The sequence below is a fragment of the Xenopus laevis genome, chromosome 1S (assembly GCF_017654675.1).
Source record: "Xenopus laevis strain J_2021 chromosome 1S, Xenopus_laevis_v10.1, whole genome shotgun sequence".
Classification (NCBI taxonomy): domain Eukaryota; kingdom Metazoa; phylum Chordata; class Amphibia; order Anura; family Pipidae; genus Xenopus; species Xenopus laevis.
Window position 1 is genome coordinate 102,258,525 of NC_054372.1, and position 144,179 is coordinate 102,402,703.

A 144,179-nucleotide genomic window follows, 5' to 3' on the forward strand; every position below is an offset into this window, starting at 1 on the left:
TTTTGGAAGCAGGGTATAAAGTCTTGACTAGGTGGTACTTAACACCAGCTAAAATAGCGAAGATATACCGCACTTCTAACAAACATTGCTTCCAAGGATGTAGGATGCCAGGCACGATGGGGCATATTTGGTGGACGTGCCCGAGGGTTATTAGATTCTGGAGGAGGGTCTATCAATTAATATTTTCGGTTTTTCAAATTAATCTAAGGCAGCACCCTTACGAAGCCTTAATGGGACTACCTCCTACAAATATCCCGAAAATTCATTGTAAATTGTTGAATCACATATTCTTGGCGGCCAGACAAACAATAGCGAAATGCTGGAAGAGCCCCAATGTCAATTACACTATGTTTAAAAATAAGGTCGATTGGATATACGTGAATAAAAAACTTTCGGGGTTGGCCACGGACAGGTTACAGACGATTAACAAAATATGGCAACCCTGGATTAGGTATAGGTTTAATGGCACAGTCTCGGGTGGCATTTGACGGGTTACGATAGCAGGTCAGTCAGGTACTCTATATGCACTTGATTTCCATACTCAGTCCATGGTAACTGGGTCTCCTCCAGTTGGGTTATGATGACCGTTTTTTTTTTTGTTTTTTTGTTTTCTTTTAGTGTTTTCTGCTTGATTTGTGCTATGATGTTAAACTGTTGACACTATTGTTGAATAGAAAACAGTGGTTCGCATTTATACATAAAATGTAGTTCTGTATCATGGCCGATACCTAACATTCTGTGAATGTATCGGGATTACGTATATTGATGTTAACAGAATGTAATTTGATTTTATATTTCTGTGAGAAACTACACAAATAAAAATATTTTAAAAAATATAGGAGCGGCATATGCAGAGGATGGTGTATCTGTACATTGTTCTACAATTCAGCACAATTTGCACAAAGAACATCTGTATGGCAGGACGATGAGAAAGAAGCCCTTTCTGCACTCATGCTACAAACAGAGTCACTTGTTGTATGCAAAAGCTCATTTAGACAAGCCACAGTCACTATGGAACAAAGTGCTTTGGACTGAGGAGACAAAGATTTAGTTATTTGGTCATAATAAAAAGCGCTTTGCATGGCGGAAGAAGAACATCGCATTCCAAGAAAAACACTTGCTACCTACTATCAAATATGGTGGAGGTTCCATCATGCTTTGGGGCTGTGTGGCTAGTTCAGGGACTGGGGCCTTTGTTAAAGCTGAAGGTTGAATGAATTGAATCCAATATCAACAAATTCTTCAGGATAATGTTGAAGTCACACAGGGGTTGGATATTCCAACAAGACAATGACCCTAAACACACTTCGAAATCTACAAAGGCATTTATGCAGAGGGAGAAGTTCAATATTCTGGAATGGCTGTCACAGTCCCCTGACTTGAATATCATCAAAAATCTATAGGATGATTTGAAGCAGGCTGTCCATGCTCTGCAGCCATCAAATGTAACTGAACTGAAGTGATTTTGTATGGATGAATGGTCAAAAATACCACCATCAAGAATCCAGACATCAAAGGCTATGGGAGGCGTCTAGAGGCTGTTATATTTGCAAAAGGAGGCTCAACTCAGTACAGATGTAATATTTCTGTTGGGGTGCATACATGTCCATAAGACATGTTATATTTTAAAAGGATGTTGCTCAGCTAATGATAAACAAAACTCCAAAGAATTAAGAGGGGTTCCAAAAAACACTTTCATATGACTGTAAATCACCATGACTTGTAGGTCATGCCAGGGCTTAACAGCCAAGTTGTAAGTATGTCTAATAAACACACACACACATACAATCTAGCTACCACTAGATGTAATGACCATTATTTAGATAAAATCATCAATAACGAATATTCCAAAAATTTCTCTTTAACTTTAAGTCTGTATAAAATAGGTATTGTATCTTTGCAGAGAGAAATATTTAATCATATTAATCATATTAAAGGGCTTACAAAAAAAAAGAGGAATCAATCCATTGATTTTAGTGCAGCCCTGTCAGCTTGGGCTTTTCACAGGACTTTCTCTGTACCCTGAGAGTTAAGATTTGGGAGATGGATGCGATCCAAGGAGGGGGCTGAGGGTGTGTCAGGAATGCTCATTACAAAGGCACAAGTACTATTCTCTGTGGTTTAAGAAGCTAATAACAACTTAATTGTGTAACCTTGAAAACATGAGTGCTACCATATGAAGCATAATACAGATCTCCTCAGATGAACAGGAAAGGCACAGGCAGTCTTCACACAATATGGAATATATTTTTTGTTTTATGTAAAACAGGGTGCATTTGTCTGGTTGACAGAGCTCTAAAGAGGGTTGGTTATCTGCAGGAGGCTCACCAGGTGAATGCATTTTGGGAAATGTTGTAAAAGGCCTGGACTGGCAATCTGTGAGTTCTGGCAAATGCCAGAGGGGTTGCTGTAAGATGCCATTATTTAGTGGGCTGGTGGGGAGCTGATTGGGCCACTCAGTACTTAGAATGCCAATGTCTAATTTGACTCCCAGTCCAGACCTACCCACTAGTATAAAAAAAAAAAGACTCAGTGAAAAAGCAAATTTTCTAGACATGATGGTCTATCAGTGATGCTCTGCTGAGGTCCCTATAATAAATAAATCTACAGCCAGGCTCAGACTGGCCATCTGTGTATTCGCGAAAATGTCAGGGGGCTTACTGTAAGATGCCATAGACAGTCACTCTTGTGGGCTGGTGGTTTGGGCGGTTCGGGCCTCTGTATACTTGAAATGTCAGGGCCTGTTTTAAATTCCAGCCTGGACCTGTTTATAGCCCATATACTGTATTCTGTGATTTGCAGACCTATAAAGCCAGGCTAATAAAGTATAAGCATTGAACACAAATAAGTAAAGTAAATTACAGATTTAAGAGGCTACAATTTACTTGTCATTTCTCCAGGATTTTTTTTCTTTATTTGTTCTTTATAAACCTTATGGTGATGGTTACATTGGTCTGATAGCAATAGCTTTAAGACAAGTCATTTCTAAAAAGAAATATTTCAGTCATAGAAAGAAAGTAATTATATAACAAAATGAAGATGGCAGGTTTGCTCACAAGCAAGTCAGGCTACATGTAACAAGCTATATCTGCTGCTTTTAGTTTTAAGATGGCAACTAAGAAGGCATATTTTCTATACTGTACTTAGTTATTTGTAGCAATCATCTTAAGTCCCAATGTATATAGATGTGTGCGGTTTCCTTGGGAGGATCAACATTCTCCTTTTGCCTCGACCTGCACTTTCTGTACATTGCCCCTGCAACAGAAAATCTAGTTAATATGCAAATATTTTTGCTGTAGTATTCATAGAAACAATCTAAACACTTAATAGGAAAAATGTCATTATAAAGTCTTTAGCAAGGTGGTAAGTATTTTTTATAAAATGTCTGAAAACATAGCAATAATCCTTTAGTGAGGTTCCTAGACTTTCACTGGGAACTGCAATATATTCCCCTGGCACTGGCCTCTGATTAGGCTGCAGTCTGGGTTTATTTTAGGGGAGTGTTGAAGGTCTAAGTTAAAAGGCTCCCTATGGATATAAAGGTATGGAGAGCAATCTTACCAGTCAGCATGTAAGGTGTTGTTACTCTTTTTCTTGTACTATCACAGACCCCACAGGATAATATCTACTAGTATTTTCTCTTTCCAGTATGGCCCTTAAATACATACAGTACAACACTACATTATGCTTTGCCACCCGTACACTACTTATGCCTACCAAAGATAAATCTACACTTTTCCAGACAGACACAAATGACTAACATATGCATATTGTTATTTTTAAGGTTTTTAAGCATCGGCATCAGGGGATTTTCAAGGTTAAGGCGTTGCTGCGTTCCCCGTGTGACCCAACTCTTGTATTAAAACCTTGTGATTTAATCAACATGAAACTGAACAATCCAGATACTATACAGTATTACTTGCAATTGCAGGAAAATTGCTTATTGGATGCAGCTTGAAAGGCTGCCCAACCTTAAGCTAGATCTTATTCTTTGCTTGCCCTTATGCGTCCCTGCTCATCTGTTTTGGGAACAATTTCTTTCTTGGTGAAAAGAATGATTTTGTACTCAAGCCCAGGAAAGTGTAAGTTGGCTGGCATTTGTATTTAATGTAAGGTCAGTGCAGCTGCTAAAATCCGATACTCCCATCTATTCAATGCTTCCTCCAGACTTCTTTCCACAGAATAATCTGTTACATTTGCTTCTTACTTCTCTTCTTCTGTTTTATAATATGAATAGCGATGACCACAAATAATATTATGAAATGACTCATTTAATAATAATACTTAAAATGTTTGGACTATCCTGCAATTTTATTTCTGTACCTCCCAAAACATTCGTGTGTGCTTTTAAAATTTGTACTTGCTGCTTTCATAACAAGCAGTTGATGATAAACTCTAGGAAGTGCCACTTATGAATTATGAATTAATTTAAAGTGCTTTCTGCTTCATACTTCTCTGTGTAGAGTGGAAGCCAATTCGTTTAGAATGGATACATCCAGGTACTGGACGTTCCAATTAAAAAGGGATTCTTGCATGGAGAAATCCATTACCTGGTACTCTACAGATACTGCTATCAACCCAAGAGATGTCAACTTTGAGAGGATGCAAAATAGGAGAATCTTGGTGCGTAAAACGTGCTACTGTAAAAGTGGGTGTGATCTAGTGTGCCATCCCACCACACATCTTTAAACAGCCCTTTTGCGTGTCACAAGATAGTCACTGTGTTTACGCACATGGGGTTGAGCAGGGAGTTTGTTAAAAATGGAGAGAATGGTCAATGAGATAGGAGAGTTGGGGGCCCCAAAATCAGTCAAATCCCAGGATATCAGGGAGAGCGTTAACAGCTCTGAAAAGTCTGTTTCTGGTGGTGTAGTGGTTCGTGTTAATGAGCAGTGCTTGGATCCTAGGTACTTCATTTTCTTTCCACTCTTCAAAAACATACATGCAGGACACATAGCTGCCAAAGTTTCTGCCGGTATATTACACTGCTTCAGAACTTTATAATAAGGATTTGTTATGAGTAAATAAAGTCCCTGCTCTTCCTGGTAGCAGATGCAGCCACAAGCTATTCTCTGCAGCACGTCTGTAACTTAAATATATCTAACGAATCAATCTGTTTGCATTCAGAGCAGGAAATACACAGAAATAAAAACATCAAAGACTGGCTCTGCAATTAATACTCTTTAAAAGTGCTAGACAGAAGCAGCAATACATAATGAATTTCATTTTGTAGTATTATGGATCCTTTAAAGCAGATGACAAAGAGAAGTAAAGTCGCAGTAAAGAGTTCATAAGTAGAAATCAAATGAAAAAGTTGCCTGAATGAATATGAATAAAGTAATGGCTATTGGTTAAACGAAAGTTCCTACAGTGGTTAGTGGTTTGCCTTACTTGGTTAAGTAACATAGCATGCACTCATTGGCATAGGTTTTTCCATCAGTTCCACACAAAGGATCATAATCTTTTGAGCATCCAGGTAACTGGTACATCTCGCATTGTGCCTGAAAATATAAATAGAATGAATAAACTAAATATTCTGAGAAAGACATTAAAAATCATAGTTAAAAAGTGCTTCTTCCCCTCACTGAATAAATTCCTAGTCAAATGCATTTAGCAAGTGCACTGTATTATCCCTCAATATGCATATGAGTAAAACATAATGCACTAAGAAAACCACTAAGTAAATACTTAATTATCACCAGCAGCTGATAGGCTGAACTGATTTTCAGGGCATGGGAACAAAGAGCTGTAGGAGAGAAGCAGATCTGCTTGAGAAGAGGTCAGCTCGAAAACACAAAAGGAGGCATCTTTGGTGCCGATCTCTGCTGCAGCACATGCAGGGAAATATAAGTCAAGCAATGGAGCAGGCACATCCAAAGAAAACTGTAGCACACCGATCAAACTTGTCTTGTGAAGAAAAGTGTTTTTATTGGCTCACGGTGAGCACTCTAATTCTGTGAAGCAATGGAGCAGGGACATGGAGCAGATCTGTTTCTCTAAGTCTGCAAAAATACTCAGGTTGAGAGCAGCAGAACCTACAGCTTGTGTATAAATGAAATACAGTTGGTACAGACATTCTTAGATTATCTATGATTTTAATCAATGCTGTGCTGGCAAACAAACATGTACAAACACTGTATGAAAAACAGTTTGATGGCACCGCTTTATGGTAAGACATTTTACCAGTCTTACCATAAAGCGGTGCCATCAAACTGTTTTTCATACAGTAAACAAAATTTTAAGAGAAAGAAAAAGAAACCCCACCAATAGTTATGATTCTAAGGTTATCAGAAAAATTCTAAAAGGTGATGCACCCTACTTGTTTAATGACAATAATTCCTAAAAAATTGTAATAAGATTTTAAAGTGCCAGTGCCGCTATAAATTTATCCATAAATAGAAAAATTCATTATTTAAATAAAGTGCAGTGCAATAATTTAGAATCTTAGACCCAAAAAGATAAATTAATTGATTTGAAAAAAAAAAATTGTTAAAAATGACCAAATATGGTAGTGGGTTAAAAAATGTAGTCACAATCCAAAGAATTAGATGGTAGAAATTAGAAAGAATAGATGGTGGAGTTGTCCCGTAAACTAGCTACCTGATTTTTTCAAGAGCCTGGGACACCACAAAGATAAGGCAGGACAGGGTAACCGGGGCTGTGGCCTTGGTATTTAACTTGCCCTAGATGTTTTACGCGGACGTACGTTTCGCTGAATAGCTTTATCAAGGCGTCGGCGTTCTCAGTAATCCTCTTGTGCTCAAATTGAATCTTTTTGTAAAATCGATCTATAATTAATAGTCGGGCTGGGTTCTTTTAACGGAAGTGGGGGCAAAAAATTTTTGGGTCAAATCCTCTTCTACCCTATACAACCTCTTATAATCTTCCTTCTATTCTAAGGGGCCGACGGTTTGTGGCTTTTTAGGGTTACCTAGCCTCTTGTAAACATCTAGGGCAAGTTAAATACCAAGGCCACAGCCCCGGTTACCCTGTCCTGCCTTATCTTTGTGGTGTCCCAGGCTCTAGAAAAAATCAGGTAGCTAGTTTAGGGGACAACTCCACCATCTATTCTTTCTAATTTCTACCATCTAATTCTTTGGATTGTGACTACATTTTTTAACCCACTACCATATTTGGTCATTTTTAACAATTTTTTTTCTCAAATCAATCAATTTATCTTTTTGGGTCTAAGATTCTAAATTATTGCACTGCACTTTATTTAAATAATGAATTTTTCTATTTATGGATAAATTTATAGCGACACTGGCACTTTAAAATCTTATTACAATTTTTTAGGAATTATTGTCATTAAACAAGTAGGGTGCATCACCTTTTAGAATTTTTCTGATAACCTTAGAATCATAACTATTGGTGGGGTTTCTTTTTCTTTCTCTTAAAATTTTGTTTGTTGTTCTGACATCAGTCAGACCTCAACTAATAGTTGTGAAAGATCTTTTCTGCGTTTGAATAAAGGCACCTTTTTTTAGGGTTATATTTCATGTTTTTCATACAGTGTTTGTACATGTTTGTTTGCCAGCTTATAATAAAATAATGATGTCACACAAAGGGATCAATGGGTCATCTGATGCCATAAAAAAATTCTAGGAGAGTCACAACTGTCTAGTGGGCCCTCCAGTTGAAAAGCCCTGTCATAAATAACAACTATCATACTGTATTTTGTATATATACAGTATATATATATATATATATATATATATATATATATATATATATATATATATATATATATATATATATATATATATATAATAAACAGAAAGTAAATACTGTTCTGTAGCAAATATGGCCAAATCCTAGCTCAATAAACATATAAAAAATGTTTACACAACAGCACAGCATATGTTCATTGAAGTGTAAGTTGAAAACATTAGAGATCCAATTTGGGACCATTAGTTTCCATGCAACACGGGCAGATGTTCAGCTGAAAAATGTAATGAGACTCCTTTGAGGCCTGTAACTTATGGAACATTTGCAATTGTGAGTCAGCTTACAAGGATTCTGTGTGCTATCCTATGCCTAGTAACATGCTGCACATTGTTTACTTTCACTAAAGAATAACTAGGCTTCCTTTAATTGTGTTTTAAAATGCTCAGTTCAATGCATACAAAATACAATTAATAATTTGTTTATAATATATGTGTGGTCAGTGTTCAGTAATGCCATTTGGAGTTGACAAGTTGTAGTCCTGTTCTAGGGTTCCAGTGGGCAGACCTAAACTTACTAAAAATTATGGGCTCCATTTTCTTATGGTAGCCCTGTCAGCGTTCCTTCCACCGCCAATTGTTATCTCTCATTAATCATTCAAATTTACAGGTGCCTCTCGTATAGTTGCATCAAAAAATTACATTATTTTAGAGTAATTAAAACATTACTGTATGTACTGTTTCCCTGCACAGGTGCTTCCGTGCAGGTGTGTGTGGGGGGGGGGGGCTCCAACTTGTAGTGCAGCAGTAAAAAGTGACTGAAGTTTATCAGAGCACAAGTCACACGACTGAGGGCACCTGGATGGGAAACTGACAACATGTCTAGCCCCATGTCAGATTTCAAAATGAAATAAAAAAAAAATGTTTATTCTTTTGAAAAATGGATTACAATGCAGAATTCTGCTGGAGCATCACTAGTAACTGATGCATTTTGAATAAAAAAAGGTTTTCCCGTAATATAATCCCTTTAGAGAATTCTAGCAGCTGAAAATCAGATATAAAATTGCAAGCACAGATTTTTATACATTCAGTGCATGTATGGTGGGAGATGAGGTGGTCGATATCAGCAAAATCTTTGGAAATCAGTCATTTCATTGACCTCATTTTGATCAGGCACCCGAACATCGATACAAGGATACAAAAGATAAAAGTCAGGTAGAGGTAGAATTCTATTGATTCTACCTGTACATTTGACAATTCAGCTCTTGTATTGAAAACAAACAATATTTTCTGTGACCAATGGAAAGATCAGAACTGTAAATTATATGGCCACCTTTATTCCACTCAGGGCTGGCAAGCATGTGGCCTTCTATCAGTTGTGAATTATGGACTCCAATCACAAATAAAGAAATAAGAACCCTTATAAAAGATTGGAGGGGAACTAAAACAATAATTTATGAAGTGACTATGTAGAGTTTCATGTTGCCAGGCAGTGACCCACTGGGAACTTAGCAGCATCTATTTTCCAGTAACTACAGGGCAACATCAAACCCCAATAGCCCCAAAGGGGAAACATTCAATCCCTTAATGATAAATTTACTATTTCACTGCTGTAGTCTGTGGCTTCTTTTACCTGTTCCATAACATTTTTTTTTTTTTTAAATCCTGACTATTGAGCCTATATTACCTATTTTGTATGACATTTTTTTTTAACTCTCACTGTATTTCCTTAAAAGGTTGATAAAAAAATAAATCAAGTGTCACCAAAACTTTGTGTGTCATTTTTTTCAAGTTCCAAATGCAACTTTTTAGTAGCAGCAAATTAAATATCCAAATTCAGGAAGCAAAAAACGTTTTCATAAATGTTTTAATTGCAAACACAATCTCCATGTTAGATATAAGTGGGATAAAGGTAATAAAACACAAAAAATATTGCTAATTTGGAGTTTTATTTAGTATGCAATATATATATTATTTATTATATTTGTGAGGGCATGCAGGAAGTAAATAAGGCTCCACAGTACCACCTGCTGGGTTAGTTAAATATCAATTTATAAACTATCCGTTTTATTATGCTTTAATTATAAAGTGCTTCTAGAGTTGTGGGGGCTTATTTGCAGACATAGGTGCTCCAGTGCAGTACCAATAAGATCTTTGCTTCCATTCTCTAAAGGTGGCCATACACGGGCCGATAAAAGCTGCCGACAGACCGTGTCGGCAGCTTATTGGCCCGTGTATGGGGGCCCCCGACGGGCTTCCCCGATCGAGATCTGGCCGAAAGTCGGCCAGATCTCGATCGGATGGGGTTAAAAATCCCGTCGGATCGCGGCCGCATCTGTTCGTTGATGCGGTCCCGCGATCCGACCGCCCGTTTGGCGAACGCTAGGATCCGATCGTTGGGCCCTAGGGCCCACGATCGGATCAGCCCGATATTGCCCACCTCAAGGTGGGCATATCGGAGGGAGATCCGCTCGTTTGGCGACATCACCAAACGAGCGGATCTATCCGTGTATGGCCACCTTAACTTATAGCCTGTTCAAACACTTTGCTAATTGGTATCCAACAATCCATTGGCACCCGTTATTTTAGCACCTTTGCCAGTAAATGAACCCTTGGTGTTCATATATGTTTTCTTAAGTAAACCTGGCATTCTGAGTCAGAATATAGTGTTTTGCATTTCTTTTCAACATATGGGGCAGATTGGAAATTCTAAATTTTGAGTTGGATTATTGTTCTAAACTCACAAATTCAAGTTGGGAATAATCCAAACTCTAATTCGAATTTGAGATTTATCATACCTGGACCCTGGGAACAATTTCAATTCGACAATTCGCATCCTAAACCTGTTCATGTAGAAGTCAATGGCAGAGGTCCAGTGACCCATATGAAGATGTTAATAGCCTTCCTGACATTTGTTTTTGTTTTTGAAGAAAAAACTCGATTCGAGTTTTTGGTTGGAAATATTAGTCTGAGTTTTATACATTATCATTTTTTCTTAAATAATCTCCCAGTCAAATTGTGAATATATTCAAATTTATTAGAGTAAAAAAAGTTCAGATGAATTGAAATTTGACCTTTGATAAATGGGCTTCATAATGTTCTCTGGGTTGGTAAGATTGCAAGAAACTATGGTTACTAATTCTTCCTTATTAAAGCCAACCCATTTGTATAAAGCAAGGACAATTCTTAATTAGAATGTGTGATACAAAGTGCAATTTCACTGTATAAGATGGCAAAACTGAAGAAAATATCAGGGGCATCCATAGTAAATAGTTTTTTTTTTAAAAAAAAAATAAGTCTGCACCAGTTGGAGCTCCTCAGCATTGGTGTATCCAGTGAATGGGCAGTTCTGATTGTGTTACACCTAGTAATAAGCTTTGCCAATTAGGACTGGAACTGAGTACTTTGAGCTTTCTGTCATGCATGTTGTTTGAGAGAGAGGAAAATAAGTTCTACGGCTTCTATGTAAAGCAACGGGGTCACATTTTCCATGCCAGTGTAACACTTGAAATGGTAGCTCTTGATGTAATAACCATTAAAGGTGTAGTTCACCTTTAAATTAACTTATAGTATGTTATAGAATGGCCAGTTCTTAACCCCTTTTAATTGACATTAATTTGTATTATGTATAGTTTTTTAATTAATTCTTATTCTGACTCTTTCCAACTTTCAAATGGGGGGTCACTCACTGTTCCCGGAAACCAAACATTAAGGGGCCGATTCACTAAGGGTCAAATATCGAGGGTTAATTAACCCTCGATATTCGACTAGGAATTGAAATCCTTCGACTTCGAATATCGAAGTCGAAGGATTTAGCGGAGATAGTTCGATCGAAGGATAATTCCTTCGATCGAACGATTAAATCCTTCGAATCTAACGATTCGAAGGATTTAAATCCAACGATCGAAGGAATATCCTTCGATCAAAAAAAGTTAGCCAAGCCTATGGGGACCTTCCCCATAGGCTAACATTGAACTCGGTAGCTTTTAGATGGCGAACTAGGGGGTCGAAGTATTTTTTAAAGAGACAGTACTTCGACTATCGAATGGTCGAATAGTCAAACGTTTTTTTACTTCGAATCCTTCACTCGAAGTTAGTGAATCGGCCCCTTATTGTAATTGTTTCTATTTATTACAGTAATTACCTTTCTGTTCAGGCCCTCGTCTTTTCATATACCAGTATTTCGGTCAAATTACTGCCTGGTTGCTAGGATGTTAAACTTGCAAACTGGAAAAAGCTAAGTAACTCAAAAGCCACAAATAATAAAAAAATTAAAACCAATTGCATATTGTTTCAGAATTTCACTCTCTACTTTGTAATAAAAGTTAATTTTAAGGCAAACAACCTCTTTAAAATTACTTCACATTGTGGGCATTACTGGCCTAGACCAACTCTTTATGGAGAACTCTATTGTCTGTTTATTTGCTCATTAACTTAACTGACTGTGTTTTGCCAAATATAACTGACATAAAGAGCAGGCTGAGGCTGGAAACACTGGTTTGATCTTCCCACACATGTACTGCACATATACGATCTTTCTCCTGAGCTTACTCATGCTGTTTTCATAAATAATAATACTTTGTCTTCCATTGTTAATGGTAGTTGGTCTGCTGTTAGGGCAATGTCATTGGTTACGTTGTGGGCAACAAAACATCCATAAATACACATTTATTTCAAAGGAGCTGCCAAAGGTAAAACACACTAAATATAAATACAGTAAATGCCTTTTGAGTTGAGATATAACTCATGCTATAGTGGTGACATTAATTAGGGCCCATGTGCTATGCAGCAGGTGGGTAGTCCATGGAACATCCCCTAGTTTAAGTATCATTGTATCATTCACATACACTGGCTAGGGAGCACTGGAGACAGCAAGCTACCCGAGACAGTAAGCTAATCTTAAAGGAGAAGGAAAGCTACGGAGGTATTTTATTGCCAATAGATTGGCTGCAATAGTGCAAGCTAGAATGCTATATTTATTCTATAGAATCTTTTACCATACCTGAGTAAAAAGCTGTAGAAGCTCTCTTGTTTGTTTAGGATAGCAGCTGCAGTATTAGCTTGATGTGCCATCACTTCTTGCCTGAGTCTCTCCCTGCTCACTTATAGCTCTGGGCTCAGATTAGAGCAGAGAAGGGGGGGAAGAGGAGCAAACTGAGCATGCTCACGCCCAGGGCAAGGAGGTTTAAGCTGAAGGCAGGAAGTCTGATATAGAAACCTATGTGTACACAATAGAAGGAAAGAAATATGGTGTTTCTTTTGACAGAGGACTCAGAGCAGCATTACTTTGAGGGTTTACTGGTATATTTAGGTGGACCTTTCCGATAAGGCTTACTTCATTTTAACCTTTCGTTCTCCTTTAAAGTACACCAGGGGTTACATGGCTAAAATATATAGTTAGAAGTGCTGCTCTGATTACAATTTAATTTAGATGAAATCAGTGCAGGCATTCCACATACTATTATTAGACGTGTCCCTGAATATTCAAGTGATCGGGTAACCCTACTGTACTTGACACTTATGGCCAACAGTGCACCTTGTTGTCTATTCTTAATTAATTGTAAGGTTCATATTGTACCACTAATCCTATGGCACATCCTACAAATCATCCATGGTACTGTATTTTACAGAAAGCACTAATATATATTTATATATATATATATTTATTATATATATATATTATATATATATATATATATATATATATATATAAATTAAAATATGTATTTATATAGATTTTTGTACATAATAAGCAGTTTCCCTGTGCCATTCCTTTCAAACCATAATAATGTGTTTCTTCTTATACAGGAACTAAACTTTGGGTTCATATATTGTTAATTATCACCTAGTGACAGTAACAAAACAGGAGATCTAGTGGTGGAAAGTCATAACCATGGGGAATACAAGATAGATATTTGCTTGCAATTTAATCATTCTGAAAGCAGTTGGTGCTTTCAGTGAACTACAGTACAATAGCAGGGGGAGTCCAAGAACAGTGTGGGAATGTGCTGCTCCTTGTCATGATATTAATAAAAAGCCAGCATTCACAGAAGCACAGGTACAGCAGAAAGCTGGGAAGTGCTTTGAAAAGAGTTTTACAGCTTCCGGCCTCACAGTTGCCCAAACTTTCTGTGATGAATGGTCTGATAACTGATGAGTAACCTCTTTGCCTTTTTAATGTAGTGGTATTTCAGTAAGACTTAACTCTGTAGACAAACATATAAACTTAATACCATGTACCTCGCCCTCAAAAATAAAAGCACCTACACATAATTAAATGTAATAAACTAAACAAATTTTTTGAAAGAACATCCGAATATAAAATGTTTCATTGTGCCTGTAAAACAAGTATAACTTCTAAGAGTACTATATAATACTATAAGATGTTTTAGGCACTTTAGAAGATTGCTAATAGAATCTTGCAAAAAGATGAGTGTTGAAAGTTAAATTAGGCACAGTGAGAAAGAAGTTCCCATGAGAAAATTTTGTTCTGTACCAGATTTCTAAAAAAAAAGAAGCGCTTTAAAGATATTATACATCATTCGTATAAATTCCTTGCCCAGTGGAACTTACAATCTAAGGTCCCTCTCACATTAACACATAATAGGGTACAATTTATCAGAAGTCCATTAACCTAGCTCACCACTAATTTTTAAAAATTGCATTTGTCTTTATGTATTTTGTGGTCACAGCCTCATTGCACCCCCGCCTAATGTTTTTAAAAATTAGTGGTGAGCACAACTTTCCCTTGTTTGTTATAGTTATACAGGAGCAGTGACCAGCTCCATGTTGTAGCTCCCACCCCCTCCAACTATAGTCAGGTGATCCCACTGGTGTCTAATAAAAGGGCAGCCAAGTTTGGGAGTTTTACTTTGAAAGCAGCTAGTAAGTTGCAGGTAAAACTTAGTCCCTTTGTAAAATGTATAATGAAGCAATAGAATTCTTAATGAATCAGATGAAAATTAAGCATAGGACTGGCCAGATATGGGATGACTGACGTAGTTGGCCAGCTTAAATATATTGCAATATATGGACAAACAATCCCTGTGTTGTTTAAAGGGTAAGGCATTTTTCAGTAGCAGTATGCACAAAATGTCTCTGTCTTAAAGGACATGTAAAGTATTTTTGTGGTGCCAGTCTGTGTGCATAGAGCACCTTACCCTGACCCCAACTGCATCATTTTCGCACCCCATTCGGATCCTACGTCCTGCACCGTCGCTTTGTGTGTAACTGCATTAAACTTTTCACCCGGCGGCCATTTTCCCTGCCCAGCGTCATCGCTTCTGGCTTCCTCTTCTAAATGCACATGTGCGCATAGTCCCTTCTGCACAAAAACTTGATAACGCAAGCTTCAGCTGTACTGAAGCAGAGAAAGGGCGCATGCTCCCCACGCCAAACGGCAAGGAGAATTCTGAAGGGAGGGGGGAGAGGGAGCGAGCCAGCTGCCGATAAGCAGATAGATCAAGGGAACGGAGCAGCCGCTCTATTAACTTCTCAGTGACCGCAGAGGCAGGTATTTAAAGATCACAGTGGGGCTTTTTACAGATAAGATTGTTGGCAGGGGGGTTAACATGTCCTTTAAATATATTGATAATGGGTTGAGTGCAGAGGACTCTTGTATTTGTCTATATGTATTTTGTGGTCACACCCTCATTGCACCCATGCCTAATGGTTTTAAAAATTAGTGGTGAGCACAACTTTCCCTTGTTTGTTATAAATATATATATATATATATATATATATATATATATATATATATTAGGGATGCACGAATCCAGGATTCGGTTAGGGATTTGGCCTTTTTCAGCAAGATACGAATTCGGCCAAATCCTTCTGTCCGGCCGAACCGAATCCTAATTTGCATATGCAAATTAGGGTCGGAGAGGAAAATTGCGTGACTTTTTGTCACAAAACAAGGAAGTAAAACATTCTCCCATTCCCACCCCTAATTTGCATATGCAAATTAGGATTCGGTATTCGGCCGAATCCTTCGTGAATAGTGGATTCAGTGCATCCCTAATATATATATATATATATATATATATATATATATATATATATATGTGTGTGAGTTTGGCTTAGTGGGTCAAAATTTCTCTGTAATAATAAAACAGTAGCTTGTACTTGATCCCAACTAAGATTTAATTAATCCATATTGGAAGCAAAACCGGGCCTATTGGGTTTATTTAATGTTTAAATGAATTTCTAGTAGACTTAAGGCATGAAGACCCAAATTACAGAAAGATCCGTTATCCGGAAAACCCCAGGTCCCGAGCATTCTGGATAACAGGTCCTATCACTGTAACAGGAGACTGACGTTATAGCAAGTACCCTAGCCTTTCTCATTGTTTAGTTTAACATACAAGCCTTATGGTATCATGTGATACATGTGGAGGCTGATAGGCTAGTTGGGAGAACATTATACTCGCTATATATACTAATTCCTGCCTCTGTCTTTTTTTGCTGTTTTTTTTTTGTTTTAATTCCATCCATTCCATCATCACCTTTCATCTCCAGGTGGGTGTTGTGCTGTTCTGAGGTGCAGCTGGACACCTACTATGAGTGCTGATATTTGACCTTCAGCATTCCCAACACTGTTTCTCCAAAAAAAGTTGCAGGAAAAAGTCAGGAATACAATAAAACTAAGCAAGATAATTTCATTACGGTAAATTATATATTATATATTATATTTAAAAGTAAATCAGAAATACTTACATCTCTTGCTGCTTTCATTTCTGGAACTAAAATTGCTAAAATGAAAAAAGTAAAATAAATGAACATGCTTTTTTATGCCTTAACACACATTGTTTTAATAGATTTGTTTCCAAAACTGCTTCAGATATTGTTTTTTAGAAAAAATGTTTTTCCCTTTGCAGCTTTCTTAGCCACAGGCTAAATGAACACATGAACACATACCTAAAACTAATTAAAATATTTCTAAGCAAGTTAATTAAGGTTCCTTCTCGTTTTACAATGGTATATTCTTAATGACTTATGTTCAATCATCTTTCTTGTTTTGTGCTTATCCATTCTGCATCCGGGATGTTCCTAAAGATAAATTTATCAGTAAGCAATTGCATTACAAATCATCTGCTAAACCAGAAAACCCAGCCAATATGTACTATATGCTTCAGTTCATCAACCAAAACGACACCTTTTAATAATCAGTACAATTTTAACCATTTTTATTATTGTGATATCTAGCTTAATGGCTCGCAAACCAATTGGTTGGCTATCCCAAAATTATGCTCTAAATAGATATCATAAGACTGAATGGGACAGTTCCTATATACAATAGAACAATTAAGACTTCCAGTAATATATAACAATAACTTATATTATATATATATATTTCAAAATATACAAACCCTTTTCACTTGGTGTTACTAGTTCTTAACTTGTTTGCCCAGGTTCATTAACATATAGCAACCCATCAGATGTTTTTAAACATCTGACCAGTAAATGCTTACTGCACACTGGTTGCCATAGATGAATAGACCAATAGCAAACTCTGCACCTTTTTTTTTTTAGATCACCCACCTAAAGACTTAATAGTTATTGGTAGCATACCAATCACAAGCAACCAATTACTTTACTATTAATATAGATTAAAGTACACAGGGTTCAACTAGTCAAAGGTGACTTGTAAAAATTCCCCAAGAGATATTTTCCATTCGGACAATATTGCTATTGAAGGATATAAACTATTTTGGGATTGTCAACATGCTCTGTTGACAATAAACCAAAACGCTAAAATATAATATAAGTAAGAGATTGGAGGTTTGTGCCTTTTTGAGTTGTTTTGTGATATTGTCATTTCTCAAACAAAAACCTGTTGGTAAAGAAAACAGAGCTGTAAATAGGTGCCATATTGCTACTCGAATGTATAGGTTCCAAGAAAGTCTCTTCAGCGTTAAGACTCACAATTATGGCATTCAATTGAAACAGACGGAAACCATGACAATAGCCAATAAAAGTAAATATAACATAAAAACTAGTTATTATACAGGTCCTATACCTGTAGTAGTTCAGTACATAAAAGTGCATTGTGAGAGAATAGGAATCCTTTTAAAGAAGAAGGAAAGTCTTCTTGCACTTGGGGGGGCAAATATTAGGCACCCCCAAGTGATTGTATTTACTTACCTGAAACCCCGGGCCGGTGCTCCTATCAGCAGAAAACTGCACCAGCCCGGGGATTCTTCCATCGAGCACCACGGAGTGATCCTCTTCCGTCTTCCTCTTTATTCACGCGGCTGCGCAGTAGAGCGAAAAGCCGAACTTTAACTAAAAAGTCGCCTTTTTCGTTCTACTGCGCAAGCATCTGCCCCGGGAAATTTTAAGAAAGAAGAAGCCAGAAGAGGATCCATCCGTGGTGCTCAATGGTATAACCCCGGGCATGTGCAGTTTTCTGCTGAAAGGAGCACCAGCCCAAGGTTTCAGGTAAGTAAATACAATCACTTGCGGGTGCCTAACATTTGGCACCCAAAAGTGCAAGACAACTTTCCTTCTCCTTTAAAACAAAAATGCCTAACAATGGATTTCATATTTAATAGCATTAGTCTACATGGTTACATAGTTAGTTACATAGTTAAATTGGGTTGAAAAAGGACAAAGTCCATCAAGATCAACCCCTCCAAATGAAAACCCAGCATCCATACACATACCCCTCTCTACAGCTACAGCTCAGCATACAATAAGCCGGATAAGTGTTGGACAATTTATTTGATGCAGAAATGACTATTTTGGGAGTTTTGCATAGGAGTGGAACATTGTGTGTTTGTTGAGAAACACACCATTAACAACCTTAATTACATGTCTGTATCTGCAACAGTCCTATTTTAAATGAGAAACGTTTCCATGCTAGGTGTGTAGAGAGCTTGTATAAACTACATTTGACCCATTTATCTTCACTTAAGCGATAAAACAATATTATTCTACACAGTTTATCTGTTATCTGCTGTACAAATGTGGCCCCTATTGTGGGCTGCCCAATTTCTCCATAGTAGACTATAACTACAACTATATAAACTATATTAGAGATTCTAAAGTAAACACACCAGTGTGTACTGTACCAGTGCAAAGTAACAATACAGTATATTGATAAGCATATTAAAACCTTTTCCTTCCTTGTGCTACTGACTTTTAAAATCTAAGAAATAAACTCTATTACTGAATTACTCTATTATCTCAGAAATAACTGTTTTATATTATTGGGAATATAGAGATAATAAAAGAAGCACGTGAAACAAAATTCTAATGTTCAAGATTCTCTGCTGCTGACCTTTTGGCAGCCACAAAAGTGTTACAAAAGTTTACAGAAAAGAATCATCTTGCATAGGTTTTAGGTAAATCCATTGTCATTCTATTTCTTTCTTTGTCAATACAATTACCAGGTGTATGAATTACCTGCAGTGATCATAAGGATGATTATGGCAGAGGTAAATGGCAGCTTCATTCTTTCTTGCTTGGCTGTCTCCAGTGCTCAGAACTTGTATTCAGGACAGCTCCGTGGTCTGGAACAGCTTCCTTTGTCCGGCTTCTCTTTTAGTCCTGCCTGTTGGACACACCACTGGTGTTACAGTAATAAAACACTTTCCCAAACAAGGCGTGGGCAGTTACACACAGCAGGTTGATGTGTAGCCAAGAAAGGCAAAGCAGCTCAAGACAGACTACAATACTCTTTTTAGCAATGGCAGGGTGTGTCTATATATACCTATCCATACTGTCTGTATGCTATGTAAATTGTTACAGGATAGTTTCATGAATTTCAGTAAAAAAATAATAATAAAATATGCTGTTTTTTTATTTATTGAAAAGAAGACCTGTAGTTTCTTGAACAGCCATGATGAGGTTCTGTGAAATTACCCCAGTTTTTTTTTTTATTTTCAGTGAAGAAAAATGCTTTCTTTGATACATATTAGGGTAAAATACCAAGGACTGTGTGACGAGATTGGGTGGTATATGGCTATACATGCAGACAGTCTCGGTGAAGTGAGGGAACAATTTTTGTGACATCTTGTAATCTGGGAATTTCTGTTTCTAGATTTTCTGTTATTCAATAAATCTCTTTACATGCCAGATCAAGAGGCCCTAGGGGGCAATGTAAAAAAGCAGGTGCACAGCATTCAACAGGACTAGTAACCAATCGACAGGTACAGGTTAGCTGTTTAAAATTAAATGTCTGATTGGTTGCTCTGCATTACTAGACCTGAGTCAACTGTGTGTCTTGCACATTATTCTAATATATTATGTGACTAAGCTGGTACTATGATTTAGTTGAAAGGAATGCTAACAACATTTTCCCAGGTTATAAATGTAATATTCTCACTGCTATAAAACACTATATGTTGCAGGTGAAACCACATTCCCCTTGTACTGCTTCTGTGCTTGTATATACCCAGGGCAAAGAATTCTATACTGATGCAGGACTCTATGCCAAGCTTTTGCGCAAAAGCTATATTTTAGATAACACATATATACATTTCTATATATATTAATGGGCACTTGTGGGCAATATTTTGGTGTTATGGAAGAGCAAATTAGTTTAAAAGATATGTTCAATGCTGATGATACTAGGGGGAAATCTATAAACATTCTTCATATTCAGTTAAACAATATCCCCATTAAGCAGTTCCATATGGATACTGATAGACATCTGACTGTAATAAGGTTTATCTAGTATAGGTAAGTCTAAAAACAACTGGACTTGCTGAGTAATCAGTGATCAGCAAGTCCAGTTTTTTTTTTAGATTTACCTATACTAGATATACCATGGATGAATGAAAATCTTCATAGTCATATTCAAGGTTGTTTTTTATACAAATACACATAATATAATTCTATCAAGGCACAAATAGCTTGCACTGATAACCTTTGTGCCACCTTCAGTTACAAGGACCTATTCTGTAATATGAAAAACACATAACATGCATGCATGTTACATGACCGTTCTTGGGGCCCCTGAGCACTTGAAACAGGTAATGTCATGAGCTCCCTGAAACATCATTATTTTACAGACCTGTTATTCATAAAAAGTCCTAGATCTTATGAGAACTGATATTGCTCTTAGCAATTGATCCTTGACTTGTGGTGGGTCTTTAAGTAACTGATTAAGACATAGCAGAAATATTATTATACACAAACAACCTTTCATTTGAACAGCAGGTTTGTAATGCTGTATAGTATCGAGTACTACACATATAATATTGATTACATTATGTGCAGCCAGAAGGCCAGCAGAGGATTCATCTATCACATTTGTTTGTAGAGAGGTTATGTAGGACAAAGCTATTTTTAGTATCTTTCCTCTGAAGTCTGCATGCTTGACATTTGTCTGTGAAAGAGGAAAAACAGCTCTCTTTCACCAGTAGCCTACTTCCAATGCTACAATAGAATAGATGGGCTTACAAACTTTTCAAATAATGGGTTTTATTATGAAGTTAGTTGTTCTGAAATCAAATGTTTGTATCATTTAAATTGTTCATGTCCCTACCACAAACAGATTATCATCACCAAAGTTCTTCCCCTCAAAACTTGCATCTACAGGTATATATTTTCCACCTACAAAAGCCACCCTACACACATTTACACCAGTGATTACACACCCCACCCTCTTGTCAGATTTGACCTCATGTAGGAAGAATGGCGTCACAACATTTTCTGCATCATGTTGAATGTCGGCACAATGGGTGAGGGACTTGCCTGTATTTATTATGGTGGATTAATTGAAAGCATGGTAACAGTACTGTACCAGTGTTAAATTAATTAAGATATTGCCCACATATGGTATCTGTCGCCAGTTATAAGTAAAAGTCCTGTCTCTGGCTTTTCTCTATTCACATTTTGGGCATAATAACTAATGAAGTAGAATCAGCTGAATTTATATTTCTATATTATCCCTTCCTCTCCTGTCCTGTAGGGTGATAGTGAGTGGGTCAATAAGAAAACACAAAAATTCAGAAATATATATTTTTGCTAGGTGGGGAAAAATATAATTCAATTCAATGTGCCTCAGAGCCTGCCCCAAATTTGCCTACTGTAATACAACCCCTTTTTCAGAAGCTGCTAGGACTTCTGCAAATACAACGGCAGGAGCACATTTCAATTAAAGGAAACTGGTATGAACTAAGCATAAGCTATTAATATTGAGGCTACACTTTTCTGTTAGCTTTGTTGAGGAGGAGGAAATTTATGTAAACCTTAAAACAAGGTGATCTTACTACACACAAGAATGCAGTATTTTCATCAATATGTATTTAGGCATTTTGCCTGAAGCCTCAAGTATCAGCGAACGATGCTTGTTTTTGTGCTCTGCTAAATGTTTTTTGGCAATAAGTGGTTAGCAGTGTGTTTTCATCTTCCGAAAGGGGAGAAAAGTGTATACTAACTGAAACCTAACTTGTTGTAGTTTTATGAAGATTTTTATGTAAACAAGACTTCACTTACTATTAATGGGGATAAAATATAAATTCATTTATGGTTAGCAATATACTTCTGTTTATCTTGATTTCAAAAAGTCAAACAGGTAACAAGAGCTTGCCAATTGTTCTTAGCAATCTTTATTATAAAGTCATGTCTACAACCTGCAAATCCCAGGAGAAGCCTGACATTCCATTTCATTGTACAGCACACAAGGGCACCATTGTGTAATCCAAACAGACTTTAAAGTCTTTTTAAAGGGAAAGTGCCATATGCCAATTAAAGGCAAGACAGAGGAAAACTGTCCTTAATTATTATTATCTGTTATTTATATAGCACTGACACATTTTACACAGCACATTACAGAGATTATTCATCTGCGGGAGAGGCTGCTATGTTATATGGGGTAATAAAGCCGTAGGCACCGCCATATTCTCGCTTAATTTTAGTCATAGCAAAGACGTTACTCAAAAGAGAGTAACTGAAGACGTAGGTCACAGTTTTGCTGTTTACATAAGCATGTTCAGCATCATTAAGTGTGCTATCAGGGGGATATAATTAAGTCTTAACTTTGCCACATCTAGTAACCCATAGCAACTAATCAGATGGCCATTAAATGCTACCGGCTTATTGGTTGCTATGGGTTACTATACAATATTTCAAAAATGGTTTAATGTAAAGACTTTTATTGAAAATCCATTTCTCAAATAGTATGTGCTATTAGTTATTCCTATATTAAAAACACTGTCAAGTAAGCACAAAAGAAGAACAGGAATCTGTTGTTATTGTTCAGAGCCACCCACTAAAAATGAAGAGGCAAGCAACACTATGCAGATACGGGTATGGGATCAGTTATCCGGAAACCTGTTATCCAGAAAGCTCCGAATTATGGAATAACCATCTCCCATACACTCCATTATAAACAAATAATTCAGATTTTTAAAAATGATTTCTTGTAGTTATTGAACAGTACTTTGCACTTGATCCTAACTAAGATATAATTAATCCTTAATGGAAGCAAAAAATGTAATGTTTAAATGATTTTTTGGTAGACATATGGTATGGAGATCCAAATTATGGAAATATCCGTTATCTGGAAAACCCCAGTGTTAAGTCTTCACTGTTATAGAAATAAATCCTACACAATGGCCATGCAGTATGTGTTAACTTTGGTGGTGTATGGTTCAGTGTGTAAACGCCAAAAAAATGATCGGAGATGCAATTTGGTATTTCGCATCTAAAAGGCTCTTTTCTAATACTCAATCTGTTTAAATACCAAACTGAACCAAAAACATATGACATAAGCTACTGATTAGTAAAGTTATGCATAAGTGTAATGATTGATAACTTTCACGTGGCCATGTGTTGTTTCAGTACAAGTATGGAATCATGTATCCAGAATACTTGGGATGTGACATTTTTTCTGGTGTAGCACACTAGTGATGTGCAGGCTGGCCCGATACCCACGGGTCGGTTGGCTTTGGGCTGACACACTCAGGCCGCGGGCGGGTTTTGGGGCGGAGCTCTTCCTGCACCCTATCTATGCATGCACCACTTCCGGGGGCGGGGCAGCGTGGATATATAAAGGGAAGCAAACCTGCGGGTTAGGGTCAAGTGTGGGCTGACAATTTGTAGTCCTGCACATCACTACAGCCCACCTTAAGGCAGCTAGCAAAACGTAACAAAAATATATTTTATTGCAGTGGACAGTTACAATAGATTAGCTAAAATCACATAGTGTGTGTGTGTGTGTGTGTTCTTACTCTTTTTATTTACAAAAATCAAATGTGTTTAAAATGAAGAATTGTTTAACCTAGACCCTAAAGTGCCTGCTTTTTTTGTTTCCAAGATTGTCTTTGTTGCGATTTGTGTGTATTAAAGGACAAGGAAAGTTAAATTAAAAAAAGTAGGCTAGAAATGTTGTACATTAAGTTTTGGGCATCTGTACCAGCCCGAGGCAACCAAAGTCCTTTAGCATGGAAGATCTATGTCACCAAAGATGCCCCAGTAGCTGTCCATCTTCTTTTCTGCCGATTCATTGCACATGCTCTGTGCTGCTGTCAGTTAGTGAGCTTAGGGACTGACTCAAAATATTCAGTACACATAGAATAGAAATGTCACAGTATAAGGCCGATTAGTAATTAATATGAATAATTACTACATGGCAGCACAGAAACCAGTGCTACTAGCATCAGAATTTAGTAATAAGCCTTGTAGCATCAGCTTATATGACAGGCCAACCTCATTTTGATCTTGATAATTTGCGACGACCCCTAAGCTTAGCTTCTCAACAGCTGCTCAGACCACACTGAGCATATGAGTGTCACAGACACTTTCCAAGATGGTGACTCCCTGTGACAAGTTTGAAGTCCTGGATCATTGCTGCTATTGACAAGCTGAAACTTTAGGCTGGTGCAACAAGTTCAATATATAAAACATGGCGTTTTAAGCCCTATTCATTTTTAGGGTTTAGTTCTCCTTTAAGGCAAAAAACAGGGGATATAAATGGCTCTTTCCAACTCCAATGGTAGCCCTTTACTATAAAGTACAAGGTATTGGCTTACTACTAAATAAGGAAACAGCACTGCAGCTTTTTAGATCTTTTAGATTAGAACCCATGGATCCCATAGTAATTTTATGGACTGATAACTGTACTTTAGAATTTGAATATCATTTTTACAAAATAAGCTACAGGTTTCGGATCCCCCATCAGGAAACCCTTTATTTAGAAAGAATGATTTCTTGGCAACTACTTATCCAAAAGAATGATTTCTTCTTACCTGTAATAATAAAACAATACCTTTAGTTCTCCTTTAAGGCAAAAAACAGGGGATATAAATGGCTCTTTCCAACTCCAATGGTAGCCCTTTACTATAAAGTACAAGGTATTGGCTTACTACTAAATAAGGAAACAGCACTGCAGCTTTTTAGATCTTTTAGATTAGAACCCATGGATCCCATAGTAATTTTATGGACTGATAAAACTGTACTTTAGAATTTGAATATAATTTTTACAAAATAAGCTACAGGTTTCGGATCCCCCATCAGGAAACCCTTTATTTAGAAAGAATGATTTCTTGGCAACTACTTATCCAAAAGAATGATTTCTTCTTACCTGTAATAATAAAACAATACCTTGTACTTAATCCCCAAAAATATAATTATCCTTATTGGAGAGAAAACATTTCTGTTGGGTTTAATTAATGTTTATTTGATTTTTTTTAGCAGATGTAAGGTATAGAGATTCAAATTCCAGAAAGATCCCTTATCTAGAAAACCGTGGATCCCAAGCATTTTGGATAACAGGTCTGATACCTGTACTGTGTTAACCATGGAGACTGCCATTGAATTACAGGTTCACATCTGCATAGAAGATAACACATACATTAAACTGGAAGTGTAAATAAACATGTCCACAAATAAAAAATGGACTTTTGTAGCCAATATTTGTGTTACATGCAGCTTATTAAAACCAGCAGAAAACAAAATCATTACAGGAGAACTAAACCCCCTTAGTAACAAAAGCCCCCTTTAACTGCCTGCCATTGCCCCCCTCCCCTGTCCCTCCCCACACTGTGCATTAGTCAATAAGGTGCCCATGAAAAAAAACTGACCCTAAAATGCAGAGCAAACGGCGGAGTTGCCGGGCAGCTTTTATAACTAGAGGGGTTTAATTCTCCTTTAAAGAATGTCAATTATTTCATCTTCTGAATATTTTCAGGATTAAACCTTGATACATGACCCTGGAGCAGGAACCAGATATACACTAATTTCAGCCAATCCCCTGACTAGCAACAGGGGAAGTCTGAAATTATCAATATTGTTCTAATTGTACTACAACACTGAAGTTGCATGGTTTGAACAAATACAAAAAAAACAATGCAAGAAACAGAAATATGCTAAACATCTTTATTCACCAAGGGTTTGTTTTGATTAAAAAAAAAAACCAATAGAACCAATAGTCATTCAACTGTCCAGTTTTAATACTCACAGTATAAAGAATACTTCAGATGCTTACACAGCATAAAAAAACATTTTACAGCACCAGTTATGTTTTGATTTTAGTGGGATATATTCACCACATTGTCTCACCATTTCTTAAAAGCGCTAAAAAAACCCTCAAAAAGGCAAAATGAAAGCAAATGTGCTTAGCGATCTAGATTTATACTTAAATCTTGAGACCTTTGAACTAGTAACACAGTATTTCCCTCCCATGTTTGTTTTGGGAGTCCCTTTATTCAAGGAACTAAGCACCACCTACCTAACGGAAATGCTGGCCCTTTAAAAAAAAAGTCCTTGGTACCTTTATTTTTAAATGCTAAGTTGCACAGCGGAGTCTGTGGCTCCATCTTCGTTTTTAGGCTGTTTGATATCACTCGCTCGCAATCTGGATGCTATCTGGTCCTAGAATGGAGAGGTGATCCTATGCATGGGCAGTGAGTTTAGTATTTCTTTTAATTCTCTGGGTTGGTATGCAGACAGACTTCCTCTTAAATGAACCAGTGGGCTGTTACTTGTTGCTTACCACTGTTGTGATATTAACATGAGGTTTAAAACAAACAAAAAAAAAAATAAACATAACAGCACTTTGATCATATCTGAATTCTGACTAATAGTTTATGTCCCTATTAAATGTTTTTTTTTTTTTTTAAAAGGTCAGTGTAATACCGACAATTATGAAATTATTGAAGTAGTAACCAAAATATCTCCTGTTTCCAAATGTAAAAATTACAAAATAACATAAAAACGGCAGCCAAAATAATATTTTCTCCATTGATTTTCTCCTATTGTGCTTCTAGAACTTGAAGAAATATTCAGAATAATTGCAAACTGTTAGCAATAGGTTGATGTACAAATAATGCTGTTACTTTAGCCAATGAATGAAAAAAGAAGTAGATATTCAAAGTATATCTTTGAATACAGTAGACTTTCATTTCAAACCTAGCTGACTTAGCCAATGTGCAAACCAGATACAGATGTTCCTTTTATTAACTATATTAATGAAAGAATTATAACCTTCCTAATGCAAATCTTTTTTTACTACTTTGGCTTAAATTCAGGTAGATAATAAGTAGAATGTAAGCATAGTGTATGGTGTATACATGCTGACCCAACTAAAACAAATATCATCATCATCATCCTATACCATTCCACTGCAATCCTCCTTAAAAAAAATAAGAAAGACAATACCGAAACTAATAAAACCTTTAAAGTGGGATTTTCACCCGTACATTGGCATAGCCTTTAGTATGTTATAGATGGATCTATGTTTTAAATTGGCCTTCATTTTTATGTGTTTTATTTTATTTTAAAAAAAGGCTGGCTTTTTCACTCTACTGCAAATGTGTGGGCCCAGGAGCATTAAAGAAAGACAAAGTGACAATCACTTGCTGAAAAGTAAGCTTTGGCCTGTGCAGTTTTCTGCTAACAGGAGCCAAGGGTATCAGGTAAGCAATTACAATCACTGGGGATGCCTAACATTTGGTATCCTCCAATAATTTAGACTGTCCTTCTTCTTTATGGTTATGCCAACGATAAATCTGCTCTTTCCCAGGTGATGCCATGGCCCTTAAAGGAGAAGGAAAGTCTTTTTCCATTTGAGGGTGCCAAATGTTAGGCTCCCTCAAGTGATTGTATTTACTTACCTGACACTCTGGGCCGATGCTCCTATCAGCAGAAAACTGCACCAGCCCGTGTTCTTCCAGTGAACACCACGGATCAATCCTCTTCCGGCTTCTTCTTTCTTAAAATCTCCTGGGGCAGACACGTGCAGTATAATGAAATAGCCAACTTTTTAGTTAAAGTTCGGCTTTTCGCTCTACTGCGAAGAACCCTGCGCCAGTGCAGTTTTCTGCACCGGCCCGGGGTTTCAGGTAAGTAAATGCAATCACTTGTGGGTGCCTAATATTTGGCACCCCCAAGTGGAAGAAGACTTTACTTCTCCTTTAAAGGTTTTTTGGCATTTAATGTTTTGTTACTGTGTTACCTCAGTTTAACTATGCAACCAACTGTTTATCATTGGCACGGAGTCAGGCATACAGCAAACAGTATCCTGTTACATGATAACAATGCAGTTGCCAGACTATTCAAGTACAGAAGTTTCTTTATATACACCTGACATCTTTCAATACCTTCTTACAGGCTGATGGAAATTTACATATATGAATATGGATATGGACAGGTCAGACACCCCAAACACCAGCCTAGGCTAAATTGTGATGGAAGTGTGATGATAAGCACAGTAATTAAAAATTAAATATCCAAACATATTAGAAAAAAACCCAATAAACTACTTGTCCGATTCATGAAAACGTTAAAAAATATATTTACACCTGCGCTACCGTCTACTTAAACATCCAGCCAAATACAAATTCTACTATTACTCTGAACGCAAGAAATTTGCTGTGGGACCCTAAATGAAAATGAATGGTAACCAAGTGATTAACTTAATGAAGACAAAGCATGTCACGCAGACTACATTCAAATAGCAAATTTTATGATATCTGTTATGACTGGTACTTAATAATGCTCAGTAGTAATACTGTGTTAGAAATGTCACTGAACTCCTTAGCGACCTCTAATACCCTTGTATATTGTTAGATAATACAGGTTATTGTATATTTTTGTAGGATCAGAGTGGGCCAAGCAGGACCTAACTTTAATAAAACGTATTGCTTGCATCTTGTGCATGTTTGTGGAAATTAAATGCAGATATGCTGCATGGATGGAAGGAGTAGAGAAAAATATTTATATTGTTTCTGCACAAATTAAGTGTTAAGTGTAACAATACATTTGAATTTTTGGGGTCCACTCTTTGGTGGACACTGGTTCATAAAAGGCAGTTATGGGCAACTCAATATGTTGTTGGCCTTCAGCTGACTGTCAAAGGCTGTTAGGGTCTGCTGAAAGTTAAACTTTGCCAACATCAGAGGGCCTACAGTTGCATGTACCTTTTAAAAGAGGATTAAGACACAAGACTGGAGTTATAGGCAAAAAACAAAGATAAGCCAGCCTAAGACAGTGGCAACAAAGGGTAAAATATCAACAAGCGTTTTAAATTCCATTCACTGCTTGGGTAGATACATTCCACTGCAAGGCAGCAAAGTATCATTTATTTCATTCTGCACAGTGGCTCTGTACCTATGAAAGTAGAGGTGTACAATTGTTTTTCAGCCTGATATTGCATTTGCAGGCCTAAATATGCTTGTATGAGTTGTGATAAAGAGGTTAAGTGAGGAGAAATAATAGTTTGGAAAGTGGACACATGATCTAAGATTTTCTGTTGGGTCCCTGACATCCCAGTCTGACACTGACGGTAACCACTAAATATTATGGCAGACAGAAAAGGGGTTTACAGGCATTTCTCGTCTACTGAGAAAATGACTTGTGTGCCATGAGCCTTAAAAAATTTGAATTATTAAAATAAATTAAAATGTTCCTTAACATTTACACAATAACAAACATTTGATTATATTTTCCTGAACAGTGTCACTTTAGGGCTGCAGTTTTCGTGATGGTATAGATAACATTGCTTGTGCTTTTCTAAAATACAAAGCAAACAAACAAAAATAATAATAGGAGTGTATATTAAACTACTTATAAGAGTAGCTAGTGTGTAGGTATAAAAAGAAATTATGAAAGATCCACTGAAACATTCTTTTCAGTCCTGTATATATAATACACCTTCAGTGCTAAGAGAGAAAGAAGAACGTTCAAAATGAGTTTTTTTTTTTTTTGCTAACAACATGTACAGTCAAACTTTATAGTGCACACATATGTAAACATACGCTTACGGTTTTCATAGGGTAGCAATACTTTTTATATAAGAAAAATGAAGCCAAATAATGCAGTATTGCTATTTTGCATGATTGCAACAGTTGTTGTTCAGAATTCCAGTTATGCTTATATATCTTAAAGCAGCACATTTCTGCATAGTATGTTAAAGGCTCTCAAGTATAAAACTAAATAGAACCCCCCTCCCCACCCAATATTTTACCTATACAACCTCTGTGTGACCACTTCTCGATACATAATCGAGATGTATATTAGTAATAAAAATAATACAAAGAAATCATCCAGAAAACCAAGAATACCAAAAAGAGCCTCGGGAATAATGTCCAAGGGTGAAACCAAGTAGAACAGGGCTCCAAGCAGACAGAGGACAATTCTAATCCGGAACATCCAATACAGGCCACCAACAGAGAACATATCACGGAAGGCATGACGCAGCAAGGTGGGCAAATCCATAATTCTGTCCATAAGCTAGAAAAGCAAAGTTCAAAGTCATTAAAATTCCTTTTTCTTCTTCAAGTAATCATAATAAATCAACAAGTGTATAGTACAAAATTAGCAGTAAGATGGATTGCGGATTTCTGCGAAAGGCCTTGTGCCTTTATATGGTTTAAGGAAATCTATTCCCCCCCCCAAACAATGTAGGTCTCTATAAAAAGATATCACATTAAACAGCTCATATGTAAAATCCTGCTTCATGTAAATAAACCATTTTTATAATAATATACTTTTCTAGTAGTATGTGCCATTGGGTAATCATAAATAGAAATTGCCATTTTAAAAAATAAGGGCCGCCCCCTAGGATCGTATGATTCACTGTGCACACAAACATACCAACAAACTATACTTGTTAGGTCACATGAGCCAATTAACAGACAGAGTTCTGTCTTTTGCTTCAACACTTCTTCCTGTTACAGTTAGAGTTGCAGTATTTCTGCTCAGTGATCTCTGAGGCAGCACACAGACCATCACAAAATGGTGGCTCAAGGCAAGAGATGTAAATATGCAAAATTTACTCAAATAAATAGACCAGTTTGGTAAGATTCTTTAATATGCCACTTAATATGATGTAAACTTTCTGTTGCTTAAATGTTTATTTTGGGGGTATAGTTTTCCTTTAAGGAGCACCATGGTGACTTATAATCTCCTTATATTTTACAATAGGTGGTACATTATTGACAAGGTAATCTATCCCCATGCAGGATCCATATCAGTTGTGTGGCAAAGTCAGTGCTAGGTATATTAATCACAGTATTAATCACAGGATAGCAAACAGGAATGACTGCCTCACATTTTAATAACATTATTAATGTAAAAGTAATAAACTGATACCATGCAGCATGTGCTGATTTTGGAAGGCCCAGGAATACAATTCTTCTCTTCATCTCATAATGTATTCACATTTGCGGCAAATATTTTACAGAAATTTTTAAGAGCCCTGTACTCACAGAGCGAGGCTGTCCTGAAAACCTTCGATTGTAACCAGTGGCTTCCTGGAGTATATTTTGGGCATCTTCCTGGTCCGTTGCTCCAAACAATGGAAATAATAATGTCACCTGAGCATGAAAGAAAAAGCATCAAAAGCAATACCTTTTTACTGATTATACAGAATACCACAGACATGCAAAAAAATCACATATTTCACATATGCATATATTTTACTTAGCTACATGCGGGAAACACAAAGACAATAAAGCACTGCGTATCTTGACACTGCTATATAAATAAATGATGATAATATATAATTACAAAAACATGGATAAACACGCAAATAATGGCAAGTTATAGCTAGAATTTTAGCTATAGTTAAAGCAGAGCATTCCAAAGTAAAATGAATTAGACACTCTACCATTATTCAAGGTAACTTTGCCACACAATGTCATATTTTCATATCAAGTCTATAGCCACCAATAAGATTTGGTTTCACTGACAGGAAACAGTATGGAAACCTCATCTTACATTTAACGGCTAATTCAAAGGTTAACTACCCCTTTGATTAATATTTTGGAGAAGAGATTGGTCTTGTCATGCCCTATTCCTGTAAAAAAATATTATTATATTATTTTTATTACTGTTAATACTATTAATACACATTTATAAAGAATATGAATTAAATGTCAGACATTTTGTTACTCATTTAGCAATATCTCTAAACAGGGGCCAAATTATAAACTGGCTTTTTTAAATTCAGGAATAGCTAAACTTGTCTTCAAAAAAAAACAAAACAAAGACAAAAGGTGTCAATAGCAATTCTACTTTATGGTTAAACTGAGGTTATAGTAATTCCTATGTTCAGACACTAGATGGCATTGTGTAACAGAATCTGTTTAGTGTCTGAGGTTTAGTAGGAGGTGGTCCACCTAAAGTTGGCCATAGACATTACAATTACTTTCTTTCCTGGAAAAGATCTTTCCAAGAAAGATCGTTCGTTTCAATACACGTGTAGAGCTGAATTGCAAGATATACAGGTAGAAACAATAGAATTCTACCTGTATCTGATGATTAAGCACTAACAATGGCTAATGTCCGGGTGCCTTCAAAGGCGCCAAATCCAAATTTTCTGACGAGCCAACCGATGTCCAAGTCTTCTGCCGATATCGGTCGACTCATCTCCCACCATACACGCACCAAATATTGCACAAAAATTTGTATGACGTTATCAGTGCAACTATGGCCACCTTAAGGGGAAAGGGATTGCCCAGGGAAGGATAAAAAATAAAAGATTAGCTTGCTCCTTTGTTATGAGATAATTTATGAGTCTGAATATTTTAGAGGGGTCAGAACAAAAGTAAAAACTCTGCCAGTACAGGAACACAGTGACAGGGTCAGAGCTAGTCATATAATTACAAACTGTTATCAGTGGAACCTCATTGCGTGTGCTAACTTGTGCTGGACAGCCTTAGGCCAAAATGGCCCATGAAAAACAGATGGGTGAGCAAATAAGTGACAGTGTTTACTAAGATACAGTTTACTGTTTTTACTTTACATCTGTGACTGTGGAACAACAATAAAAGTGAAACTTGTAAGGGCTTAATGGTGAATGAAAGTATTCCCAAGTTTAGCTGCAAGAGCCATGTGTACTGTCTGTATATTCATTTTGGTGTGGATCATTACTGTGGTGTGGGGAAGGCTTCAGCTTCAAGTACTATTACCCTCCAAAAAAGCTGTACATGTCACATGTACAGTACAGGGCAAATTTATCAAAATGTGAGAACAGAACCACATAAAAACTCACTCACTTTCTATTCATTCCTATGGGATCTTCAGAATTGTATTTATCAAATGGTGAACTCCATTGGTAAATACGATTGTAAAAATCCCATAGAAATAAATAGAAAGTGAGTGAGTTCTGTTCTGACATTCTGATAAATCTGCCCCTATATGTCATTTTAAGTATACTGTTTGAGGCCTCCAACAGAAAACGGCAGCGTAAGAAAATGAAAGCAGATCTAGTACAAGGTTCACAGCACATGAAAATATAACTAGCAAGTGAAACCAGGAAGATAAGAAGAGAAAGTATATGAATATATGTAAAATTGCATTTGCTGACCATTTGACGACAAATAGGACAGTTTATTGCTCCAAGCCACGAACCATACCTCCAGTAGGCAATAATACAAGAGCCTGTTTAAAAAAAAAAACCAAAAACACATTTTTAGTAACCCACTATACTTACTATACTTTATCTAAATAATATTTAAATAGGATCTTAACTCAAAAACTGTTTTTTGCACAGTCAGTGGTTTTACAGTTGTCAGTGTAATTGCTGTTGAAAACAGACATTGTCTGTTGATATTCTCTGCACTACTGGTTCTGAAACAATATTGCAGAAGCCAACTAATTACCAGCCCTGCAAGAGAATGGACATCTGCTACACTGTTTCGAAAGTCCGATCCAGAGAAGAGAAAAGGACAATAGACACTGCTTTTCATTGCCACTATCATTACAAATAACTTTAATAACAACTGATTTGTTTAAATTACTATGTACTGGAATGTTGTGGTTGAGGTGGAATTACTCTTACTGCAAAAAAGTGTTTTGGGTGAAGTTACCCTTTAAATGGATTATATTTGTCATAGTATGAAAACAAGTGCTACAAAGTTCTTCTACATTAATCAAGATTTTCCTATAGTTGCTCCTTTAAGATCTGAGAAACACATTAACATATGTATCTACTAAATCATTCATTTAATTTTTTTTTTAAAAAGTTTTAATTCATGCATTTTCAAAATTTACAACCATTACAGAAAAGAAAATGAAAAAGAATAAAACATAAATAAAACAGTCTAAGGTCCAAGTGCAATAAAGCAAAAGGATAGAGTCACATTGTCAATCATTGCATTGTAGCTCGTACACATTAACACAGATAAAACATCCTAGGTCTCTTTACAAATTAGATTACCCTGTCATGTACTGCTCACTGTACAGGATTGGATCAGGGAACTGCCGTGTGCAGCAGGTCAATCCAGGGACCCCAGATTGCGTGAAATTTGTCAGGGCAGCCTCTAGCTATGTAAACTGCTTTATGAAGCGGCAGTGTTTCATTTATGACTTTTTTCCAACGGGTTAGCATGGATAGGCTGGTGTCTTTCAAGATTAAAAGGATGGCTTTTTTTTTGCGTAGTATAACAGCTGCAAATAAAAAAGCCTCTGATATGACTTAAGCACTAGGGGACCCGTGGATCCTAATCAGGTCCGGACTGAGAATTAAAATAGGCCCTGGCATTTCAGGTACACAGAGGCCCAATCAGCCCACATAGAGGCCCAAACAGCCCCCACCAGCCCACTAAATACTGACTTTCTATGGGACCTTATAGCAGCCCCTCTGGCATTTGCCAGAACCCACAGATTGCCAGTCCGGGCCTGATCCTAATAGACATAGCTCTGGGGATCTTATATTGGGAAGGGAAAAAATTGTTGCTTCAAACTGGAGAATTTGTTCCCAATACCTTTGGATAATGAGGGTCCCCAGTTCTGTCCCGCATTTATAGCAGGTGTCTGGGGTGCCTGGATAGATCTATGCTAACCTTTGGGGAGTCAGGTAGGTTCTATGGAGGAATTTTATCTGAATCTATCTGTCTCTGTTGGAGATAGTGAGGTCAGGGACCTGGTCTAAGACCTCCTCCCAGGCTTCTTCCTCTACTTCAGGGATATCTACTGCCAACTTTAGGCGGAGCCCGTTTAGGTCGAGCTCCCAGAATTGTGTATATCATAGTGACTGGCTTCGATAAGGTTGGCCTCCTTAGGTGGAGCTCCAGCTGGCTCTGTGAGATATCTAGTGGCATGGAAGGGAACTGTGCAGTGAGGGCATGCCTGAGCTGAATATAACGTAATAGCATATGAGATGGTAGAGAGATGATATGAGATGGATGCTACTTGTAGTTCCTGTAAGGATTTGAGCTGGCCCCCCCTCTATTACTTGCGCCAAGTATTTGATTCCTCTCAGAGCCCAGATTTCTGCCTGGGGAAAATTGTATAAATGCCGGAGGTTTCTATTTCCCCACAGAGGGGTACCTGGGGACCAGGTGTCTGGTCGGGGGTAAAAACGCTTCAGATAGATCCCAAAAATTCTTATGACTGAATCCATTGAGGGAGTAGAAGGAAACATAGATCGCTCACCCCTATATAAGTGATTGGCTAGAGCCTCGAGTGAGGTGGCAGTGGCAGCTTCTACCAAAAGAGCCGGGTTGTTTAAGTCTTGGGTCAGCCACCAATGAGCATAAACCAGTTGCGAGGCATGATAGTAAAGCAAAAAATTGGGCCGCGCTAGGCTTCCTTTTGTTATCGAGAATTGCAGGGTTGCGAGGCTGATACGGGGTTTCAGCCCTGCCCATAGGAAAGCGGTACTAATCTTGTCAAGTTGTTTAAACCATGACTGTGGGATATATATGGGAGAGTTATGCAAATTGTATAAAAATTTAGGTAAGTATATCATTTTTATTAGATTAACTCTACCCACCAGAGACAATGGGAGTGTCGCCCAGATGTTTGTTTTCCTTCGATAGTCTTGCATCACTGGGGCAAGGTTATCTGTGATGCAGTCTGTGGTGAAAAGGTATTAAACAGGGTTGCCAGTGCAGGTACTATGATATCTACGTTTACCTTGTACCATTCTATTGGCAGGCCGTCAGGTCCTGGGGATTTGTTATTAGGGAAACTGCCTATAGCTTCCTTGACCTCGTCTATTGAGATGGGACCCTCTAAAGAAGAGAGTTGTTCTCCATTCAGGGTGGGAAAGGGTAGCGGTGCCAGATATTCTAAAGTTGGGAGGTCAGGCCGTAGTCTCGACTGATATAATTCCTTGTAATACTCCCCAAAGGCATTGGCTATGGATTGCGGGTTGTGAAACTCCTCACCAGTAGGTGTTAGTAAACTGGGAATGGAGGTTATCTGTTGGGGGTCCCTAGCAAGCAGGGCCAATAGACGGCCATTTTTATCTCCTCTATCGTTCTAGGCTGCCCGCCTAACAATATCTAGTTGAGAGTACTTGTCTACGTGAAGGAGATCAATAGACCTCTGTGCCGCTGACATTGATTGTCGAGCTTAGTGGTCATCTGTACTGCTAAGGGAGCATTCAGCTTCACAAAGAGCCAACTTTGCCTCCTCTATACTGCCTCTATTTTGGCTCTTTCCCTTTTTATGAGAGAGATGAATTGTCCCCTGGTCCAAGCCTTGCAGGTATCCCCATACTGTTTCCACAGAAGCGGAATCTTTGTTAGTGGACCAGAATTCTATCAGCAGAGGAGTAAAGGTTTCCCGGATATTGCTGTTGTGGATCCATTTGGAAGCTAAACGCCAAATTTGAGATCTTTTTGGGCTAGGGAGGGTAAGGGTAATCTTTAGAATCATTCATTTAATGTACAGGTACGGGACCTGTTATCCAGAACGCTCAGTACCCGAGGGTTGCCGGTTAACAGATCTTTCCATAATTTGGATCTTCATACCTTAACTCTACTATAAAATCATGTAAACATTAAATAACCCCAATAGGCTGGTTTTGCATCCAAAAAGGATTAATTAGATCTTAGCTGGGATTAATTAGATCTTAGCTGGGATCAAATACAAGGTACTGTTTTATTTTCGCAGAGAAATTTTAAAAAATTTGGATTTGGATAAAATAGAGTGTATGGGAGACAGCCTTTCCATAATTCAGAGTCTTCTGGATAAAGGATCCAATACCTGTAGTATATTCAGGTGTGTGCCAGAAAATTGAATAAAAGTGAAAGTGTATTCTGTCTGCACTAGATACAGGCCTGCATCTCTACAGCTTCAGTCCACAGCCTCCACTGTGATTTTCCAGAACGGATTCCACATATTATTAACACCTATTTATAAAGCGCCAACATATTCCACAGTACTGTACAAGGGAGTATACACTGAACATACTGATTACATACAAATAATGCTCAAATTAGAAGGTAAAAATAGCCCTGCTCATTCCACTGTTACTAATAAGGACAAGCACTGCAATCCATAATCTACCATTTGTGTCTAAAGACCTGTCTGAAAAAGAAATCCAAACGTTTAAAACAATTTACAGATGCTCAATAAATCAAGAGACATTTTAATTTAATAATAAATACATTACCACAAAAAAGATGTCCACAGTTTGTTTCTACTGGAAATGTGGCCTGTTGTAAACACACTGGACATGTCATATCAGAGTAGAACTGAGTGCGAGGTGGAAGAGTAGTTTCCTACAGACACATTAGGAAAGCAAACATATTTTAAATAAAAGGCATTTTGCTATAGGATAGCCTGTGAATATTGTACATTACATAATGAGCATTTCTGCAACACTGTACAGCCGGATTTTTTTTTTCCTAAAAAATCCAGCTAACATTACAAATCATACATGCAACAGTCAGGCACACTCTTTTTTCAGGAAAAAAGATATTGGCTTTTCTTTATTTCTATCTTTCTTGCCTGTTAACATACAACATTTTTACCTGTCAGGCAACCCTACATACTGCCCTATTAGCATGTGACAATAAGGCTAATTTATAAACACAGTGCAGTGGCTGGGTGATGTATCCCCTAGTCATAGCCTAGACGGCCCCTTAGGGTGATATATAGTTTAGGGATGCACCGAATCCAGGATTCAGCCTTTTTCAGCAGGATTTGGATTAGGCCGAATCCTTCTGCCCAGCCGAACTGAATCTGAATTTGCATATGCAAATTAGGGGCAGGGAGGGAAATTGCATGACTTTTTGTTACAAAACAAGGATTCGATAAGGTATTTGGCTGAATCTTTCGCGAAGGATTCGGGGTTCGGCTGAATCTTTCGCGAAGGATTCAGGGATTCGGCCTAATCCTAATAGTCTTTTGAAAATCTTTTTCAAATATCTGTAACCTTGTGCTAAGAGGGGCTCTGCCAAAATGTCAGACCTCAAAGAATTTCTTTAAGTTAAATGTCTAAATTACACTGCTGGGATTGCAGCCTCTTTCTTGGAAGTCAACATGTTGCCTTGCGAAAGCCACTAAAGCATATTTCATCTGGCAACACATGATTTACAATATTTACAGGAAAGGTTTGGTTATAAATCACCTACAGGAATGAGTATGCAGTTCATCAGCAATTGTAAAGTTAGAAAAGTAATTCTACATAGATTGACTTTCGTTGTCTCATTTTCAGGTGAAATGAAAACAGAAAAACTCTACTCATTTAACACAGTAGTGTTAAGCTACTGACCCTCTGGGTACTACTAAACCATTTTAGGAAAGGGCCTTGACTTATCTATAATTGGTGTAAATGTAAATTACTTACTTGCTCATTTTGCAATTGTTCACGAACAGCTCTGACCCTGTCTTGATTTTCTGGGTGAATATTTTGCTCATCATTCCTATTTATAAAGACATAAAAAAAAAATTACACAAAACAACGTTTTTTATTAGGGGAAAAAACACTTTTCAAGAAAGCTACAATCCAATGCAAATAATGCTGCTAATTCTTCTAGGTAGAGAACAGAACAACTTTTTTGCAAGCCATTAAAAATTTGATTTTATTTATATTTAGAAACAAGCAACTTTGAGGCATGTTCCCTATTTCACACTGCTTCACACATTTTTATGAATGGCAGGTTTAGTTTCACAACAAAGGACTTTAAATGAATTGACGAGAGAAAATTGTTTATGATTACGAAGGCAGTGTGCAAAGTGCAAAAAAAAAAACACAATTCCACCATTTTCTAGCACTTTATACAACACCTTCCTTGTTGTCAGTGTTTGGCAGCCCTATGTTCTTTTTAGTGCTTCAAAATAAAAATATCAGAGACCAAAGTATCAGTACAGCATATCTGTTATTTATTATAATTATATACATATATATGTATATATAAATATATATATATATATGTGTATGTATATATGTAGATGTAGATGTAGATGTATATATGTAGATGTAGATGTATATATGTAGATGTATATATGTAGATGTAGATGTAGATGTATATATGTAGATGTAGATGTAGATGTATATATGTAGATGTAGATGTAGATGTAGATGTATATGTGTGTATATGTGTATATATATATATATATATATATATATATATATATATATATATATATATATATATATATATATATATATATATATATGAACATGAATGAGGGCTGACTTTTCTAAGCACTTTATCTCCTGACTGTTTTTACATGGACAGTATTTGAGTGTTTGTGAGGGACCACTGGTCAGTTCTACGAAAGGACAAAACAATTGTTTTTTAAAGACAGTAGTAAATAATTAAATACTGATTTGATCATGGCACAGGAGTGATGTGTCTCATAGTGAACTGCATGATGTTGAATGTCCCTGGGTATGGAGGCCCTTATTATGAGTAACAGCAGGAGGACTGCCAGCACATTTCCCTGTTTCATTTACATGGATGACAGTATCTAGGGTTTAATCGTAGTTTTTTTTAACCGGCACGGCGGCACCATAATAAAACATTTGGTCTGCTTTACCACTCCTGTTTGACTCCAGCACAGTCACAGATGTAGTACCAGAGAGTCTATTACTGGCAAAGTACAAGGCACCAACATTAGTGCAGTTCTGACTTTGGGTGGTTTGGGATCCATATAATATCCTGCCAATCACATAAATAGTGCAGAGGCTCCAGCATTATGTTAGAGTATATACAATGTTGGGACATTATAGCTAAAGACCATAGCAATTCATTCAATCACTAATGGGTTTGATTTCATTCCAAATTAAACACTTTTGAGGTGTTCTTTACCTATCCTTCCTTTCCCATCCCCCTTTGTATCAATACACTCCACATAACAGGTATGTGGTGGAATGTAACAGTTACTTCTACAACAGTAAATTATGAACTTGCTACTTTGTATTTTTCTGTTACATAGTTAGAAGTAGTGCTTTCTGATTTAGCTCTACATTGAGATGCCTGACTGACGTTTTGCAATTCTAATGCACTGTGGAGGTTTTCTACACATCAAACCAGAAAATTATTTGAATGGGTCCCGCAGCAATTATTCTAACATCCCATCCACCTTAATTGTGGCACATTCGTTATAAAGAGAAATATAGCCCTGGCTTTACACATGCGGCAGTCTACAGATGGGCTTCGCTCATATATACTTTATACTCTCCAAACTCTGTTTTTCATTCAATGATGACATCAGACAAGGGGTTTGGGAGACATTGTGTGCATTTAAATTCTAGGGGGAGACATTTTTCTGTTTACAATGTCTTGAGAAAGGTCAAAAACTTTGACAATAATTGTTTTCCTTATTTTCACCATATTTTGAAGTTGTGGTGTGCGTCTTTTGTTGGAATCTCTATGTATGATGTTTGAGACAGCACCCAGGCATGTGATGTTTATACTTAGGAGTGCACCACATATGGAACTGTATGTGTGTGTGTATATATATATATATATATATATATATATATATATATATATATATATATATATATATATATATATATATATACATACATACATACATACATACATACATACATACATACACACACACACATATATACATACATATAGAATTCTCTCTCTATCTGATAATTCAGCAGCCCGATGTTCACACCCAATTAAAATTTTCCAACCTGCCCGATAGACAAGCAGACCGATATTCTTGTCTTCTGCCAATATCGGTTGTCTAGTCTCCTGCCATACACACACTGAATATTGTATGAAACTTTCATTTGATATTATCTATGCATCTATGGCCATCCTTGCTAAATCTGTATTATATTTATGTATGTAAGGAGAAGAAACATAGATGCCCACATAGCCAATGGTCATGTACAGGATGTATAACTAGTACACAAAACTATGCCAGAAAGTAATACTATTTACAGATATGCCACCAAATGTATACAGTGAAAAGGAAATGCAATGTGTATTTGTAAGACTATAGCCCTGTAGGTCAAACACCTAAAAGAAAAATAACTCACACAAACAATTTCTTCAAATTATTGAGAAAATCTCAAAATCTTAATGCATGGACTGACAAAATTTAGCATAGCTTCACAGATGTTAGGGGGCCAAATAAAGACTTGAATTATTTTTGTTAATTTAGTTTATAAATAAATGTAGAAATATTTATTATATACTTTGGCCTACCTTAGAAGAAGATATATAAGTGAACCAACAGCAACAAAGCTGAGTAAAACAACAACAATCACTTGATCGCTTACTCCTTCAATGACTGAGCCTTCGTCTAATGGAAAATGAAGACGTCCTGCCTGATTATCAGCCATTCCAATGCACAGTCATTAAAACCTGAAAGAAAGATTAAGGATACCAATAAATGTAAATGCAGTGTAATTTCATTTATTTAGCATTATTGCTGCCTTGTTAGAAACATTGCAAAAAGAGTAAAGCATGATTATGCTTGGAAGATGCTTTTGCCCCTGTGACCTGGCATTAAGGAAAGATGAAGTCTGAATTTCTTTGACTATTGCTATTGTATCAAATTTCAGGTTTTATGCAGGTCCTTGGTAAATGCAGTGTTTTCTTCTTGAGGTGGTTATCAAATCACTACTTGTCCCAGAACGCTTTCCAGTTAGTTGATAGAAAAGAACTGCTTGACACTTCCCATTCAATAGAATTATAACTGATTTGTGGCATAGAATGTCATTAAAATTTAAATAATGGCCTCAAAGCATGAACTTATTACTTATTTTTTGATGCATTCTCTTTTTACTTATTTTTTTTTATAAGCTCGGTACACACAGAAAGTTTATTATCCAACCTGGCAATTCTCAACCAGGGTGGCTAACATGAGTCCAGATGCACAGATCCAAATATCTCCGATCAGTTTGCATTCTCACTCATTCTGAAAACAACTGTTTTACAGGTTCATATTTATGGTTATAAGTAATTGTGAAATCTGCTGTCTGGGGGGTTCAGATAGTGTTACTTCAACAACTGGGATGGGCTGACATAGCCTGAACACATCACCCCAGTAAGTTGGGGTACTAACACTGCAAAGCAGCAAAGCCACAAATACAAAACTTTTATTAGTGTTCCCAGTAAGAGGGGTCACCTGGACAGTGTAATGCACTTTAGCAATTTTGATGTTCTGCATTTGATGATTTATCAAGATCTGTGCTAAATTGCACCACTGCCATAGCCCATAGAGAATGAAAGCAAAGTTCTGCTTAGTTGCTATATGCCATTTAACAGGTCAGTACTAATTGCTAATTGGTTGCTGTGGGTAACTGCATTGGTGCTATTTAACAATAGGCTGAACTCCACACGTGCTTTTCGTCGGATCAGCGCCCGGCAAGCAGGACGGAGTCGCAGGCATCAAAATATAATTGGACCGAATGAAAAGTCGGAGGTAAAAACTACACGGCCAGACTGTCGGATGAAGACGCTGCTTTCTGCGTAAACATCAGACAGTCGGGTCGGATGTAATATATATAATATTGCAGAATCTGCTCACTTTGTTAGGTGGTGATATATCTGGGATCCTTGCTGCAATCCTTGGTATCCTTAGTCCATATATTCATAGAAAATCAGATGGCACACACAAAAGCATTCGTGCTAAATAGTTGTAGTTTTATTGAGATCCCCACTTGTGTGTGCCATCTGATTTTCTATGAATATATGGGTCGGATGTAATGTAGTTTTTACCTGCGACTTTTCGTTCAGTGCAATTATATCTTGACGTCTGCAACTGCTCTGACTTGTCACCTGCGTTTTGTCGACGGGCGCCGATCTGATGAAAAACACTTGTGGAGTCCAGCCCTAATACACTACAGATGAGTCTGGAAAATAAAAGACACCCCCATTAAGTTCAACCTTGTTGCAATACAAGGTGCAAAGATTGGCCCAATGTAAAAACCCACAGCAGCCAATTAGCTATGACCAGTATATGCTACTGTGGTGTTTATACAAATGGCCTGTAGGTGTCACTGTACACAATAGTTATACTGTGAACACACAGTACTTTCTATACAGCTTGAGGCATTAGAGTAAGCTACTGTTGATGTGTAATGGCTGCATGAGAGTCTGCTAATAAAGCACTATTATACTCTACTCGTCCTCGGCTACCCAAAACATAACAGCTATAAATATGTAAATATGACTATAAATAAGAGGAAAGTGTCAATCTATTACACCCCCATTTTACAAATGAACTTGCCCAAGCATTCAGCAAATTGAATGTCCGGCGTACATCTTATTTTAGGACTGCCTCCAAGCTGTCAGGAATGCTGGCACTGGAAAGAATTAAATTCACACGAGGGCACTACTTATTGTCAGACCAGAAACGAGAGAGCAGGAAAGCCTGACGTTATAATGGTAAAGCCATAATATTCTCACTAAATCTCCTTGTAAGAATACAAAGCTAGAACAACGGGCACATATACGTTCCAAGTCGCAGTTCAGCTCCACGCAGAGTAGCACAAATCCTGCTCTCTGACTGTAAAGGCGTTCAGTAATGACATACAGAAAGAGCATGTGTCATGTATACCAGATCAACTCTTCCACATACGTCAAAACATCCAACTATCCTGGCCTCCGCCTGCATTCAGCCAGTGTGTAAGAGAGTGGTGGAAAAAGTAGCACTCGCATTTCTTCCTGGAGGCGGTCTCCACCGGACCGGAAATGGAAAAAGTGTCATTTCCAGCCAATGCAGACGTCCTGATTGGCTTGCGGCTTGAATTTGTGTAAAGTGTCAGTCCTTATTTAGGCCGTCTCATCCTATTCGCAGGGTGCATATTTTATGCTTCCCCAAAATTATATTATTCACGTATATATACCATGATGATTTGTTTGTGGTCCCTTAACCGGGATGTTTAGGGCAGTGTGTGCTGAAGAGGAGGAGAACAGTACCTTTCTGGCTTGGGGTCACTGTGTTATTGTAAGGCATAGGACTATTTTTCGGTATAAAATCACAGATTTTATTTATGGCGTTAATACAGTTTATTAAGCAGGGAAGAATGTAGAAAACCAGAATAATTGTAGCGAAAACTGCTTTTCAGAGCAAAAATAAATTCCCTCTTGACAAAGTGTGTGCTTGATGACTGTCATCTAGACAGTGAGGTGACTTATAAGGACTCTTTTCTCTGTTGCTAGGTCCTACTTGTGTGAGGGCTTCTGGAAACTTGTGCTATGGCCTCTCATGGGGTGTGCAGAGAAGAGAGAAGCTAGGAAGAGAAGGCAGATGCTCTAAGTTAAAAATAATGTATTATTAAGCTGCATTTTGTTAATAACAAATATAACAAGGGTAAGCTTCTAGGGACAGGGTTGCACTGGGCTGCTGGTATACCAGGAGAAAAACTGGTGGGCACCAACCCTCATGGGCCCTTCACACCCAGAATTGTTGCATTCACATGCTCTGCAGGGCATCAATACAATAATTACATGGAATAGAAAGATGAGGAATAAAAAGTAGCAATAACAATATATTTGTAGCCTTACAGAGCAGTCGTTTTCTTTGATAGAACCAGTGACCCCCATTTGAAAGCTGGACAGAGTCAGAAGAATCATTCAAAGTTAAATAATGAAGGCCAATTGAAAAGCTGCATAGAATTGGTCATTCTGTGACATACAGAAAGGTGAAAAACCCAGTCCATTACATGCAATGTTACCCTTTCTGCCACATTCAGGGTTACCAGGTGTAATTTTCAAAACCAGCCAAAGTCAGCCACACAACCAGCCCAAAACTAGCCAAGAGGAACTTCAAAAGTAGCTCAAAAATAGCACAATATGTGCAGTGAAAAAAAGTAAAAAAAAATACACAAATGAAGATATGCCTTTTTCAAATTTTTCCTTGAAGCAAAATGGGACAGATGGGGGGCCCAGGAGGTATAGGGGTCCCATAAGGCCCTAATACATATACAATTTCAATACATATTGGTAAAACAGTTCAATCTTTTTAGGTTGCCAGCAGATTTTGTCTGAAATTGAGGAAAGTCACCAGAAAATGCGTGAATGCTTAAGAGCGACGGGAGACTGGGGTACAGGGCCCAAAATCTGGTAACTCTCATTGCATGCTGGGTATTGTAGTCTTACATTGAACTTGGCAAACAAAAACTACATTACCCAACATGCATTGGGAGACACAGTCTTTTTCACAATTGGGCAAGAAAAAAGAAAAACTTTGTCTGGTTTCCAAAGTACAAACCAACAAAGCCCCAAAAAGTAGACCAAATCCGTACCCTGGCTAGTTTGGCTGGAAAACTGCCAACCTGGCAACCCTGGCCACATTGTAAATTTATGAAGTAGAGGGACTACCGGAACCAATATAGTTTCTAATTACCTTGCCACTGTCCTGACCCAAAGCCATTTAGCTACTGCTTTTTTCTCTTGAGACTATTACTGGAAGTTATACAAACTTCAAAAAAACAAGTCATTCATATTTAAAATTGAGGATTCATATTTCAGTTTGTATACAGGTTTAATCATGCAGAGCACATTTACTTTGGCCACATAATAATTTTAACATTTGTTGAAATTTGCAGGCTATACGTGAAGCATCCTGATCAGGTCAAGGATTGATTTATGTGTCTGGAAATTCACATCTGGATGTTGCTAGAGAAGCAATGTGTGTGCAATTTTAAGGAGGGCATGCTCTAACCAACTGTCATCTTGTAAAACAGCAGTAATTTTCTCTCACTGAGTATAATGCTTTCAGTATACCTTTCACTAGTTCTGTTTACATTGGCATTGTTTGCATATGTTAGTGGCAGTACAAGGTGAGAACTCAAGCACAAAGAAGTCTGAAGTGCAACTATGTAATCCGGATGCAATCATTTCAGCCTGGCTGGGCTCTACCATCTGTATGTGACCAAACTTTACAACAGAGTCCATATACCCAAAGTAGCAGTACATCTACTGCTGTGTGATGTATCATGTGGTATCACATGGCAATTTTGGAAAGACTCCACTTAGCTCACTTGGTAACCCATGTGATTTTTTGGGTGGGGGGAGCGTAAAGGTACCAAAATCCATTCAAAATAATGATACATCCACATTTGAATAGTAACGATTCAATCTAGTTACTCGAAAATTCTCAAAATTTCCAAGAAAGTCTCATGTTGCTTTATATGCAATTGCAGTAAAAAGCAGCATTTGTATTATTTTTGTTCTGTGGTTATACCTCTTAAAACCATGTAACAGAGGTAATTTCTCCCTATAACCATTTTAGGATTTTGTCAATATTCTGAATAAGGGGGTGTCTTTGGTGGGTCAATTATTTAAATAATTGGTAATTATTGCTCCTCCCTGGCTATCTCGTATAAGGAAGACAGGGAGGAGAAATCAAGCTCAGCACAATGGATTGCTGGATTGCCTTTTCTGTAGAGGAGTGCAAGTGGCGTTTCGGTAAGTTAATTCTTAATAAAGACTTAGAGATTTCAAAGTTTAATTTGTCTTTGTTTTTTTTTTCGTTGTATACTAACCAATTTTTTTAAAAAACAATTGATGTTACTTGTCCTTTAAAGGGCATGTAAAAATGCCCTTAATTAAAAAATGTGTACCGTTTTTATAAGAAACCTGACTGTATGCAGTGAAATTCTCCCTTCATTTACTGCTGTGGAAAGGAATTGTCAGATGGTCCCTAACTGCTGAGCAGGGAAACAATCATACTTATGAACAGCAGGGGGAGCCCCCGCCTTACTTCCCAGCCATGCAGAACTCAAGCAGCTTTGTTTATGACGATACCTAAGCAGCCCAGACCACACTGAGCATGTGCACAGTCTTAGTCTCGCAAAGATGTTTAACAAAGTTACAAGATGGTGAAAGCATAAATTATTTGTTTGATTAGGCTTGTGGTGCAGTAAGTTCATGTTTATATTTAGTATACAAAATACAGCATTTCTAGCCTTATTCTATTTTAGAATTTACATGCCCTTTAAGAAACTCACCTCAGGCAGCAGAACCCCACTAGTTACCAGGGGCTGCAAAATACTACTCCTGGTAACTTTAAGAGCTCAATTGTGGTTTTCAAACTGGGAATTTAGCTCTTCTAGCACAGAGATCGTTCTCACTACAAGCAGTGTGGACTCCCCTAGACTTCAAAAAGGTGAACGGTAGCAAGTGCCTCATGATGGCAGAGAGCCCAGGATCTCCTCTGACCATGACCTTATTTTAAGAAGCAACCTTAAACATGCAGTCCTACTTTTTGCCTTTTTTGAGTATTTGTGTGTGTGTGTGTGATTGATAATAGACAGAGAACTGTCCCATATTGTCTCATGGCTGACCCCATAAATATATTAGCAAAACATATCAAAATGCTGTGTGTTGTGCTTTAGTATAGTTTGCAGCCCAGTAATCTGTGACTTTAACACCTGCACACGTAATAGAAATTTAGGGGCATAAGCATAAATCACATTGTAAGCATAAATGACATGAGCATAAATGACATTGTAATTCCCTATGCAAAAACACATATAGGCAAAGTCCCTAAATTGAACAGGTACAGTTGCCAAAAGCAACCAATCAGCAATGTATCTTATGTTCCTTTTCACAAAGTCCCTGGGGATGTACTGGAAATACTCTGTCTTGGTGAGTAGCAGGAACATCATCACTACACCTCTTTTACATGTTATTGGTTGCTATGAATGTAATTCTCTATGTTTGGTGTATAAACCCATTTATTGTACAGTGCTACAGAATAAATTGGCACTTTATAATTACCTGTTAATGATAATTCCTGGTAAAACCTTGCACTTGCACTGTAATACCAGTCATTGATCATGCATGCACTTTGTGCACTAACCCCACCTAAATTGTGCATAATAGAAGCATGTCAGGAAACCCATGCCAGTCTCAAACTAGCAAGTGAGGCATGTGCAACTTTGTGAGATTAGCAAGAGAGCGGCACCCACTCAAGGTCGGCCTGGGCCGGTGGGACACCGGGAAAAAACCCGTTGGGTTACAAACAGAATCTCAGGGTTTGTGCTGTTAGTCTCTGGTGTTGTTGTTATTATTTTGGCAGGCACTTTAATTACTACTTCTAGCAGTAAAAAAAAAACAAAAAAAAAAAAACACCCAGTGCCATAGCCCTTAATGATTTTGTAGTGCAGGAGGTGGTAGGGACAGGACTATCCCTTGGGTTGTTTGACTTTTGTGGTGCGATATGTAAGGTGAAGTGCATCTGTCTGCCTATTTTCCTTCACTATATGGTACAAAAGAACAGTAATATCTATGTTTCTTTATATTTATTTCCCTAATAAGGCTAAAAATAAAAGTGGTCTCACTTTCCAACTTCATGTAGTTCTTCTGAGCTACTGTGAATGGAGAACAAGGAAGTTAAGCAAATAATAAATACATGTAAATGACCCCTGTATAATGAACTCCTTTTATCTTCAAACCAGCCACTGAAAGAAGGCATTGGTTTCTACACAACATAGTATCTCTTTTAAAATGGGGAGTTAAAAAGGGGAGGTAAAAAAAAGAAAAAAACAAAAAGAATCATCTTTATATTTCAATAATTTTGGTATTTTTTTTAATAAAACGAAAGGCAGAATACACTTTCAGAGCAAGCTGTTTTAAACAAATATTTATATGTGTATAAATTCCTTCAAAAGGAAAATGATTATTAATATTAATAGGAATGAAAGCACATCTGGGCCCTCTAACTTTTGTATCTATTTTTTCTTTTAATTTGAATGTTCAATATATTTACCCAATTATTGCACTGCACTACAGAGTGTGTTGGTGCTTTAGAAATATTTTTATAATATAAAATGTGTATAAACTAATTTATTGTACAGCGCTACAGAATAAGTTAGCACTTTATAATTACATGTTAATGATAATTCCAGGTAAAACCTTGCACTTGCACTGGTAAATGAGCAGTAATACTAACCATTGATCATGCATGCACTTTGTGCACTAACCCCACATAAATTGTGTATAAAAGAAGCATGTCAGTCTCAAGCTGCTAACGAGTGAGGCATGTGCAACTTTGTGAGATTAGCAAAAGAGCGGCCCCCACTCAGGTTCGGACTGGGCTGGTGGGACACCGGGAAAAAACCCGGTGGGCCCCCGGCTCTAGTGGGCCCCATTGGGCCAGATCCGCACCCTAGTTCTCTTCCTGGCGCGACCGACCGGTCACGGCAAAAAAGCAGTTTGGGTGCGCACGTTTACTTGCATGCACACACCCACACCGGAATGGTTGCCAGACGGGAGGCCCTGAGGCAGCAGCCCCACGGTCCAAAATGGGGACCCTGAGGCAGAAGCCCTGGTGAGCCTGGGCCCCCCAGTCCAACCGTGCTCTCCTCAGTGTGGAAGGACTGGCCCTGCTGCTTTCTCTTGATTGCCTTTTCCTCCCACTATACTCTCTGCTTTTCCGCCAGCCCCCCACCTTCAAGCACCTCCCCAGACTCTTCTGCTTCGCAGCCCTCTCCTCTTTTACGTGAATAAGAGTCTTTTTGGCAGACAGCCCATAATACTCAGCACCTGCAATTAGATGCATTTCTAACAATTTAAGTTAAGCAAAGATACAATTGTAACTAGTTAAGATAAGCAGGTCTCTTGGGAGAACTGAGCCTTTCAGCTTTAAGGGCAGTTTCATCGTCATTAGCAAAACTGTTATAATACTGACGCTGATGTTTTTGTCTCTTTGCATTTTTCAAATGTTGGGGGTATGCAAATCTTTATAGCTAAAATTGTCTATAATCTGACCATCATTAAAATCTAGAAAGCTTTGCTCCCCAACACAGTATTTATTGCAAATAACATGTAGAAGATCAGATCTGCACAATGCAGATAACAGACCTAGTAATAATAATAAAAAGCCCTGAAAAATAAACTAGAGCCAATTTTCCCTGTATTTCAAGCAGGCAGTAGAGCAAATGGATATAATATTTTGTAGATGTTGTACTCCAGTTTAGGAATTATTGAGGGGCTTCAAATCAAATTCAAATTGTTTTTGCATTTTTTACTATAAGTTTCAGAGATTGTTGGCATCACAATCTGTGCTTTAGACTTTTCCTTTTATGAAGATATTCACAAAAGGGATACATATTTATTAACAAGGGTGTAAATAATTGAAGCATAATACTGCATACATACACAAATAAATAAAGCAATTAATATTTCACAGTTGAAGCTCATTCACACATTTTGCATCACTGCAAGTATCTTCTTGCTGTTCAATGTAGAAAGAGCACAATGCAAACATATTTGCATTTCTAACTAATGCACATTAAGCAGGGCGATGCTCACTTCTTACTAACAGTTAGTTTGAGTAGTAAAACAGATACAGAGCCCAGAAACCTAAGCCCACAAGAGTCTTATGCTCATAGCTTTATCCTGAATTAAAACCACAGTGCTATATTATAAACTGCAAGAGCTGTGTAATCAGTTAACACTGGTGGAGGCTAAAGCTTTAGGAAAAGCATAATGATTAGCATCATAGATTTCTTTAATCCTACAGCTGCTTTACTGATTCATGTAACCACCAATGTGGAGATAACATAAAAAATTGCCATGTTATTCTCTGTGTTAAACGCTGTCATGGTTGGGCTTTTTCTTCCTTTCAGTAAAACTTTTTTGGTGCCCTAAATTTCAGACAGCAACTGTAGGCTATGTGTTGTACAAAGTAAGTAAAAAAAAAAAAACTTTACTTATTGGCTGTAAAAGGGATGGATGGAGTTACTGTATAAACTTTCCAACATTACCTTTGTCTCTTTAAGCTGCAAATTGATTTTTTAATTTATTTATAACTCTAGTGAACTAAGCTACCCTTTTGGCCAGTCCATAGTTCCTTGAGCTCCACTTTGCAACCAAGATCTCTCAGAGCAGCTTTGGCCACATCATTGCAATGTTTATGAGCACTACGGGCTTGGAGAATAAGGGACTCTGCTCCCATTTCCAGGATAGGCTGTGAGAAATCCCAAATTCGAGAGACAAGGTTCCTGATGACCATGCAGCCCCGTTTCTAAAATAAGAAAAGTGTTTAAGTCAGAACTAATCTGGAAATATTTGCTTGGGTTACATTTTAAATAATGATTCCTCAAGATAAAGGACAATTCTTACTAGTACCTGAACACTGTGTCCTGTGGATGTTCTTTCATCGCCTGAAGAGTTGCCAGTGCTCCCCCTTCTTCCATAATAACTTTACAGAGCTAGCATGGAAAGGGCTGCACAGCCATGATAACAGATCTGTAATATCTATTAAATAGTTGATGGGAAATGGGGTTATCAACATGGAAACAGTTAACAGATAAGTATTGCTCTGTGTACTTCAAATAATCAAATACAGAATGGGCCCCCTTCAAGCACTCTCTAATTGTAACAATTCTGGTATGAAATATACATTAATTCTGAAATCCCGAATCTGCTTGTGTGACCACACCCTTATCTGCAGTAATAGGAAAAGCGATGTTATGCAACATTTTGGGGTCTTTTGCATTGTTAATAAAAATTTCTGCAGGTGTGTGCTACAAGAAAACTTGAATGAACCTGAAGAGTATTGTGGAACTGCAAGTCGCAATAACAAAGTTATTTAAAATAGCCACATTTTCTATAGCTATATATACAGAGCGTGAGACAAAACAAATGAATGAGAACATATTGCTATCAGTTTTTGAAGTGACTTTCTGGTTGAAATGTATAGTTCTGCTGCTCTCCAAAGAGGGAAAGGATATATTTATGTACTTTTGTTTTTATTACAACTAACAGGTCCTCTTTTACTTTTTGCTGTGACAATATGAGTTCGGAAGCTGCACTTATTCTTAAAGCTTCAAATTTTGCTGCAGAGAAGCACAAACAACAGAAAGGACCCTGACAAAATTAACCACCCATTAGGTTTGTACCAGTGGTCAATACTTTATCCCTGTGTCCTTTCCAGTCATATTTATGATACTGTTAAATATAGGCTTCTTATGCATTCATACTCTGACCTTATATTTCAGGTGTCGCAAGAATACTGTCTCACGAGGCTGAATTAACAGATACAGCAGTGCTCCAGGTAGTTCTTTTATTCAGGATAGAGTCAAATACATAATAAGGAGGGCACTCTCAACAGAAATACAAAAGAATACAGGTGTAGGATCCATTATCTGGAAACCCATTATCCGGACAGCTCCAAATTACAGGAAAGCCATCTCCCATAGAATCTGTTTTCTCCAAATAATCCACATGTTAAAAATGATTTCTTTATTCTTTGTAATAATAACAGTACCTTGTACTTTATCCAAACTAGGATATAATTAACCCTTATTGGAAGCAAACCCTATTGGATTTAATTAATGTTTAAATGATTTTTCTTAAGGTATGAAGATCCAAATTACGGAAAGATCCGTTATCCAGAAAACCCCAGGTTCCAAGCACTCTGGATAATAGGTCCCATACCTTTACTGCTTATGTAGGACATAGCTTGGTAGTTTGGCTGTGTTGAAGTGTGACTGAACCATGTAACGTAAAAATAGCCGTCCTTGCTAAATATCTGGATGGCCATGACCTCTCATTTTTAATGGCAGATTTAAAGATCCAGTGTGCCCATGCAACACAACGGTGGTCCACTTATTTGACGGTTCACATAACATTAACGCCCAAGATTTTTTATATACAAATTTAGATTTTTAGGCAGCTCTGCTTCACGACACTGTAGAAGACCAGTGTCACACTGGCCCATAGGGATACCAGGAAAACTCCCAGTGGGTCCAGGTGTCAGTGGGCCCTCATGCTGCTAAACATTTGGCATATTTCATGGTCATTCCCTATTTCTATGAGAACAACGAGGCTTAATAGATGGAATAATAGATTATAGTATGTTAAGAAAAGAGACTAGGAGAATAGAGGTTGAGTGAAGAGATGAAGAAAATAGTACTGAGAGTGAGCCCCTAGTCTGAAGTTTTTTGGTGTGCCCCTGGTCTAAGGTTTTTTGGTGGGCCCCTGGTGTCCCAGTCCAACACTGTAGAAGACACTAACACTACTTTTGCAGAAATTGAGTTGCATTTTGGACAAGATGTACGTAACATAGTAGAGGAAGTGACAGATGATAAGACTCCACCAAAGATGGACTGCCAGAAGTACCTGACGGCGCTGTTTACATTCCCGGCGGTCACAGTGGAGATCCAAGATGGCGGTGCCCATGCTGAACACATGGCTGCAGCGTCGCTGCATGATGATGTAATCATTGGTGCCGGGATCTCGTCATAAAAGGGCGCCCAAAACACTGTGACGGCGCCCAAGAATAGGATTCAAATCACTACTGATCCTGGGTTCCTGTACTGCCTGTTTTCCTGCCTTGATTCCTGCTCATAGCCCTGATTCCTGCTTCCAGCCTTGATTCCTGCTCCCTGTCCGTGATTCCTGTTACCTGCCTGTGTTATTGAACTTTGCCTGGACTTTGGACTTTTGCATCTGATCTGCCTGCCCTCATTAACTCCTGCCTGTGACCACTACTACTGATTATGCTTAACCCTTCGGATACCGCGACCTTGCTCCCACTAGAGGGCTTCCTCCTTGGTCCAGACTAACTCCCATGAGGGGGCTCCCTGACAGTCACCAAACGAGCAGATCTCTCCCCGATATGCCCACCTTGAGGTGGGCAATATCGGGCTGATCCGATCGTGGGCCCTAGGGCCCAACGATCGGATCCTAACAAATTGTAACGGGCGGTCGGATCGCCGGACCGCATCAACTAACAGATGCGGCCGCGATCCTACGGGATTTTTAGTCTTTCGGCAAGATCTCGATCGGGGAAGCTCCATACACGGGACAATAAGCTGCCGACTCGGTCTGTCGGCAGCTTTTATCGGCCCGTTTATGGCCACCTTTAGCTGTTGCATTTACTTCTAAAAAGTCAAAGTAGAATTGGCAGAAAGATCCCTTATTCACAAATCCCAGGTCCCAATTATTCAGAGTAATAAAACCCATAATTGTACTTATATGTGTAGGGAAGAGTCTGTGTACTTAGAAAGACAGTGGTAGTAACTATCAGACCTTTGCTCTTTTGACTGATGTATTAAAAATGTCTTCTACTTTGTAGGCTGGTCAGAAGAGAGAGTCCAAGAATATTTTCAATGGGCATCTGAAGTGGTGAGAGGAATACGAGGTAAAAATTCCATTCTGGAGGCAAAACTAGACCACTTGTTTATAGATCAAGGCATTGCAGTCTAATCCATGTTATATCTCAAATTTGGAAATTATGAACTTGCTAAACTTTAAATACACTGCTACACTGATGTTGGCTGGCAGTGGATTTGGGAGTTGTAGTTCATCTACAACTGGAAGGCTATGAGGCATCCATCCTTAATTTAAATATCTCATTTCTACTAATTATATATTTTATAAAGTGCAAACTTAACCACTCTTGTATTGTACATTTTGGACATTTAATTGATTGGAGAGCTGTTTACATGGACATTCACAGTGTTTTGTATGCTAGGAAATCTTACTTCTGATTGGGAAATTATTTTTTCTCTTTTGGTTAAAACCTGTGTACTGATTACATAGTAGATATTACATTTCATGTAACATTTCTCAAAATGCAAGGTGACGGAATTATACTTGTCTTCTGTTTTACTCATTTTTAAAGATCACGTTATTGGTTTGCTAGTTGGGTTATAAAACTAATTTAGGATAATAATTTAAACATTTTCTGTGGAGCTGGTTCTACATTTAAACGAGAACTTAATTCAGAGGTTCCACGATTAAATCAGTAGCTTTACAGGTGAAGGCAGTCACCCAACCACAACTGCTATAGTTATTTTGCATAAAATAATCATTTCTTTTTCAAAGTCCACTCCCACCCCTACACTGATCTCCACGTCCACCATGTTTAGTAATGTCACTTCCATCTATGACAAGAAGGTCAATGTGGGGAAAAATGCAGCAATGCCCACTGGTCCCCCCTTTTATTTGCTTTAGCCATAGAAATGACCTGTAAGCGGCCAACTGAAATGCTTAAGCTGAAGTCATTGCTGTGTGCTATTAAAGGGATGTTATACCCAAATTTCTTTCAAAACATGCTGTAAGGGGGAACGTGGACAGACCTAAAATCATTGTTCCCCCTGATAAATATGCACCGGAGGCATTGTTCTATTCATGCTTCATGGTAAATAAAACACCCTGATGCTAGCTGCTGCTTGGATTCTTTTATACTTTTGGTAAATTTGAACCAGCAGGGCTGGTTTTCAACCTTCTTGCAGCTTTTCAAGAGAGAAATCAAATTACAGTGGTGGGATAATTCGCTTGTTGTAAATGTGCAGAAAACCAAGAAGAAAAAATATGAGAAGCCATAGCACAGCTCTTTGTTTGTGTTTTAAGATAAACTGCAGATGCCATGTGTTTAATATTGTGCCCCCAAGGCTGTTAATCACTTGATTCACGTAGGTTTGAGGCAACAGAGTGCTTTCATATATAGTAATAATCCCTAAAAAATGGTCAGGCTGTTATAAGATAGGTATTTGTCTGGTTAGCAGGTACATTTCTCCAGTTCATATAAATACCATTTAACATAGCAGTAACACAGTGGCATTGCCATCAGCAAAACCGTTTGTCATAGTACCAAACTGTGGCCCTAATAGCAGTTGCTTAAACTAGAATGTCCAGCATTGGCAAGTTTCAAAGGAGAAGGAAAGTATTCTTCCACCTGGGGGTGCCAAATGTTAGGCACCTCCAAGTGATTATATTAACTTACCTGAAACCCTGTGTCAGTGCTCCTATCAGCAGAAAACTGCATCGGCCCGGTGTTATACCAGTGAGCACCACAAAGCGATCCTCTTCCGACATCTTCTTCTCGTGGCTGCACATGAGCAGTAGAGCGAAATACCTCATCTTTAACTAAAAAGTATTTTGTTCTACTGCGCATGCATCTGCCCCGGGAAATTTGTAGAAAGAAGCTGGAATAGGATTGCTCCGTAGTGCTCACTGGTATAACCCCAGCCCAGTGCAGTTTTCTGCAGATAGGAGCACTGGCCCAGGGTTTCAGGTAAGTAATACAATAACTTGGGGGTGCCTAACATTTGGCACCCCCAAATGGAAGAAGACGTTCCTTCTCCTTTAACTACAGCTGTTGGTGCAGCATATTGTATGCCATAGGCACACATAAAACAAGACATGGATATTCTTCCTAATGTTCTAGAACTGATTTTAAACCGCAACTCCTGGGCAGGTAAAATAGAAATCAAGTGGCAAGCCTACCCCAGAAGGTCAAGCAGATATCAGACGGTGGCAATGGGGGAGCAATTAACCCACCAAATTCCCTGTAGAAAAGGAACCAGTGTTCTTGCAGTACTCTGATTCATTATAGCAATCTCACTGCTCATGTAATGTGTAGCACCACAGATACCTGGCCACAGGCCTGCATTTATGAACTGGGCTAATCTTCTTGTACCCCATATACTGCAGGACTATGTCACAACATGTAGAGGCTCATTTATCACATGAATTTTGAATTCATGTGAATTTTTCTAAAATTCTAATATACTCACAGTTCGACTGGGAGGTTATATAAGAAAACATTTGATTGTCTAATATTCAATTGAATGGTTCTGACCCAAAAATTTTAATTGTATTTGAATTGCACGAATTGAGTTTTTCTGCCAAAAAAAAAAACTTGATTGTCAGAAAGACTATTAACATCTCCAAATGGCTCAACATACTGTACTTCTGCCAGGTTTTAGGTTAGGACTTTCCATGGTCGAGATTTGCTAAATCTCACATTCAAATTTACATTCAAATAGGGGAATTAAAATTCAAATGTGTGAATTTTGACACTTGAAAATTTTAATTAGAATTTACTATTAGTCCCTTGATAAATCTGCCCCGTATAGTATTGCTAATTCCCCAACTATACATGTCAAGTAGAAATTTCATTCCATTTGTACAACTATACAGAGGAATTTGTGTGCTGCTTAGTAGGATACAGATAAATATTTACATGTAATATAAAAAATAAAAAGATGGTATGTAATACAGGAAAAAGAAGTTATTCCCAAGAGGAAAATATTTTTCTATTAACACAGTTTATTTTATCGGAAGCAGGTAATAATAATCCAAAAAATAGTCTTCCCTTCCAGATTTTTCCTGTACTGCCTCTTACTGATAAGAACTAGTCATTTTATTAAAATAAATGTCAATTTGTCTGCTAGTAATAACACACACACAATTGATAGGAGGTGGTTTAGAATAACATATTTACAGAAATCATTTGAAGATATTCTGCAAAGCCATATATAATATCATTATTATTATTATTGAAGCAAATAGGAAAATTGGTCAGTGGCCCCTGTTTGAAAGCTGAAAAGAGTCAGAAGAAGAAGAAAAATAATTCAAAAACTATAAAAAAAATTAAAGGCCAATTGAAAAGTTGCTTAGAATCAGCCATTCAATAACATATGAAAAGTTAACTAAAAGGTGAACCAGCCCATTAAGGGAGTATTTTTTAGATGTATTGGAAATGGTGACCTGTGTTTTAGTTTGTACTTTTTTTTTCCAAGCTTCTGCTTAACTTGTCATAGGAATCAATTCGATTTGTTTGCCATGCTACAGCTGTTTCCAATGCAGCGGTCAAAGTGAGTCAGTGTCATAACATAACCTGCAGTCAGGGGCGTAACTACAGAGGAAGCAGGTCCTGTGGATGCAGGGGGCCCAGGAGGTTTAGGGGACCCATGAGGCCCTAATTATTGAACAATTTCAACATATATTGGTAACAGGACAACCTCTGGATATGTTGGGGGGCCCTAAAATTAATTTTCTGTGGAGTCCAGTGACTGACAGTGGACAGAGACAACTTTTTTCTAATTTTGGTTCTATACATTACCACAATAAATTTTAAATGAAACAACTCAGATGCAGTTGAGCGACAGACTTTCATCTTTAATTCAGTGGGTTGAACAAAAAGATTGCCTAACAGTGTGAGGAACTAAAGCCTTTCTTTAAAACAATCACTTCATTTCAGGGGCTCAAAAGTAATTGGCTATTTCATGGGCAGGTGTGGGCAATTCGTTCGTTATGTACATAACGAATTCCTTCGTTATGTCTATCAATGAAGCAGATAAAAGCCCTGGAGTTGATTTGAGGGGGGGTGTTTGTATGTGAGAATTTGCTGTGAACAGACAACATGCGGTCAAAGGAGCTCTCAATGCAGGTGAAACAAACCATCCTTAAGCTGCAAAAACAGAAAAAACCCATCAGAAAAATTGCTACAATATTAGGAGTGGCAAAATCTACAGCTTGGTACATCCTGAGAAAGAAAGAGAACACTGGTGAACTCAGCAACACAAAAAGACCTGGACTCCTTCAAAAAAGCCAAACAAATGAACACCACTCGGAGGTAGGCATATCGATCTTCAAGTCTACCATAAAGAGAAAACTGCAATGAAAGTAAATGCAGACGGTGCTTTGCAAGGTGCAAGCGACTCATAAACATCAAGAATAGAAAGGCTAGATTGGACTTTGCTTAAAAAAAAGCCAGCATAGTTCTGGAAAAAAGTTCTTTGGACAGATGAAACCAAGATCAACCTCTACCAGAATGATGGCATGAAAAAAAGTATGGAGAAGGTGTGGAACAGCTCATGATCCAAAGCATACCACATATCTATAAAACATGGCGGAGGCAGTGTGATGGCTTGGGCGTGCATGGCTGCCAGTGGCACTGGGACACTAGTGTTTATCCATGATGTGACACAGGACAGAAGCAGCCGAATGAATTCTGAGGTGTTCAGAGACACTGGGGCTCATTTATAAACACTGGGCAAATTTGCACCTGGGCAGTAAACCATAGCAACCAATCAGTGAGTGGCTTTTTTCAGCCAGCTGCAGTTTAAACAAGGTAAGCAGGCTTCTGATTGGTTGCCATGGGATACTGCCCAGGTGCAAATTTGTCCAGTGTTTATAAATGAGCCCCAGTGTCTGCTCAAATCCAGCTAAATGCAATCAAATTGATTGTGAGGCGTTTCATAATACAGATGGACAATGACCCAAAACATACAGCCAAAGCAACCCAGGAGTTTATTAAAGAAAAGACGTGGAATATTCTTGAATAGCCAAGTCAGTCACCTGATCTGAACCCAATGGAGCATGCATTTCACTTGTTGAAGACTAAACTTCGGACAGAAAGGCCCACAAACAAACAGCAACTGAAAGCCGCTGCAGTAAAGGCCTGGCAGAGCATTAAAAAGGAGGAAACCCAGAATCTGCGGATGTCCATGAGTTCAAGAATTCAGGCTGTTGCCAGCAAAGGTAAAATTTGTCCAATTACTTTTGAGCCCCTTAAATGTAGTGATTGTGTTAAAAAAAAAAGGCTTTAGTTCCTCACATTTTTATGCAATCTTTTTGTTCATCCCACTGAATTAAAGCTGAAAGTCTGCAGTTCAACTGCATCTGAGTTGTTTTATTTAAAATTCATTGTGGTAATGTACAGAACCAAAATTAAAAAAAAAAGTTGTCTGTCCAAATATTTATGGACCTAACTGTATAGTTACACAACTGCCTGCAGTGGTCCAGATGTAAGCACATGGAGTGTGGGCATTAGTTGCATAAAGATGGAGTAGATGTTTGCTCAAACACCAACCAATAAATATAAATGAATGTCAAAGTAAGAATCTGCCCATTATTTTTCTTTGAAAAGCATCAGCAGTAGTATGGTATATCTTACTTGTATCAATGTCATGGACTTTGTTAGTTACAATATTTACATCTGGTTTCTTAGAAGTCAATCTAACTGTAGGTGAAATAGGTACCATATTGATCATTTTACATTTTTAGGAGGGTGTGAAACTACATTTTGGGGAACATATTTAACATTACAATCCTAGGTACAAAATACACTGTCCCCTTTCCATATCTGACCCCTCTAACAGATTACACAGAAAAGAAGAAATCTCATTTTAGATGCCTTAGTTATACACTATAGAACCATTATGGAACTGTCAGGTTATAACAAAGTATTAAAGGGGTTGTTCACCTATGGGTTAACTTTTAGTATGATGTAGAGAGTGATATTCTGACACAATTTGTAATTAGGTTCCATTTTTCATTTGTGTTTTTTTAGTTATTTGCTTTTTATTCAGCAGCTCTCCAGTTTGCAATTCCAACAATCTGGTTACTAGGGTCCAAATTACCCTAGCAACCATGCATTTGTTTGAATAAGAGACTGGAATTTGAATAGGAAAGGATCTGAAGAGAAAGATGAGTAATAAAAAGTAGCAAAAACAATAAATGTGTAGCTTTACACGTAGCCTTACAGAGCATTTGTTTTCAGATGAAGTCAGCGACCCCCATTTGAAATTTGGAAAGAAGTCAGAAGATGAAGGTAAATAATGCAAAAAATATTTTAAAAAAATTGAAGGCCAATTTAAAAGTTGCTTAGAATTAGCCGTTCTCATACATAAGAATTTGCGGCCCTAACACACCCCTTTAAGATGGGTTCACCATAAGAAAAACTGCGTTCATCTGAGTTTCTTTCATTTTTTAATTTGTTCTGGTTATCACATTTTGTTTAGAGGCAATACCAAAAACTGTATAATAGTTTGATGAATCCAGCTCCAGATGAGAGTAAAGAACAGCCCCTGACCTCTCATTCCTTTATAAGACTCAAAGGGTGGGCACCGCTCTCACAGCTAAAGTAGCCTCAAGCACTAGACTCTTCCATTAAAGGAAAAACAGGGGTGAGTGAGAGTTTACACCTCCCTTTGAGAACCTTCCCATATTTCTCCCTACACTAGTGAGAAATAGCCATCTGGAATACCAGACTTACCTGTGGCATGTCCATTGATAATAATAACGGTCACATCAGGTTTCGGAAATGAGGAATATATTGTTGCTTAACTAGGAATAGAAAACGAATATATAAAGCATATTATATAACACTGAACTAAAATGATACCAGCCTAAAAACCAAAATGTATCAGTAAACCCAAGTTTTAAAAAAGCTTTTTTAAAGATTCACTTCTGGTTCATTAGAAGTCAGTCCAACTGTAGGTGAAATAGTTACCATATTAGTATTTTTCAATTTTTAGAAGAAGTAGAAGAGGTAAAGGATTGCTGGAAAGGACCACAAGGGCAAGCTACAAGAGATCCTGTGGTGGATTCAGGTGGTACAAGACGTCATCAGCGCAGTTCTGGAAGAAGAGCAACTTCTGAAAGGGGCATCGCAGGGCAACAGAAGAGGAAGAGTCTCCCAGTGATGAAGCGGACCCGACCATGAAGAAAACAGGGCAATGAAGAGTATGCAGCTAGCAACATCATATGTCGCCAGGAAGTCAGACGATCAACGAAGGTGGAGATCAGCACCACTGGATCTGGCCATACATCAAGAGCTGTAGCACTTTTCCAGAGCTCTAATGATTTTTTCCCCCAGAGCTGTAACACTTGGGGCATCAGAACGGGGGGCAAAGGGACCTGGCCCCCCTAAACATGATATACTCTAACTCGTATTCACATTGGATTGGATTAAATACCAGAAGAACAGAAAATACTGGGAGTTGTAGTTCAGTAGTAACTGGAGATGCTAGCGACCAGATGCCAGCGACCAGATGCCAGCAATACACTTGCCACAATACTCACCACTGGGGTCGGTACATATTCTGGAAAGGGGGAATGTTGCCACTTTGCTCCATCTTGACAGCATGAAAGTGTCTTCTGTTGTTATCCACGTTCTGGTAAGTGGGCCACAGAGCAGAGTAGCCATTAGTGTCACCTTGAGCAGGGGGCTGCGTGGCATGCACAGGTGGCATGGGGTACTCTTGAGGTCTGTAATGGTGCTGGGGTGAATAGGGAGGCTGCAGAATCATATTGGGATGGGGTGGAAGATGCCATTCCCCGAAGGCTGTGGCCTTCCTTACCCAAAGTTTCCACACTGTGTCTTGTGACTCTCAGTTTCGGGCTCTCAGGCCTGTCTGCCTGTCCTCCTTCACTTGTTTGTCCTTCCTCCTCTGTCTGTATTTTGGCCTCCCCTGGCATTGCCGTAAGGCTCTCCTGGTCTCATCTGGGGCATGTACCCCATGGGGTATTGTCCTTGAGGGTATAGATGCCCACCTTCCTGTGATGGGGTGCTCATTCTGGCAAAGTGGGGTGGGATGTGGGGACTCCGGGAATGTCTGAAATTGGCTGGGTTACTGTTCGATGCTTCAGGAACATCAGGAGAGGCCTGAAATGAGACAGCACCGGGGATGGTAAGTGGGGCATCTTTACCTCAGCTCTCCAACTATATAACGACAACCTCTGTATAGTTCTGCTCTACCCGAGTTCTGTAACTTTGGGTTTGCTGTACAGGATCTCCACAGTGTCGGACTGGCCCACCAGGATAACTCCCGGTGGGCCCAAGTGTCAGTGGGCCCTCCTGCTTCTAACCATTTGGCCTGTTTCATTGTCATTACCTACTTCTGTTTGGGAACAAAGAGGCTAAATAGATAGACTTATAGAAAAAAATAAACTTGGAGAACAAAGGCATCCCCGTCGGACACTGGATCTCCAAGTTGCATTTCTGGATATCTAAGTGCTCGGTAACCGATTCCAGGCTTGGAACTCCTCAGAGGCGCATGCATCCCTGGAGCCTGTTTATAAAGATAAATAGAAATGAGCATTTTATATTGATGTCAGTTAAGTGCTAAAAGCAGTGCATACTGTAAAAGGCTCACATTAGCCTATCTAGCAAGCTGGGCAGCTTCCCTTTTAGTCATTACCATAATAGGTTGGACTAATCAATCGCCTGAGGCTACACAGTTGCTAGAGCTGGAAATATAATCCCAATCACATAGAAAGCCCGTAACCGGCAATGCACCAAAAAGCCGTGCGTCCGTAATATATTTCCACTTGAAAAAATGTTCTGCGTTCAGTGCAATATGGAGCATTGTACCGAATATAAATCCGCAGCCAATAGTCGGGAACAGCACATACTACTGGTCTGGCAGCCTCGGGGTCGCGCTTTACAAAATATCCGGCGGATGCTGCGAGTCTGCGCACAGAGCATTGGGTGTCAGCTCAGTGTATCACCCTTAGACAAGCACAGTGCGAGCGGGGGAAGAGGAGGAGCAGCGGCTGTCGCCGGACACCGACCACCCATTCCCCCCACCCCTAACAAGAGCCGGAGCTGCCTGGCTCAAAGTAAAACAAACACGCCGGACTCCAGCCTCCCGGGACTAACCCATCAGGATAAAAAGAGTAGGGGGAGAAAAAGAACCATCAGGGTGGAGAACGCCAATAAAGGGAATCGATTCGATCTGCTTGTGAGGAGTCTTCTCTCCCCATTAATTGGACGGCCGCACTGTCATTGTGTCACACCAGCTCTTCTCTTTCAGTCTGGGGCAACAACGGACCCCCGAAAAGACCAGTGAACTTGGCACTATCACAGAAAAGCCTCATTTGGGTGGGAGTCGGGATTTGCGATTCACCCCACACCAGAGTGCCGGTGGAACATTCTGCCAGCGCAGCGCTGAGACAAGCGAATAGCGGAAGCTTAGGGAAGAGAGAGAGGATGCAGAGCTTGGATCGGGTGGATCTGTGTGAGAGTCTGTTGACGTGGGTAAGTGTGGAAGGGATTTCCCATCCCCCGCATTAGCAGACTGAGGGCTAGGATTGGGCTGCTCCTGGCACAGGCTCAGTCTAAAAGCAACAACTCCCAAATGTCCTCTCTCAACTGAACCTTCAAACCGAACTGTTATACAAAGAAAGCTTTAGCACATATGCACAATGCCCTTTATTTACCGTATAAATGAGAAAACAGAAGTAGTAACTCGATTGAAATCATTGTATCGCCCAACAGTAACATTAATGCTATTTATTCGTATGATTCATTAGGCATACAGACTCCCATGAAGGGATTACCTGCTTCCCTCTTGTGTGGGCCCTTGACCTCATGACCGTGTTTAATCCTCTGAGTAGTTCATAGCACAGTATGTATGTATGTGGCACTACTTGTATATACACTGCTGTGCATGTTTACAAGGCAGTAACAGGATAAACATTGCTGTAAATATAGGCTCCTACCAAAACTAGGTTTCGTGTGCAAAGTGAAACCAGCAGAAGTGGATCCTTTTTCCCACAGAGCTTACAATCTATGGCAGTGTTTAACCAATTGGTGCAATGTGCTCTACATTCTTTGGTAGGCTTTATAACTTGATGCAATGTCCATGCAGCATTTTAAGTGGGTGCCAATTTAACCCCTTCATCGCTATGGAGGCCTGTATATCAGAAATAAAGGACCAAAGATAATCAACTGATTGTCCTCTGCTGGTTTGTTTCTGTTGTGATATTTTTATTACAGCATGTCATAAAGGACTGATTAACCACCTATTTTCATGGATGCTGGAATCCTAACAATGTCTAGTCACACTGATTGTTACTGGGTGTCACCATTACATTATACTGCATACACAATTAATCTTTGTTGGTTTGCCTATGAGAGAACATCTTTTTCTTGCAGGCTAAACTGTGTATGTGACGGGTAAGGCTATGCACATTCACACTGTGTGCTTTACTCACATATGAACACAATCCTTTTTAACTTGCATCTTAATTTTCTGTGTATTTTAATTTTCAATGGATTTGTCTCCCACTTCCTAATGAACAAAGTATAACAGGGTTAGGGTGTTTACAATTGGTTTCTGTTATTCCCTTGTTATTTACAGTTTATTGTCACAGGCAGGAAAAACTGATGCTACTATGTTATCATAAATTTCTTATTGTCACCATTTTTGTATTTACTAGTTCTATGTGCGTGGGATGTTGTGTGTGTGTGTGTGTGTGTAGTGCCATCTTTTTTTCTTGCGTGCTGTCTCTTTTGTCTTAACCAGCAGCTGTCCTCATCTGTTTCTGTTGTTCCTCTGTTACAATACCTTTCATTATTATTAGCGTGCTGCAACACTGGTTTGATAGTACACCTACAAATAATCAATTTATTGGCAATTAATGTCATAAATTCTAAAAAAGAACATGGCCCTTGTTTATCTTCCTGTATATATTTAAAAATCATTGTATTCTGATCTGTTATCTACTGTATAAATGGGTGCCCTATAGCTCAATTTGAGGTTAAATGGCTACCCCATGGCTATACGTCTATATATATATATATATATATATATATATATATATATATATATATATATATATATATATATATATATATATATATATATATTATAATAAGAAACAAAAAACAGCACCATGGGTATCTGCAAAAAAACTTGTAGTATGATATGCACAACCAACGTTTCGGTCTCCAATGGGACCTTTCTCATGGTGATTTATTTGAAAATGAAATCCTGAAAATGAATCCTGAAAAAACATGCTGTAAATTTGGCTTCTATTCAGCTTAGATTTGTGATAATGCATCTAGAGCACTATGGTATTGTAAAGGTGATTTTCAAAAGCCCATTTCAAAGCCGCACTGCCTGAAAGATCAGAACATATATTCTACTCTAAGTAAAGAGAAGCTGCTCCTCTTCGCTTTACTTTCATATGCTTTCATATGTTTTTAAACAACTTTGGCCTGAATGTACATATTACATTACATAGACATGGGTCACACTTGCATTTAGCAAATCACCCCCTTCCAGTTTTGGCATTAAGAATGACCGCAGAAAGCCATCATGTGCAACTTTGACTAGATCAAAGTTTGAAAGGTCCAATAACCAAAATACCACAATAAAGTTACACTGAACTGGTTAGAATTGTGTGTTTGCTTTTGAAGCACTATAAATGATGAATGGAAATGTGCGTGTATTGTGGGAGACAAGCCGCCCGATATCTGCAGAAGACTTGGATATTGGTCAATCAGGCTGGTAGGACAATTTTGATCAGGTTTTTTTGAAGGCATCTGAACATCGGCCATTGTTAGGGCTGAATCATTAGATACCGGTGGAATTCTATTGTTTCTACCTGTATAGCTGACGGTTCAGCTCTACATGTGTGTATTGAAACAAACCATTTTTCTTGGGAAAAGATCTTTTCCAGGAAAGATCGTAATTATAACATCTATGACCAACAAGAGAGCAATCCAAGTTGATACTAGGTTGTAAGGCGTATGTTGACATAACAGATAATATATCGGTCTGGAGTACTATGGTTAAGGGCAGAGACACACGCTGCTATTTCGGGAGATTAGTCACCCATTGACAAATCACTTCTTCTTCGGAACTCTTCATTTTCCGAAGTCCCCCAAAGTTGCCTCACAAGGAATTTTGGGCGACTTTGGAAAGCCGAAGCGATCCAAGTGCCACCCCCCTGGCAATTTACATTCTAGCCGGTGGGAAGGCAGTTTGGGGAGCTTAGTCACCCGAAGAAGAATCACGTGGCTTATTTTTCCCTGGTGTTTTCCAGTAATCCAAGAAGGCCCAGCAACCTGCGATTTGCTTTAATGGCATAAAACTGTGAGAGCTTTTGTTCATAACTCAGCTGTTCTGTTTTTTGCATACGGATTAGTGTAAAAAGGTTAATTGCTGCATAGTAGTTGGAAGGTCAATGGTAGATTAGATTTTGAAGGTAATAACTTTTGAATGCAGTAGTCAGACCTGGGAGTATTACTATTTTGCTCATATAAGAAGTCACACAATAATGTTTTTAAATAATTACTTTAGAGGGGTTGTTCACCATTGAGTTAACTTTTAGTATGATGTAGAGAGTAATATTCTGAAAAAAATAAGTAACGAAAACCAATGTAAAGGTTCCTTAGAATTGGCCATTCTATTACACACTAAAAGTTTACTTAAAGGGATGCTGTCATGGGGAAAAAATAAATTTTCAAAATGAATCAGTTAATAGTGCTGCTCCAGCAGAATTCTGCACTGAAATCCATTTCTCAAAAGAGGTAACAGATTATTTTATATTCAATTTTGAAATCTGACATGGGGCTAGACATATTGTCAATTTCCCAGCTGCCCCAAGTCATGTGACTTGTGCTCTGATAAACTTCAATCACTCTTTTACTGTTGGAGTGATATCACCCCCTCCCTTCCCCCCCCCCAGCAGCCAAACAAAAGAACAATGGGAAGTTAACCAGATAGCAGCTCCCCAACACAAGATAACAGTTGCCTGGTAGATCTAAGAGCAACACTCAATAGTAAAAACCCATGTCAGACACATTCAGTTACATTGAGAAGGAAAAACAGCAGCCTGCCGGAAAGCATTTCTCTTCTAAAGTGCAGGCACAAGTCACATGACCAGGGGCAGCTGGGAAATTGACAAAATGTCTAGCCCCATGTCAGATTTCAAAATTGAATATAAAAAAATCTGTTTGCTCTTTTGAGAAATGGATTTCAGTGCAGAACTCTGCTGGAGTAGCACTATTAACTGATGCGTTTTGAAAAAAACATGTTTTCCGATGACAGGATCCCTTTAAAGATGAACCACACCTTTAAGGGTATATCATCTTGTTCAACATGAATTCATTGACTAGGACTTGTTCTGAATATGTCTTTTGTTTAAATCTATGCATTTTTTTTTTTTAACTCTACAGGGTGTTTAAAGCCTTTGGAGAGTTTTTGTCGCTTGGTTCTAGTGATGCAGATAATTAGAATACCAGACCCCCCATTCACTCTTTGTTTGCTAGCAGGGGTCCATTATGTGGGCGATTTTTCTGTGCCCTGGTGAATATGAGCTATGGAAGGCAATCACATGCAGTTTTTATCTGGCTGAAATCCAAACTTGTGCCATTGCCCTAAAACAGCTGGAAGGTTAGAATTTGGATGGCCCTTATCAGAGAATTTTTGTTAGCCTCTTCAGTTAGCTTTGCTGCTGCTCCGTAATCAATATTGCTTTTTCTGGCTTCTGGCACAAGCTTGAGAACAAAAAAGAAAAACTTACACTCGCACACACTGGCCGTCCAAAATCAAACGAATCCCAGGTGCTCGATGTTAGAGGAATTGGGCAACCTCAAAAACAGCGTAGACACAGAACACACCGGCACAACATGGGTAATTCTAGCAGATTTAACCTTGCTCGTTTATTGCGGATGCAACGTTTCGGGGCGTGACCCCTTTTTAAACCTGCTAGAATTACCCATGTTGTGCCGGTGTGTTCTGTGTCTACAAGCTTTAGAACAGACAATGTTTCATACTGCTAAGCAAGCACTTCATAAAACCTACAACCTTATGTAACAAACAACCTCCATAGGGGTGGTAGAGGCAATCCAATAGGTTCCAGTTTACAGACAAAGCAGCCCTTGAGGTCCAAAAATGACCTATACTACTTGTCCTTAAGACCATTAATCTCAAGTGAAACATGGCAGTGATGCTGGGGATATTCAGTATAGGTTATGTTCTAATTCCAGAGCAGTGGTGCCTGCCTATTCCAAATGAGTTTTTATGGGAGAATTACATCAAAATATATGCTGCGATATGCTAAAATGTAAGGACTAGCTGTGTAGCCTCAAGCACATTTATTCCATGCATGAATAGTACCATTATATTTCAAAGAGACTGTAACACCAAAAAAGTTAATGTTCATATCCTTTAAATATGGATTTTATCTTTCTGGCAATCAACTGCATTGCGATCTTCATTGGCAGCAATGCTCCTGTTCTGCATCATAAAGTTTGCTGTTTAATAACCTTGTGTCATAAATAGCTAGTCTTTTTTCTTTTGTAGAATGTGGTCTCACTGGGAACGAATGTGACTGCCTCCATTGCTACACTTTATTTTTCTATGTTACATGCTCTGCAAAAAAAGAGAGAGATTTTAAGTGAAGCATTTTTGAGACCCTTTTCATAATCTTGCTGTTACTCGACTAAAAGTATTTAGTAAAGTACTGACTAATGAAATATAGAAGTGACCAGTTGGAGAAGGCCATCTAAGAGGATTATCTTAGTTTTATAGTTCCACAAATGTTCAACACAGAACTGGATTGTTCGTAGTTTTGTCTTTTCTACAGGAAAAACTTGAACATATTAACCTAACCGTTGTTGACCTATAAAAAAAAAATATCCGTTACAGGAAACCCTTTCATGCTTGTTTACTGTTCCTAGAAAGAAGTTGGTAACTGGCTTTTTTATGGAAAAAAATACTGTTGCACAATGTCCTTATTGGGGTTCCTGGCCGATAACCATATTATGGAAATTTAGTACGTGCAGATAGCTTAAAATGTTTAATGAGTGCAATGCATTACATATTTATTGCAAGTTGTGATTTTTAGACAATGTAGGCTTATATGAATAAAAAAACCATATACTGCCAGAACAAGGGTATTCAAGTATGAAGCGTCCTACAAACAAAATAATTTTTCCTACTGGCATGAAATTGCTTGGGGCAGTTCCAGCAAGCCAATACAAAGGTTACCTAAAAGTGGGTACAGTTTGGGGTTGATCATAGGAGTAACTGGGCATGAACTGATTGTTAAGCAGCAGTTCCAGAAATTACCCATATTTTCATTTAGAAATGTTGTCAAGCATTCATATAGAATTATCAGGTGACATGTAGTAAAATACATCACTGCATTTTCCCATGACAAGTAGCTGGCTATTATTGTATTTCATTTGCAAAAAACTGCTCAAAGCAGGTTGCTTGCTATGGTTTATTGTATACTTGGATCTTAGTGGATACTATCAAATGTTTCTGTAGGTATACAAGGCTGGAACTTGTGTGTATTAAACTCATCACTGTCATTTTGTTTGTTTCTGTTGAGTTTAAAAGCAGTACCACTGAAAAAGTCCTTGTTAGATCTGGCACAGGAATAGTGTTGTTTCAAATATGTTGCACCAAAATTGCCTTGACATCAAGCCTAAGTGGTAATTTACTAATTTCAGTAAGCATCAGCTCCCATGGAATTTCTAGTGTTTGCCGCACCATGCACCTAGGGCCTGAAATGTGCTGTCAAGCATAATGTAAACGCTATTTTACTGGGAGTTGCAAAAAATGTTAGGTGCACCCCAGTTAAATAAATCTCCAATTTTAGGAGAAAACTATGGCAGGCTTCTAAGTACCATTCCAGCACTTTGCTTTTCCTAACAATTTTCCTAAAATTTCCATTAGAGTAGAATTAGAAATGTTTACTATATTGTGAATGCTCTAGCCAAAGCCCAAGCTGCCCATTGGTGGAGGATAAGTAATGTCTGTGTAGTGCAAATCATTTTTTCTTTCAGTTTTTCCCTAATTATAGCCTGGAGAATAAACCTAGTTATTCTATTCACTGGAAGGCACAGCTTAAACACTATTCTGGGACCCCAAAACTCTGTACACTGCCCTGTGGTTTGTGTAAAGTTACAAAGTGCAAAATAAAATGGTGTTTTGTACATATTTTATGCCATTTGTGTGCTGCACTTCATAAATGAGATTGGCTGTGTGAGCTAGGTTTTTAAATGCTAGGTTTTTAAGGGCTAGTCCACACGGGGAGATAGCGACGCGTTTGCGGTCGCGGCGACAAAGCGCCGCGACAGGCAATTTTCAGGCGACTGTTGAAAAGCGCATCGCCTCGTGTGGTTAGCACAGGCGTTTTTACATAGGCGCCCATACAAAACTGTCGCCTGCGCCGGTCGCGGCGACTGTCGCGGCGCTTTCTCGCCGCGACCGCAAACGCGTCGCTATCTCCCCGTGTGGACTAGCCCTAAATGCTTGGTTTAACTGAGCAGCAGATGTTGGAGTCCTGCTTTGTTGGGTACCTGCAGAATATCTGCAATGTGATTGGGACTCTGCCGGATTATCTTGTTTGTGCCCACCGTGTGGGTGGTCCACGGCTACCCTATCCAATTACAGGCGCCAATCCTGTGTTTAACTTAAAAAAAACTGCTTCCCGATGTAAAAAAAAAAAAATCTATTGACATCAGTTTTGGTCCACACAATGTAACTTCCAGTTGGCCCTCGATTGCTGCGGGGAGTGGGTCAGGAGAAAATCATTGGGCATCAAAAGGCGGCTATGTGGGACCAGGTACAGCTTAAGCTTAGCAGGACTGGGTTGGGCGCAGGACTTTAAAAACAGACCCGTTGTACTTGCAAATATTTCATTTTGATAACCATGTCCCTTTAAAATGCTTTTCTTGTGTAAGAAGGATGTGAGACAAGTGAACAGAAAGTGCTTATCCTAAATAACCAGCTGTTTGTAGCACAGTGGGAGAAAGTGTCTGGGAATCGGCTCCAGATCTGCTAAGCAGATCCTCAGCCATTGTACAGTGCAGCATGAATGCACTTCTGCTTAAGCATTGTTTGGGGAAAATGACTTCATTAATTTGTTTGTGCTGTAGCTACTACAGGGTCGGTCTAAATCACCATATTCATATTTAGTATGAGCTTTATTAGTTCATGCTTGTCAGTTCGATTATAGTTTCCTATGAACTGCTGCTGTCCTGGTTCTCCCTAGTTCATCTGTGCTAACAGGGCCAGATACCCTTTAAATTACTAGTGACATTGCCAGTTTGTAAACCACACTGCAAGGGGAACTTAATATATTTGGAGATTTCACATATGACCCGCACGTCTTGTATTGGAAACCATTTTTCTGTGAACTCTATGGTTCCTGTATTTGTGTGTTGGCCATAGCACAAGGACTGTTGAGATTGCTTATTGTTTTGAAAGTGTTTGATAAATAGTTTTTTTTTGCTTGTGATACTATTTATCTATTCATGTGGGTAATATGGCCTGTGCTTTAGGGCAAAGGTTCCCAAAAAGAGCGGCTTCCTACGGCACTGATAAACATATTGGCTTTTCCTGACACTATAAATGCCTATTTAAGGGAGAGCTGCTGCATGTTAAACCCAACAAGGGCCAAATGTTTTTATAGACCAGGCATGTTTATAGGACTGAACAAGTATTTTGTTTTCTACCTAACACCCCAGAGGAATGCAAAGCACACCCTTAACATAGTTTGCTGGGATGCCCTATCACTGTAGAAATAAGAAGGCTGCTATATGTTGCAATGACTGAAATTAGTCACGATAAGAAAAAAGTTCCTGATGCAAGAACAGAGGATTTTTACATAAGCCAGTTATGTGTGCTATCTATTACATCCCTGTATAATTCATCATTTATTTAATTTAACTTTTCACAAAAATACTGTATATGTACTTCGATTCGAATGATTCGAAGTAAAAATCGTTCGGCTATTCGACCATTCAATAATGTAAGTACTTTCTCTTTAAAAAAACTTTGACTTCGCCAAATTAAAGCTACCGAAGTGCAATGTTAGCTTATGGGGACTATCCACAGCACTTTTCTAAGGTTTTTTTGTTTTTGGTCGAATAGAAATCGTTCGATTCGAACGATTTCTATTCGATCATTCGTTTGATCGAATACGCTAAAAAAATATTCAAAGTCGAAGGATTTCAATTTGAGGGTCGAATTTCGAAGTTTTTTTAACTTCAAAATTCGACCGTTAGTAAATCTGCACCTAAGAGTCAATTTTCTATTGCTCAACCATAAATTTGTATATTTTAGTGCAGCTGCTTCTCTCCTTGGTCCAAGTACACAATTATAGGGTTTTTAGGGTTGTTGGCTTTGTTTGTTCCTGCAATGTAGAGCATTATTTACTGCCCTGTTGAGCTGCCCATGTTGATGCTTCTGGACTGCTAAACCTTGTCTCTTCTGGCTTCTTGTATTTTCTTTATCCTTTTTTTATATTGACATATTTTACATAGCATTATGGAAATTATCTATGAAAGTAGATTGGAGCAATCTAGGGTCCTTAAAAATTACACATATTATGGTCAATATCACCAAGAGTCCGTTAAATATGCCTATATGTCTTTGGATTGTGGGAGGAAACCCGTGCATACAGGTAGACTATACAAGTACTTTAATGCAATATAAAATGGCCTGATTCTGTGATCATATTTTTTTTTCTTTTGTAACCTATATTTTTTGTTCTGTTTAGATACAGACATTTCATGTGGATGCACCATGCAAAACGGTAGAAGATCTGACTAGCGGTGTTGCCATGGCTATGGTCCTCCAGAAAATGTAATTATCTTGCAATGAAATGTCTTATTGTGCTGCTGTGCTTTAGTTAAAATTAAAGACTGGAGGCACCCCTGTATTTTTCTAACTACACTAGCTATTCATTGGCTGAAGGCAATGACTTGTTCTCAAGTCATTCCTTATGTCATCTTAATTAGGCATTCTGATTTATCCATTTGAACCACAATGTACTAGTTTGTCTTCAGCCTTCATATACCCACTATATTTTATTAAATCAATACCACAAACTGCAAATGCAAAATGCATTGTTTCTTGGCAACTATCAGTTTCATTACCGTGAGTAAGTGGCTGCAGTTTCAGTCGCATTGGCTCTGGATTTTTCAGCTACTTAAAGGAGAAGGAACATTATAGTTACCGGGGTTTTAAAGGAACAGTAACAACAAAAAATTAAAGTGTTAAAGTAATAACAATGTAATGTAGTGTTGCCCTGCACTGGTGAAACCAGTCTCTGAGTTTGTTTCAGAAACTCTACTATAGTTTATATAAACAAGCTGCTGTGTAGCCATGGGGGCAACCATTCAAAGCTGAAATGGGAGAAAAGGCACAGGATACACAGCAGATATCAGATAAGCTCCGTATGGGTTTTTTCAGAATGGGATTCTACAGAACATGCTGTATCTGTTATTTACTGTGTATCCTGTGTATTAATGGCTACCCCCATGGCTACACAGCAGCTTATTTATATAAACTATAGTTGTGTTTGTGAAGCAAACACACAGTTTTTACCAGTGCAAGGTAACAATGCATTATATTGTCATTCCTGTAAAACACTTTAGAATTTTTGGTGTTATAGTTCTTTTAAATGCTAGACACCCTACAGTGATTATGATCACTTACCTGGGCCAGTGCTTCTGTTAGCAGGAAAAACCACTGGCCCGCAGTATTTCTCCAGAGTAAAACGGAGCAATCATTTCCCCTCCTTGTCCTTGTGTTCGCTGGTGCATTTGCGCAGCAGAGTGAAAAACTGAACTTTCCACAAAATTGAGCTTCTTACACTTGACTGCATGTATCGGCCTGGGTCCATTGAACAATGAAAAAGTGGAAGATGATTGCTCCATGGTGCTCATACAGAAGTACCCCAGGCCAGTGCAGCTTTCTGCTAACAAGTGCACCAGCCCAGGGTATAAGATAAACTATTCTAATCACTGTGTGGGGGCGCCTAATTCAGAATTTGGCACTCCCAGTGATTTTAACATTGCTTCTTTTTTAAAAAATCGATGCATTCAAAGTGCCATTACAATTAAAATAACAGTATCCTTTCCTTTTCTTTTAATATTAAACCTGTGCATTTTTTTGACGTTAGATAGATGGTGCATGCTCAATGGCTATTGTTTATATTCTTCTTACCACAGGTATTAGCAAATAAAAATTAAGACTAGATTTTGGTTAGCAGCCAAGTTCCATGTGCTGTCAGTCAGAGAATGAGTAGATGGCAAATTCCAGTAGAAATAAATGAAAAAACATTTAATAATCAATTGTAGGATCTCTTATCTGAAAACTCAATATCCAGAAATTATGGAAAGACCAATTTCATAATAGAACAGTAATTTGACACTTTGACTGGTGGCAAAACTGTCCTATTGGGTTTATTTCCTGTTTTCAAATGATTTTTAAGTAGGCTTAAAGTGTGGTTATTCAAATTATGAATATTGGGAAAAACCCAAGGTCCCAAGCATTTTGAATAACAGGTCCCATACCTTTGCAAAGCACTGTACATTTTATGTTACTTTTTATCTATCTCTCTATTGATATAAGTTGTAATTGTCTTTACATATTCCTTATAGAATATTTGTAGTTTCTGCTGCGATATTCATTTCAATGTTTTACCTTATCTAGTGATCCAGTATATTTTGATGAGAACTGGTTAAATCGGATAAAAACTGATGTTGGAGACAACTGGCGACTAAAGGTACTTTTTTGCTTAGTATAATTTTCAAAACATTACAGCTTGTGGAAGTAAAACTTGAATGTATCCATGTATTTTTTAGGAAGTTGCATAAACACTGAAGTTCCAGAAATATATTTTTTTTTTTGTGAAACGCAGACATACATGATTCTACATATTGAAAGGAAACCATGGTATTTTTACCAGTGTTTCTTAGGAGCATATTTATAAACATTGAAGACAAATATCACTGGTGATTATCTGTCTTGTAGGTGACTGTTCAATTTTAATTGCTGATTGGTTAATATGTGCAACATTACCGGTGATGTTTCTTTCCAATGTTAATAAATAGGCCAAAACTCTACTCACGAGGCGTTAATGGTGGAGCTCACCCGGACCAATGTGCCGTCCTGTTCGATCGCTGCGCTCGCGATATGCCGGTCACTCCTCGCCGGCTACTACATCAAAGCCACAGACCGCTGCCAAGGCACAGATCAAAGATACCAGGAATCCGGCACAATTAACATCAAGGTTCGGCTTTATTCACACATAGGAGGAATGACAGTGGAGGGTGTACAATTCTAATGCGTTTCATGCACCATAGCTGGGCACTTCATCAGTGAAGTGATGAAGTGCACAGCTATGGGGCATGAAACGCGTTAGAATTCTACACCCTCCACTGTCATTCCTCCTATGTGTGAATAAAGCCGAACCTTGATGTTAATTGTGCCGGATTCCTGGTATCTTTAATAAATAGGCCCCCCTGGGCTGACAATGTTATGTAACCCTCCCTCACCTTGTTCCATTGTATTCTGGGGGTTGACGTCTCTCTGATTTCCATAGCGGATGGTGCCCATATTCTCTGTAAACAGAGGGAATTCAAGTTCTAGAATCCATCACTTAACAATAAAATGATGAGGGAAGGGTTGGATTACTCTCTGAGACTTAGGTTGGCGAGGAGCTGGTCCCCGCAGCACAAGCAAACATACTACTTTCAATCTGTAAAATCGGGTCTGTGTGGAAAATAATATATACATATATACATTTTTGAAGTTAAGATTCTACAAAAGTTCAACTAAATGAGCTCATGTGAAAAATGAAAATACTTTTATATGTAAAATATTACTGCCATTCTCAAATCTTTAAACTAAGATGAGACACTTCTGCTGTGTCCAAATGAACCCACATTATCGTCCATCTGCAGACAAGAAGAAATGCATTTCATTCGGTTGTGCTCTATAGCCTTGTATTGCTGTAAGAGAAGCTTAAAAGATATCTAGTTGCTGCAGTTTATTCTTATACTTGATAAAGCTCCAACATATTCTGCAGAGGTTTCAGTTTAATCTACCAATTTGTATAATGAAAGGCAGCTGCTAAAACAATTACATGTATTCCATTGATTTTCCTTTCTGTAGATAAGCAATTTGAAGAAGATTTTAAAAGGTATCCTGGACTATAATCATGAGGTAATAAATCTTTTAATAATCCTTCTCTGTCTAAATAGAATTTTTAATCCCTTTAATCCCTCTTTGTTCTAGCTTCCTTTTAAATCAAAATTATACCGTATATAAAATTTGAGTTATTGTTTTGTCAGTTTCCCCTTAAATAATAAACTCAAGTTGCTGTGCAGTGAGTGGAATGCACACTTCATGCAAAAGAATCTTTTCTTGAATATTTGTGTATACATACTAGTAGCAGCTGTTATCTTTCCTACCTCTGCTATGTCATGCTCCATCTGCACCTATCCTCTTTTCAGAATGCTTCTGCAGACAGCCAGCAATAAAGCAGCTACATGAATTTATGTACGCTGAAAAGAAATATTTTCTCACATAGTATTATCACACAAATTCCATTTAGCGCAAGAACCAGATAGCAAGATAATATAACCTGGTATGACTGCCTTACTGCCCCTATAAAAGCAAGGGAAAACATGAAAAAGTGAATATAATGTTAACATCCTTTTCTTAAAATAAATATTAAGGGGCAGATTAGGACTCACCACAGAAAAACTCATGTTCTATTCATTCATTTATGGGATTTTTTTTAGAATCATATTTATCAATAGAGTTCACCATTTGATATATATGCTTTTAAAAATCCCATAGTAAAGAATAGAAAGTGAGTTTTATTGTGGTGAGTTCTAAATTCACACGGCCCCTAAATGTAAGTAAGTGAAAGTTAAATGGTTACTGTAAATGAGGTGTATTTTCTATTCAAAGCATGACATTTATATATATATATATATATATATATATATATATATATATATATATATATATATATATATATGCCAACACCTTTATTCTTTATTTTCTTTGTATTTATCTATGCTTTTTTTTTTTTTTAATTTTTTTTAACAAAATATGTGTTTTTTGCTGCTTCTCATGGGTAGTAGTTCCAGTCTGCTAATTGATGATACTGATTGCTGTACGCTGTTTTCAGATTTTGGGACATCAGGTAAATGATTTCACACTTCCAGATGTTATTTTGATTGGAGAACATTCAGATGCATCAGAACTGGGACGAATGCTCCAGCTTATTTTGGGATGCGCTGTCAAATGTGAACAAAAACAAGGTGATCTTGACCAAAGTTTTTTGCTTGCTGTGTGTGCTAATTTTATCAACTAAATTAATTTAATAAGCCTGTGATTTTACAGCCTCTGTTTGCATGAAAAGTTTATTGGTACTGGGTTCCAAAGTTGTATTGCCATTTCTGTCTACATAAGCATTTAAATAAATCAGTTCAACACTGTGTTGACCCATTATCATGGCTGGTTTTAGGGTAAATGACACGCATGCATATGCAATCTAACACTATCTTGAAAGTTGGCTACAACAATAGCTTATCTTTCAGTGCATATTATTATTTATTATTATTATTATTATTAACATGTATTTATATAGCGCCAACATATTGCGTAGCACTGTAAAGTAACTGTGATTATACAACTACATCACATGAATTACAAACATAGAATATATGGAGTAACAAACATCACAATCAATACAGGTACAAAGAGGTGAGGAAGGCCCTATGCATAGGCATACAGTCTAAAGGGAAGGGAGTAATACACAAGGTGTGGGAGTGGGCAAGATCGAAGTAAGTGGGTGAGAAATGTGGTGTTGTATGTGGTGTTGCGTTTGGTAGTTAAGCAGAGTGGGGGTAGGCTTCTCGAAAGAAGTGCGTTTTCAGAGATTTTTTGAAAGCAGAAAGGTTGGGAGAAAGTCGGACAGATCGTGGGAGAGCGTTCCAGAGGAGGGGTGCAGACCTTCCAAAGTCTTGAATGCGAGCATGTGAGGAGGTAATGAGAGAAGAGTTGAGTAGCAGGTCAGTAGAGGAGCGAAGTAAGCGAGTGGGTGAGTATATAGAGATGAGTTCAGAGATGTAGGGTGGAGCAGAGTTGTGAAGTGCTTTGAAAGTCAGTGTCATTAATTTGAATTTGATTCTGAAAGGCAACGGAAGCCAGTGCAGGGATTGACAGAATGGCGAGGCAGAGGATGAGCGGTTGCTGAGGTGTATGAGCCTCGCAGCAGTGTTCATTATGGACTGGAGAGGTGACAGTCTCTGGAGGGGGAGGCCAATTAAAAGAGAGTTACAGTAGTCTAGACGCGATATGATGAGAGAGTGAATAAGAATTTTGGCAGCGTCTTGGGTGATAAATGATCGTATTTTGGATATGTTCCTTAGGTGGAAGTGACATGATTTAATAAGTGACTGGATATGAGGAGTGAATGACAGGGCAGAATCTAGGATAACCCCAAGGCACCGGGCCTGGGGAGAGGGGGTGATAGTGGAATTGTTAACTATGATGGATACTTGAGGGGATGCTACTGGTGTTTCTTGGAGGAAAGAGAACCATTTCAGTTTTAGAGAGGTTTAATTTAAGGTAGCGTTGCGACATCCAGGTAGAGATAGCGGACAGGCAGGAGGAGACGCGAGTTAGGAGTTCTGGGTTGAGATCAGGAGATGAGAGATAGATTTGAGTATCGTCAGCATAGAGGTGGTAGTGGAAACCATACGAATTTATTAATTTGCCAAGGGAGGAAGTATAGAGGGAGATATAAATAATGATGTTAAAACACAAAAGTTACTGTAAAATGTATTCATGAAAGGTACAGTAACACCAAAAATGAAAGTGTTTTAAAGGAATGACAATATAATGTACTGTTGCCCTGCACTGGTACAACTGGTGTATTTGCTTCAGAAAGAGTTGCTGGGTAGCCATGGGGCAGCCATTCAAGGCCAGGATGCACTGTACAAAAAGGATAAGTTTTGAAGAATCCCATTGTATACTACAGAGCTTGTCTGTTATCTTCCACGTATCTTGTGCCTTTTCTCCTTTTTCAGCTTTGAATGGCTGCCCCCATGGCTACACATTAGCTTGTTTATATAAACTATTGTAGTGTTTCTGAAGCAAACACACCAGTTTTTTACTAGTAATTTAATAGTATGTTATATTTCAGTCTTTTTTTGTTGTAACTGTTCCTCTAAGTCCCTTACCCTGGAGTGGTGTAATGTTCCTCAAGGGTAGTTGGAGGAGGAGGCTGTGCGGGTGGATCCCTGTATGTTATATTATACTTGAGCCAGCAGTTGAAACTCCTGTTTAATTTATTAAAACAATCATTTTGTATGTTATGTACTTCTTCCTGCAGAGTATATACAAGCAATAATGATGATGGAAGAGTCTGTGCAACATGTGGTCATGACAGCCATCCAAGAGGTATATATGTGCTTGCTACTTGTTGCTCTAAGTCTAAGGAGTTATCTTACTGTAGTTTTTATTACTGGAACACATTTAATTGAACCTGCCATGCCACTTGCTTCAGCTAAGGTTTCCTGTCTAGACAGAAATAATGTTTCTGCTAATCATAAAGATGATGCGGTCTGTGAATAAAGCATTTTATATGGCATGCAAGCTAAGCATTTATATAGGATTTATTTATTTTTTTCCTGTATAGTTTGAGATACAAATGGTTTTATTAGTGTGCTTCTTCTACCTAACGTGTATCTACTGCAGACAACTCCGCAATGCTGTTTGTCAGTAGGCATTGGGTATTGCTGACTCGCTTAGAATTCATCCAGTTACGCTGACAGCTTAACAGCGAATCACATCATAAGTCCATTTGGGGGGCGAAAAAAAATTTCAGGAGTTCACAAATTATAAAAAATAAAGATATGTGTAGAAAGATAAAGACTATGGCGCAGATTCACTAAAGGAGCGAAGTGACTAACGCTGGTGAAAATTCAATAGTGTGACGTCATTTCGGCACTTCGCCAATTTACTAACGGTAGCTGGCGTAAATTCGCTGGCGTAATTTCACCAAGGAGATAGATTCTGGCGTAACTTCGCACTCTAACGCCAGGCGAATTTACGGTCTGGCGAAAGAGCGTTACTACGCAAATTCACGAAGTTTTTGATTTTACTGACCCTTACCTCAATTGCCAGACTTGCCTTCGCCACCTCAGACCAGGCGAAGTGCGAAGGCGAAGAGTAGATAGGATTTCCTCAAAAAAAAGTTTACAATTTTTCAAAGTCCCAAAAAACGCTGGCGTTTTTTCCTATTTAAAGGTTGATAGACTGAAAAAGATAGTAAATTTTTTTTTTCAGGTATCCTCCTTCCACCCTACATTTGCTAACATATGGCACCTAAACTATACTGTGGGCACATGTGTAGGGCAATATAACAACTTTTATATAATTTTATTAAGGTTCTCTGGCCTTGTGTAGTGTAATGTATTTGCTAAAGCATATACGGCCATTGTACTTTAACTGCACGCCGTATGCTAATTAACCAACGCTAGCGTAACTTCGAACTGCTGAGCGTAATTTCGCCAGCGTTCGGTATCCTGTGCGCAACTTCGATCTTCTTGAATTAGCGTTGTCCAGGTGAATTTACGCCTGGCGAAGTGTTGCGATGTGCGCGAAGCCATCGCTGGCGAATTTTCGCCTCTTAGTGAATGTGCCCCTATATGTTCAACAGATTTATTACAGTTTTGTAGATTTTTCATTAGGTATTGCTGACTGACGCTGAATTGAGCCAGTTACGCTGAAAGCTTACAGTGAATCACATCATAAGTCCATTTGGGGGAAAAATTTTAGTTTCAGGAGATCACAAATCATAAAATATAAAGATAAGTGTAGGAAGATAAAGACTATATGTTCAACAGATTTATTCAACATCTGTAACAGTTTCGTAGATTTTTCTGATCATGGTTCCCCTTAAAATGTATAAAATCAGGTTAATTTGTGTAAGAGAAAATAACTTTGCCCCAGGTTATCCTTTATTAAAGGTCAAGTAGAATGAAATTCACTGGGGGGTGCCAATTTATTTTCAGTGGACATGAGTGCCATCTTGTGGTCTAAGGTTAGAGATCCTTTAGAAAGGTATTTGATAGAAGTCCTGAGGAGGCAAAATAAATTCTCTTTTACTTCTATTTTACTAATGCTACATTTTGCCTTTGAAAATTATATGAGGACTGCTTAAGTGCTAACCAGAAAATTTGTGTGTTATGGTAACTTGCATGTTGAATATATGTAAATATTTTCTGGACATGTATTTCTAACCCAGTTTGCCTTAATTGCAGTTAATGAGTAAAGAAACTCCAGTTTCCATTGGCACAGATGCCTATGCTGAACTCGATCGCCAGGTAAAGGCTTATTTGCATTTTTATTTTATTGCTGTTATTTAAACTGCAGACATAATATTTGAATGATATGTTATTCATGTACTCCATGAATCACTGACCCTAGTAACAAAATTTCAAAATATTTAATCATCTTTCATTTATGTATAATTTTCTATTTTTCTGAGCAATAGACATGAAGCAGGCATCATCTCAAAGTTACTGCCAAAGTTACCGAAGCCTCAGTCTAAATGAACGACTGCTGCTTTTTTACCCTTTGATAAATATTCATTGCATTCTCTGCTTTAGGTTTGACCTGCTTCTTTTTCCTCAAGTGATTTCATATTTGCTTATGTTAGGGACATTCCTTTTTTATTGTATTCTGAATAGCTAAAAAAGGCAAATGAAGAACTGAACGATGCGTTATCAGCGAAAGAAGAAATTGCCCAGCGATGCCATGAGTTGGATATGCAGGTCAGTGCTTTATTTTTACACACTTCTTTTGTGCTTTATTTGCCAAATTTTAGAAAAACATTGTTTCATACGTCATGCCCTACACTGCTGCCATTATTTGTATTTCCTCTTATTATTTGTCTTTTTTCAAATGCCCTTTTGATCAGAAATTATTCTGTGCCCCCAGAATTAGTGTGATTAAAAGGAATTGCACTCTTTGGTATTATGATAAGGAATGACACTTTATATTTTGTTTGGTGCAAGTTTGATTAACCTTATGTTGGCATAATAGTTGTTGCTAAAACTTTGTGGTAATATTAGAGTTACAGTATTTTGTAATCCCTTTTTAATATATAACACAATACATTTATAAGAAAAAGAAAACATGGTCAAAGCTTATTGTTGCTGTGGGATTTGTTTTGACCCCACATTCTTTCATGTCTTTATATAGTTCACTTGCAGTGTGTTTTTTGGTGCATACACATTTTGGATACTTTGGGACAGCTTGAATCTTTTGCTTCAGGGGTCTCGAAAAATTGAATGTGTACCATGTAATGGTACAAAACATAAATTATAATAATTATTTTATGTTAACTACATCCTGCACATAGGACGATTGCTCAACATAGTCAGATGCTACAAGCAATAGTGTGTAGAGTAAGTTATCAAAAGAAAATGTATACAGAGGAAGGATGTTTTAGAGCCGTATTGGGAAATATATGATGCACAATTTTTTGCCTTACAATTAAACACATATATAAATACACTTCTATAAAAACACTTTCCCAGTGGCAGGTGTATGTAATATTGACAACTACAGCTTCAGTCACCCATAGGAATGACAATGACAACCTAATTAGGCAGGTTGTTTGAATGCTTTGCTCAGTTTTGTTTTTGTATATCAGGTTCAGCTTGCAGTGTACAAGGTTTTGCCTACAATTTCGTGTTAATATACAGTGTGTAATGTTATGGGCTAGTGGAGCTGAAGGCAGGGATAGAAAGTGTGAGTGTGTGTGTAGATAAAGAAGAGGTAGAGTAGAGAGTAGACTAGTGAGTATGGGGTAAAGGGAGGGAATTTGAGAAAAAAATGTGGCTAGTATAGATAAAGTCACAAAAAAGTGATATTTCAGTTACACAGTTTAATAAAGGCACAACCTCTTTAAAAACTGTTGAATGATAGAAACAATAGGAAGTAATGTACTGGGCCTGCCAAGAGGTTGGTCAATCCCGCCATGCTGGATTCAACCAACTGAAATAGTGCTTGATGCTTTTTTTTGCCATTTCTTTGTTTTTACTGTTCTGTTACCTAATTGCCGTTTTATTTTGCTTTGTATTGAAATCAAGGCGTGCTATATTCAAGAGGAGCGAGATAAACTGAGATATGAATGTAATGAGCTAGAAGAAAGGGTAAATTGTGAATGCTGTATTGTCACTTCAGCATCAGCACCTACTAACATGCTGCTGCTTTTGGTTTGCATTTGTTTTCTGAAAAAAAAACTAATGAATGGCCACCAGCCAGAATGCAACATTTTATCACTAATGCAATGTTTAATATTACCTGGTGTCTGAGTGATACTCATCCACAAAATTTACCAAAAACGTAATCTTGTCATTTTGTTACATTGATGCCCAGTAGTGCATGCTTTTGACACTCTTACACGTAATGTTTGTGTGTATACATGACAAGTAATGACATAGGATGTGCTGTTACACATTATTTGCAATATATTTTGTGGCAGGTGGCATCCTATCAGATCCCAACAGGACGTTTAAAGTATGCCATATTCAGAAACCTGTCTATTATCTTTTATTTATGGGATTGTATGGGATTGAGCCTATTAAACTGATGATACCATTCTAGAGAATGCCTAAGACCCTTACAGCTTTTGGAGATCAGCATCTGGTCAGAAGGTTCACAACTTTGCTGTTTAAATTATTGGCACAGAGAATGGAGTAAATTGCTCTTGTGTTAACATGTGGGTATGTAATAGGAGCAATACATACACTGTATGGAGAAAAGTATGTGGACACCCCTTTTTATTATCGGACGTGGCATTTAAGGCTTCACTTGTTACTGACAAACTTATATAATCAATAAAACAGACATGATCTTCAGCAGCATACATGGTAATCTCAATAGGCCATTGTAAAATGTTTGCAAATTGCAGCTTTGGTGTTCAAATGAAGCATCTGTTTGTAAAAGTTTAATGTCTGAAAATTCACTCCTGAATGCCAAACTGTCATAATGAACTATTTGTAGGGAGCTTAACAACATGGGATGTACTAGGCAAGCAGGCAGTGGCACTCACATGCCTATAGCCTCTGAATCACTATAGGCCTCTGAATCTAAATGTTTAATGCTAACTGTAAAGTTTGGTAGGGACAGTGGTTAGAGATTTTGCCATAGTATTGGCTAAGGCTCCATAATCCTTTGAGTGCAAACCTTAACACTTCAGCATGCAATGATGTTCTTCGTTGTCTGTGACATCAATTTGATTTTTAGTCAAAAGCCTTCTCAGGAGAGGCTGTTAAACCAACAAAGGGAAAAATGTCAACTTTTCTACACTGTGCAATTGTACAGCTTTGTGTATACTTGTGGTGCTTTATAAAGACTTCCTATGTGATGTACTACCCATATCTTATTGTATCTGTAGATACAGGTCTTAAAAGTTATGATGCATGAAAAATTGCACTTTCACAAGGTTTATGTTTGTGTTTGATATTACCTTTATCATGAAATCCATGCTCTTAGGATATTAATAACCAAAATGTTATTCTTAAAGAAAAACTAATTCCTTGTGTGTGTTCAGTATTCTACTGCCAGATTCCAACATGTAATATATGCACATACTATACTGTGGCATGTGTAGTTTCACTGGGGGTATATCAAAGCTGCCTGGAGATGCTTCAAAGTGCAGCATGATCCCAAACTTGTTTCAGCGAGCAAGTACGGTAGTAAAATAGTGCCTGGTGCATACTGGTGGAAATAGGTAATGATTCAGCATTCAATAACTCCATAGCATTATGCACTGGCTTACAGTGTCCCTTAACTTGTGATCTTGATTACGGTAGGTTCTTTTTATGAAACTAGATTTATATTGTCATAAGGCACTGCTTTCAACAACCAATGAAATAATTCCTAAGATTAGTTCAGAAAAGTAATTGTTGTATTCCTAGTCCAAAATGACAGCTATATGAAAATAAATGATGACAGCAGAGTAATATCGTATTTCAGCTTTTGATTCCAAAAAGCTGAATTGCCTGGCCTGGGCCATACTTAAAAAAATATATTTGGTACTGTGGTGGTTAAATTAAAAACCACAGTACTATACTCCTTGAGAGCGTTTTTTAGTTAAAATGTGGTAATAATATGCAGGCAGCCTTGTTTAAGTTAGTATGGGAATGCCTGCATGTAGGAGTTAGTAAAGTAGAGGGTTGCTTTCCTTGCTTTTTTCTGCACTATACCCATCAATATGTAATAAACACATATTCTTTGTATTGTTCAGCATCAGAGAGCTTGGTACACAACTAAATATTATGGAAGTTGTAATTCACAAATGTGTAAAGGCTACAAAATGACATTACATACAAACGTGTCTACCTTACACTGCAGGTACACCTCAGAAAATTATTTAAAAAATCTGATTTTCTCTTTCAGGTCATACCTTCAGGTTCAGTGAACATACATGTTAAGATTTGTCTAGATACATCTTAATTCCTCAGCAATTTCCCATTTTGTATAACCCGATTGAGAAACACAATGTATTTCTGTTTGGTTTTTTTTTAGCCAACTAGGGTCTGCTCTGCTGGCAGATCAAATATATAACTACACAAAAGTGGATTGGAGTATTTTGTGCATACTTGACCTAAAATAGTTCCAATAAAACAAATATTTATTAGAGGAATATTAACTATGTTATTACTGATTTCATGCAAGTCTGCTCCATTTACAAAGTAAAAATACAAAAAGACGAACCTGTAACCTATCTGGGAAAATCCCAGTTCTCTTTTGTGTTACTAACTTTACTAATGGTTTTCATGTGGTATTCAGTGCAGTAATGGCAAAATACAACTTGATTTAATATGAAAGAGGATTGTGAAGCTATTTTATGTTACATACAGTAGCTTACCTGTTCTCAGCACATCATTCTGGAAAGACAGTCATAAATAACCAGCCCTAACAATAAATGTGATGCTTGGGCAAGTCCGCATTCCCCACAAGAAAATCATGACATTTTTCGCCGTCACCTATAATCAACAATTGTGTTTTATGTGTTTTTGGTTTAGGAGTATATATTAAAACAGTGATCCCCAACCAGTAGCTCGTGAGCAACATGTTGCTCCCCAACACCTTGGATGTTGCTCCCAGTGGCCTCAAAACAAGTGCTTATTTTTTAATTCCAGATATAAAAACCAGATCTACTGTCAAACAGAGCCTCCTGTAGGCTGCCAGTCCACATAGGGGCTACCAATAGCCAATCGCAATCCTTATTTGGCACCACCCAGGAACATTTTTCATGCTTATGTTGCTCCCGGGTCAAAAAGGTTGTGGACCCCTGTATTAAAACATTAAGACCTTGCTCATTGAAAGCCAGCAACTGCTGGACACCAGTGCTGTCAAGCTATAGGGATATCCCAGAGCGCCACATTATGCACAAGGTTTCATATGCTTCTGCCTAACGGCCTTGTCCGTTCTACAGAGCCCTACCAGATTTAAAAGATCTAGGCATACATTTAGCAGTTAGGCAGTTTGCTCTTTAATTGACTTGTATTCTTTTCAACTAATTAGGTTATATTTCAGATTATGGGGCAGATTTATCAAAGGTTGAATTTCAAAGTTATGAACCAACGATCGGATCAGAATGGAGGCGATACGGGAAGTCGGATCGTGGGACCGCATCAACGAACAGATACAGCCGCGATCTAACGGGATTTTTTACCCTGCCCGATCGACATCTGGCCGACTTTTTGACAGATATGGATCGGGGACGTCCGTCGGATGGCCCCACACACGGGCCAATAAACTGCCGACTCGGTCTGTCAGCAGCTTTTATCGGACCGTGTATGGGAGCCTTTAATGTAGGGAAATGGTATTGCATTAGCAGTGAGACCTACACTCGGGGCTTATTTTGCAAACCACATTGCAGCTTGTTAACTTGTACATAGGTACAAAATCAAATAAAAGCATGTTTCTTTTATCTGCATTCTGGATGGAGGTTGAAAGAAATGTAGCGTGGCCTTTTCAAAACTGATGACATGCCTAAAAAGGAAGTGAGAATTGTAATGGATGAAATGTTTCCCCAGCATGCTGGAAAACGACTTGTGTTAAACTAGGACTTGTGTTAAACCAGGACTTACAAAGTCATTACAATATGTCCTGTTATGCAAGTCAAATTGTATTCTAGCTTTACTGCCTCTTTAATATGCTTTACTTATGTTACAAGAATTGCTTGAGTGTAACTTTTGTCTTTGAGATTTGAAAACTGTGCTTTTCACATGGCAATGAGAGCATATTCTGTACTGTTTAGGTTGCTGGACTTCAAGAAGAAAAAAGCAGTTTACTTGCTGAGAACCAGATTCTTATGGAGCGAATGAACCAATCAGATTCACTGGAAGATCCCAACAGTCCAGCAGGTCGAAGGCATCTACAGCTTCAAACTCAACTAGAGCAATTACAAGAGGAAACGTTCAGGTAATAGCTTATTCTGTTTTCTTTAGCAGTTTTTTCATTCTGAAAATTAAAAATAAATTACATCTTGTAGCGATAGTATACTCAAGCCCTGGCCTTGTCACAGTCAGCAAGCATTGGAAAAAAATTGGGATTTCTGAACCATCTTTATTTCAGAATGTGTACTAGTCACATGGTACATCAAACAGCAGAGTAAAATGTAATCCATTTTTGTAGTAAACCATAGGGTTGTTATGCCTCTACAATTACCAGTAGCTGTGTGCCTGCAAAGTTAAACATGTCGTTCACCTTCAGATTTTTTAGTATGATGTAGACCGTGTTATTCTGAACCAATATAGTCTTCATTTTTTTTGTGATTTTTAAATTACAGGTATGGGACTTGGAGAGTCCTGGAGTTTTCCAGATATGGGGTCTTTTTGTAATTTGGATCACCGTACTTTGTCTACTAAAGCATCAATTAAACACTAAGTTTACCCAATAGAATTATTTTACCTCCAATAAAGATTAATTATATCTTAGTTGGGATTAATCACAAGGTACTGTTTTATTATTGCAGAGAGAAAAAACTAACACACATAATTCTGTGCTTTCTGGATAATGGGTTTCCAGATAATAGATCTTATACCTATATTTAACTTTTTGTTCAGCAGCTCTCCAGTTTGGAATTTCATCAGCTATCTGGGTCCAATATATCTTAGAAACAATGTAGTGGTTTGAATAAAAGACTGCAAGTAACAATAACACCGTAGCCTTATAGAGCAGTAGTTTTTTGACCGATGGGGTGAGTTCCAAAGGAAGAAGGCATATCAATTTAAAGCTATAAAAACAAAAAACAAAGACCAACTGAAATGTTTTGAATAAACAACCCCTTTAAAGCTCACTTGCAAGACAGTCTTAACTTTGTTTCCGCTGGTGTAGCCCCCATCCTGCAAGTTTAGATCTTGGTGTTTTTGCTTTGTGCCACCTTGGGTAATTGATAGGTGTTGTGTCCTTGGAATAAGCACTTATGTCCTTGGAAATTTCTTAGGATATGTGCCCATCATCACAATTTATATAGGGAAGGTGTTTCCTGCTTTTCTGACTTTAATTTGCACAGCAAAATATCAGATTATCTGTATCTGGCCTAAGGTTTATTCCAGTGCATATTGGTTTTTCAGTCATCTCTGGGAAAACAATCTTCTATTAAACAGGTTATATTATGAATAATTATGTTAATCAGCCCCAGAGCTGCTTTATAAATACCTAGCCATTTTTCCAAAGTTACAGTTGCTTGCATAATTGATCATGTGCTTAATTTTTTCATTTGACAGGCTGGAGGCATCAAAAGATGATTACAGAATTCGCTGTGAAGAGCTGGAGAAGGAGATCACAGAGTTCCGGCAACAAAATGAAGATTTAACTACGCTTGCAGATGAAGCCCAGTCACTAAAAGATGAAATGGATGTTCTCCGGTATGTAACACATACACACATTGACACTTTTTATTATTTGGATTGAACATTTTATTTATAGCTTATTACTATAAACCCATTGTAATGTAGCCTCAAGCCACTCGTTAACATTACCCCCTACAATCATTTTGTACTCCACATATTGTTACCTTTACAAACTCGTCTTTACTTAAAGGGGTTGTTCATCTTTGAGCTAACTTTTAGTATGATATAGAGAGTGACATTCTGCGACAATTTGTAATTGGTTTTAATTTTTTATTATTTGTGGGTTTTATGTTATTTATCTTTTTATACAACCGCTCTCCAGTTTGCTGTTTCACAATTTCAGCCATCTGGTTGCTAGGGTCTAAATTATCCTAGCAACCATGCATTGATTTGAATAAGAGACTGGAATATGAATAGGAGAGGCCTGCATAGAAAGATGAGTAATAAAAAGCAGTCCTAATAATACATTTGTAGCCTTACAGAGCATGTGTTTTTAGATGGGGTCAGTGACCCCCATTTGAAAGCTGGAAAGAAGGCAGATAATTAAAAAAAAAACTATAGAAATAATGAAGACCAATTGAAAAGTTGCTTAGCATTAGCCATTCTATAACGTACTAAAAGTTAACATAGTGGTGAACCACCCCTTTAAAGCGATACCGACAGGTTCCTATAAAAATCATTGGAACGTGTCCGTATCAAGTAGGTGCTGCATCCGCAATAGTTCCCCTCAAAGCCCCCCTTAAATCCGCCCGCAGCCCCGCGATCTGCATTAACCCGACCCTCAGTTAAAAGATCTTCGGCGCTGTTGCAATGACGCTGGGCTGGGGACAGCGTGATCCATGGGCTAATTACAAATGAAAACAGGACTTCAGCCTGTGGAAGGATCGCTCTGCCCCCAGCCCAGCGTCACTGAAGCAATGTGGAAGATCTGTTAGTGGTGTCAGCAAGTTGGCTGCAGAAAGGTTTGCAGGGCTGGGGGCGGCTTTGAGGGGAACTATTGCGGGTGCCGCACCTACTTGATACTCACATGTTCCTATGATTTTTATAGAAATGTATCGGTATCGCTTTAAATGCATTTTCTTTTTTCCAATGCTGGTCTGTCACTTTTCTTGTAATAAACCCTTAGCCTTTGTGAATCCTGAATTTATTCATTTATTTATTTGCTTTGTGTTCTGTAACCCTGCTGAATTTACCTACATGTATGAACTCCTCTTTTTGCAACATTGCTGTCAATGTAACTTAATGTGCACACCGAACACAGCTCAAAATTGTTGCTCTGTAAGAGTATTCAAAAAAGATAATCTCTCAGGATGTAGAATCTTGTCAGCTAGCCAGCTTCTGAGAAAGTGGGATGGACTGTCCCTCTATTCTATTAATCTGATTGCTTCCATATGTGTGAAAATATTCTAGTCCGCAACAAATTTATTTTCAGCCATAATTATGCCTTTTTAATTTGATGACAAAACTGTTTCCATTATATGTTTGTTATTTAGGCATTCATCTGACAAAGTAGCCAAGTTAGAGAGTCAGGTTGATTCGTACAAGAAAAAGTTGGAAGATCTGGGAGATTTGCGACGGCAAGTGAAGCTTTTAGAAGAGAAGAACACTATGTACATGCAGAATACAGTGAGCCTAGAAGAGGAACTTCGGAAGGCCAATGCTGCCCGCAGTCAGCTTGAGACTTACAAGAGACAGGTATGACAACACATGTCCTTTGATAGTCTATTAACCGCTGACTGTTTTTATTCTTCATGACACTTAGTTTTATTGTCCCAACAGGTAGTTGAATTGCAAAACAGACTCTCGGAGGAGTCAAAGAAAGCAGATAAACTGGAATTTGAATATAAAAGATTAAAAGAAAAAATTGACAGTTTACAGAAAGAAAAAGATGTAAGTGTTTTTTTGTACTTTGTAAGATACACTATATAGCAGAGTAAAATTCTCTATAGTGAATAAATAGAGTTTAAACAATTGAGTGCTCTCCAGATGTTTCTGAACTACAGCTACCAACATCCTCAAATAGTCTACACTACTTAGCCCTGGTTTAGGTAATATGGTACCTGGGAACTGATGTTGGAGATTGCTGACTGATACCACACAGATTAAAAGGGTCGCATGTATTGATCTAAAATGTGGTGACGGTTGTACATCCATGCAAAAATGTTGACGGACAAAGTAATATGTGCTTTAGCCCACCATACATGTTGTGTTCTGATCTAATTTTATTTCTTTAATTTAACTCAATCAGCTCATAGAAACCAAACATTCCAGGTGTCCTTTTGGAGCATGATAATTGCAAACTTTTGCTAATACAAGGTTATTGACTGGAAATGCAGTCTTCACTGCTCATGCTCAAATGCAGAAAAACCAGATCACATATGATCATGCTTAGTACTAATAAAACCTAAATTCCATCCTTCTGTCAGTGGATTTTCTGTGATTTGTCTTATTCCCCATTTCCATAGTAAAGAGATTAATATTACACTTCTATTTTCTCTGTACCAAATTAGAGATTAAGGTCAGAAAGAGACTCGCTTAAGGAAACCATTGAGGAGCTGAGATGTGTTCAAGCTCAGGAGGGACAATTAACCTCAGCAGGTAAAACAACTTTTTCTTTGGAATAAAAAAAGGTTCATCTATGAATAGATTTCATAAAACTGCTGTGCGCATTAATAATTAGCTGTACATTTATTGAGAATACTACACCAAACATCTATTGTTTTAAACCGAGAAACACTGTATACTGTATTGCTGTATCTTTCATCTTAAAAGGATCCAATTCACAATTCTGTAATACGATAGGTCGGTAGCTGCCTATTTCTAGGGTATATTTGGTGGACCATAAGTGCTAAAATTTTTCTTAAAGGGCATCTGTCACATTAAATAGTTTCCTACACCAGAGGTACGGGCTAATAGAGCCCGCACTATGGTTTTGGGGTTTCTTTTTGTTTTTTTTTAATTGCCCTGCCAGCGCTAGACTGCATGTACCAAGAAGGAGCTCCAGTGCATGTGGCCATGTTGGGGCACATACATGCCGCAACCCACCAGCCAGCAATGACAACCTGTCTGATAGATCACTGTGATGGCTTCCTTTAAGGCAGGGATCCCCAACCTTTTTTTTTTACCAATGAGCCACATTCAAATGTAAAATAAGATGGAGAGCAACATAACCATGCAAAAAACTCCTGAGAGTTGCAGGTATGGGCTGTGCTTGACTATTTGGAAGCTCCTATGTGGACTGGCAGCCTACAGGAGGCTCTGTTTGGCAGTATCAAAAATCAGCACCTGCTTTGGGGCCACTGGAGCAATATCCAAGGGATTGGTGAGCAACCTTTTGCTTGTGAGATACTGGTTGGGGTTCACTGTTGTAAGGCATTATGATGGCACAGAAAAAGCATTATGGAAGGTATTAATGTGTGTGTGTAAAAGATCTGTTTTTATTTGGCAGGTTTGATGCCATTGGGCAATCAGGAGCCAACAGACAGTTTAGCAGCAGAGATTGTTACACCAGAAATTAAGTAAGTGTTGTCATTATTAAAGTATTGTTAACACATTTAAGATTATAATCATTAACTTCAGTCACTGTCCCAGTGGAGCTTACAGTCATAAAAGTTTCATTAGGAGGCCATTAACACTCCTATATGTATGTGTGGGGGATACCAGATTACAGAACATAAAAACTTTGTTGATTACCCGGGTGTAATCAATGGTAGGCCCCCATGGCTGCAAGGCAGCAGTGCTACTAACTATTGTGCCACTGTACTGCCCTCTAATATAAACAGTTGCTTAAAGAGATTGTTCATCTTCCAAAACTTTTTTTTTTAGTTCATTTGTGTTCAGATTGTTCACCAGAAAACAAATACTTTTTCAATCTCTTTGCATTTTTTTCAAAATGGAAGGTTAATGTTTTTGGTATTTGTCTGGCAGCTCAGTTGTCCAGGGGCAGATTCTGAATTGTTACAATTTGCTACATTAGTTGATACATTTTATCAGCAGCATATGTGGGATATTAACTACTTTTGTATCAATGATAACGGTTACCTTTTATAAAACACGAGCTGTCACACGTGACTTAAAGATTGTATTTGGTCCTGTTTTCAATTTGCTGTAGCTGAAGGATGCTCTTATAGCTATTTTTGCAATTCCTTCAGAGAGAAGCTTATACGGCTGCAACATGAAAACAAGATGTTAAAAATTAATCAAGAAGGATCTGACAATGAAAAAATATCCCTTTTACAAAGCCTGCTTGATGACGCCAACATGCGGAAAAATGAGCTGGAGACAGAAAACAGGTACAGAAAAGGCTATGGGGCAAATTTACTTACCTCCAAATTTGCAGCAGCGTTGACTTTGCCGCACTTCGCCAGGCGTAGATTTGGCAGGGCTGTGCAAATTCATGAAGATCTGAAGTTGCGCACAAGTTACCGATTGTTTGCAAAGTAGCGCTAGCGATGTTACGATCAGCAGTTCGAAGTTACACTAGCAATGCCTAATTTGCATACGGCACCAAGTTAAAGTACAATTGATGTATATGTAGCAGCAAATACATTACACTACACAAGCCTGGGAAACCTTCATAAAATAAAATAGAGTTGTTATTTTGCCCTATACATATGCCCACTGTATAGTTTAGGTGCCATATGTTAGGAAATGTAGGGGGGAACCCGGTTACCCCCCAAAAAATTACGGACTTTTGCAGGCTATCACTCAGAAAAAAGGAATAGACGCCAGCCTTTTTTGGGACAAAAAATTGCCAGTCGCCAGTCTCTTGGCACCATGCCAGACCTCAATGAATCCTGAAAAATAAAGTAAAGAAGCTTGACAAATCACAGAGATAAGCTTGTTAAGTATTCTGGGATGAATACCATCCGGTTCAGGACATGTGTTTATCATTACATATTCTAGTCTCTTTTGAATTTCCCCTTGAACCATGCATCATTAGTTGTATTAATGGAATTGGGGCTATTAGGAAGGAAATCTTCATTTGTTTTTTCCTCATTTGTGTAGATACATTCTACATCACAAATCAGGACAGGACTGCTGCTAGACAGCATAGAATCCTTTACATGTGTTAACAGAAGAATCTCAGCCATAAAGTAAGAGTGGACTGTTGCTTTACAAGGGAAAAAAGGCTCAAAAATCTGATTATACCTTACCTAAATTTTTTTTTTAAAAAAAAGCGACAATTTGAATGAATTTGGTATTTCATGTATATATTTCATACATTGGAGCCTCAAACTGACTTCCTTTTCTAGACTGTAGGCTTTTACCAAATGTATTGATTAAGACACACAGCCCAGACACCTACCTCCCAGTAACAAAAGTGAGAAGCCATTTTAGGCACCACAAAGGCTCTGGCCTAAGTCAGCAATTGGGTGGTGGCATCTCTGCATTTTAGGGGTTACCAGCATGCCACTCTCCTGATATAGTCAGAATCCCATGCACATGCAGGCGCCCTCTTGATTCACGCCATTACTCACTATCATGGTCAAAATAATGGATCATGTCCATATCACATCCATATTGAATAGAAACAAAATGACACACTTAGATTTTTATTAGAGTTTATTTTAGATTTTTACATTCTTCTATTGAGCTCTATCCAATTTCCAGCTGAAAGTTTTCTTTCAGTATTCCATCTGAAATGTCCCTGGGAGAATATATTGATTGGCTGGTCTTCACTAGTGATTAGCGAATAAATTCGCCTGGCACGAATTCGCAGCGAATTTAACACATCCACATTTTTTTGGACGCGCGTCTGATAAGTTGATTGCGTCAACAATCGGGAGAAATTCGTACATCACTAGTCTTCACTGTACATTCCTCATCTTTCCTCTACTTTTATGATAGACAGTGTTCCATGGCAAGCTATCTATTTTAGGGAATGCAGTTATTTCTCTTCTCTCAAAACAATCACTGAGGTGTTTTCTCATTTCCTTATTATCGTACTTGCAGGTGGGGTTTCCGTTGGCAAGGAACTCATATGCGTTGGCAATAGCATATACACCACACTCATAACGGTTTGGTTGTTGATCAACATCAAGTATTTCTGTCATTTTTACAGGATCACACGTCACTGCTCCTCCATAACATTCTGAAGCCATCACTGGCGAATTTTCGCCAGTTAGTGAATTTGCCCCTATATGTTTTATTGAATGGAAACCTATTTAATTGTATCTCGAAAAAATTGTTTTGTGGGAGCACTTACCCGACACTGGGCTCAGCATGCTGCACACCCCACCGCCATACCATGCGGTCAATTCATTCCAGGAAAAAAGCAAAAAACTGAGCACTGAAGAGACCAGTATAAAGATTAAAAGTAGAAATGTATTTAGTAGACATAAAAACTCCAATTACAGCAGCAAAGCATGGACCCTGGCTGCCCGCTTAACGCGTTTTGTGGCTCCCCACCACTTCATCAGAGCTTCATGAAAATCCGCAACTTAGTGAATTAGCGTAGTTGGGTCTCTTCGCCAGAGCGCAACTTTGCCTGGCATAAGGGTGCGAAGTAGTGCTAGAGTAGGTCCATGCCAGCACCCGTTAGTAAATCGGCGAAGTGGCAAAATTACGTCACGCTGCCGAATTTTCGCTAGCGTTAGCCATTTCGCCCTTTAGTAAATTTTCCCCATGTGTCTATTTGTGCTAGTTTATTTAGGCTGTTGATAAGGTTTAATATATGGACACTTACGGTAAGTGTTTTTTTCCCTAGACTAGTAAATCAACGGCTGATAGAAATGCAGTCCCAGGTGGAGGAGCTCCAGAAATCTTTACAAGAGCAAGGTGCAAAAACTGAAGATGTAAGTACAACATTTGTTTCTCTTTGTAACTATAAAACATTTCTAATTATTTGGTAGCGAGATTGATGAGGAGGTTAAAATGGATTGTCTTCAGTTCAGACCTATATACAGGCTTGTATCTACCATATAGAAACCAGAGGGCCCTTGCCCGAAGCAACCGTCAGGTACATATATTAAATCATATATTTAAAAAAAAAAAAAAAAAAAAAAAAGTCTTTCCCTCTAGCCTACCACCTGTTGTGTACATGTGCCAATAGCTGATAGGTAGGGGGCAAGCTGAGATCTAGTGCCTAGGGCAGCACTGGACCTTAGTATAGCTTTTTTTTTTTAGTAGTAACTGTAACATTTAAAAAAAAAAACCGTTATGTATAAATTCATGCTTCTGCAGTTTCATACAATTTTTGGGAATTTTGTTGTCCACAGGGATTACAATTTCCCACAAGCGACAGTGCACTTCATGTGCCACATCACTTAGAGCTATAGCATGCTTAGTGCTTCCAGGTGTTTAGTAACCTGAGCAGTTAATAGGGTGGGCAACAAACTTCTGGGAATCACTTCCCTTCGATCTAAACAGCTGTGGATTGGAATAGCATGTGTTTTCCTAACCTCAAATCTGACATTAAAATTCCAGTTCAGCATTAAAGTAACTAGCCGCTAACACAAAGGCATTTTGGGTAGAGTGCAAGGATTCAGCAAGCAAAATATGACCCTGGGTTGTTTCTGCAATATTACAATAAATGGTTTAAGGTGCACTAGTTACAGTTTAATTTATCTTGTCCTTTCACGATACATTATACTGAAAGACAATGTCAGACAGGGTGATGATGAGATTTTTTTCACTGGTCAATATTCTAAGAATCACCCCAGTTACCTGAATGCTAATTGCCAGAACCTGCACGGGGGATTCAGGGGACAGGTAAAGTGGCCGTCCAGTTTTGAAATGTGCCTGAGGCAATACCTCTAAAATTTCAGTACAAAAAAAAACATTCATTTTGACTGAAATTTGGCAATTTTTTTCTCTATTTTCTGATATGGCTTTTCCTAATTTTACATTTATTTTCTCTTTTTTATTAATGCATCCATTTGCTTTTCATATAAGGCTATTGTGAGTATAACTTTTTTGTAAAATAACATCTTAAACATCATTACAAAACACGTATTGGTGCTAGTAAGCTATACAGTACAATATGACCTGTTCTTTAATTTTAAGTGCATACAGACGAGGAACCTATTATCCATAATAATAAAAATTTGGATCACTATATCTTAAGTCTATTTAATTCCACGTTGTTTTGCCACCAATGTGGATTCTTTCAGCTTAGTTTTAGGATTATTTTGTTTAAAACGGACTCTATGGCAGATGGCCTTCCCATAATGCGGATCTTTCTGAATAAAGAGATGCTGAACCTGCACATATAAAAATGGCTGTCCAAATGGTTTTGTTCTGGAAAAAATATGTTGTTTTCCTTTTAGAAATAAATGGACACCATTTGCACTTGCATTGAGAAGTTTCTCGTCTGTCTGTGTCATTCTTTTATGGTAGGAATTCTAGATGTGCATTTTGAGTTGCATCGCCAATCATAATGTTTTTCTTTTATTTAGTCACTGCTTTTGAAAAAGAAGCTTGAAGAACACTTGTAAGTGCTTTATTTATTCCTATGTATAAGCATGCAGGTATAGGACCTGTTATCCAGAATGCTCAGGACCTGGGGCTTTCCAGATAACGGATCTTTCTGTAATTTGGATCTTCATACCTTGTCTACTAGAAAATCATGTAGACATTAAGTAACCCCAGTAGGTTGGTTCTGCTTCCAATAAGGATTTTATTATTATATCTTAGTGTACAAAGTAATATATATCTATATATGTATAATTTTTTTTTATATTTTTAAATGATAAATATTGCTTTAGAAGTGAACCTCGGCTTTGTTTGTCTTCCCCATGCAGAGAAAAGCTACATGAAGCAAACAATGAACTACAGAAAAAACGGGCTATTATTGAAGATTTGGAGCCTCGTTATAACAATAGCTGTAGGTTTTTTTTCCAGTTTCTGTATTTTAATTTCACATTTCTTTTTGTAGTAGAATTTAAAAATATAGTTCCAAAGGCAAGGTTTGTTTGCACATAAGATTAAATATGCCTGTGGTTCAGGTATATATCTGTATTATAAATAATTGTAACCCCTTTCCCATGATCATTTTTGGACCATCATATTAAAAATAAAGCAAGCTTCCCCAGAGTGGGGAAGAATTCAGTGTTTAGCCAATTACAGTGCTGCCTGTGTATACCCTTTCTTTAAAAAATGCCTGTTGTGACCAGGAGTATGTTCTAGGGTGGCATGAAACTTGATTCATTTGTATTGGAATTTGTAAAATCTATAATTAGGACTTTAGTAGTTTTACAAAGTCTCTGTATAAGGATGAAATAGGATACCATATCAGGTTTTTGTAGTCCTCTGTTTATAAAGATGTATCTATCTCCACATGAAGGATTCTTAAACTAATTTCCTGAGCAATAATTTTCAATTGTAAGGCATTTTTCTTAAAGCTTTATCCGCCCTAACGTCACTATTCTAAATTGCAGCAATGAAAATTGAAGAATTGCAAGATGCTCTGCGGAAAAAAGAAGAGGATATGAAACAAATGGAAGAGCGTTACAAAAAATATCTAGAAAAAGCAAAAAGTGTAAGTGGGAGAAGCTACTCGTTAGCCAAATGTGTGACAGATTGTGTAATCCAGGCAACTGTGTAGAAACCGGCTTCAGATTTTGTCTTCTATTCTAATGCTGTTGTTTTTATAAATTATAGGTTATACGCACATTAGATCCAAAACAGAATCAGGGAACTGGCCCGGAAATACAAGCCTTAAAAAATCAGTTGCAGGAAAGGGACAAAATGTTTGTGTCATTAGAGGTAAGATCACTTTATTTTCTCATTTTCTCCATCACCATATACTTCCACTTTTTGTGTTTATTTCGTGTTTAAGTATTGCAAGTTCATCCACGCAGGCAATTTACAAGAACAGCAGTTTTGTGCCGGTTTGTTTCGATAAAGAATCAGTTTGGATAAAATAGGTTAGATTACAGGGTGAATAGAGTTGGCTAGGGCCAAAGGTGCAAAGTCAGAGGGGTGCTTCTTTTATGCCCCCCTTTGTTCCATATGTTTAATGGTTCAACTATTAACCATGCTTAGCAAGTCTTTTAAAGCAGAATGATTACTGAACTTAAGGGGGAGCGCATGGTGGATTGCAAAAAATGTGTGATTACCTTAGATCACTGCCCATTGCCATTCACGGTTCTTTTCCCAATGTTTTACTGCTTTACAGCTTTGTCCCCCATAAAAATTTTGTCTCAACCAGTAAGATTTCAAAGGCAAGATGTAGCACTCCATGGGATTTTGACTCCCAACTGTCCTTTAACTTAAAATGATCATAGACACAAAGTTAAAGCGTTTCGTATGATTTTCGGACAGTGATTGGATCATCCCAACATTTTTCATACCATGGCGATCATTGGTTAGTTGATCAGACAGGTTAGAGTTCTGTTGGCTAATGATAATATCTCTGTGTGTATTGCCTATTTTACAATATAAGTGGGTGACTGTAACTACTATTTGTCAGACATAAATAGCACAAAAGGATCTCAGGGAAAAGTTATATGTAATACTTGGGATAGAAGGTGCACTATTGAATCCCAGAAGGTGGCTACTACACATACATTTCCACCAAATATGTAACATCATACTATCCTCTGCACAATCTTTTGTGGAGAGTGACGCATTTAGATCTCTTTCTCATATACTGTAAGCATGTAATTATGTTTCTTATATGCAGTCAGCTGATTAAACATTTTACATTTACTATACTAAGTACCCCAGAAAATGTGAATCTATTATGTTCACAATTTTTTAACTTACTTTTGCAAATAATTTAAGAGTTGCTTCAGTAAATATTTCTGGAACAGGCGGTTGGTACTTATACAAAATTAGTTGAAATGTCAGAGGTATTCCATTATGGTATGCCCACCATACCATAAAACATTTAGAAAAGCCAGGGGGAAAATTTGGGTTCAGTGAAAGACTTTAACGAGAGGCAGATGATTGCATCTTCTTCACAATAAGGACCAAAAACAAAGCCATAGGGTATTTTATTCAGCCAGCACATATGCTGATAAGTGTATGGCTGTAAATTAACAAGAGAGCTGAGAGAAGCAAACGAAGAGGCAGAACTTGCTGCTAAGTGCTCTTTATTGCACACAACATGTTTCGGGCCCAAAGGCTTTGGGCCCGAAACATGTTGTGTGCAATAAAGAGCACTTAGCAGCAAGTTCTGCCTCTTCGTTTGATTCTCTCAGCTCTCTTGTTAATTTACTTCATTTCCTACACCTGGAGCGGGGGTGCCCTGCTGAGATTGAAAGCACAGCTGCCAGTCCCCCAGTCACTCTGATACATTGTCTAGAAGTGTATGGCTGTAACTGATCATCCCGAAACAAGAGACGAGCATGAGGTCCTCCATGTATTGCAGCTATCTGTAGAACAGTAAAAGATTGGCACAATCTTTTTCTGTTCTATAGCATATGTGAGGCTGCCGGAGCCTCTAAGACTGTGCACCAGGCTGATCTGCATAAGGGTGTGCGCCTGTTCTACCTATTCTGGTGTTACAGCTATCTGTGCCATGCTCAATAATAGTTAAAGGAATAGTAAAATCAAAAAATGTACAGTAATACAAATATAATGCAGTGTTGCCCTGCACTGGTAAAATGGGTGTGTTTGCTTCAGAAACACTACTATAGTTTATATAAATCCACTGCTATGTAGCAGTGGGGGCAGCCATTCAAAGGAGAAAATGCTCTGTAGAACATAATGGTGTTATCTGTTATCCACTATTTAACCTGTGCCATATAGCTTTTTTTCAATTCCTGCCATTGCTACACAGCAACTTGTTTATATGAAGTAAAGTAGTTTCTGAAGCAAGCAGGTCAATTTTATCATTGCAGGGTAATACTACATTATATTTTCATTACTTGGATATCTGAGGATGTTTATTCCTCCATGTAAAGTTATTCTAGCTTTCCTCTTATATTTGTCTAGTGTAGGTAATTTTATAGGTCTTTAAAAGGTATAACATTTTAGGTAATATCATTGTATTATTATGAATTTGTCCTATCCATTACATATCATACTTTTCTGACTGCATTAAATGTTGCAAATTTCCAAGAATGAGGAGAGCACTCATAGATAGCAATTTATGCTGTGATGTGTTTATTCAGGCTATTACACAACATGTTTCGGATCCTTGTTGATCCTTTATCAAGTGCAATTAATACAGAACAAATCAGGCTTATATAGGCCCTCCCATAAAGTGACTAATTAGCCCACAGGCGTGTCATAAGTTAATAATACAAAGCTATAAAACGACATTTAACCATTGAGACCATATTCGACATCAAGTGAATGAAAAATCCATATTGTCCATAACACAGTGCTTAATATTTTTCGGTATTCTGAAAGTGCTGTAAAACAACATATAAAAATATGAAAGTCTAAAATTATGCAACACACAATTAAAATAATTTTTAAAACACCAAATCTTGACAGAATACTTTCATTATTTGTCTGGTGAATACTAGTAAACTGGTACTTTCTTTTCAAGTAATTACATTGTAATCTATTTGCTCTCAAAACGTATCTAAAATGAACTGCAACATAGTATTCAAAATATCACTAACTTACTATGGATCTAAGCGTTACATTTAATCTGCTGACATATATTTGCACTAGTATTAACTCTTACCACATAACTTTACTCATCTATGCTGATGAAAATTCAGGGCCTGCAAATTCAAAGAAGAAAGAAAGGTATGAAAAGATTATAAAAATGGTTTCAAACTCCAACTATCATTTAGCCCATTTGGGGATAATGTATTCAGCCTTCTAATCCACTTCCCTTCTGCTTGGAGTTATTTCTTATGTCTATCTCCACCTCTGATATCCATCCTAATCTCATCTAGTACACACCATCTAAGTTGCATTGGATTATGATTACATTCAAAAAAATGTCTAGACACCTGCGTGTCTGTTTGTGTACCTGCTTTAAAGTTCCTAATATAACCTCTATGTTCCTGAATCCTCTTTTTCACTTCTCTTTTCGTTTGACCGACATACCCCATGCCACACGGACATTTTAACAAGTACACTACAAATGTAGAATTACATGTGGTGTGACATTTTATATTTATTTCATATCCCTTTGTCGGATGATTAATCTTGTTGCCCTTAATTATTGATGGTGGAAGATGCAAACTTAAATTCTGTTATTAATTCCACAGAAAAAGATTTTTTGATCACAGACAGTCCTAGGGTTCCTGTACTATACCTACTACCTAAAGTGCACAAAACACTTATTAATCCACCAGGGAGACCAATAGTCTCCGGTATTGGGTCGGTACTGGAACCACTATCATTGTTTGTTGATAATTTCCTACAGGATGAAGTGAAGAAAATTAATGTATGTTTGAGGGATACTACTGACCTCCTCTGTAGATTAAACCAACTTGAGGCCCTCCCATCGGGGGTAATTCTTTGTGGAATAGATATACAGAGTCTCTATACTTCGATTCCCCACAGAGAAGGCATGTCATATGTAGAGGAAATCTTGTTGGAAACAAATCTGCATAGTGCAAAAGTATATTTTATATTGGATTGCCTCAACATGGTTTTGACAAAAAACGACTTTGCCTTTGAGGATGCCTTTTATTGGCAAACACAAGGCACATCGATGGGTGCTGCGGTTGCGCCATCGTATGCAAACATTTTTGTAAACTGCTTGGAAAAAAAGTTGTTTTTGGAAAAAGAACCTTATTGCAGATATATTTTGAAATATTTCCGTTTTGTGGATGATATCCTACTTATTTGGACAGGCTCTAAGGCAGACCTTATAAGTATGATACAAGAGGCTAATTTGAGTCACAATACCACAAAATTCACCTATGAGTGCTCAGAAGTTGAACTCAACTTTTTGGATGTTACAATTACGATTAATAATGGTGTGATACAAACTAGCCTCTACAGAAAATCAGTTGATAAAAACAATTTGTTACATGTTAAAAGCTTTCATAACCCCAAAGTGAAAAAAGCAATACCAAAGGGTCAATTTATGAGGGCAAAAAGGATTTCTTCAAATATAGAGGGATATGTGGAAGCCTCGAACACCTTGACTGGTCGCTTCCTGGAGAAGGGATATAGACCGGAATGTATAAAAAAGGCCATTAAAGAGGTTGAACCTATGTCAAGGGACAGCTTATTGAGTACAAAACAAAATAATAAAGTTGAACAGAGAATAGCATTCGTGTCCACATATAGCCAAAATAGTGATAGGCTTGAAAAGGTGATCAGAAAGTATTGGCCACTAATACAATCAGAACGACAATATGGTCGGCTTTTTGCAGATTTGCCTCTTTTTTGCTACAAACGTGGTCGTACTCTAAAAGATCTATTATGCCCCTCAGACACTAGACCCAAAAAGACCAAATTTCTTGGTAAACCAAGATTTGGTACATACCCATGTCTAGGATGTAATTGTTGCTCTTCAATAATTAAGGGCAACAAGATTAATCATCCGACAAAGGGATATGAAATAAATATAAAATGTCACACCACATGTAATTCTACATTTGTAGTGTACTTGTTAAAATGTCCGTGTGGCATGGGGTATGTCGGTCAAACGAAAAGAGAAGTGAAAAAGAGGATTCAGGAACATAGAGGTTATATTAGGAACTTTAAAGCAGGTACACAAACAGACACGCAGGTGTCTAGACATTTTTTTGAATGTAATCATAATCCAATGCAACTTAGATGGTGTGTACTAGATGAGATTAGGATGGATATCAGAGGTGGAGATAGACATAAGAAATAACTCCAAGCAGAAGGGAAGTGGATTAGAAGGCTGAATACATTATCCCCAAATGGGCTAAATGATAGTTGGAGTTTGAAACCATTTTTATAATCTTTTCATACCTTTCTTTCTTCTTTGAATTTGCAGGCCCTGAATTTTCATCAGCATAGATGAGTAAAGTTATGTGGTAAGAGTTAATACTAGTGCAAATATATGTCAGCAGATTAAATGTAACGCTTAGATCCATAGTAAGTTAGTGATATTTTGAATACTATGTTGCAGTTCATTTTAGATACGTTTTGAGAGCAAATAGATTACAATGTAATTACTTGAAAAGAAAGTACCAGTTTACTAGTATTCACCAGACAAATAATGAAAGTATTCTGTCAAGATTTGGTGTTTTAAAAATTATTTTAATTGTGTGTTGCATAATTTTAGACTTTCATATTTTTATATGTTGTTTTACAGCACTTTCAGAATACCGAAAAATATTAAGCACTGTGTTATGGACAATATGGATTTTTCATTCACTTGATGTCGAATATGGTCTCAATGGTTAAATGTCGTTTTATAGCTTTGTATTATTAACTTATGACACGCCTGTGGGCTAATTAGTCACTTTATGGGAGGGCCTATATAAGCCTGATTTGTTCTGTATTAATTGCACTTGATAAAGGATCAACAAAGATCCGAAACATGTCGTGTAATAGCCTGAATAAACACATCACAGCATAAATTGCTATCTATGAGTGCTCTCCTCATTCTTGGAAATTTGAAGTATATATCGGGATAGCGGTGTACCCGTGGAGGATTGGATGCATTCTTTTACCAAGCTGAGGCAGTGCGGGGAACGTTCCTAGAAATACATGCATTAAATGTTGCATTAAGAATTGAATCACGGCGGGATAATTTACCTTGTATAAGGAGGCTAAATCATATGTAAATTTTACTCCCAGAGATTGCAAATGTGATTTAAATTTTGGATTTAAAATACAATTTTCACCATCGGACTTGACATGTTACAGGGCAGCATCTCAGATTTATCTAATATCTAATTTTGCTAATTCATCTAATATAATCGTAAGATTTGGCAGAGATGTAAGAGGATTAATTAAATGTACTAATAAGTCATCAGCAAATAATTAGAGCTAATATTCTTTACCCTTAATCTGGAGGCCTTTAAAACTTACATTTTCTCTTATAACTCTTGCCAGGGGTTCCGTAGCTAAAGCAAATAATGCTGGTGAAAGTGGACACCCCTGGTGGGTGCCACATTAAATGTGTATTTAGTTGTAGGTAAAATCATTTGGGTTTTAGGATAATCATAGTAAACCTTCAATATATTAATTATAGTTGGACCAATCCCTAATTTATTCATAATGGCAAATAAATATGGCTAGTTCAAAGAATCAAAAGCCTACTCTATATCAAAGGCAAGGAGGCAGCATAAGGAGGTTTTATTTTTATTTGCATAATTCATTAGCAACTATTACACGCGTATATTTTTGAGTGCTTGCCAGGTAGGAACAAACTATCTGATCTTTATGAATTACTGCAGTAAGCACTTTATTTAATCTAGTAGCTAATATAAGATTTTCAATATTTAATAAAGATACATCTATAATTCTTTGGGGTTAGATGGTCCTTAGTCACTTTAAAATGACCAATATCTTTGCATCATTCATTTCGGGTGGGAGTTGATTACCAGAAATTTTATAATACATTATTTAAATAAATGTGGCACTAAATAATCCTGTAAAGTTTTTTTTTTATAATTAACAGATGAAAAACCATCAAGACCAGGGTTTTTACCTGATTTAAAATTCTTAATGGCTCTTCTACTTGCTGTTTCATTTCCAAAGTGAGAGGCTTGGTGCAAATATATTTAGATATGGTCCCTTGTTTTGCTGCCATATCAGCCATAAACAGCTATTGATGATGCTCTAGATAAAAAAGTTCTAACTACCTTATCTAGATTTGTAGAGACATGACCATCTGCCTATCAGAATTTATAAATCGAGCTGTTAAAACTGCTGGAATGTAATAGCCTCAATATCTGGTTTATTAGCATAAAGGTAATTCTTATGATTTGTTTTACATATTGCAATTTCTGATTTTTCTGTGATAGGCATCTAACTTTTGCTTTGTTTCTTCAATAAGTTTTCTAGTTTTCAATTTTGGGTTAATTTTATTTTCCTGTTCTAATGCAGAAGTGCCACTTCCTGGTCTGTCTAGATAAGATTATGGCAGGGTAAATGTGTTATTATATAAGTGCTCTATTGACGGATTCAAAGGCTGGCACTCACATCAAGCCTGTGAATACTAAAGCCCTACAAACAGTTTGAATTTTATCAAAATTACAAATTTAGCCAATACATGTGCTAATTCCACAGAATGTGTTCATGTGCTTTGGCAAATGAACACAAGTCTACTCTATTAACAGAACAGGTTAAATCAGAAGGCATTTTTTACAAGCAATAACACGCTATTAAAAAAAGTTGACCATTATTAAAATGACCCCTTAGTGTTTTTTACATCTGTTGGGAAAAGGCTGGACTTTTATCTATATATCTATTTTTATCTATGTATTGTCTGAATATTGAAAGGGACTTAATAAGGGACATGGGATGTACTGAATCCTCTTTTTGCTGATTGGGCTGGCACTTCCATGAAGGATTCTGACTGACAAATCCCGAACCAAATACTATTTTGCATATTCATTCAGGGGTCAAAAAATGTATGTGCAAAAAAAAAAAAAAAGCTTCCATTTATGTAATCACATGATCTAGATGATTTTAAGAATAAAATGACCAGAACACAATTCAAACACCTTCCCAACCTCAATTCGGGTATATTGGCAATAAATATACCAATTTATGTCCCCTTTTGAGTCAGTAATATAAATCCAATATGCAAAAATAAATAAATAAATATATATATATATATATTACAGGTTATCCAGAATTATTGTCCAGGAACCTGGGGTTATCTGGATAACAGACTTTTCTGTAATTTGGATCTTCATATCTCAAGTCTACTAAAAAAAATCATTTAAACATTAAATAAACCCAATAGGCCGGTTTTGCCTCCAATAAGGTTTAATTATGTCTTTGTTTGCACGGAGAAAAAGGAAATTATTTTGGAGTCAGACTTCCTGTAATTCAGAGCTTTCTGGATAATAGGTTTACAGATAAGAGGTCCCATACATGTAGAGTAAAATCACACCACTTTTATTACTATTTTATTTTACTACATTATATATATATATATATTTTGCAAAATACTATCTATATACATATATATTAGCTAGGTTATTGACTGGATATTGCTTGCTTGTGTTATGCCTCTTTCCCAAAGAGTTCTGTTGCACAAAACAAATACATAGCCTTGACCACATGCCTTCCAACAGTGCTTTCATTTGTGTTGTATTTATGTATTTTTACAGGACCTTTTACCTTTTTTCCTGTTTAAGCTTTTTTTTCATACTCTCTATTTTCAGAAAGAATTTGAGAAAACAAAGACACAGAGAGATCAAGAAGAGAAATTAATTGTGAGCGCATGGTACAACATGGTAAGAATGGTTCCTATGATTGACTTACAGTTCTTTCTTGTGTAAGACTGTATAGAACAAAGTAATCAAATACATATTTTGTAGCTGAGCAGTGTAGCCGACTTAGGAATCATAGAGGGGTGTGATATGGAATAGAGTGCTTATGTGCCCAGCAATATTTATTAGCAAACTAATCTGCAAGGATGCTCCCTTTAGACTTAAGGCTCCCATACACGGGCCAATAAAAGCTGCCGACAGACCGAGTCGGCATCTTATTAGCCCTTGTGTGGGGCCATCCGACGTGCTTTCCTGATCAATATCTGGCCGAAAGTCTGGCAGATCTTGATCAGGCAGGTTAAAAAATCCAGTTGAATCACAGCCGCATCTATGCGTGTATGCAGTCCCGCAATCCGACCGCCTGTATCTGATCCATTCTGGCCCACCATCGGATCAGCCCAATATCACCCACTTCAATGCGGACATTTTGGGGAGAGATCAGCTTGTTTGGTGATATCGCCACACATGCGTAGCTCTACGTCTATGGGCACCTTTAGGTTGTTAGACAATGCTTGCAGGTCCTCTTTTCACTAGTCGTGCCTGTCACAGCTATTTATGTACACAGCAACAAAACAGCACCACCATTTTGATTTGTGCTGCACATAAAACTTTGATATATTAAATGGAATGAAGCATTTGACAGAAATAGGATCTTGTGCTGTATATTCAAATCGGATGGAAGAGCACAATCTCATATATATATATATATATATATATATATATATATATATATATATATATATATATATATATATATATATATATATATATATATATATATATATATATATATATATATATATATATATAATTTTTATACCTTTTATCTGTACTGTGACATTTGTAAAGTGAATTATACTTTCTCAGTCGGCCCTACCTGTCAGTGCAGGACGACTGGGGTTAAGTTGATCCTCTCTGGAGGCAGGACAAACTGTAATAACTTTTCTTCAATCTCCTTCTTACTGCTGGCTCCACCTCTTCCTCCAGTTTTTTTCAGTTTTAATACAGGTGCCTGAAGCACTAACTCCTAAGCTTTTTTCATATAGCGATGCAGATGCATTTAGAATAGTTCCTCCCCTCTTTGGAAAGGGGGATTTTGATCTGATTATACTCTGCATGGAGCAAATCCACATAGATGCTGAAAGTGGAACAGGTTGCTGCACAGATTTTGATTTAAGTTTTTTTAAGGCAGATCTGGAAAAGAGACTTAAAGAGTTTACCAAGGAGCTAGAGGCGAGGAAACGTAGTACATTTATGAGAAATCATCAGGATTATATACAGAAGAAGGTATATGGATAGAGTTGTCTAGTAGATTCTAATTCAGACACAAAGAACACGAAATAAAGTACTGACAGAAAAGGAGGAGAACCAATTTGTTGTACATTCTCTGACAGCATTTCATCAGTAGGTTTTTGGTTATTCCGGACATTCCTAAAGTGCAGGACTTAGATTAAGCTTAAAAGGTTTAAGACGACCACAGGCAACATGGTGGAGACCAAGGGGTGAGCCTCCTCGCGGCAGTAGGTGGTGAAGTAATTTCAACCATAACTACCAGATCTTGTATACAAGGGTCTCATTTTACACTCTGATTGGTTTGGAATGAGAAGGAGATATGCTAGTCATGTTCTATATTATTTGTGTTCCAACAAGCTCAAGTGTGCTGTTTCAAGCCAAAATTTGCTTGTACATGGGGTGACACCATTTCAAGGTATATGCAGGCACTACCTGTCTTAACATTTTTCTGCTGGCAGAGGAACTGTCAAGTATGCCATGTCATGTAATTAAATACCTATTAATTTGCTTTAATAGATATTGGTATCTACATTTTTAACATTTTGATTTCATTGGTTTTCTATTACTCTACTACACCTACTAATAAATTATTTGCCATGTAGAAATATAATTTCTACGAAAAACAGCGATTGATTGGATTAGTGATGTCGGACTACTGTTATTCTGAATACAGTTGTAAAAGTTATTTTGGCATGAGTGGATACCCTCCCTTATGCATTAGTTTGAGATGGGGCTTATTGTAGGTGTTTTGTTAAAAATTGGGGCATCTAGCTCTGCAAGTGAAGAAGACCAAATTGTATATATTTTGCTTTGCATAAAGCAGAGTTGGGGGATTCTTAAGATGAACTGAAGGTTGATTAATAAAATGTTCAAGATTATCCAGTAACCCTTCTTGTTTGCGACTTACCATAACAATTTTGTCACACAGTTGTTGTTTTATTAATTTGCAGGGAATGACCTTACACAAAAAAGCAGCAGAAGACAGACTTGCTAGCACGGGCTCAGGGCAGTCATTTCTGGCACGACAAAGGCAAGCAACAAGTTCTAGGAGGTCCTACCCCGGTCATGTTCAACCCGCTACAGCGAGGTAGAAGAGACTCATGGGAAATCTTCATCTTGACCTTGTATTGCACATGACAGCATTTCAGGAAATGTAACCAGTGTGCTTTTATTTGTTCTTTATATTTTTACTACAAATCCTAATCACACATAAGTCTTTTCTATGATGTTTGTTTTCATTTTTTTATGTGCCAAAAGTGTTTTATTTACCCAAAATAGATGTAAGGATTTCTTTTTGATTAATCGCCACCGAAGTTCTAAACACAGAAGGGTTATTTACCTTGACCCCAGACAGAAGCGCAAGAGGACTTAAGAGCACATTCTTAGTGCTCATTCAAATAGCATTTCTGATCAGGGCCATTGTTGCTCCTGGCAGGCAGATCTGGTGCAAGGTGCAGAGTACAGCATAGGTGAGCTCAAGGCAGTCCTCTCCTTACTGCCTGCAGTGTGGGTAAAGTAAGCCCACCACACCACATCTGCAAGTGCAGAGACCTGTGGAAATTATATGTGTAGGGTGCAGAGTGCTCGTCTCTAAACCCAAGATTCCACATCTCTCTCTCCATCTTTGTTTTGACTGGAGTCTTACTGTACATCCATAGCAGCTGGAATGCTGTTATCTGCACACCCCTGATGTAATGCTATGTTTGCATAGTTTTAACAGATCCACTCCGCAAAGGTAAAGGAATTGTCTCTTTATATCTTTGTGATTGTATGTACATATCAGCAAATGGCTGGATATTTTTAATATATTTTTGATCTGTTGTGGAAAATGAGAAGTCAGTGGGCACCAGAAATGTCTGTTTATAGGCACAGAATGTAAACAAGGACTTCAGGTATACTTTATATTGATCCAGCCAAGTTGTTTTTACAAAACTATAACAGTCTTCTTGACAGAGTCTGCATGGCGACCTATGTTACATGAGCAGCACATCCTAATACAGTAGTTAGATTCCAGCAGAATCTGGAAAATGTCTTGCTGAATGTTGCTGAAAGGTATATCATAAACTGTAGTTTGACTGAAAGCAGAAAAATGTACATATCACCCAATGCCTGGTTTCTTTTCAGCTTTTTTGCTACAAAACCTTGGAGACCATAGTAAGCAAATGCAAGTTTAAAATTAGCAACTTTTTTCACTGTAAAAAGGTGTTTGTTCATCAATGATTTCCTGTGGAGGTGTGTGCACCTCCTGCTAATATCCATCATACCAGTCCACAAAGAGTGTCAAGTCACATGTCTGTTATTTGACATACTACTTCTCTTAGGCAAGATTGAACCTCTTGTCAGCAAGTCTGACATATGACTCTAACATCAAGGTAGCACCATGATTATACCTTTGTTTGCACCTGTATTAGCAACAAAATATTTTGTTAGAGGGTGCATGATACAGCTTCTGTGTGAGTAATTGGCTATAAAATAAATCTGCATCATCATTCATGGCAGGGGTTTTCCCCACATGCATACACTTTAGTGTAACAATTTTTATAAGTTTTTGGGAAAGTGCCGTCCTTCTATACTGAGCACCTAGCATATTTAGGTGCAGTGTGTCAATGTAATGTACGGACTAGTTATAAATTGGCCCCATTAGCTGCTCTCATGCACTTATTGTTTCAGACAAGGTTCAAGTCAAGGATCATAATGGTGGTGGAGATTGAAACATGCCTCATCTATAGATATCATAGCGTAGTGTTGGTTAATGTGTATTATAAGGGCCAAATGTGATTGTTAATCTGGAACAGGAGGCTCCCTTACACAATCTGAACACATTTGTTCTTTTCTTAAGTATTGCTGTGAACTGCAGTGAGTATGATCTGTCGGAGCTAAGCTTGGGTTTCCAGGTTTGTGCCAAACAAAAGTGCTTCAGTTAAATGCCCAAGGCACACACAAGTTTTGGAGGCTTTTTTTCTTGACTCCCCATTGCTGCTTATGGGTAGCCTAAAAAAAGCCAAAACAATAAATTCTAAGGCAATTCACTCCCTAAATGCTAAATGCCACGGCTATACTATTGTGTGAGAATGTGATGCCCAACCCTTGCTTTTTTTTTTTTTAAAAAATGTAAGAACAAAACTTGGCGCCCACCCCGCTCTCATGATTTTATTCACTTACTTGATACACCAGGCCAGTGCTCCTGTAAGATGAAAACTAGGCCGGGTTTTTTTCACTGAGGGATCCTTTTCTCCTGGTACTTAGGGGCTAACACATGTGCAGTAAAGTGAGAAGGTTGGCTTTTGGTTTTCACTCCATTGCAAATGCACATCGGTGAAAAGAAATAAGAAGTAGGAAGAGGATCATCCGTGGTGCTTGCTGAAGAGAAAACCAGGCCAGTGCAGTTTTCTGCCAGCCAGGGTATCCAGAAAGTAAATAGTCACTGGCAGGATGCATGATTAGCCGGATTGGTGTGGAGACGTATATTGTAAATTATTCAGCAGAAAGACCTAACATATATTCCCCCTATTTATGCATTTTTCCCTCTAAAAATAACTTCTAATTTGTAAAACTATGAGCAATGCTGGTTTTGTAGATAAAAAAGTGTGTATGATGTAATGACCACTTTCATTTTGCTTATTATGGATGTGTGTTGTTTAGTGCCTTCAGGGTTGAGATTACGTTACATTGACCATCTTCTTGAAAAGATTTTAACTTACTGTATTAGCAGCTGCATACGTGCAATAGAGCCTCCAATGCTAACTAATGAATGTTTGAAGAATGTAGAAAATTGCAGGGAACCTTCAGAATATCAACATTTTTGCTGTGATTTTGTAGGTTAGAAGTTGTTCCAGTTGTTGCTTTTGTTGCACAATTACTCCATCTGCCTTTGTGAACGTAATGCTACATAGCTGCTGGATTTTTAGAGGTGTAATGAGTGATGACTGTATGAATTCAGTGTGAGGTAACAACTGCAGTGCTTTTGCAGACAATTAAAGATTTTTAGAATTCCCCTAATATTGAGAGAGACAGGTGATCTTCAATGAGAACATAATCTGGAAAAAAAAACAGAGTGAAAAGCCATACAAGTACTCGTTTGATCAGATATATTGCTAGGATAGATTTCCCACTGACACTAATCTCAGGGAAGAAGTAAATTCATTAATGGACCAGTAACACTAAAAAAAGGGTGTTGAGTTGCTATTGTATTGTTACTCCTCACTCATTTACTGTAGGTGCAGATTTCATAAGATACAACATGTTACTGTTCCATAAAGCTGGGAAGTCATAGACAGCTTTCTTACTTATACTTTGACTTTCCCAGATTTGTTCCCTGTATCAACTTAATTTTACTTGCTCTTCACTTTATATATGGCTTTTATACCTTCTTCTAAAAAGAAGCATTTCTACCTTTTCAGGTCTTGGTCTTGGTCATCTTCTCAACATAGCTAATAACTTCCAAGCTATAGCAAAAGGGACCATCTACACCCTAAAACTGCTGGCTTTGTCTTTTAGGAGGTAGTTGCCTCCCATGATGGGAAACAATATCAATATGAGACAAATTCTTGTAATCACAAAAAAAGCATCGGTGCAGAAGCCCTCTGTTTAATTGACACACATTTGAAAACCCAAATAGCTATAAGTTAAAAGTTATATCTGACAATAGACAAAGGTATACCCTAAATCTGCCCATCATTAGGCCTCTTGGGCTCTGGCTAATATGAACTATCCTGTCTAGATTAGAACGTATGAGTTATACTTCCTAAAACACAGATATTCTTTTCCTTTATTAAAATTATACAAAGGCATAAACATTTTAATTTAATTTTAATTTTCGGTTTTCATATTTGAGCATCATTAGATGGTTTCATGGCTCTTGAAGAATTTTCAGATGTACTTAAAGCCATGGAAAACTTTTAGACAAAATAAAGTATACATGTGGGAGGTAAAGGGGAAATGTATTTCAAGATGATTCCTTGGGAAATATAATGTTCTACTAAAAGAACAGTTTGGTGTAAAAGTAAAAAGTAGGTAAATAGATAGGCTGTGCAAAATAAATGTTTCTAATATAGTTAGTTAGGCAAAAATGTAATGTGACTGGATGTAGAACAAAACCCAACTTGTTTTTCAGCTCTCTAACTCTGAGTTAGTCAGCGTCTTGAAGGGTCTCCACATGGGACATAACTGTTCAGTGAGTTTGCAATAGATCCTTAGCATGCAGCTCAGATTCAAAAGCAAATACAGGAGCCAATACAGGAATCCGCATGTGTACATGTATGTACTGTATCTTTCTAACCCTGCTTAACTTGTATTTTCTTTTTACCATTAACACCCAAAATTCACCTAGTCTTTTTAGCACTTTTCTTTGTGCACCAACAAATGCCAGCCATTCTGATTCAAATAAACACCTAGTTATTTATAGGCCACTAACAAAGAAAGCATTTAAATTAATTATTATTAATTAACTCCCTGAAAGAGCTGTGGCTTGGGTTACCATATCACAAAATCAAGGATATGTCTAGCAAAAAGGGCTGTGCTGATTACAATTTCTTTTAAATGCAATCAGTTGAGCCCTGCAACATGCATTTATTAGACATGTCCCTGAATTTCCAAGTTTTCCAGTAACCCTAGCTGTGGCAATGATAGAACTGCAACTGCTGGCAGCCATCTTCATTTATATTGCGTTCTAGTCATTTATTGCTTGTTTTACATTAAACAAATGTATTGCGTATCAGTATTACAGGCAGCATGCATATTCATTATAGATATCAGTCGGCAATTGAATTCTGAGACTCTATTTAAATGCAAGCTTATGTTCTCATGCCATTAACACATTTCCTTTTACTTTTCATTTACAGCGATGTGATTGCATGATGGCAGTCAGGGGCAGCTCGTTGCATGACTTAGCTTATTCCTTTGTTCGGGATGGCATAAACTGCAGACTAACCAGCTTTTGTGGCTCACATCTAACACATTTTGCCCATGAAAATAAAAGCTTCCCGGTTGTGGCAAATAAGGACTTAGTTTTATAAACTAACCTATTTTTACACATTGTGTAAATATCACCATGGAAAACATTATATTTCAATGTTGTACTATAAATCTTTTTTTTTTTTTTCATATAATTAAAAACAAACTGCCCCTATTTACAGATTTGCAATATTTGGATCAAGAATAAAATATGAACTTTTGAATACCTGAACATTTTAGGTTTATTGTGTGCAATACAAGTTTTGGAGTATTTTTCCTCCATGTTTTGTGTTAAAGGTTGTCCGTCCATGTAACAGAACGTACATGAAACCACTTGAGCCAAATCCGTAGCCATACCGTATGGATGATGGAAATGGTATGGATTTCGTCACATTGTACAGAGAAATGCTTCCAGTTTCCACGGTGCATATAACATCCCAGAGCTATTTGTTTACATGTTCTCTTTGTTTGCTCTACATATGTAATAAGATTTTATTCTAAATTATATATATTGCTGCCTATTGTATGTTTCTAATTATACTTGTAATTAATTTGCATATATTTGGCATCTTCGCTTTTTATTTAAACTGTGCTCATACATTACATGTCTTGTTTTTCCCTTACATTTCCTCTATTTATACAAATATATATGAATTTAGACATAAAGAGCCAATGGCTCACATTGTGATTTTGCTTTCTGTTTATTGGATAATGAACGTGGACAGAAAAGCAAAAAGGCAGCATCAGTATTATCGTATCGCATGGCAGATCGTTCATATATTATTTTGCTGTAAACCATGTAATGCTTTGTTAATGCAGGTCTTTATGTTTTTGTTTAGTTTTCTCACTTTGTAGAAAATATTTGGCAACGAATGGGCTCCTAACCTACAGCCTTATTTATATTTGCTCATCCATTATGAGATTTTGTATAATTTTTTGGGTCGTGCGAAAAAATAATTTAATGGTGGTGCAATGTTTGGACATCATATCTGTCACTGCTATTCATTCAAGGAACACACTCTACTTATTTTAAAAATAACCAACCTATATTATCTATGATATATGGTCTCTGGGTGTATAGTAATAATCAACATTTGATCATACGCTAGCATTCAACAGCCATGTAGTATGACCACCTTTAGAGGAAAACAACATTGAAATTCTCCAAGGTTTAGATGTATAAAAGTGTTTAAAAAAAAAAAAAAAAAAAGGACTGGCCTCTTCAAATGGAATGCAGCTCATTGTTCCATATATGGGGGCAACAAAGGACAGCCTGCCTAACTGATATCTGTGTGGCGGAATAGAGTCCTATTGAAGACTACATTGGGCAATGGGATGTCCACTCATGATCCTATTGTGGTCCAATTGTTGGCCTGGGATCCATATCATCTCTATTTTTCCCTACCACCTGTTGTATTGATACAATCTGTCCTTAGAAGAAAGAGCTCTCTGTGTGTCTCCTAGCAGTTGTGTCCATGTGTTACTATATTGATTTAAGTGTGAGCTGTATTTGTGCGGCAATGGAACGAATTTTGCACTTTTAGACAAGTTGTGAATCTTTTCTCAATCAAGTGAACACACAAAGAACAGCACATAACATATTAAAAATAACAAGTTCTGAGCCCTTTGGATTTCTTTTCCTTATTCAAATAATTTTTAATTTAAAAGAACATATTATAAATTGGAGCTGCTCCTTCTATTGTAATGCTATTTCTTGCCAACCACAATATTCATTTCAGAATAAGGATAGATTACTCACTGTTTTGCTAAATTTAGGTAAATGTGATTCGCTCTTCAATTTTTATGAATAGAAAAACACCCCTAGAAAATGAAGGTTACGTGGAAAGATTCCAAATGAGATCTGCTTTCCATTTGAGATGCTATGAGCACTGTACCAGGAATATTGTGTTCCATCAAGCACAATGTTGAATATTTGCAAAGCATCTCCAGGTACCTAGCTGCCTGTTGACTCTTGATGACCTAAGTGGAACTGAAGAAAGGCACGTTTATGTGTAGTACAAGTCTTAAAACCATTTTTCGAAAATGCACATGAATCCCAAACCTCTGTGCATAAACCGCGCCACTGTGCTCAGAGTATTAACAACTTCTCTGTAAGCAATGTTTTTAAGAGTGAATTTGTATATAGAAGAGAAAAGTATATTTTTCCCTTCATGGCTAATGAATTGGGAGACCTGTCTGAGATGCAGGATCTAAAGCTTCCAGTGATACCAGAAGTGTACTTTTGTTAAGTAACCTGTAAATAAACATTTCTTTAAAAAAGAACTATATGTCTGTTGGTTAATATCTGGTGATAAAATGTGCAGATACTGCCCAGAGAGATTTACAGAGCTCTCTGGCGAAATATAGTATAACTGCCTTGTCTGTCTGACGAAAAGTCACGTCATTTTAAATAATTATAATTAATAATATATTATTATTAATTAATATTATTATTTTAAATAATTATAATAATAAGTAAACCTTAAAGATAAGTCAATGTAAAATCGATGAGGGTGCTATTCTAAGCACTTTTGCAAGGGACATTCGTTAATTTTTTAATTCCAAGATATTAAAGGTTACATGTAATGTTAATGTAATTTTTTTTACAACAGCGCCACCTGCTGGTCATCTTCTGACCACCAAGTACTAAAGGAAGTTGTCAGGAGAAAAAAAGAGGATGCTCTGATGTTTTTCGGGTTGAGAAAGGTTTCTAAAAAATTTTTCCTAAGCAGAACATCAGAGCAGCCTCTTTCTTTGTCCTAAAAACTTCCTTGACTACTGCTGTAATGAATGTGCATTGCAAAAGTGCTTGGAATAGCACCCTCATCAAAATCACATTCACTTATTTTTAAGGGTTACTTATCCTTTAAAGATTTGGTTCGTCCAGGCACTTAGATTCGGCTTAATCCTGGATTCGGGGCACTGCATTGCTAGTCAGGCATGCTCACCCCAGTAGTGACATAACTGCGCTAACACATACTCTTCTGAATCCAATGGGGTATATTTATCAAAAAGTGAAGTTAGAGATCTCCACAGTCCACTAGAGTGAAATCCCTCTGCTCTCCATTCATTTCAATGGGATTTTTACTATTTTATTCATCAATGGGTGAAAGTTCGCCCTTTGATAAATATTCCTTTAGAAATCCCATAGAAATTAATGGAGAGTAGCGGGATTTCACTCTAGTGGACTGTGGAGATCTCTAACTTCACTCTTTGATAAATATTCCCCATTAAATGCTCACTATGCACTAGCGTGCACTAGCTCCCTCCGATGTCACTCAATGCTTACTGCATTTTTTCACATTGAGTTCAACTGAGAAACTGGAAAATCCAGAGAATTACGGAGGGCAACAGAAGACATGGGGTAGGGGTCCAAACTGGGTAACTTTCTCAGAAATTGGAGTTAAAATGTCTTGTCATAGTCATGTATTCATATCTTTGGATTATTTAATAAGCATCTTTGGTGCTGGTTAGGAAATGTAAATTGAAAAAAAAATCTGTTTAAACAGATCTCAAAACAGATTCATGTAACAAGACATCATTTTTTTTACAATGGTAATATAATGAACCTAAAACAGTAGCGCTACCTGATGTTTAGTCTGGTTGAACAGCCACAATTGGCAGAAAATGAACGTGCTTAGAACTGCTGCTGGTATGTCTTCATATTTATACTATTTTAGTTAAATGTGGTTATCCTTGGATATTAAAATGCTTAAAACTTAAGGTTATGCTTCTCTGCTCACTAACTTCATTTTTTGAAAAGCAACATCACAAGTCTGCTTTCACACTAACTTACATTTACTGCCAACTGTGGTCAGTCAGCTGAAATGGACAGCAGGTGGCTCTGGTGTTCATTACATTAGCAATATAAAAACGGCTATCAAAGCAGGGAAAATAAGCACTGAACAATCAACGTTTTTCTTAGTAAATATATTTGAACACACTTACTGAAATGTATTTAATACTTAGTAGAAATGACGTTATTGTTAACGACCGCTTCAAGACTGAGAAAAAAGTTAAATACTTCTTTTCACTGCTGTATCGAACTATAAATTACAAAGTTTTATTACATTTACATTTTATTCATTCATCTGTTTGTAAACTGGGGCAAGAAACACTGAAAATTTAGAAGAAATCCTCAAAATACACTGCCAACAAATTCACAGATGAAGTCTCTGACAATTTTTCACTTTCCACTGAAATTTAACAAAATGAAGGAATGTTGGTGTGGTGCTGTGAGTCACAGATATCATTTTAACACCATTTGTTCCACTAAAATGTTGCTGCCACAGTAAAGATGTCGGCGGAAAAATGTTGCCAAGTTATTTGGCTTATGTCACTATAATTTTTGGGCACACAAGATGCCATAGAAAGTCACTATTTATTGGGTTGGTGGGGGCTGTTTTGAATCTTAGTCTGATCCTGCATACAGGAGTGTATTCCCTAACAAAACACAAACTGAAAAACCTGGATAATGATTGTCATTTTCCCCTGTATAAATAAGCACATGATGTGCCTCTTGAGGTAGGATTGTGCTTCCATTCCCCAGTGATTGGGCCACCTATGTATTATACCACTACTATCTTACGGCAATAACACAATATCAGTGATAATAAAATGTGGGGGTTTTCTACTTTTTCTCTTTCCCTTCGTATAAGAGAAATCTTTCACTTGACATATATATAAATCTATATATAGCTATTTATATACATACAGTATATACTGTTATATATGTATGTATATATATATATATATATATATATATATATATATATATATATAAAAGAAACTGGCATTCTGGAACATGGGAATAAATATATACTTGTGATCTCTTTCACTCACTGTAGTCCTGCACATGGTGATGAGCATATAGTAGTTCTTCCCCAAAGATCAGCTCTGAGTTCTGCAAGCCCCCTCCCCTCCATTCCAGAGTCAGCTGATCTCACAGCCTTTGTCAGACTCAGGATAGAATCAAATTAAGCTAAGTCACTGCTTTCTATTAAATAATATAAAAGTTTGAATCTGCCTTGTTTTTCCCCTGGTTTTACGGAAATGTGCCCTGCTGGTTTGGGAGGCTTAGCCTCCCAAAGCCTTCATTATAATCCGCCAATGGATAGAAGAATAGCCAAAATGGCAAAGACTCCGCCAATGATCAGCTCCAGGAAGATGAAAGAAGGTCTAAAGTTACCTGTGAGTACTGTTACAATTAGAAGACTCCTATGTGCCGATAGCTAAGCTATCGGCAAGAAGCCCCTGCAAAGTCCTATTATTGAAAAAAAGACGTTGTGTGCTGAAGAGGTTACATTTTCCAAGAACACATTGACTGGCCTAAGGAGAAATGGTGCAACATTTTGTGGCCTGATGAAAGCAAGATTGTTCTTTTTGGGTCTAGGGGCCACAGACAGTTTGTCAAACGACCCCCAAACACTGAAGACAATGAAGCATGGTGGCACAAGCACTATGATATAGGGATGTTTCTCATACTATGGTGTTAGGCCTACTTATCACATATAGTACCAGGGATCATGGATCAGTTTCAATACATCAAAATACTTGAAGAGGTCATGTTGCCTTATGCCGAAGAGGAAATGTCCTTGAAATGGATGTTTCAACAAGACTGTTGAACCAGACCCACAAGATTGACGTTATGGAGTGGCCAGCCCAATCCCCTGACCTTAGTCCAATAGAAAACTTATGGGGGTGACATTAAAAATGGTGTTTCTGAAACAAAACCAAGAAATGCAGAAGAATTGTGGAATGTAACAGGTGCCAGAAATTGGTGGACTCCATGTAACACAGATGTGCAGCAGTTCTCAGAAACACTGGTTATATAACTATAATATTAGTTCAGTGATTCAAAGGAAAGCAAAATCTTGAAACATTTTTCACTTTATACAGTGAATGTTTGAGTTTGTAAAGAAGAATGCAGACACTGCTATTTTTTGGAACAGCCTAATATTTTTTTTCCTCTTTCTGTAAAGGAAAAAAACGAATTTCATAACCATAACCTACTGCTCTATATAACACGCTACTGGTTTAACATGATATACTAGCTCTATAGAACTGCATAGCTGCCCAATAAACCTTCAAAACAAGAGTATATCCATTTTTCAGTAATATCTCATGCACAAAACTTATTTTCCTGCACATTGGAACCATTGAAGGGTGAACTGATTTTCCCCTTTCTACATAATTCACCCAGGGCTTTTACCTGGGAATTAATCATTCTGGTGAGTCCCAGCCTCCTTTGTATTCTTATATACGGATAAATAATATTTTTTACCATACAACAGGAGGGTTTCTCCTCACATGATATATATATATATATGTTTCCCATATATATATATATATATATATATATATATATATATATATATATATGGGAAACATATATTCAATTTATGGCTATATGTGTAATTATATAACTTATACTTACTTAATATGAAATTTTGTAAACTTACGCCTATCTAGGATTTCATTGTTCCTCTCTAAACCCAGCTCAGGTTCCCCCCCCCCCCCGTTTTTCTTTGGATTTTTTGATATGGAACAAAAAATCTGGAGAGAGTTTTTTCTTCTCCGCCCAGAACTGTCTGTAAGCTGTGGAGAAGTTGTTACAATTTGTAACATCACCAGTGTTTAGTCTGCCAGGATTTCAAATGATGTAGAAAGAGAAGAACTGTTAAACAGCAGGATTTCAGCATAGAAAATGGCATTTATTCATACTATTTATTTATTCATTTATTCATTTGCAAACCAAAGGAAACTAGAACTGGCTGGTTATCAAGAACATGCTGATTATGTTTCTCTCAGCAGACAGATAGATAAAATAAAACAACTTAATATGCAATCATGGATCTTAAATACAGAAAGTTTATTAGAGACAAAGAAGATTATGACAATACTATGGTTTATAATTGGCCGAGATATCATATAGATTGTTTCATCAGTACCACACGCAAGTCTATCCTAAAAACACGTTAAAAAATGTGAGCTTTTCTAGTCTTGACTTTTCAGATGATTATGGTGATCTGGGGTATGGTTTCTGGTTCTCCCTCTTCTCTCTCCTCGCAGCAAACTATAGAATCCCAGGCACTGGAAGCTTTAACCAGAGAGGACACTAGAGACAAGGAAACAAAAACGGATATATAAATAATAATATAGTGAAGTCTAAATCTACATTTTTTCCTGTCTAAGAGATAATGCAATAAAGCATTTCCAAATACAAGTTGAGAAGGAACTGACTAACCTTCAGCTTTCCAAAAATTCATCTGTCCCTAAGGGCAATCATACCCATTCTGAAAGGATAGCCTTAAAAAATCTACAAAATAAATCTACAAAATGACAAAGATATAGTGATTAGTTCAACCGATAAAGGTGGTTCAATAGTGCTTCTTAATTGATTATTAATTGATTATTTCGGAGGAAAATGCTGAATATCGTAAAGTGCAGTTCCCAGTCTGCCTAATATTTAATCACTTACCTAAAGTACATAAACCTGAACGACGCCCGAGGGGTAGATATATCATAGCAGGCATCAATTCCCTGGGAGAACCACTCTCAGAATTCAAAGACTACCTTCTATGACCATTAGTACTTAGACTTCTGAGCTTTCTTAAAAACAGCTCTCATGTGATCACTGAGTTAGGTGGATTGCAATGTAAAACCCACTACAATGTAAAACCCACTGTAGATGTAGTATCTCGCTCTACTCCTGTATACCCCATACTTTTGGGTCTTACAGCAATAACATATCATCTGAATAAATATTGTATGGATCTGCAGCTACCAAACCAAGTCCATTGCTTTTCTGGATATTCTTTTCTCCTCCAAGAATGGGTATGTGACCACTTCCTTATTTCTCAAACAATGCACTGCCAATGCCATGCTTAGTGCCTCCTCTTCCCATCCAACATCTAATACGTAATAATCCAATAGGTCAACTCTTGAGATTAAAACGTTTGTGTTCAGATTTTTATGATTTTGTTAATAAATTTTGTGATCTGAGGGATAGATTATTAGCAAATGGATATTCAATGTCTGCTCTAACCTGTGCATTTCAGAGGGCCTTAAATACCCCCAGAGATATTCTCTTTACCAAATATAAGAAACATCCAATCCAATAGGGTATCTTGTGTCTTGACATTTAGCCGACAACATATTGAGATTGTAAAGATAATTTTGTTTGTTTTATATTTTCAACTATTGGAGAGTACAAATATGGACTTTGAGGCACAGTTTAACATATATAACGTAACATATATGACCTTTGCTCATATCTCTTTCAATTGGCTATTGTTTTGCCTTGTACTCTCTACTATTTGGAGAACACCAATATGGAGTTTGGGGTACATGTTAATGATGTAACATGTATAACCTTTGCTTTGCCCTGTATTCAATACTACTTGGAGAGTACCAACATGGAGTTTGGGGCACAGATTAATGATGAAACACCTTTTCTTTTGGTAGTTGCTCATAGCTCTTCCAATTGGCTATTGTTAAGTAATTGTTTCCCCATTGGTGGTTGTTCCTTTAAATATGTTGTACAAATACAAACTGCTTTGCTGGTGTTCCCAGCCCCAAGTCATTTGAAGTGGGGTGGAGAGACTGCAGCTAGCTCCTGTCCCTGAGAACTTCTGAATAAGAGCTGCAGACTACTTCCCCTAAGCACCTGGACACTTTCCTGGGCATATAGTGGTTTCCCATTGAGACCTTGCCCTTACATTGCTCTTTTTGTTTCCCCATCAAGGGACCCTGCTCTGGGCTCCCGCATGTGAGTCCTTCCCCTGAGTACTTCTGGAGAGGGGCATCCCCTGTTGGGAACCAAGAGGTTGGGCCGCTGGCTTCTCTCCCCAGGGTTCCCACAGCCGGTTCCTCTCCCTGTTGGCATCCATAGAGTGGCACTTGTGGGAACCAAGAGGCTGATGGTTTCTGAAGCACCTCTCTCCCCAAGGCACTTGAAATGCTAGGTATATGGTGGTTCCCCATCAAGACATTGCCCCTACTTTGCCTTTCTAACCCAACTGGGTATATGTCGGTTCCACATCTAGGGACCCTGTCCTGGCTGTCTGTGGCTATTTCCTTCCTCTGGGTACTTCAGGAGAGGGGCATGCCCTGGCAGGAACTAAGAGGCCAGGGTTGCTGGCTTCTTTCCTCAAGGTTCCTGGGACCCTGGTTTGGGTTCCCACGACTGGTTTCCAGAGAGCTCAGCCGCTGGTCTCAAATTCAGTCCTCCTCCTGTGGACTTCTGGAGAGTGTCATCCCCGGTGGGAACTGAAGCCAGGCTGCTAGATTCAATCTTAAAGGCTCCTGACCTTAGCTCCTACAGCTTTTTCTTCCACCTGGGGATCTCTGGGAAGGGGCATCCCTGGCAGCAACTGAAAAAGGCAGGTCTGCCTGCTTCTTTCCCCAAGGCGCCCGGGACCCTGCCCTTGGTAGCTGGTGGCTCCCCATTAAGACCTTGTCTTTATTTTGCTTTAGGGATGCACCGAATCCAGGATTCGGTTCATGATTCGGCCTTCTTCAGCAGAATTTAGATTCGGCCGAATCCTTTTGCCCAGCCGAAGCGAATCTGAAACATAATTTGCATATGCAAATTAGCTGTGGGGAGGGAAATCGCATGACTTTTTGTCACAAAATTAGGATTCAGTTTGGTATTCAGCCGAATCTTTCACGAAGGATTCAGGGTTTCGGCCGAATCCAAAATAGTGGATTTGGTACATCCCTACTTACCTTACACTTACTTTTAGCCCACTCAAGTATATGTTGGTTCCCCATTTAGGGACCCTGTCCTGGGTTCCTGCAACTAGTTCCTCCCTCTGGTTACTTACAAAGAGGGGCATCCCTTGTCAGGAAAAAAGAGGCTGGGCTACCAGTTGCTCTCCCCAAGGTTTTTGTGACCCTGCCTTGAGTTCCAGGGACTGGGCTGATGGCTTCTCTCTCCAGGGACTCAGCCCTTGGGAAAATGGTGGTTCCCCATCAAGACTTTGCCCTTTTCTTGCCTTCTACCCCAATGCTCCTGGAACTCTCTCCTTAGCTCCCAAGGCAGGTTTCTTCCCCTGGTTTTCTGGAGAGGGGTATCCCCTGGCACCAACTGAAAAAGGCAGGGCTGTATGTGTTATTCCTATGACCCTGACTTGGACTCCTGCCGCTGGTTCCTCATCCTGGGGGCTTCTGGAGAGGGGTAACCCCTAATTGCCACTGAGAAGTCAAGCTGCCAGCTTTAATCCCTAAATTACCAGGGACCCTGCACTGGGATCCCGCGGCTGATACCTCTTCTGTACAGAAGAAACCTTGGTGGGAACAGAGAGGCCTGGCTGATGGCTTCTGGGACCCTGTCCTGGGCAAAAATGTTGCCCTTACCTTATCCTTGTGGTCCTCTGGGGACATCCAGAGAGTGGCATTCTCTGGTGGAAACCAAGAGGCTGGGCTGCTAGCTTCTCTCCCTTAGGCTCCTTGGACACCAGGCTATGCATATGGTGGTTACCCATTAAGACTTTACCCTTACTTTGACCTTCTTATCCACAAAGGTGTATAGTGGTTCCCCATCTAACCATACCATACCATATCCAGGGCTCCTGCATGTGGTTGCTTCCACTGGGTGCTTATGGAGAGGGGCATCACCTGTGGGGAAACTAGAGGCCTCCCGGCTTCTCTCCCCAGCTGGCTTCCACAGAATAGCATGGAAACCAAGAGGCAAATAAACCACACAAGTTAGGTCACATGAGCCTAAAACAGACAAAGCAAAGTGTCCAGCAAATTAATTGTAGGAGTATGTTATAGGCCCCCAAATGTAAGTGAAGAGTATGAGGCTAAGCTCCTGATGCAAACAGAAAAGGCTGCTAGTTTGGGGAAAGTAATGAAAATGGGTGATTTTAATTACCCAGATACGGACTAGAGCAACAGTACTGCCAGGGCCGTTAATGGGAACAAGTTTATAAACTTCTTGCATGATAATTTTATGGCATATGTTGTTGATGAGCCAATCAGAATCCATGCTATACTCGATCTAGTTATCTCTAATGCCCCAGAACGTATAGCAAATGTGCAAGTATTGGACCCCTGGGTAACAGTGACTGGAATGTGATTCCATTTAGTATTTTGTGCAAAAAACAAATATGCACTGGGGCAACAGAAAAAACTAATTTTAGCTCCTTAAGGGCTGCACTTCAGCATAGATTTGGGCATTATGCTGTCTGCAATGAACTTGTTACTGTTCTCAATTAATTCCCTTAAGAAGTAAATGTAGAAGCACCATGAACCACCCTATAGAAGTAAAGATGTTAATAGTAAAGAAGAGAAATGCATTTAAAAACTACAAGTCTGTACGGACAGAAGCTGCATTTAATGAATATAAACACAATAATAAATGTTGTAAAACAGCAATCCGAAAGGCAAAAATATAAAATGAGGAGTGCATTGCGGGAGAGGATAAATCTAATCTCAAAAAGATTTTAAAGTATATTGATAATAAATCAGTTCTTTTCTTCAGTGTACACAATAAAGGAGTCAGAGTTCCAAGACCACCTTAGAACTGCACTGTTGGCTCTCCTCAAACTAATCAGTGACTGACTCAGGATATGATTCATAACGCTTTACTAAAATTGAATGTGAACAAGGCGCTAGGGCCAGATGGAATACACCCATGGGTAAGAGAGCTTAGTTCGGTTTTAGATCAGGTACAGAGGGTTGTTGTTAATGGCAAATTCTGTACTTGGAGCATGGGCGTCTGCAGAAAATTTTCCGGGGGGGGGGCAAAATGATAGAAGTATTACAAGTAATACTACGAATATTTTGGTAGCAAAGACACAAATCTAGAAGGTAATAAATTGTACATGGAGCACTTATGGATCACCAATTACAGTGAGGAAAATGATAAATAAGGGGATTCAATGGAAGGAGAAGAGTAATAAACTCAGTAAAGAAGTAACAAAGTAAAAAAGTAAAAGAACAGCAAACTCCCCACCTATCTTTCAGGGATTCAGTGATCTGATGATTAACTATACAGATGCACAAGATAAATTATACTATGTCTCTCTCACAGACACACATGAATAGTATGAGTTTGAGAGGTTCTCTCACACAGCCAGACACTAACAAACTTGAATTTCAAACACTCACACAAATATTACTCTCTTATATTAAAAATCTATTTGCATATTTCCTAAAAAGTCGCAATGTAATCCAATCTTTGCAAAGCACATCTAGAAACCCAAATGGTCCAAAACACATAATGTTGCTGACAACCATCGAGTTCTCTGGATGACAACTCCCTGCATCCTTCTTCACAATGTCTTACTACAATGGTCCCCTCTAAAAAGAACTATTTTAATGCTGTAGGTTGGTGTTAGATTTAGGGCTGAGGTGCCCAATTTTCACAAACGCAATACTTGCATTCCATTTTCATGGATGTTCCAAGTGTCAGTGCTGGTATTGCATTCATACGATGTCCCTTTAAACGGATCAAAGTGACTTTCTTTGAAAAGTAGACCATTTGTCCAAAGCACATTCGCGTACTTAAAGGATTGTATACCCTTCTTTTCTCACCTTGCCATTTTTAGAAATTGCACAAGCTGAATAATAAATATACAATTCAGATATTAGAACAATGGTGTCACTGTGCTTGGTATATAACCAATCCAGATAAATGATGCATCAAATCAAATTGCACGGTTTGCTCTATGGACAGTTAATCACATGTAAGCAAATTGCTGACAAATTTATTAATTCAGTAGAACTGTTTAGGAATGTATTTGTATGGGCAGCAGTTAATTTTGTTTTGAACAAGTTGCCAGCTGCATATACAGTGCCAGGCATTCATTTCTTATTATAGTTCCCAATGAATTAATGTGGAATAGTTCCGCAGCAGTATGAGATCAAACAAAGGGTTAAAGGGGAACTAAACCCTTATAATGAAGATGGCTGAAAAATGCCATATATTATATACTGAACTTATTGCACCAACCAAAAGTTTCAGCTTCTCAATAGCAGCAATGATCCAGGACTTCAAAATTGTCACAGGGGGTCACCATCTTGGAAAGTGTCTGCAGCGCTCACATGCTCAGTGTGGTCAGCTGTTGAGAAGCTAAGCTTAGGGGTTGTTCCAAATTTACAAGCAGAAAATGAGGTTTGCCTGTAATATAAGCTGATGCTACAAGGCTGATTATTGATGACATATAGTATTTATCTGTATCAACTACTAATCAGCCTTATATTGTGACATTTATATTCTATGTATACTGTATATTTTGAGTTGGTCCCTAAGCTCAGTAAGTGACAGCAGCTCAGAGCATGTGCAGAGAATCAGCAGAAAAGAAGATGGGGAGATACTAGGGCACAGATAATCCCTGTTAAAGGGCTTTAATTGCTATGGACTGGTACAGAAGCCCAAAACATAATGTACATTTCTAGCTACTTCTTTAGTTAAGTTTGTGCATGTATGACCAATCTATTAAAGTTCCAGCCCATAATTGAACTGCAAGAATCCACCTTACATGTTTCTTTACAGTTCTGTTAATCACAAGGCTTCTGCTGCAGTTTCAGAAGTCCAGGGGGCAAATTTACTAAAGGGCAAAGTGGCTAACGCTAGCGAAAATTTGCCAGCTTCGCCGATTTATTAACGGGTGCTGGCGTAAATTCGCTAGCGAAGTAGATATACTCTAGCGCTACTTCGCACCCTAATGCCAGGCAAAGTTGCGCTCTGCCGAAGGGATGTAACTACGCTAATTCACTATCTTGTGGATTTTACTGAACGTAACGTTACCTCTTGCGCCAGACTTTACGTCACCAGCTCAGACCAGGCAAAGTGCAATAGAGTAGATAGGAGTTTGTAAAAAACAAAAAAAGTTGAAAATGTTTCTAAGTCTCAAAAAACGCTGGCATTTTTTACTTTTTACTTGTGTAGTATGTAATGTAGTTGCTGCAGCATACACGTCGATTGTACTTTAACTGCACGCCATATGCTTATTAGGCATCGCTAGCGTAACTTCGGACTGCGTATCGTATTATCGCTATCGCAACCGTTTGGTTACCTGTGCGCAACTTCGGATCTTTGTGAATTTGCGCAGCAGTGGCAAAACTATGCCTGGCGGAGAAGCCGTTGCTAGCGCATTTTCAGCCAATAGTGAATTTGCCCCAAAGACTTTACAGGGATAGTAAAACTAATATTTACCAATGACTGCAAACTGTTAAAAATTCATAATTAACGTAATTGGAAAGCTCAAATTATCATTTCTTTTATGAAGCAGAATTTTGGGGTGTACACCCCTTTAAAAAATCCTACACTTTTAGAAAAAGTGTGAAAATGAAATAGTACTCTATTGAAAACAAAAGTCATTATTTGTGGTATAGTCTTTGAAAATAAATGTTGTGAAGGTGAACTTTCCCTTTACAAGATTATTGATTATTATCCCATAAATGTACTTGGTATAAACAAGTGAGTGGTTGTTACACCCAGGGGCCGATTCATCAAGAGTCGAATATCGAGGGTTAATTAACCCTCGATATTCGACTGGGAACTAAAATCGTTCGACTTCGAATATCGAAGTCGAGCGATTTTGCGCAAATCCTGCGATCGATCGAAGGATTTTTCGTTCGATCGAACGATTAAATCCTTCGAATCGAACGATTCGAAGGATTTTAATCCAACGATCGAAGGAAAATCCTTCGATCAAAAAATCACAGGCAAGCCTATGGGGACCTTCCCCATAGGCTAACATTGACTTCGGTAGGTTTTATCTACCGAAGTAGGTGGTCAAAGTATTTTTTAAAGAGACAGTACTTCGATTATCGAATGGTCAAATAGTCGAACGATTTTTACTTCGAATCGTTCGAATTCGATCGAATTCGATCTAATTTAACCAATTCGATGGTCGAAGTACCCAAAAAATACTTCGAAATTCGAAGTTTTTTTAATCCGAATCCTTCACTCGAGCTTCATGAATCGGCCCCCTAGTGTCATAAAGCCATGAGGAGAACTTGATCTTATCCAATCAACTCCCATGGTTGATGAGCCATTTACAAACATAGTGAACATGCGGGAATGCCAAAGGCATGTAGCAAATACTAACAGCATTCAAATAAAATTGCAGTTATCAATTTTAATTTGAAATAATTAACTAAATCATGCAACATGGTTTTAATGCTTGTAATAATGACGTAATAAATAGAATGACCATATTTGTATGTGGCACATACAGACTTTGGATCTGCCTTCATGCAATACCATGAGATACATTCACCTCATAAATAATATAGACAGGTGCAGATTTAATGGAATTGAAACCATGAAAATGTACTCCTATGAAAGTATCTAATAGTAAAATAAAGCATTGAGCATAAAGCTTTTTTTCTAAATCATTAAAATATCTTTTCCACATTTTTTTTTTATAAAAGGAATATTCTCATAAAGTGCCTTATTTACTGGCCACGTCTCTGCAAACTACAGCATACGGTACATTAAGTGTTCTCAGCCAAGTTTAAAAAGGGGTGTAATTTATTCTTCTATATTGCATTTCTAGATGTGAGCTTTTATATTAGGGATGCACCGAATCCAGGATTCGGTTTGGGATTCAGCCTTTTTCAGCAGGATTCGGCCGAATCCTTTTGCACGGCCGAACCGAATCCAAATGTGCGTATGCAAATTAGGGGTGGGGAGGGAAATCACGTGACTTTAAGTCACAAAACAAGGAAGTAAAAATGTTTTACCCTTCCCACCCCTAATTTGCATATGTAAATTAGGATTTGGTTCGGTATTTGGCTGAATCTTTCGCAAAGGATTCGGGGGTTTGGATGAATCCAAAAAAGTGGATTTGGTGCATTACTATTTTTTATATATATATATAGATATATATATATATCTATATATATATATATATATATATATATGTAGAAGGACTGTGGCACACACTTACTGAAGCAAAGACCCAGGTGCTAGTCAGAAAAAATTGTATATTCATGTAGAAAGCTGACGCACACTGGGATTTATCAAAATAAAACTTGTTTTATTGGATCGACGTTTCGGTCCACACACAGACCTTTATCAAGATAGATACAAAGTGCAAGTGTAGACAATTTTATAGACTATAGTCATAAAGTCTATAGTCTATAAAATTGTCTACACTTGCACTTTGTATCTATCTTGATAAAGGTCCGTGTGTGGACCGAAACGTCTATCCAATAAAACAAGTTTTATTTTGATAAATCCCAGTGTGCGTCAGCTTTCTACATGAATATATATATATATATATATATATATATATATATATATATATATATATATATAGATGCAAGGAATCCACTTTTTGGGATTCAGCCGAATCCCCGAATCCTTCGTGAAATACCTCACCGAATCCTAATGTAGAAGCTCTTACCATATGTATTTACCAGGCAGGCACCTCAAGTGTAAAAAAAAAAAAAAAAAAAGTAATATAGTATTAGGTTTTCATTTAAAAGTGCAGCTTTTACATCTTAAAATAAAGAGGATAAAACCAAAAATCTTGTGTCAATATAAAATTCCCAAGGCTGTAAACTGAAGCCCCCCCCCCCAAGAGGCTGAATCCATTATACAGATTCCCAATGGGCATGCTACTTGTCACTTGACACTGCTTCAGAAGTCCTATATGGACTGTGAAAAAAATAGAGTTTAAGGGAACCAGATCTCTCATGTGTTTGGTACCCGTGGAGCTTTGTGCGGTTCTCGTTCCTTGCATCAAATCCCATTTGTGGCAGTCAGCTTGCTTACATTCTTAAGCTATAAAACAATTATTTCATGATTTATTAACAGGAGAGAGAAAAAAGAATGATAGGAGGATTGACAGTATCAGAAGCCCTCACCGATACCATCTCGGAGATTCGATAAAGATGAGTAATCTCCATCAGATGTGGAAGAAAATAAAAAAGCCTTTTTCAACTGACATAATCGTTTTACAGCTAGATACGGTAACCATGGCAATAGTGACAAATAGCAAAATTTCGTTTTACACTGGCACGACAAAATGAATGTGAAGAGGAGGACAATTACTGATTAATCCATGGTCCGTGTATATAAATCAGAAATTAAAACGGGCTGCTTTTCTTGGGGTGGGGGGGATGAGTATGGGTTCTTGTCCATGGGAACATAATTCTACTGTAAGGGTGTCCTATGTAGCAGCCTTCTAGCTGTTGTTTAGTTGTGATTGCCAGCGCTCCCAGACTTCCTTTAACAATCTAGCGGTTGTGGCGCAAACAACAGCAAAAAGGCATCAGCTTGGACATTTGTTGAAAATGAAGGCGCCTTATACTAGCATTGAGCACTCCCCCCGGGCAAATGAAAAAGTGATTACAGTGCATATTTTTTCAGACACCTGTCACTCACACACAAGCAACTTGCAGCATATTTGGCCTTTCAACCCAAGCACATACATTGGTCAGGAGCATTGTGCAATAATATTTGCGCTTATATCGGAATACATCATGTAAATGGTCACCAATTGCAACGTCCCTGTCCCATTTCCATTGATTGTCAGTGCAGATCATAGAGCAGTGGGAGCTGGGCCCCTGTACAGAAGTTATTGGGGGGTGCACAGGCTGCTCCTCACACAGTAGTTATGTGGTGGTGGTGGTGGCGGTGCTGCTGCACATTTCTGTGGTGGGATAGATCTCATCATAGGGAGGGGGCTGCTCATTAGGCAGAGGGTAGCAGTAGGGGTAGGACGGGCTCAAATCAGGGTCCATGGGGGAGTAACCAGGCAACTCTATGGAAGGATGTCCCCCACAATGCACCTCAACCCCGGCCTCGTCAAACAGTTGAAAGACCCCCACGTTGATGTAGGAGACGGACTGAAAGGGTAAGTAGTCGTGCTCGTCGTTGGTCAAGATGGAGCCCTGGCTCTGAAAGCGCCTCCTCCCGCCACATCTCCTCCTCCTGCGCCGCCTGCGCTGCTGAGCGGACTTGTAGTTCTTGACGAGCAGCAGGTTGAGCAGCCCCAGCAGACACTCCAGGGAGTTAAAAATGGTGGAGATGACCAAGCCCCGCTGGTAATCCTTTAATTTCTGGCACTTAGTGGCGGGGCTGCCGACCCCCTCCTGCAGGCAGTAGTGCGAGTACTTCCTCTCCACCAATGACACAGCGTCCCCGTCTATCACCGCCCCAGCGAAGGCGCTCAGCACCCCCAGCATGAACACCAGCACCCCGAGGAGCAGAAAGTTCTGGCTTCCCGCGCGGCTCTCCCCAGACTCGTCCTCCCGGCAGCAGATAAGGGCGGAGCCCAAGAGGGAGAGGCCGGCGGAGAGCAGCAGCCCAGAGTAGAATGCGCCGGCGGCCGTGCCCAGGCGGAACGGTTCCCCCCTCAGTTCAGAACCCAGAGTGAAGCACTTGAGGCCCACGGCGGCCGCGCTCAGGGCACAAGCGAGCAGGAGACAGCTAGAGAGCAGGGCGCAGGCTCCCCTCACTCCCCACTTCATCCTCCGCGCCGGCCTCTACGCCTGCCTCTCTCTCTCGCACCCCTCTTCTTCTTCTTTTCCTCCGCCTCCTCCTCCTCTGCTCCGGCCGGCTGTCTCCCCTCATCCTCCCGCGTCCTCCTCCCCGACTGCCCTTCCGAGGACGGAGATGGCGGCCCCGTGGGCTGAGGAGGACATGCTTTATTATACAGAGGGCTCGGGGAACGGCATGTACCGGCGGCTCCTTCCCGGCTCAGTCGGCTGCGACAATGTGCGTCTCACTCGCTGCTTCCGCCCTCATTGCATTATCTCACTGCTCTGAGGAGAAGGGCATTAAATATTGATATGGGGGGGGGGGGGGAGACAGATACAATCCGCAGAGTAACCAGCAAAGCGGAGCCAGTGCTCACAACTATCCTTGATGCCAGACACTCGGATTTTGGAGCTCAGAGAGAGAAAAAGCCCACACCACTTAGCAGTTTGATGTCATGAAGCCCACACAGAGCTGCCTCCCTCCCCCACGACTGCTATCTTTAACCTGCGTGTCTTACGAGCGCCGAACAGGTTAACGGAGGAGAATTCCGAAGGCTCGGCTTTAGCCTCCCTAAAAAGAAGTCCTAAAATGCTGTATTGTATTGGCATGTCATTAAAGGCAACCGCGGGGAGAAGTGTTTTATAACCAACACCCCCGAATCCAATAAACTCCAACTAGAGGTCCTGCTTGGACATGTGTGTGCTGCTGTCTTGCTGCACTATTAGAGCCAAGAAAGGACGGTTTGATTCTATAATAGCTCCAGGATGCCACCCCCTTATTCCACATTTTATGCGTAAATAAAAGGAATAAAGTTAATTGCTGTTTTCTTTGCAGGCAGGCGACCCAGCGACTCATCGCAATCAGTGGTGCCATTATTCTTCATAAGCCTCCAGTTTAGTTTCCTGCCCTTCTTGCCAACATTCAGATCAGTGGTTTCAGGTTAATCACCTGCAATTGTGTATCTCTGCACCATTCTCCTGCTTTCCGACCAGCAAACTTTTGTATTTGCAGTGCCTGTAATTATTCATTTTGTGAGCGCAGCCAGCATGTTAAACGTTAATAGGCCTTAGGCAAACATTTTCTATAGCTGCCAAGTGCCAATAGATTTTAGTGCCAGGTAAAAATCTCTGCTTAGTGTAGCTGCAAATTTGCATTTGTGGATCCTTATTCCTGCAGCAGTCCAATGTATTCCTTTTAGATTATAACTCTGTTGAGCTGGGCTCCATTTACCTCTTGTATCAGTTGTAAATGTGTATGTAATCTGTATGTTTGATGTACACACATGCTAAATGTACACCCCTGCGCTTTAACAAACAATATTTTAAAAAGTAATCGAGTATTTACATGTTTAATCAGGATGAATGTGTCCCAGCATGTATTGAATCAGTACAACAAACAGAACATTTATAATAAAATACAAACTGGCACAGCTCATGGTTAGTAAATCAGGCTTGAGTACTGGGATTAATTTGAGTCCCACTACTTGTAAGAAACTCTGGGCGCTCACTCTGAACTCCACCAATCGCAGCCTCAATTGAAGGAAGTAAATGGTACACATCGAGTGGGAAGGGTTGCAGTGGTGGGCTCACAACTAGGACGAGAGCCCAGGAGGTGGCATCCCAGGTTGGCCCAGGACACTGCAGTCCAGCCCTGTCTTCCCAGAATTCCTCCCACACTCCAAAAAGAACATTCAGACTTGAATCAATTGAAAACATAAAGGAAGGTTAATTGGCTCTTGACAGAACTGACCCTAGTGTGTATTACGTGGGGATGAGACAGCGTCTCCTAAGGAGCAAGCTCCAAGATTCTAGCTTATACGCTGATGAGAGTGCTGGGGCATATCTTCTTTTTGCATATATATATATATATATATATATATATATATATATATATATATATATATATATATAGAAAGATAGATAAAAGTACATTTCAAAAGATAGTTCTGCTCATAAGAGTCAACAGTTAGAATATTTCACAACAATCTTAAACATTCCATTGAGAAACCTGAAGACCCATACACACAGACATTATATTCTGGAAATTTCTAGTTATAAATGTAATATGTGTGCATCCTGTGTGAAATGCTACAGGTTATTAGTTGCAGTATTTTTCCTTTTTTTTTATTAAAAAAAAGATGCAAATGCTCAGATGCATCTTTTGGTTTTTAAGTGCAAAGTTTCTGTAAAACTCACATTTAAACATTTTCAAATGCTTAGGCTGAGATTTATTTCTGTTTTAAAAATGTTTACTTGCAAAACATACAGTTCATCTAGTCCATATTCAAGAAAGATGAAATTTTTGGCAGATTTTTCTGTTACACAAAGCAGATATCGCCACAAAAATGCATGTTTTCATGTTTAAATTCATGTAGCTCCTCACAGGCCAGCACTTTTCTACACCTCTATTAAAAAAGGTATGCAGAGGAAAGTGGACAATTCATTTAGGGGCAGATTTATTAAGGGTTGAATTGGAAATTCAAATTTTCGAATGTTTTTTTTTTTTTCAAAATTCACTAATTCGAATTGGGAATAATCAAAACTCAATTGGAATTTTGAGAATTATCAAACCTTTACCCTGGGAATTATTTAAATTTGACTATTCGTCACCTAATACCTGCCGAGTTCATGTATAAGTCAATGGGAGAGATCCAATGACCCATCTGAAGATGTTAATACCCTTCCTGACATTCAAGTTTTTTTCGGAGAAACAACTCGTTTCGAGTTTAATCTAATTAAATTCGAGTTGGTACATTTTGTTTGAGTTTTAGATATTCGATTTTATCCTTAAATAACCTCCCAATCGAATTTGGAGTAAAATTGAATTTATTAGAATTAAAAAAAAATTAACATAACTTTGAAATTCAACCTTTGATAAATCTGCAACTAAGTGTTGCAAAATATGCCCAATTTGCCCCACATGAATACAAGAGCTGCACCCAAAAGGCTGAAGTTGACTGACAAAAAATTATTGTACTGCAGTTGAAAGCAATTAAAAAATAATACAGTCCCCACTTTACAGGAGGACTGTACTGAGAGTGGTGATCTGTATTTGGAATGAATTCTAAAATTTCATGCATCTTTACCCAAAACAAGCCCATTCTTCTTGCTGATCATATATTTTAATACATTTAAATGCCCTTTCTTATTCCTCTTTCGTTCAAAAATTACAGCATGTGCTGGCACATTATAAATAAATGATCTTAGTTATTTTTAATCCTTGAACCTCATGACTAGGCTCAGCCTGACAAGCCATGTTAATGAGGTACAGTGCTGCTATGGCACAGAGGCATCACAACGCAGCAAGAACTTTCTGGCATAGACTTAGTTATAAATTGCACAACTCATTTTATAAACTGTATTTTTAAGATCTGACGCTAAGCTAAAAATCTTCTATGCTGTTATCATGCTGACCAATTGATCAGACAATGTATATAACATGTACAATGTAAAATGTTTTTGAGATCTGTCCATCTAGTTCCTAATGCATCTGGAATGATTTAGTACATTTTACCCTCACAGCATGCATGATTTGCCCTTGTTTCGTCTACTCAGCGAAACATAGGTATTCAAATTTTCAAGCTGACTTCAAGTATTGTGCTGTGTGAAGTTCATAAAATATTCAGCGGCACTTTATTACTACTGTGTGTTATAATCTCCAACGAAAGCAAGTCAGGCACTGAGCAGCAAAACGAAAAGTGTAGTGTTTTTTTTTTACTTTTTGAAAGGAATGATTGGAACTATTGATATTTTAAAGATTTGCCTGACAATTCATTAATAAAAACAAAAAATGTTTACATCAAGGGGATAGAGGAATATACCTCATAGTGGCTCCTCATCTTTGATTTTTATACAAAGTAATAAATAAACGTAACCAAGGGGGACTCATTTTACCCAGCAGTACATGAAGAGGTGTTTTTAAAGCCAGGACACACACTGATTACATCTAAAGCTGATATTTGATGTGATTCCTAGCTCTTTGCTACAAAAAGTCCGTCATTTCCACAAATAAGAAGAAATGTGAAGCATACCATATACTGTATGAACTGTAATGTGTTTGAATCCTCGCTCAACTCTATAATTGCAGAGCAGAAGCCCTGCAATATACTGAATGGTTTTAGCAGAAACCAGGTGATATTCTGATATTAAACTTTTATTTAAAAAAAAAAAAGGCTTCTGAAGAAAGATTTAGTATAAGAAAAGTTGCAGCAAGGTTTATGCATTAAACCAGTTTAATGGCAATACATGTTGGATGAAGGCCACCAAGGGATTCCCTACATGGGAAAAACTTGAAGTATATTAAAAATATATTGTGTGTGTGATCCTGACTAAACTAACTTCACGTTCATGTATCCAACCAGGATCGCAGAATTTCAACAAAGCAAGTTATAAAGCAGTAAGACTGTTGTCTGTACAGGGACGATCTATGATGGACTCAAGCATTGTCCATGTGAATGGAAAAATATCAAGCAGTATTGCATACCTAAAAGGAGTGGACCTTAGTTTACAGTTGTGTTTGTAAGATGAATGTATTGTATACCGATTAAACTGGCATTGCTTTTGCTTTTCCAAAATGAATACATTTCTTTTATAGCCTAGCTTATATATACTATATAATACTTACCCTAGCTCTGCCTCTAAATTAAGCACAGCGAATGACCACTTTCTTTTAAGGTACTAGTGATGAGTGAATCTGGCCCATTTCACTTCCCTGAAAAATTTGCGAAACTAAAGGAAAATTTGTGAAACAGTCTATGGGCGACTTTTTTTGTATTAAAATATATGGGTTTTTTCCATGGCACCTTTTTGCTGCTTTGGGGCTACCAATAAAACATTTCTTATGTATCAAGTCTTGTTGACCATATGGAGTTAATATGCCATGTTTTGTTTTGTGTCAGAATTTGCCAAATTGCATTGGAGTTAATGGGAAGGCAAAATCACATGCATTTTTGCCCAGTGTACTGCTACATACATTCCCTTCATTATTACAGGACCTCATATCCACTGTGCTACAAATGCTTTTTCAATAGAAAAAAAAGCTTCCATATTGACAATTCATTAGAAACATGTCTGTGATTTTTTACATTAACTCTAGTCGACTGGTAATTGTATCTACTACTATACTTGGGGGTCTATTCATCATGCTTTGTAAAAAGTGGAGTAAAACATTACTGGTGATGTTGCTCATTGCAATAAATCAGATCTTTGGTTTAGTTTTCTGTTGAAATCTAATTGCTTATTAGTTGCTCTGGGCAACATCACCGGTAATTTTTCACTCCACTTTTTACACAGCATAATAAATAGACACCTTAGTAAATCTGTTGCTGTTTAACCAAAAAGTGCCATCTACAGTATAGTTTATATATTACTAGCTTACAAGTACAGGCACAACTAATAAATCTGACTACCAACAGATAATATCTGGGTGCTCAAATCCTATTGCTTAATGTGGAAGGGGAGAGAATGATAATATAATGCACAACTTTTTGTCTGCTGTGCAACTTTTTTTGTCTACGCGCAACATTTGTTGTCACGAGTGAGCCACCTGGCAATTTTTGGCACCGTTTCATGGAAATTTTTGTGGTTGTGAAGCCATACTCCAAGAAAAAACGCTAGGTATTCCACAAAGAGAAAAATGTAGACCAATGTCATACTGGACTGCACCTCAACTTCTCTCTGCCTGTATTTATTCCCCAGGTGGAAAGAACCCAAATGTGCACCCCTGCACTACTCTGTTTCTACACTTATGGGCATATTTATTAACACTGGAGAAAAACATCCCATGTGATGTTGCCCATAGCAACCAATCAGCAATTTTATATGCATTTTTGTGATGCTATCTGCTCTGTGTGTCTGCACACAGACTGATGCAATGCCCATCAGTGCATGAGAGGAGCACATCATCAGAAAGAAGCTATTTCTATTTATGATAATTCAGGCAAATATAATTACCAATTAAGAAATTCTATTTGGCATACAAGGAGATAATGTCTTGCTCACAGTTTTTGCTTCTCATTGAGGGAAATGGTACTGTGTGAATTCACTCCAAGTAAACATATATATATTTATACATAAATGCATGTTTGTTAAAGTGTGCTGATCACTTCTTTTGAAAGGCTTGCCAAATCAAGTGATTTCCAGTGCCCCAACCCATACATTTTTAAATCATGAATGAGTGAAAAGCAAAGAGCTCCATGTGACATGCAGTAAATGATTAGGACTTATCAGTAGAGATATGTACGGTAGTGGCTGGTAAGCTCAAATGCACTTGCAATATGACTTTTTAAAATATAAAAGTGCAATTTGTTTGCAAGTATAGCAATGCAATGCATGGATATACAAAAGTGTTCTATGTTAAATGAAATGCACTGCTTTATTACAGTTTTTTTTATTTTCAACAGTAGGGTGCTGTAGTGGATGGGGATTATCTTATATTAGATCACATTATTTAGGTTTTTATGTGACACTTTATATAAATGACTCATTGTGGGACCTGTTACACATTATAGGAGCACCACAGTATCCAAAGTAAACCTTAAGCTGGCTATACCTGTTTTGAGCAGGATCAGATGAACAGACAGTTCTTCAACAGGGTAAAGTCCATTTATTGTTCACTTGTTCAGACTCTGGGAGCAAACAGGTACAAAACAAAAAAGAAAAAACAAAACCCTTGACACACTTGGGCTCTAACTAATACAGAGGGTATTTTCCGTCTCTGCTACTGGTCTCTTACTGGGATTCCTGGCCAAAACACAAACGTACAATTCCACAGAGTCACAGTACCTTCACAGAATCCTTTCCCTTTGGGAAAGCAAACAGCAGCCCATCACACTGTTGTCTCACCCAGATCTCAGGTCTCAACCCTCCCAAAGTAGCTCAGTCTCTCTCTGTGGCCATCCTCTTTCTCTGGCAGCTAGCCGTTCTAGCCTGCTAATTATTCCCCAGGTGAGACTTCCTAGGGGAATTAAACCACTCTGTCCCACTGTACATATGGGAGTAAACTGTTCTCTGGTTACCAATTCACACTGTTAAATTTTAATCTTTCACATAATAAAAAAGGGATAGAAAAGATATTTTGGTTGATAGGCAAGGTAGCTTTTACATAAAGAGCAAAAACCACAAGTTGTTAAAGAACAAATATTTTCTATTGCTTTGTCAATTTAGTTCTCTCATAAGAGAAGGAAAGTTAAAGTACCAAATGGGAGATAGATCTTTAAGCTTTTACTATATATAGGACAATGTATTTATGGACAAAAATTGGATCAAATACTTTTTATCAAAAAATGAATTTGTGAGGTTTTAGAGTTTTTTACTACTTCAAATAAACAAAAAACTTGAATGTTTGTTTATTTATTAAAACATCTGCATATTAAAACCTTGATTGAAAATGATCATTAAAAAAATAGAAAATCTCAAATAAATTAATAGCTTGAATTTTGCCTAGAACAACTCCCATTGACTTCTACATGAACTCACAAGATTTAAGATGCAGAAGTTTTTACATTTAAGCTTTTACATTTCAGCTATGTCTGGAAACATTATTAATTAAAAAAATTTGTATGCTTATTATGGCATCTTATTTGTGGAGTTGATGAAAGATTGGATGCCTTATCCGACAAATTGAATGGATCCAGTGCACCTTCAGAATGGTTCCTGATTCTCATCTGGATCCTCAAAATACATCATCATGCGATTGTGTTTCTTCTTCCTCAAATTCTACTTCACTTACAGGATGACTTGTATTGTCTACATTTTTTTCACTATAGATTATTGCATTCAATATTTGGGCTTGTAGAAACACTCAATAAAACTGTTGGATTATTTTGTTCTAATGCAGTGTTTGCTGTTTAAGTATTTAAAGTATTTATAAATAAATTTGGAGAAGACATTGCTGTTGTTATAGAGAGAGAAACACCTAGACAGACAATTACACAACTTCAATGGTTGATTGATCCTTACCTTACATTTACACTAGACTGGTTGCAAAGTGTCAATGAGAAACACTCTTGACATAAGAATAAATGTTATGGTTAAGGTCAAGTACTCCTTTACAAAATCAATCATTAGGATATTTTGGTTGTAGTTAAAGCAAAAAAAATTGCTCACGCTGTTGACAGATTGGTTGTGTAGAACCAATAGAAGATGTTAGTAGAAATCTTAAGCAGCGTTGAGCTTTATAGGGTAAGCCAAAATTATTTTCCACATGAAAAGAATAAAGTTATGAACTTGACATATGTTGTATTTATACAATTGTAGACAGAGGTAGAATTTTGAGTGTTAAGTTGAGGGGTGATTTGAGAAAAAACGAGCGATAACCATTTCCACACAAAATGGGAGTCAAAAATTGAAACCGCAATAACACAATAACGCTTAATTTAAACGTTTCTCGTATTCACTAAATTCCATATCTCAATGAATTTAATTGAGCACAATAGAGCATTATTTATCACAGGTAAACACATCTTTTTTTATCGCTTATTTAGCACATTGGATTGAATCAAGCCCATAATGTGAAATCAATGATGATGGTTACATTCTGGAAATATTTGTTGGTGTTATAGATGATATTAAGAAAATGTACACACAAAACACATTCTCCTCTTAGACGGGGTTAAATAGTGTACCCTAGCAAATACAATATACCAGAATAATAACTGTATGTCTTTTAGTCTGTTACTATTTATATTTTCATATGTGTGCTGTTCCACCTATCATTTCTTTATATAAATATGAGAGAAGAAAACATCATTGAAATATTTTGGAGGGTTTTCGGAAAATTAATAATTGGAATATCATAATAAATTAATGCATATTAAGCACAATGATGCCTCTAAGATGTTCACTTATAAGAATGCACAAGTATGAACAACTGCACACAGAAGGCTACATATGCACATACATAAATCAGTGCTTGCTAGGTCTTGTGCACCCAAAATACTATAATATTTTTTTCAACACACACACAGGGCACAAAAATTTGTAATGTACATTGGTGGTAATGTAAAACAGCGAGTGAGCTTCTGTACTGTATTCTGAGATCCGTTATCCAGAAACCCATTCAATTACAGGAAGGCCATTTCCCATGGACTCCAATTTCAATAGTCACATTTTAAAAAATTATTTAAAATTATTTTTTGTACTAAGATGTAATTAATAATTATTATTATAATTAATAATTATTGTAGATAAAACAATCATATTGGGTTTTATCAGTGTTTAAATGATTTTTTTTCAGACATAAGGTATGTAGAATTACAGAAAGACACCTTATCCCAAAAACCCCAGGTCCGAGCATTCTGGATAACAGATTCTGTATATGCAATATATTTTGTTAAAATACTTCATTATGCCTTGGTTGTACTTTACTGACAGAAAATGTATAGAAGTGTATACTACAAATTCCTACATCAAGGTTTTCCAGTTGAAAACATATATATTAATATAATATTTTATATAGAGCTACAGCCAATGTTCCTCTAAGGTGTGACCTTGGATGCATGTGCACAAATTTGGCACACATAAATTGTGGTGTACACCAAGAATTTTGTGAAAACACAAAACTTTGTATCAATTTTGACCTAAGCACACAGATTTTAAAAACTGCGCACAAAATAGATAAATATGCCATTAATATCCCATAGAGAGTGCTGGAATTTTATTGTGGTCAGCTCATACTTCGGTCTTTGATAAATATGCCCCTAATTTGAATTTGTGAGTTTTAATGCCTAAAACCTCAAATTGCAGAATTATATATTTGAATTTGAATGGTGATAATTTAGCCACATACTGGGTCTGTAGTTTACAAAGAGCAGATAGAACAGTCAGAATGACCCAGTCTTTAATGAAATCCAAGCAGTTTTGTGAGCATTGGCAATGACTAGGAAATGTTTCCAGACACTCTTTTTCTAATATAGAATTTTTGTTATACAGGTATGGGACCTTCTTTATAAGGGATCCTTCTGTTATTTGGACCTTACATCTACTAAAAAATCATTTAAACATTAAATAAACCCAATAGGATGGTTTCGCTTCCAATAAGGATTATGTATAACACAATGGGTTGAGTACAATGTACTATTTTATTATTAAATTGAAAAAGCTATTGAATTCTAAAAAATAGAATTTCTTGTTTAAAAAGAATTGCATGGTAAATGGGTTTGTATATGTGAAATAATGCGATAGGCAAGAATGCATCTCAGTAAAATTTTATTGCTGTATGTGTAAACAGGACAAAAATTGCATTCTGTCGAGCTTGTGTGTTAACTTCAATAAACAGAAAGTTGAAAAAAAAAGAATTGTATGGGAGTTGGCCTTTCTGTAATTTGGAGCTTCTGTATAATAGGTTTGGGGATAAAAATCCTATATCTATAGTAGAGATTTTTGTAAGTATCAGTTGTGACAAGCTGGCTGCTTGTACACATAATTTTTGTACTCACAGTACTCTTTTCCCGAAAGTGTTAAGCCTCCTGGCTTCCCTCACTCTCGTATACAGAGTCTTGGCCAGAGTCATAACGTCAGTAAAGTCATGGTCACCTTCTGCTTTTTGCAGACACAGGCAGAACTCCCAGTTACTCTGAGAGTTCCCCACACAGTCAGGTCTCCTACCTGCTGTGCCCTGCTGAGTAAGCTCACCATTTGTCCCAGTTTCACGGACAGGCCCCGTTTCATGACGTTTCATCCCCGTTAGAAATAGCCCCTTGAAGCGTCCCCGTCTGAAGAAAAATCTTTAAAAAATCCCTGTGAAGCAGTTGGTCCATACTGCATTATTCTACAGGCAGGGGGCGCAGGAGAGAGCAAGCAGGTTGATGACATCATGAGCACGAGGAGACTGAAGAAAAAAGGAGCGCCTATGAATTCTGGGGGTATTGTACATGGAATTGCCTCTATGCCATCCTACTATGAATTCTGGGGGTATTGTACACGGAATTGCCTTTATGCCATCCTA

General features: G+C 37.9%; 4 protein-coding genes and 2 long non-coding RNA genes across 15 annotated transcripts; 2 read left to right on the forward strand and 4 right to left on the reverse strand.

Annotated features, from left to right (window-relative positions):
- Positions 1–2,868: 2,868 nt before the first annotated feature.
- On the reverse strand, positions 2,869–19,293 carry spink2.S (serine peptidase inhibitor Kazal type 2 S homeolog). The gene is made up of 4 exons (XM_018239886.2): positions 19,071–19,293; positions 16,380–16,414; positions 5,392–5,501; positions 2,869–3,255 (listed from the first exon to the last, which is right to left on the reverse strand). Exons 1-4 carry the CDS (start codon positions 19,117–19,119, stop codon positions 3,210–3,212), a joined length of 240 nt encoding a protein of 79 aa, XP_018095375.1. The 5' UTR covers positions 19,120–19,293; the 3' UTR covers positions 2,869–3,209.
- A 6,751-nt stretch (positions 19,294–26,044) lies between these two features.
- rnf170.S (ring finger protein 170 S homeolog) lies at positions 26,045–43,978 on the reverse strand. 5 transcript variants are annotated; one of them, XM_018239880.2, is made up of 8 exons: positions 43,833–43,968; positions 42,992–43,125; positions 41,474–41,632; positions 38,641–38,716; positions 37,462–37,570; positions 33,424–33,497; positions 31,322–31,429; positions 26,045–30,344 (listed from the first exon to the last, which is right to left on the reverse strand). In XM_018239880.2, exons 3-8 carry the CDS (start codon positions 41,608–41,610, stop codon positions 30,075–30,077), a joined length of 774 nt encoding a protein of 257 aa, XP_018095369.1. In that variant the 5' UTR covers positions 41,611–41,632; positions 42,992–43,125; positions 43,833–43,968; the 3' UTR covers positions 26,045–30,074. The 5 variants fall into 5 exon arrangements, with proteins under 5 accessions (XP_018095369.1, XP_018095370.1, XP_018095368.1 ...); XM_018239881.2 differs by having other exon boundaries at positions 43,854–43,966; XM_018239879.2 differs by lacking the exon at positions 42,992–43,125 and having other exon boundaries at positions 43,854–43,978.
- Positions 43,979–48,826: 4,848 nt separating this feature from the next.
- On the reverse strand, positions 48,827–63,115 carry LOC121399399. Its single transcript, XR_005964993.1, has 4 exons — positions 62,950–63,115; positions 61,023–62,820; positions 51,356–51,484; positions 48,827–51,251 (listed from the first exon to the last, which is right to left on the reverse strand). It is a non-coding gene; the product is annotated as an uncharacterized LOC121399399 (long non-coding RNA).
- LOC121399400 lies at positions 51,991–54,536 on the forward strand. Its single transcript, XR_005964994.1, has 3 exons — positions 51,991–52,120; positions 52,228–52,283; positions 54,309–54,536. It is a non-coding gene; the product is annotated as an uncharacterized LOC121399400 (long non-coding RNA).
- A 143-nt stretch (positions 63,116–63,258) lies between the features above and the next one.
- hook3.S (hook microtubule-tethering protein 3 S homeolog) lies at positions 63,259–117,070 on the forward strand. Of its 6 annotated transcripts, none has more exons than XR_005963914.1 (24): positions 63,260–63,788; positions 73,058–73,143; positions 74,998–75,070; positions 76,462–76,512; positions 77,489–77,621; positions 79,700–79,767; positions 81,633–81,695; positions 82,062–82,145; positions 87,653–87,816; positions 89,124–89,264; positions 90,743–90,944; positions 91,029–91,139; positions 91,760–91,847; positions 92,698–92,767; positions 93,401–93,541; positions 95,959–96,046; positions 97,146–97,151; positions 97,649–97,683; positions 97,994–98,076; positions 98,630–98,730; positions 98,853–98,957; positions 107,435–107,506; positions 109,786–109,988; positions 114,676–117,070. XR_005963914.1 is itself a non-coding variant. In XM_041575254.1 (24 exons), exons 1-24 carry the CDS (start codon positions 63,741–63,743, stop codon positions 114,689–114,691), a joined length of 2,166 nt encoding a protein of 721 aa, XP_041431188.1. In that variant the 5' UTR covers positions 63,260–63,740; the 3' UTR covers positions 114,692–117,070.
- Positions 117,071–131,047: 13,977 nt separating this feature from the next.
- LOC121399401 (transmembrane protein 271-like) lies at positions 131,048–133,793 on the reverse strand. The gene has a single exon (XM_041580029.1). It carries the CDS (start codon positions 133,223–133,225, stop codon positions 132,368–132,370), a length of 858 nt encoding a protein of 285 aa, XP_041435963.1. The 5' UTR covers positions 133,226–133,793; the 3' UTR covers positions 131,048–132,367.
- Between the last annotated feature and the right edge of the window lie 10,386 nt (positions 133,794–144,179).

Excerpts from the sequence above, each read along its gene's own strand:
- hook3.S (XM_041575254.1), top strand. The coding sequence starts at position 63,741 with ATGCAGAGCTTGGATCGGGTGGATCTGTGTGAGAGTCTGTTGACGTGG. Across the intron at positions 90,945-91,028 it reads TTGAGACTTACAAGAGACAG|GTAGTTGAATTGCAAAACAG; the intron begins GTATGACAACAC and ends TTGTCCCAACAG. Across the intron at positions 97,684-97,993 it reads AAGAAGCTTGAAGAACACTT|AGAAAAGCTACATGAAGCAA; the intron begins GTAAGTGCTTTA and ends TTCCCCATGCAG.
- LOC121399401 (XM_041580029.1), bottom strand. The coding sequence starts at position 133,225 with ATGAAGTGGGGAGTGAGGGGAGCCTGCGCCCTGCTCTCTAGCTGTCTC.
- spink2.S (XM_018239886.2), bottom strand. The coding sequence starts at position 19,119 with ATGAAGCTGCCATTTACCTCTGCCATAATCATCCTTATGATCACTGCA. Across the intron at positions 5,502-16,379 it reads AAATGAAAGCAGCAAGAGAT|GCACAATGCGAGATGTACCA; the intron begins GTAAGTATTTCT and ends TTATATTTTCAG. Across the intron at positions 3,256-5,391 it reads ATGCTATGTTACTTAACCAA|GGGCAATGTACAGAAAGTGC; the intron begins GTAAGGCAAACC and ends TTTCTGTTGCAG.
- rnf170.S (XM_018239879.2), bottom strand. The coding sequence starts at position 41,610 with ATGGCTGATAATCAGGCAGGACGTCTTCATTTTCCATTAGACGAAGGC. Across the intron at positions 33,498-37,461 it reads CTGTGGACATCTTTTTTGTG|GCTCTTGTATTATTGCCTAC; the intron begins GTAATGTATTTA and ends TTTTTTAAACAG. Across the intron at positions 31,430-33,423 it reads GTCCTATTTGTCGTCAAATG|GTGACATTATTATTTCCATT; the intron begins GTCAGCAAATGC and ends TTTCATGCTCAG.